This window comes from Carassius carassius, chromosome 41, assembly GCF_963082965.1.
Source record: "Carassius carassius chromosome 41, fCarCar2.1, whole genome shotgun sequence".
Taxonomy (NCBI): Eukaryota; Metazoa; Chordata; class Actinopteri; order Cypriniformes; family Cyprinidae; genus Carassius; species Carassius carassius.
Window position 1 is genome coordinate 19,614,799 of NC_081795.1, and position 144,179 is coordinate 19,758,977.

The 144,179-nt window shown below is 38.5% G+C and overlaps 3 protein-coding genes and 2 pseudogenes across 4 annotated transcripts; 2 read left to right on the plus strand and 3 right to left on the minus strand.

Moving 5' to 3' along the window:
- Window positions 1-29,503: 29,503 nt before the first annotated feature.
- On the minus strand, window positions 29,504-88,628 carry calm3a (calmodulin 3a (phosphorylase kinase, delta)). 2 transcript variants are annotated; one of them, XM_059533460.1, is made up of 6 exons: window positions 88,467-88,628; window positions 43,343-43,373; window positions 38,809-38,952; window positions 37,919-38,025; window positions 34,465-34,600; window positions 29,504-29,634 (listed from the first exon to the last, which is right to left on the minus strand). In XM_059533460.1, the coding sequence occupies exons 1-6, from the start codon at window positions 88,467-88,469 to the stop codon at window positions 29,606-29,608; spliced, it is 450 nt and encodes a 149-aa protein (XP_059389443.1). In that variant the 5' UTR covers window positions 88,470-88,628; the 3' UTR covers window positions 29,504-29,605. The 2 variants fall into 2 exon arrangements, with proteins under 2 accessions (XP_059389443.1, XP_059389442.1); XM_059533459.1 differs by lacking the exon at window positions 88,467-88,628 and having other exon boundaries at window positions 43,343-43,379.
- An 11,855-nt stretch (window positions 88,629-100,483) lies between these two features.
- LOC132122938 (glucose-6-phosphate exchanger SLC37A4-like) lies at window positions 100,484-105,110 on the plus strand (annotated as a pseudogene).
- A 171-nt stretch (window positions 105,111-105,281) lies between these two features.
- Window positions 105,282-107,441, minus strand: trappc4 (trafficking protein particle complex subunit 4). The gene is made up of 5 exons (XM_059533455.1): window positions 107,247-107,441; window positions 106,953-107,127; window positions 106,111-106,214; window positions 105,857-105,983; window positions 105,282-105,745 (listed from the first exon to the last, which is right to left on the minus strand). The coding sequence occupies exons 1-5, from the start codon at window positions 107,419-107,421 to the stop codon at window positions 105,667-105,669; spliced, it is 660 nt and encodes a 219-aa protein (XP_059389438.1). The 5' UTR covers window positions 107,422-107,441; the 3' UTR covers window positions 105,282-105,666.
- Window positions 107,442-110,849: 3,408 nt separating this feature from the next.
- Window positions 110,850-118,953, plus strand: LOC132122941 (gamma-sarcoglycan-like). The gene is made up of 8 exons (XM_059533456.1): window positions 110,850-111,097; window positions 114,941-115,135; window positions 115,292-115,393; window positions 115,475-115,562; window positions 116,671-116,790; window positions 117,657-117,729; window positions 118,220-118,343; window positions 118,721-118,953. The coding sequence occupies exons 2-8, from the start codon at window positions 114,941-114,943 to the stop codon at window positions 118,895-118,897; spliced, it is 879 nt and encodes a 292-aa protein (XP_059389439.1). The 5' UTR covers window positions 110,850-111,097; the 3' UTR covers window positions 118,898-118,953.
- Window positions 118,954-122,470: 3,517 nt separating this feature from the next.
- On the minus strand, window positions 122,471-142,660 carry LOC132122986 (sacsin-like; annotated as a pseudogene).
- Between the last annotated feature and the right edge of the window lie 1,519 nt (window positions 142,661-144,179).

The window sequence follows — 144,179 nt, forward strand, 5'->3', positions numbered from 1 at the left end:
AAAGCCCTCTGCATCACAGGTGATCCCACACACCCATCACACAGCTTCTTCAGTCTGCTGCCATCAGGGAGGAGACTGCGGAGTCTCCAGGCCAGGACCAGCAGACTGAAGGACGGGTGAGACGGGTTCCATAAATGTCCATAAAAAAGTTGCAGAGTCTTTCGGCAGGACGCGTTGCAGGCGCCATACCACACAGTGATGCAGCTCGTCAGGATGCTCTTGATGGTGCCTCTGTAGAAGGTGTACATGATGGGGGCCGGGGCTCTGGCTCTCCTCAGTTTGCGGAGGAAGTAGAGACGCTGTTGTGATTTCTTGGCCAGTGCTGCAGTGTTTTCAGTCCAGGAGAGGTCCTCTGTGATGTGCACACCCAGGAACTCTCTCCACAGTCACACCGTTGATGGTCAGAGGAACGTGCTGAGTGTGTGCTCTCCTGAAGTCTACAACAATCTCCTTAGTCTTCTCCACGTTCAGAGAGAGATTGTTGTCACTGCACAACTTGGCCAGGCGGCTCACCTCACTCCTGTAGTTTGTCTCATCTTTGTTGCTAATGAGACCCACCACAGTCGTATCATCTACAAACTTAATAAAGAGTTTGGAGTTGTGTGAAGGTGTGCAGTCATGGGTCAGCAGAGTGAAGATAGAGCACTATAGCACTCGTGTAGAGCCGGTATCCTCCTGTGCTCTAACCTCAAAGGGTAGTGGCACTGAGAGGCCCCGGTTAGTGTCGGCTTGCTTAAACTGCTCCAGAGTGTCCATACTGTAGACCCTGTTGAGATCCTCCATCACCCTAAGCAGCTGGATGCGGCAGAACGTCCGGCGCCAGGCCTTCATGATGTATCCGTGAGAACCATGGAACGGTGGGTTCCATATTGAGACCTAAGCGGTACTCGTATGTGTATAGTCCACGGTATAGCCTTAGAGCCTGTGTTTCCCCGGCAGACTTCTGCCTTCCCAAGAGGGTTTTTAATCACCTCAAATTTCTCCGTATACACCTAAACGGATGCTATATGTGTATTTGCCTCCGAGACCTCCTTCGGGAAGGATGGGGCTTCCGCAGCGTCCCGGTTCCAAGCGGACCGGGTACGTTTTCCCAGTGTTATCCAATCTCATCCAGTGAGGTAGTGCTTTGACAACAGTGAGTGGAGCTACTTGTTCTGAGCCCTGGCCTACACCTAATAGGGGCGCAGGCGAATCAGAAAATCAGTTTTCTGTTTTGTGATTCTTTACGTAATACCGTAATGGACTGGATGATGGTGAGTTCAGATCAGTTAATGTGTAGCCCCCTTACCTGCCATTGGACATGCACTCCTACTGTATCTGTCAAGCCATACTTGGTGCAAGTGGATGCTTCTGCAGAGGTCAGGCATGGATGTGGATCACTCCACTCGCTGATTCAGAGAACCGGGGTTAAAAACAGTAACCTATTGTTTTTACGTGTTTCTCTAATAATTAAAATAAATAAATAAAACATAAGAACAAGAACAAGAACATGTCAACTTGTTCTAACCCTACCAGTCTACTTATACTCTACTAATACCCTAATGAGAGTTAGTAAACATGGTGTAGCCTTACTTAAAGTCAACAGAATGTGTTAAAGTGACCATCTGAGTAAAGTAAAACTGAAAACTGTCATTAATTGATCACCCTCATGTAGTATTCTCACAGCTTCCTAAAATAAAGGTTGAACCACATAATGTCCTTACTACCTTTCTGGCCCTTGAACGTGGTAGTTACATTTCTTTCTATGCAGGGTCAGAAAGCTCTCGGATTTGATAAAAAATATCTTCCTTTTTTTTTTCCGAAGATAAACACATGTCTTACGGATTTGGAATGACATGAAGGGGAGTAATTAATGGCAGAATTCTCTATTTTGGCTGAACTATCCCTTTTTCAAATCTCTAATTGCATATACTGTACAAGGGTTTCCTGATATGACTGAGTGTCAGAGGCATTTAGGCATTGTGTTTATAAGAGCCAATGTAAGTTTGCTTTGTGCTGTTGATCTGTGCTATTGTAATGCTGCAATGCTTCAGTTAGTGTATAAAGCGTGACAGATGTGGGCTGCCGTCCTGCATTTGCAGTCCTTCTCTGTAATGATTGGGCACTCCAGTACAACTTTCAACAAATGGCCTGTTGTTAATACTCATTTATTTGAAGAAGCAGCTCGGGTGTCATTAAGTTACGATCAATTAGCAATGAATTAATATAAATTAAGATAAGAAACATACTGTAACATTATGTAATCAAGAACTGAGATTTCAGGCAAACTGGGAAACATAACACATTTAAATTTTTTGTCAGTCACTTACATTACATTTCTTAGACCACAACTGAAATTCTGAAAACTACTTGTTCAACCTCCACATCATCTAGTCAGTTGAGCAAGTCATCAAAGCAAGTTCTCATTCTTCTGAACAAACAATTACCAGTGCTTTAGTACATTAATGCAACTGATTATACACAATTCTCTGCTACTTCCTACATTATCAACTGCTAATGTCATGTTTATCAAAATATATCAACTGGTTCGCTGATGAATAGTCTTACCCCACAAAGCATCTAGGCATTAATTCGTTGCATAATTCATTGATTATAAAATGGTTCAACTAGTTGTCATAATTTGTTTCTATGCATTTCTACATTCTGTACAACTTATTTTATCTATTCATTTATTTATTTATTTATTTTTTTTTTTGTAAATGTGTCCTAAATTGATGAAATGCACAGGTAAATCTTGAATTTCATTAATAGAGGCAAAATGTAAAGCGATAGATAAACCAAAAATCAACCAGTTCTATAAAATAGCTCAGAGGTACAGTACAGACCAAAAGTTTGGACACACCTTCTCATTCAAAGAGTTCTCTTTATTTTCATGACTATGAAAATTGTAGATTCACACTGAAGGCATCAAAACTATGAATTAACACATGTGGAATTATATATGGAATTATATACATGACAAAAAAGTGTGAAACAACTGAAAATATGTCATATTTCATATTTCTATAACCACCATTTGCTTTGATTACTGCTTTGCACGCTCTTGGCATTCTCTTGATGAGCTTCAAGAGGTAGTCACCTGAAATGGTCTTCCAACAGTCTTGAAGAAGTTCCCCGAGAGATGCTTAGCACTTGTTGGCCCTTTTGCCTTCTGTCTGCGGTCCAGCTCACCCCTAAACCATCTCGATTGGGTTCAGGTCCGGTGACTGTGGAGGCCAGGTCATCTGGCGCAGCACCCCATCACTCTCCTTCTTGGTCAAATAGCCCTTGATGCCTTTAGTGTGACTCTACAATTTTCATAATCATGAAAATAGAGAAAACTCTTTGAATGAGAAGGTGTGTCCAAACTTTTGGTCTGTACTGTACATGTCATGAAGCTTCATTTGGACAACAGGAGAACAACAAGGAATTGAACAGAGTCAACAGCCGGGAAGACAAAGAGAAGTAAATATGTGAGGTGGAAGGGTAGTGACGCAAAACGGTGGAAGAGGTAGAACAAGCCAGAGACATAGGCTCATTTCACTTATTGTGGACCATGTTCTCAGTCATGGCCTTACAATGGTAGAGAAGAGTCAAAAGGTAGAGCTGAATGCTGGGAGAACACCTGTGTCCTCAGTCATTCAAATGTTTGTATACAGAGCATGTATGCAGTCATACAATGTGTACTGTACTGTAATACTGTATACTTAATTTAATGCTTCATATTACAGTAGTCCCCTTGCATTTTACATAAGTAAATATACATTACATAGAAACATGCTGAAATGTACAGTACTGTGCAAAAGTCTTAGGCCATTATCAAAAAATATATTTTTAGCCAGTTATTTCTATCTATTGCTGTAGTGTGTCAGTAGGAAATATCAGTTTACATTTCCAAACATTCCTTTTGCCATTAATTGTAATAATCCAGTGAGATTTTTGAATGCACAAAAAGTCTGATGACAGCCAGAGCATTCACATAGAGATCTGATCTCACAATCACCCAGTCTGGAATTACATAAATAAATAGAAAAAACTGAGACAGACTAAATCCAGACAAACTGTGCCAATGTCTCCAAGACACCTACCTGCAAAGCTTCGGTATTGTGTAGTTTTAGGCACCTGCGTAAAAATGCGGTAAATTGAGGATGCTTTCTAAAAATAAATGCCATGAATATATCTTATCAATTAATTTCTACTAATCAAATCATTAGTGTGACCACCCTTTCCGTTTAAAACAGCTTTTGTCCTAGGCACACTTACATGCTTTTTTTTCAGGTAGCTTTGCAGGAAGGATTTTCAAGAATCTTGGAGACATTGCCACAGTTCTTCTGGATTTAGTCCGTCTCAGTTTTCTCACTTTTGTTTCTTTATGTAATACCATTAGGACTGGATGATAGTGAGATCAGATCTCTGTGTAGAGCATACCAGGTGTTGTCAGACTCCTAGCACATACAAACATCTCACTGGATTATAACAATTAATGGCAAAATGAACATTTGGAAATGTAAACATACAGCAAAAGATAGAAATAACTGGCTTAAAACCATTTTTTGTTGGTGAATATACTACTAATGGCCTAAGACATTTCATAGTAGTGTGTGTAGAGAGAGGGGGGTCGGGGGGAAAGAATGGTCATTTTGATGGCACTCATATGTTCACTGACATAAATACTTATGAACTAAGGATTCTGAGCAAGATACAAGCTTTTGCAGTTAAACAATGTGTGGTGCTGTTTGTACGACAAATGCACTTACTAGTTTGCAAATTTGAAGGATGATTAGAGAAATTTACCAAAGTGAGTAAGATAAACTAAATGAACTGCACTGATGAAACAAAACTAAATAAAAATGCACTGATGAATGACTGACAATAAGATCAGGAACATGTAAATAAAGTTCATTTTGTATATAATGATGACACCCCATGGCCATTTCTCTATGTGCACATACCTTAACGTCTGCCTTTAAAAAAAATAATAAAATATACTTTTGCTTTTACAATATTAAATATATCTTGCAGTTTATCGCAAATGGCTAACATTAATTACTGTTATTTTTAGTAAATTCAAAATTTTTAATCCAAGAAAAAGTAGTAAATATTATTTTACTGTATATGAATCAGTGTACTGTGACTATACATTTTTATAATGTTTTAGATCCAGCAATATTTATAACCAGTAGCGTGTCACTATATAGACTTGTTACAAGCTACATTACTTGTGTTTCCCTGTGTCTAAACTGATCTTCATCTTCTTGGATTATTACTAAATGCTAGTCTTAGTGAGTTTCTCTCCTACAAAAGTGACAGAATAGCCAACCAGAAAACAGTGGATATATTTAATGACGTTTTTCCCTCTCGTTTGTTTTGTCCCATTTCATTTAATTTTTACTTTACTTTCTTTATGGATTATCCTTCCTCCTCCTACTGCTTGAATGGGGGATGACACTCTCGAGGACCATACACACAATTATCCAATCTCAGCCATACCTGGATTAATACATCTGCACATTCTACGAAACAAACCTGGAAAACCCTTGCAGAGCGCAGATGTTCAGAGATGGTCCTTTAGAGAATTTCACCAACTTTGTGGAGTGGGTATTGGTGAGAAATGAATTTCAATTCACCATTGGCCCCACTCCAGACCCAGAGCCCAGCCAAACATCACCCCGTTGTGCAGAGCATCAGCTAGAACCTGCCGCGACCGACGAGTCATCATCAAAAGGAACAACAGAGCTAAAAATCGCTCTAGAGCCAGAGGCTCATTCGACATCTGATCTGTGGAGTGAATTCTCTTTAGGTTTGTCGGTCTCCAGCTCCACCGTGGTCGGCTGTTCCACGGTCTCAGCCTCCAACCTTCAAGACCCGGACTCCACCTTGGCCAGTTGACCCAGCAGCTCCACTGTGACTCCTAGCTCCCTCATCCTCACTGTGGCTCCTCAGTCCACCAGCTCCGCCTCGTCTCTCCGGCTCTGTCCTTGGTTGGTAGTCAACCTGCCCTGACCTCAAGACTACAATCCTCCGGCTTCGCCTCATCCTTTCTTCCCTCTGGCTCCATTGTCAAGTCAAGTCAAGCCACCTTTATTTATATAGCGCTTTCAACAAAATACATTGTGTCAAAGCAACTGAACAACATTCATTAGGAAAACAGTGTGTCAATAATGCAAAATCACAGTTAAAGGCAGTTCATCATTGAACTGTCATCTCTGTTCAGTTTAAATAGTGTCTGTGCATTCATTTGCAATCAAGTCAACGATATCGCTGTAAATGAAGTGACCCCAACTAAGCAAGCCAGAGGCGACAGCGGCAAGGAACCAAAACTCCATCGGTGACAGAATGGAGAAAAAACCTTGGGAGAAACCAGGCTCAGTTGGGGGCCCAGTTCTCCTCTGACCAGACGAAACCAGTAGTTCCCTTTCGAGGGAACTTCGAACTGCGTCCTCTAGGGGGCGCTTTGGGGAACACCTTGTCGTGACCCGTGTCTGAAGCATACATTGAAAAAAACACCAACTTGTTGGCCGGCGACAGCCTCCGACGTCACTACCGGCGCGACTATAAATCAGCACCGGGAGAGCACGTCATTATCTTCTTCATCTTCACTGACTGTTTTGTTTGAAGCGTGCATCTGAAAGAACCAGTAAGGGCGATCTTTCTCTGTTTATCATGGCGACAACTAGTAAGCGTTTAGACGATGTGTGCATCCGTGTCTGCATTATTTGACACCCGATGACACACGCAATCTTTGCGTCATTTGTTTGGGTGAAGAGCACGCACGCGATGTCTTTGAGGAGGCAATCTGCATGCATTGTGAGCGTTTTTTCAATGGAAAAAGCTCCACTAACGTTCGTCTCTCTTCTGAAAGAAAAGGGGGGAAAAAGGCAGCCATCTGCTTCCCGCGGTTCAGGATCTGTCCGCGCTGAGGCGTGGAAGAAAATGAGCTCGTGAGAATACAGGTGGATCTGTCTGAATGGTTTAAAGAGGGACTTTCCCTTTCGCGCTCGTAAAAAATGGGCGGCGGACGAGAGAGAGAGCCTCGGGAGGATGATGTTATATCTTTAACACTCTCTGATACTGAGGTTAGTGCTCTGCTGGGTTTTTACCCAGGAAAAGCAGGAGATATTTGAGGATGGTGACGAAGCTGAGGCTGAGCCTTCTCAATTCTCCTGCCCTGCGTATGTAGAGCTGTTGGAGGTTATCGAGCGAAAATTACCTTTTGACCATAGCCCTCCAGCTCAGGTGAGCCTTTCATGTGTGCATGATCTCCATACAGAGATTAAAAAGAAATGAAAGATGCAGTTTTCTTCTCGCATCCATCGTTTCGGCATGAAAGTAATCTGCCGACATCGAGGTGATGCGCGAAAGCGGCTAGGAGGGAATGCCCCCTGTAGAAAGAGCTAAAAATTTTAAAAATAATTTATAAATAATTTTTATCTGTGATATTTTTTTCTTTCTGCAGGGGAACATCCTCTCTTAATCTCCCTCCTTGCCATCTAAGCCCCTTCAGAAAATCATCTTGCTAAAATGGCAAGGCATACGCAGTAGCAGGTCAGGCTGTGGCTTTATCACAGCACAATGCTGGTGCTTCAAGCATATCAGACTGATCTGCTAAGAGACCTGGATAGAGGCAGGGGCCTTTTTCTGATCAGGGAGCTGAGCTGCTCTCGCATAACAGTCTCCTATGCTGGACCTATATTGTTTTTATAGTTCTATGTTCATAACAACCACCTGACTGATGGTCCAGACTAAAAGGAGGCGCCCCTTGAGCGGGGCTCCATCGCAGGAGGGTGGGTGAGTAAATGTAACCCTCTCTGTAGTATATACTTATGTGTATTTAATTGCTGGTGGTTACTTGTCTACTAATAAACTCTGTGAGTTTCCTTTTGCAGTGCTCAGTTACAGTGTTTACTAAACATTCGCCAGCAGCAGCCATCCGGCTTCATGTTCCGGTATTAGGCGGCTAAGATCACAGGTTTCTGAGGGAGCCTCCTTGATCATCAGGCCTGGCACAGCACTGCAGGGAATTTCATGGATGTCCGGCCAGGTCACCTCGAGGGGTCTCCTGGCCACTTAGGGGTGCTGTCACATCTACCGGGAAGTGGAGGTGGCAGTTACGTAAGTCTTCTTGTATATGCTGCCTCAGGTGATGCTCCCCTCGCCCGGGGTTTGTAAAATTGAGCTTGCCTCTCCCGTGAGATTCAGCGCGTCTGCGATGCTTAGGAACCTTTAAGTACACATGCTAAGCTTTGTGTACTTTCTCAAAACCACATGGTGGTCAGTGTGCACGTGAACACTTTGCGCACTTTCTAAAAATCCACAAGTGGTAAGTTTGCATGCAAGACTCTGCAAACTTTCTGAAATCTTGTACGATAAGGGTTACGCGCTCCGCTTCGTTCCCTTTCTTGAGATGATTAGACCTTGGTTCCTTGGGCTCCATTCAGCCAGTGTGTATTTGTTTATACACCTCAAGCATCGCTTCCCTCAACATGAGGGGCTATTTGGGTGATTCTCGTGGTAATTTAGCAGCGCTCCCTTTTCCAAAAAAGGGTTGCCTATGAGTGCGCTACTCTGAGCCTGGAGTTCTCCTCTCATATGACACTGAGTTCTCTGTTATTTCCCCAGAGCGCTCCAGTATTGTTTCCATAAATCGAGTTGATGACTCTCAATCATACTGTTTTGAGATGCAACATTCTATCTATAAGCCGCTCTATCGGAGTGCCATGAGAGCCCCTCAGTAGAACAGTATTTGAAAATCCATGCTATGGTAAGTGTGCACGTGAAGTCTTTGCACACTTTCTGAAATCCACACTGTGGTAAGTTCGCACGCTAGTATTCTGCGTTCTTTCTAAAATCATATATGGTGAGGGCTTCACGCGGTTGCTTCGTGCCCTTTCTTGAGTTGGTAAAAGCCCCGTTCATCTAGGGTGCCACTCCACCTATGTGTCCTCCAGGGACGTGCGGTCAGGGTAGGCAGGGTAGGCAGTGCCTCACCAAAGGAAATGTTGACATTACATTTATTAATTCCAAGAGCTTTATTAATTCACCACATTATTAATTGCATTAATTTTATTCCAAATATTATTTTTTGTAACTAATTTTTTTAGGAATACACATAATATACTCATTTTGCCATTGTTTGCTCCTAAAAACCGTTGTTTCATGCAGGAAATTCAAAAGCCATGGCCATTGAGGCAGAGGTGAGTGGTGCCTCTTTGGTCCATAGAACGTAGTTTATGTAGATTTGCGCATGCGCAGTCAGTTCTCATGCTGTCTTGAAATATCAACATTGAGGCAGAGACCGAGCTTGCTTCATGTCACGTGATCTACTCGCTCTCACTCAATCCGCGCGCTTCCCGAATACTAGCATCTAGTATACTTGCGTGTCGGTGTGTGCGCCTAGCAGTTTGTAGGAGCGAATAAGCTGTTTTTGTACTTTAAAGCTGTACTGCTGACGCAATGTTTTCTGACTGTAGCCTGGTGCGCCGTCACCAGACCAAAAGTGTGTGTGTGTGTGTGTGTGTGTGCGCCGTGGCTGTCTGTGCGCGTTTGCGCATTTTGATGGAGTGACTAGGCTGCCGCGCCGCCTCCTTCTCTGTGTCCCGCACAAAACATTTGTTTGTTGTATAAGTCATAAGATAGATGTGTCCATTAATTTGATTATTATATTTGATTGTGCATTAGCCTCACATGACTGACTTTGCTGAATGCAGGCAGCGATCTGATGATGCCTGATATGAACTTGGGTTGCTAAATTAACTGAATGAATATATGAACATATATTCCACACATTGATAGGTCACAGCCTACCCATGACAAGATTTCACCGCACGTTACTGGTGTCCTCGGATACCCTTCTAAACAGGCTGGTCCTACTAGAGAACTGTCGAGACAGCTCTTTCAGCAAGCTTATGCGTAAGCTAGCGGTAGCCCCTGTGTGACAGGCAAGACTTGGTAGAAATGCTAGGTTCTTAGCCATATCCCTTTAAAGGAATCTTTCCTGATTCCAAGCCTTCAGCTCTACCCTGGGCCGAGGCCCTAACAATTAAGTTGGGTATGTAGCTTAGGCCTTTTGGCCGTAAGGGGTACTGTCACAGACAGCCGTCTAAACGTCCCAGGGGCAACTCCCATGGAAATGGTTGAGTTGGTACTTAGTGCTCGCCATGATTCTGGCCTGCACTCCCCTCAGCATGGCGGCGTGGGTATACTGTTCCCCAAAGCACCCCCTAGAGGACGCAGTTCGAAGTTCCCTCGAAAGGGAACTGTCTCAGGTTACGTATGTAACCATAGTTCCTTTGAGTAGGGAACGAGACACTGCGTCCTCTAGCTCCCTGCCATGCTTCGGACGCAAGCTTCAGACGAAGAAGATAATGACGTGCTCTCCCGGTGCTGATTTATAGTCACGCCGGTAGTGACGTTGGAGGCTGTCGCCGGCCAACAAGTTGGTGTTTTTTCAATGTATGCTTCAGACACGGGTCACGACGAGGTGTTCCCCAAAGCGCCCCCTAGAGGATGCAGTGTCTCGTTCCCTACTCAGGGAACTATGGTTCCCTATCTGTCGGTCACTACGAGTTATGTCGAACGACATATGGGGTCTCACTTGGGAGGCCAATCATCTCTGAATTTAAGAGAAAACGCCAATGAAAATTGGCTAGTGGATTAACACACCTGAGCCACTCCCCGTGCCACGGGTATAAATAGGGCGACAGGTGCATCCACTCATTAGATTTTTGCTTCGGAGCCGAGTAGTCGATGAGAGCAGTCACTACAAAGCCATTCATCTTTGTTTTAAAGAAGCTGTTCCTGGTCGGTGTGACGGCGCGGTACAGCGGTGTCACAGCTGTGACGGCGATTCCCCTGGGCGCTTCGGCTAAAAGAAACAGTTTTCTAAAAGAGCAAATCATGGGCGATTCGCGTCTTTTTCAAGATGCCGTTTCGTCCGTGTCCTTCTGGATGCGGTCGTTTCCTGTCTTCGGTGGACGGTCACGAGCGTTGTCTGCAGTGTCTGGGCGTCCAACATGCTGAGGCTGCGCTCGTGGATGATTCATGCGTCTACTGTGGGCGTATGAACATGGCAGCGCTGCGATCGCGTCTCTCACTCCTCAAGGGGAGTGCAGCAGACCCCTCTGTCGCCACCCGTCCTGGTTTCTCTGGCTCGAGCAGAGGACCGCCGGCTGGTGCTCTGGGAGATCTGAGGGTTACAGTGAGAGCTTCTCCGCCGGGCCACGCCCCACGGACCTCTCACTCCTCCCGCAGCGCCTGTCCCGTGCAGCTGCCGATTGATTCTGCTGGGCCGTCTCACGGCGGTCCCAGCGTGTCTTTCGGAGCGCCGCCCGAAGATCAGATGTCGATCGCTGCATCGGGGGATGGGTTATCGACCTCTGAGGATGAGGATTCGGCGGGGCTGCCCCCCTCGGGTGTTGTCGCTGCTGCCGAATCTGAGTTGTCGGCCATGCTTGCCCGTGCAGCCGTGAGTATCGGGCTGGAGGTGACTAAAACGCCCAGTCCCGAGCCCTCGCGGCTGGATGATTGGTTTCTCAGGGCGGGACGCGGCTCACAACCTCGTTCTGCTCCGGTGCCTTTCTTCCCGGAGGTGCATGAAGAGGTGACGAAGTCGTGGACGACCCCTTTCACGGCCAGAAGCCGCTCGTCTACCTCTTCCATCCTCACCACCCTCGATGGCGGGGCAGCCAGGGGGTACGTGGATGTTCCCCAGGTGGATAGAGCGGTTGCGGTGCACCTGTGCCCACAAAACACCGCCACTTGGAGGAATCGTCCGCGTCTCCCGTCCAAGGCCTGTAAACTGTCGGCCGCGCTCGCTGCCAAGGCTTACAGTGCCGCGGGCCAAGCTGCCTCCGCCCTGCATGCCATGGCTATCGTGCAGGTACACCAAGCCAAGGCGCTCAAAGCAATGCACGAGGGTGGTACCGACCCGGGGTTGATGCAGGAGCTGCGCACGGCGACTGACTTCGCCTTACGGGCGACGAAGGTCACGGCGCGGTCCTTCGGGAAGGCGATGTCCACGCTGGTGGTCCAGGAGCGGCATCTCTGGCTGAACCTGGCTGAGATGAGGGACATGGACAAGGCCCGCTTTCTCGATGCTCCCATCTCCCAGGTAGGCCTGTTCGGCGACACTGTCGAGAGCTTTGCCCAGCAGTTCTTGGCGGTGCAAAAGCAGACTGAGGCCATCCAACACATCTTGCCCCGACGTGTGCCTCTGGTTGACACCATTCCGTCGCGGGCAGCGCCTCAGCCTGCTCGTCGCCGTGTGCGCCCCCCTGCGTCCTCCACACAAGCTCCGCCCCGTGTCACTCCCGGCTGCGAAGTCCTCAAGGAAGTCGACTAAGCGGCCCTGACACGGGCAACTCGGAGATGTGGGGAACTGCTCTTCAGGAGCTGGCGAAGACAGCGCCACTCCTTCCCCCGGAGGAGGGCCGGGTGGAAAAGCAGAGGTTTGCCCACTGGATAGTGGATGCCGTCACCTTGGCTTACCATTCCCAAGGTGAGCCGTGCCCCCTGGGGGTGAGGGCCCACTCCACACGGAGTGTGGCCTCCTCCTATGCACTGGCGCACGGCGCCTCTCTGGCAGACATCTGTCGAGCTGCGGGCTGGGCGACACCTAACACCTTTGCGAGGTTTTACAACCTCCGTGTGGAGCCAGTTTCTTCCCGTGTGTTGGGTAACAGGTAATTGGCGGGAAGGGCTGGCTGGGTGTCACGCTTGCTGCGCCATTCCCCCTAACACGGGGATGTGAGCGCCTTTCTTCTCCCAGTAGAGTTCCCCGGTTGGCGTACCCTGGTCGAGCATCCTCCAGCACCCTTGGCAGTCAGACTTGGCGGAGCAGTCTGTCGCCAGGCCCAGTACTGGCGTTAGCATGCCCGGAGTTCCGGTCAGCCCCTGTACTGGGCTAGGTGTTCATATGGCTTGGTTCCCTATGGGTAATCCCATATGTGTATTCTTCCACGGTAAGGTTTCCCTTTTGGCAAACCCGTGTCTTCCCTTGGCAGACCCGTTCTGTCAGTCTCTTCTGGCAGCCGTTCCATCCCTACTCCAAGGTAGGACCTGCCTCAGAGACCCCTTCCATATGTAGTACTGCCCCCTGGGTCAGTCCATATCGGTATATCCACATGTCACCTCCCTACGGGTAGGATGTGGTCTCCGTAGCGACCTTTTCCTAGGCTCGCTTCCCCATTGTCTTGCCAGCTGAAAGAACAAATAGGAAAGATTTGAAGCAATCTTTCTCTGAAGGTTGAAATCCCTTCCATTAACTTTATGTGGGCGTAACAGCAGCGTGGCCTTCTCCAGCAGCGATGTACTCACCCTTTGGCCCCTTCGGTACCAAGGTCAGTGAATTTGCGCTGGGGCTTTGGGAAGGTTACGACCTTAAGCGTAGCTTTGTGGCACGCAAGGGCTTGTCGACAATTGCAGCGCCACAGGGTTGTGACGTTGTTCAGGTTGTGGCGTTTTCCATAGGACCCCATATGTCGTTCGACATAACTCGTAGTGACCGACAGATAGGGAACGTCTCGGTTACGTACGTAACCCTCGTTCCCTGATGGAGGGAACGGAGACGTTATGTCCCCATGCCACAACCTTGAACCGTTCTCTGTTGCCGGGACACGTTCTCGGCTCCTCAGCGTAAAACCTAATGAGTGGATGCACCTGTCACCCTATTTATACCCGTGGCACGGGGAGTGGCTCAGGTGTGTTAATCCACTAGCCAATTTTCATTGACGTTTTCTCTTAAATTCAGAGATGATTGGCCTCCCAAGTGAGACCCCATATGTTGTTCGACATAACGTCTCCGTTCCCTCCATCAGGGAACGAGGGTTACGTACGTAACCGAGACGTTACATAAGTAACCTGAGACAGTTCAATTCCAGGCTGCAGCAAAGTCAGATTGTGCAGAAGAATCATCAGATTTTTGTGGTCTTGTCCCGGTGGTCATCTGAGACAAGGTCTTTACAGGGGATCTGTATCTGGGGCTCTAGTTGTCCTGGTCTCCGCTGTCTTTCAGGGATGTAGAGGTCCTTTCTAGGTGCTGATCCATCATCTGGTCTGGATACGTACTGGATCCGGTTGACTGCAGTGACCCTCTGATCTGGATACAGACTGGATCTGGTGGCTACGGTGACCTCGGAATAAGAGAGAAACAGACTAAAATTAGCGTAGATGCCATTCTTCTAATGATGTAGCAAGTACATCGGGTGTTTTGGGAAGTGTTCCCGGTTCCGGTTTACCTAATTAATGCAGCCTAAAAATCCGTTAACGGATTTGGATATTAGAAGCATATTAGTGTGTTATGTGTAAGCCAGGTTAAAGAGATGGGTCTTTTATCTAGATTTAAACTGCAAGAGTGTGTCTGCCTCCCGAACAATGTTAGGTAGGTTATTCCAGAGTTTAGACGCCAAATAGGAAAAGGATCTGCCGCCCACAGTTGATTTGATATTCTAGGTATTATCAAATTGCCTGAGTTTTGAGAATACAGCAGACGTGGAGGATTATAATGTAACAAGAGCTCATTCAAATACTGAGGTTCTAAACCAGTCAGGGCTTTATAAGTAATCAGCAATATTTTAAAATCTATACAATGTTTGATAGGAAGCCAGTGTAGTGTTGACAGGACCGGGCTAATATGGTCCCTGGTTCTAGTAAAAACTCTTGCTACTGCATTTTGAACTAGCTGAAGTCTGTTTAACTAAGCGTGCAGTACAACCACCCAATAAAGCAATACAATAATCTAACCTTGAGGTCATAAATGTATGGATTAACATTGCTGCATTTGACATCAAGAGCATAGGCCGTAATTTAGATATTTTTTTGAGATGAAAAAATTCTGTTTTACAAATGCTAGAAACGTGGCTTTCTAAGGAAAGATTGCTATCAAATAGCACACCTAGGTTCCTAACTGATGACGAAGAATTGACAGAGCAGCCAACAAGTCTTAGACAGTGTTCTAGGTTATTACATGCAGAGTTTTTAGGTCCTTTAATTAACACCTCTGTTTTTTTTCAGAATTTAGCAGTAAGGAATTACTCGTCATCCAGTTATTTAACTATTGACTATGCATTCCATTAGTTTTTCAAATTGGTGCGTTTCGTCGGGCCACAAAGAAATATAGAGCTGAGGATCATCAGCATAACAGTGAAAGCTAACACCATGTTTCCTGATGATATCTCCCAAGGGTAACATGTAAAGCGTGAAGAGTAGCGGCCCTAAGAGAGAGTCCATAGTTTTTTATGGACATTTATAACATTATCAAGTTGTTCTGAGGTTTTGGATATGCTAAGGAATTCGGATACATCAGGAAGATTACTTACAAAGCAGTCTTTTGTGGTAGAAGTGATGGTTCTTCCATACTTGTAACAAGAAGCAGAATTTACAATTTTTGCTATATGAAGTTTGCAAAAAACTAAATAATGATCTGAGATATAATCACTTGGCTGCATAATTTCAACACCATCAACATTAATTCCATGTGATAGTATTAAATCTAGAGTATGATGATGACTAGGTCCTGAAACGTGTTGTCTGACCCCAATAGAGTTCAGAATGTCTATAAATGCTGATCCCAATGCATCTTTTTCATTATCAACATGGATATTAAAATCACCAACTATTAAAACGTTATCTGCAGCCAGAACTAACTCGGATGTAAAATCAGCAAACTCTTTAATAAAAAAGTCTGTATGGTGCCCTGGTGGTCTTTATACAGTAGCCAGTACAAACATCACAGGGGATTTATCATTAACATTTGTTTTTCTGGATAATGTTATATGAAGCACCATTACTTCAGATGAGTTATACTTGAAGCCTGCCCTCTGAGAAATCCTGAAAACATTGTTATAAATTGAAGCAACACCTCCCCCTTTGCCTTTTGGATGTGGCTCATGTTAATAACAGTAATCTTGGTGGGTGGACTCATTTAAAATAATGTAATCATCAGGTTTTAGCCAGGTTTCTGTCAAACAGAGCACATCTAGATTATGATCAGTGATCATATTATTAAGCATGACATCATGCTTGCAAGTTCACACACCTCTTTAATGTTATTTTTAGTGATCTCCGACTGGCGAAGTCGAACATCATTAGCGCTGGCATGAATAACAATCTTACTGTATTTACGTTTAGCCAGAACTTTTAAAATTGCCAGGATGTCAGGTGCTCTGGCTCCCAGTAAACATTTGACTATGGTGGTTGGTGTCTCTATATTCACAATAGAATCACCAATAAGAAGAGCACTTTCATCAGGTTTCTCAGTGGGTGCATCACTGAGTGGGGAGAACCTGTTTAATGTTTTGATCGGAACAGAAGAGCGGTGTTTTGACCCACGACTATGCCGCCTCACTGTCACCCAGTTGCCCTGCTTCAGGGGCCCTGTTGCCGGAACCGAACAATGTACAGAAATCCCTGAGCTAGACGCATACAAAGCCATATCTAGAGCCCTAACATTCTTACTGTCCTCATGGAAAGTTTGGATGCGTGTCACTATATGGACCGTTACAGGATATGGACTATGTTACATGTTACTTGTGTTCTCTGTGTCTGAATTGATCTTCATCTTTTTAGATTATTATTGAATGTTATCTTGTATTATCATCGTCTTCGGTAGCCTCTCTCCTATGAGGGCATGACAAAGTGTTAAGTAATTTACTCTAAAAAAAAAAGTAATTATAAGCTACTAATTACTTATTCAACAGTGTAATTAGATTACAGTATAAATTACTCTTTAAAAGATGTTGCTCTTTTTATTCTTTTAAATAAATAAATATATATATATAATTTAAATTATTATAGAGCTGACCAAAGTATTTAAAGGGAGAAGGTTACATTTAGAACATTTTAATTAGATTACATTGTTGTTTAATATGGAATTGTATTACAGTCCATACAATATTTAATGTATACAATTCAATACAGTACAATCTGATGTAATACAATTGCATCAGAAATAACTGTTATGAAATTACAGAAAAAAATAAGAGTAACGCCTTACTTTACTTTCTTAAGAATACCTACCAGATTAGTTGGGTATAGAGAAAAGAGTTTTGTGATGGAGATATTTACAATTCAGATGGACCATTCACATTAACCAGGAATGTGCATTACGCAAATAGGGTTATTTTGATTTTATTTAATTTTCTTCTAAATTACAGCATATCCAACACTGCCGAGGCCTTTAGATTAATCAGAAAAATCAATTATATGTCACGCTATCTAGTCTCTGATTCCCTGGGTGTCCACTACTGTGCTCACTTCCCCTTAGGCACTTCACCGTAGGCACTAGAATTCCTCTAGTCTTGTCCTGTCATCACAGTAATTGCACTCCTGTTAATTGCACCAGGTGCAGTCACTTCATTGTCATTAGCCTCCCTATAAATACCAGTCTTTTCCTGTTGTTTGTATGGAGTCCTTACCCTTTGTGTATCCAGCATTCTCGTCCCCCGAGATTCTTCCTGGTCTGCTCGTCCTCCGAGTCCTCTCTTTTTCCGAGTTCCCTTTCCTTTATTTGTTTTGTTTTGGACTGAGTGTTTGGTTTTGACCTTGGCTTGTTGACTACGATTTGGATTATCCCTCATTAAAGACATCTGCTATTGGATCTCTCTATCTCCCTGTGTCTCTCTGGTGCACGATCGTCACATTATATCAATATCAGTTTCCCAAATTCTAAAATATTATAATATTTGTTATTTACAGTGAAATATTAACTGAATATTTGTTAACATTGCAAATATTAATATAATATTTGTATGAGATCATTATATACAGATTTATTATTTTATAATTTCTTATTAGTTTACTGAGATGAAAAAATTTAATGTATGTAATGTATGTAATGTATTTAATGTATTTTAGCAATAATATTATTTTACATTATTATTTTTTATATATTCAGCACAACCAGCATTGTTTAGGATCAAATAAAAGAACACTGATTCCAATGCTGAAATGATATGTGCAAATGAGTCAAATGTTTTCGGGAATTGGTCATATTCTCAGCATTAATCTTTATACCAGATTTCAACCTACGAATCCAAAGGTTAATATCACACATGAGCCTATTATGAACAGTATTTTCAATATTGCATAATTTGTCTTGATTTGTTGGTATTCTACGTCCATTTTCAGTTTCCCACAAAAGAGGGGAGTGATGAGTCTGACGTCAAACAGGGATTTAACATTTTTTGTGGGCCTTGCATGTTTGATTGGAAGTGAGATGCTATTTGACATCAGGCACACAGCAGATGTTTGGCCTTTTATAGAGTCACGAGTCAAACTGTTAACATTTTAACAGCAGTGACAGCAGTCAGTATTTTACAGTCTCATCTGTCTATTTGAAATCTGTTAAAGGTCAACTAATTCCTTCCAAGAGTACATGCCTGCTTCAGGTCAGCATTACATATCAGCATACATTTTGTTACCTTATGTAGTTATTCTGAAAAAAGAAGTGTGGAACGGGGGCATCCATGTGGTAAGCATTCATTTAAAGAGGTTTTAATTTTATATTATACTCTACTCTAAATCTGTATTTGATAAGCCATGTTCAAAGCTGTTGTGCAATGCACATAAATGCATATTTTTAATTAAAGGGATAGTTCACACAAAAATTGAAAATTAACCCACGATTTACTCACCCTCAAGCCATCCTAGGTGTATATGACTTTCTTTCTTCAGACAAATGCAATCTGAGAAATGTCCTGGCTCTTCCAAGCTATAGAATGGCAGTGAATGGTCAAGATTTTAAATCCCCAAAAAAGTGGATTGATCAATCAGAAAAAGTGCTCCACAAGTATCCACTGAATTAATAAAGGCCTTCAGAAGCGAAGTGATGCATTTGTGTAAAAAAGAGAGCAGCGTTTCAGTGGATGATATAGGTAGTAGGTGTAGCATAAGCTATACAGAAAATTTTTTATGATGTTTTTTTGCTTGGAATTTAATGGGCACAAATTGTGTTCGAAGCTTGAAGGTAAGAGCTTATGGAATTGCAAATGAACCACTTATTTTGAAATCTTTGTCAGTGCACTGACATTTGTTATGACACCCTTTTATGCCCTAAGGCATTTGATTTCCTTTTTACTGTAAATGTAGGCCTTGCACCTTGTTGTTGTTGTTTTGTGCTCTCCTCTCCCACACTATTGCTCTCAGGTTAATTACCCCCAGCTGTCGCTCGTTGTGAGCTGTGGCTACGTCCACACGAAGCCATAGCTTACCCCAATCTGATCTATTTTCCCTTGTTCTAAAAAACATCCCATCCACACGGCATCGTATCAAGAAATATCTGCGTCCACACAAAACCAGTGAAACCAACTGAAAACGATGTAGTATGCATGCCGGATCAGTATGTGGCGCTGTAATTTTACACTAAAAATGAAGAAGATGACTTGGAGCATGTGCATAAACCTTGCTCTTATGTGACGTAGCAGTGTCTGACTAGGGTCGACACGTGGGGTGATGACATTATCGTTTCAGAAAATATTCGGAAGGCCCAGTCCACACGAAAACACAATGACGGCATTTTCAGATTTATCCACTCTGGGATCCGTTTTCAGAAAATAGCAGTTTTAGCTTCCGAAAATGCTGGATCCGTGTGGACGACATGCCTATCCGATAAAACATTTGTGCGTATTCACAGAAACGCATCTGGATGGGGCCTGTATGAAAATAGCCTTCAGACGCTGCTAGGGAGGATCACTTCTCCCCAGCACTGAATCTTCTTGTCTACCCATGCTACTAGCCCTGTTGTGTTAGGAATTTATTCTCACTTGTGAGTTCTTCCTAATAGTTAAATACTTGTGAGGGTAAATAAAAGGTAATGTGACTAATTCCTATGTGCTTACTATGTGTGGCTAACCAGCTTACCTAGCCTGTGTGGGTAGCTAAAAGGCACTGTGTGTGTTAAGTAGCTCACCTAACTTGTGTAGATGGCTAGTAGCTTTCTGTTTGTTAGTTAGCCTGAAGATTCACTTTTATATAGCTCATTAAGCAACCAACTTGAAGAGAGTGAGTGCCTTATTTATTTTTAGATATCCTTTTCTCCTGGTTATTGATAACAAAAGGAGCTGATGGAAGTTTATGTTGTTGGTTTTCATCTTTGTTTTGTGTATAGGTTAGTCAGCCTCTCTGATCCTTAGTTAGCTATTTTTTTGTTTGTTGTTATAGGCTACACTCACTCTGATTTAAATTCTGTTCATTGTTACAACTTACATTCCAAGCTTTATAAATGACCATTATCTTTTCCTTTGAAAGAATTGTGTGGAGTTTTCAGGGGCTGAGGACGGAAGTGCATTCTCTTTCTTCTTCTTACCACCTTTTTAATATTACTTTAAACTAGTTTAACTCATCTCTTCTTGTTACGCCTCCATAATACCTCTAGATTATAAAGGAGGCATACCAATTGGGAGCTCACTCCCTAGTCTGTTTTTGTTTTCTTCTCTAGGCTGTTTGGAACGACTGCGTTTTAGTGCCACGTTGAAAAAATTAAATAAAATCTAAGATTACGAGATTAAAGTCATAATATTTCGAGAATAGAGTAGAAGTTATCCCAGTAAGATGATGCATCCGCTCAGATGCAACAATATTCAAAACAATCCCGGTGGCCTGCAATTTCTCCCGGTGCTCTCAGGATGCAAACACCCTCCTCTCTGATGGGAACAAGAGCATGAACGCAAGACAGGAGCATCGGCCGCTTCACAATGCCATTGAACTTGGGGGGGATGCCGGGCTAACTAAATTGCATAGCCACAGAAGTCAGCGAGATGGGCTGGGTAGCACTAGCCAGGCACCCAGATACTGTGCAAGTGTGACCAGTGGAACCACCGCCGTACCTGGATTGGGTCAGCAAGGTGGAACACAGAGTGGCTTGTCAGTGGACTGTAGAGGGGTCTGAATGTGCGGTTCAATGCTTATCTAGTTCCACAGTAAGTAGGGCCTTTGTTAATGCTCTCGAACCGCCCACTGCTGCCTGCTGGACATGCAAAAGGATCAGCCTGGTCCGGTGTTGGTCCATCCGCGACTCTCCATGCCCTTCCAGGAAGCAGGAACAGAGAAAATAGCTCTCTCATTAGCCGCATTTCCACTATTGGGCCAGTGCGAGCCAGGGCTTAAAACGGGCCAGGCGGGGCTAATAGCCTCAGTCCAGTACCACTGAGGCCAGAATAGCATAGGGTTTCCACAGTCAGGCCTGAAGCTCCGCTGCGCTTTACTAAAACACGCCCTTTACACGCCTCTCAGGAACAACATCACGTAACCTCATCATTTCACCAACAAAGAGAAGTTATCAGAAAACTAAGAAATAAGTCACTGGAACATGCATGATCAAAAAACGAACATGATAAAAGTGGCCGTTTGTTTGCATGCTTTGTTAAATATTCAAATTCAAAGCATCAATGTTTTACTATAGAATAAGTGATACATTGATCATAATGAATTAATTTATCAGGACTCAAAATTAATCACACAGAAATACATTTCTATTTTATTTATTTTTAACGCTTATGAAAATAAAAAAAGTCAGCTTCTATTTATCTGTAGCCAGTAGCCTATACATCACATTTAGAATGAATAATAATATCTCTATTCATACAGTGGAAATGCGGCTATTGAGATTTTCCAGATTCTATACCTGGCCCTCCTCCGGGGGAGGTGCCTTCACCATCCCCCAAGAGCAGCTTTCTCCCTCTCTGGGTCACCCATCCCTGGGCCTCTTGCTCTTCCACTAACCGGCAGGTTTTATGGTGGCCAGAACAGGTGCCCAGCTCCATGGCGCTGAAAATAAATTCAATGCACACAGACTGAAGTAGTTTAAGTCTTTGGTTCTTTTAATTGTGATGATTAATTGAGGAGGTTTGATAGACTTTGCAAATACATTTTTCGGAAGTTTGTAGGTACAGACATCCATTCTGGATGTTCTTGTCAGTTTTTCTAAGGCTTTTAAAATTATAGTTCATATTGATATCAGAATTATATTGTATCGAACGAATTGATGAAATATACAGGTGCTGGTCATATATTTAGAATATCATCAAAAAGTTGATTTCACTAATTCCATTCAAAAAGTGAAACTTGTATATTATATTCATTCATTACAAACAGACTGATTTATTTCAAATGTTTATTTCTTTTAATTTTGATGATTATAACTGACAACTGAGGAAAATTTCAAATTCAGTATCTCAGAAAATTAGAATATTACTTAAGACCAATACAAGGAAAAGATTTTTAGAAATCTTTGCCAACTGAAAAGTATGAATATGAAAAGTATGAGCATGTACAGCACTCAATACTTAGTTGGGTCCTTTGGCCTGAATTACTGCAGCAATGCGGCGTGGTATGCAGTCGATCAGTCTGTGGCACTTCTCAGGTGTTAAGAGAGCTCAGTTTGCCCTGATAGTGGCCTTCAGCTCTGCTGCATTGTTGGGTCTGGCATATCACATCTTCCTCTTTACAATACCCCATAGATTTTCTATGGGGTTAAGGTCAGGCGAGTTTGCTGGCCAATTAAGAACCCCTGTTCATGGTCCTTAAACCAGGTACTGGTAGCTTTGGCACTGTGTGCAGATGCCAAGTCCTGTTGGAAAATGAAATCTGCATCTCCATAAAGTTGGTCAGCAGCAGGAAGCATGAAGTGCTCTAAAACTTCCTGTTATATGGCTGTGTTGACCTTGGATCTCGGAAAACACAGTGGACCAACACCAGCAGATTATATGGCACCCCAAACCATCACTGACTGTGGAGACTTTGCACTGGGCAAGTCTAGTCCTTTTTGTCTTTAGACGCTTCTGATGCTGTCTGTTGTTCAAGAGTGGCTTGACACAAGGAATGCGACAGCTGAAACCCATGTCTTGCATACGTCTGTGCGTAGTGGTTCTTAAAGCACTGACTCCAGCAGCAGTCCACTCTTTGTGAATCTCCCCCACATTTTTTAATGGGTTTCGTTTCACAATCCTCTCCAGGGTGCGGTTATCCCTATTGCTTGTACACTTATTTCTACCATATCTTTTCCTCCCCTTCGCCTCTCTATTAATGTGCTTGGAAACAGAGCTCTGTGAACAGCCAGCCTCTTTTGCAATGACCTTTTGTGTCTTTCCCTCCTTGTGCAAGGTGTCAATGGTCGTCTTTTGGACAACTGTCAAGTCAGCAGTCTTCAGCATGTTGTGTAGCCTACAGAACTAGACTGAGAGACCATTTAAAAGAAAGCCTTTGCAGGTGTTTTGAGTTAATTAGCTGATTAGAATGTGGCACCGGGTGTCTTCAATATTGAACCTTTTCACAATATTCAAATTTTCTGAGATACTGAATTTGGGATTTTCCTAAGTTGTCAGTTATAATCATCAAAATTAAAAGAAATAAACATTTGAAATATATCAGTATTTATGTAATATATGAATATAATATGCAAGTTTCACTTTTTGAATGTAATTAGTGAAATAAATCAACATTGATGATATTCTAATTATATGGCCAGCACCTGTATTGTGATATAAATTGTGGCCATATCGTCCAGTCCTAGTTTGCCTATTGTCATGAGACTGGTCTTGGTAGGTTCCTTAGATCATGCTGAGAACATTGATAGCAATTATACCATAATCAGCCAAACGTCCTGTCAGTCATTTTGATTTTCTTTATAAATCTGTTTTTTTTTTTTTTTCAAACACCTCCAAGATCATTGGTCCAATTTTCACCAAATTTGACTCAGGTAAAGTTATGGATTTTGTGTTGATAAAAGAAAAATGATTTTGTTTAATGCATCAATGATCAATATACCAAACTGCATCTGAGGCTGTATCTCTGCAAAGCTTTGACATATTGAAACACTGAACCAGTAACATCAATTTCTTAATAGCAACACCTATTGGTCAAAAATGATGAACCATTAAATCATATTATTAGTGGTTGTTTTAATATTTTTCAGTCATTTTTTTATTTAAATCATCTTAAAATGGCTTCAGTTACTCATTGCTGCAGTTGGTCTGATTCTTGCTTGCTTGCTTCTGTAGTGCTTTCCCCCTTAATTGCTGCTTGCAGCTTTATAGTTTTTTTTTATTACTTTTAGTACAAGAGGATTTTTTAGGACGAGGACGTTTTATTTTAGATGGTTTTATTTAGACTGTCCCTTTAACACTTAAAACATTGCTTTGGTAATCGTTTGTACCATTGTGCTATTTTGTGTAAAGAAATAAGTCTCCTGACAAATGCGAATCCATTGTTTTCAGCATTAGTGAAGGGAATTCTGATTCTTTTCCACAAACCGGGTCTTTAACTGTTATATAAAGCTGGATCAAACTCTGATTCAGAGGTCAAGCCATAAATATATTTCCAGTAGACTATGAATTATTTATTATACTCTAATTTTTCCTCTTCTTAAGTGGTGAAAAGAAGGGTTGGTGAAATCTCTGGTTGGGATATTGCTTTTTTATGTCAGAGTGACTGTCGGGCATGTATGAAAATTGAATTGTGACTAAGCAACTTATATGAATAAGTGTTGACCCAAGCTGCAAACTGTTTCAAATGATTCAGTCCAACTTGGTGTACAGGTTCATCCAGTTTATTAAACTGAAACAAGTTCAAAATAACGATTTGTTCTCAACTTCACTAGTCAGCATTTTGTCGAAGAATGACTCTTCAGGCAGGCTATGTAACACTCTTAAATAAGAACTACCAAATTAATAAATAGCAATTTCTTGCCAATTACGTTTTGGTTCAAAATACTCACCTGCTGATCAAAACTTGAAAGAACTATTTTTTATTTAGTCACTTACTAGAGGGTATACTTTACTGAGAAAATCTGCTTTTACAGTCATTGTTCAACCACACTTACTGTAACATTATATCTTCAAGGAACCCTAATATGTCTTCTGTGTAAAGAGAAATGGCTAAATTAGTTTCAGAGGGGTGTATTCATTAATGCCGTATACACCTTATACACCAGAGCCATCTTTAAAATTTTGTGTCTGAACTGATTTTTTTTTTTTTTTTTTGCAGTAGTGCTGTATATTTCTATACACCTTATGTGGCCCTGCCCCTTTCAAACACTGCACTCATTGTTTTCTGTCCCACGGAGTGTATTTCCACATGTATGAAGTTATGTTCTTATGATTTATGAAGCACTAATTTAAAAACATCTCTGTCTACTGACATTTAACATTACAAAGCTAATACCAGCTCTTTAACAGGGATGCCTACTACAGAGCTACCACAAAAGCAGATGTTCATTGAAAAAAGTCTAAAGATGGCTGCACACTTGTTTCTCTGAAGCATAAGGTCTATATTATTACCCCTTACTTTTTATGCTATTTTCAGACAGTTTCCCATATCAGCATCCATTTAGCTGCTGTGCTTTCAACAGAAAGACTTTCAATTTTCATTCTTTTTTTTTCTTCTTGTGCGTGTAACTTGACGGTAAAATAACAGTAGCTTAAAACTTTGTAACAATTCAGAAGTAATTTTGTGAAGTTATATCAAACTGCAGAAACTTAGCTAATCAGAATAATGTAATCACGTCCCAATAAAAAAAAAAAATAAATAAAAGCTGGAATATACTATACACTACTTTTGTCAAGCCAATCTGCAGATTTGAGCTGACAGATTTCACAGAAAATTGCATTATGATGGGCAGTGAATCCATCCAGTTGCAGCATGTTTGATATTTCCATCAAACATGTTTGATATTTTGAGACAATTTTAAACACATTTTTAATTTCATGTGTCTCCTAGATATGAAAAGCCATATTGTTTATTCCAGCCTTACGCCACTCAATATGAAATGATGATTATAAAACAGATAGTTCTAGTCCTTGAATCTGATTGGTTGAGACGCATTTGAATCTGTTAAAAAAACAAACAAAAAAAAACACTACAAACATACACTTTTGTTTACTTCTGTGTGTTGTTCGGCAACCACTTTGTTGGAGCCACAACTGTTTCTGAGGAACTACATAGTTTGGTGGAAGAATACTGTTTTTATTTATATAATTTCACTTTATTTGCTTTGTTTTATTCTGTGAAACCTTACTATGTATATGGAATAGCTGTTTTATAAAAGCAATAAGCCCCGTTTCACGTCCTGCCTAACAACGCCCCTTAGCTGTTATAAATTCACTGTAAACCACAGCTTCTTAGGGCTTATTGCTTTATTTTACCATGGTTATTTAGTCTCTCTGCTTTACCTCATAAAATTACCCATAAATGGCATCATGTGACACTTCAGACATGGCTTCAGTGACATGCCTTATGTGTCAGTGACTAGCAAATTGAGTGACTAGCAAATTGAGAGACTAAACGTTACTACTCACTTTATTTCTAAAATGCATCAATTGTGTGAAAAAAATCACATACCACAGAACATTAGCCTTACAGTAGTAGCAGTATAAATGTGAGAATAGGGTTGAGGCTGGACAATGCACATGCAAGCACTAATGTAAATGAGCACGTATGGTCACAAAACCTTTTTCTCAGATTACAATCAACAGACACGGTGCGATAGCAGTGGAGGATGGGGGGAATTGTACAGGCAGGAAGAAAGAAACCAGACTATTTTCTCCAACATTTGGCAATGGATCAGTAAATACATGTCAACGTCAACAGTGTGTAGACCACACAAACATTTCCAAAGGCCACAGTGAGAGTGCTTTAGATTAACATCACTCCATCGCTGCTATTTTTCCATTATTACACTTTGGTATGATGGTAAACTCGCTTAGCATCTCTCATTAACTGCAATTGGCTAATGTTGCCAAAGTTTCAGTAAATACACTGTGTATTGTATTATCTGCAAGACATATGTAGTTTCACAATTTTATATTTTACGTCAGGATAAATTGTTTAAAACCATGTCTATACTAATGAAAGATGTAATGATAAATTAGGCCTAAATGTACACTCCCAAACTATAATACTTAGAGATTAGAGAATACTTCAGAATCATTTGAAAGAAACTTCTCAGATTTGTATTTTTTCCCCACCTTGAGTCCTGATGGCATAGCTTTCTCACAGACTTGTTGGTATGCTAATTAGCATTGTTAGCAAGGTATCACTATTACTGATTTTACTTTGTGTGTTCGAATCTTTAAACCTTCTTAAGTTTTATTTATTTCAATTAAGACAAATCAAATGTGATTTTATTATTCTTATTCTATCAGACTGGTTAAACGGTTTTATTTTATAATTCTATAAAATTCTATAAACATAAATATGTTGACTGAACAGGAATGCTAAATAATGAATAGGTATCACAATGGCGCCATCAACTGTCCAGCTTGTGTTTCACTCCCAATCAAATCTAGTGCAGTGGTTCTTTCGACAACACTGTCTATTAGAATTAAATTAATTATAATTAAAACAATACAATTTCAAAATTTCAGAAGTTCTAGGAGCTGAATGTTCTTCAGGGTCCCCATGTTTGAACCAATACAGTAACATCACTCTCCTGATTTGTGATTTACTAGATAAAGGCGACAAAGGTTAGATTATTTTTTATTTTATTTTTTACTCCCAAAATCTACAATACTTAAAAATAAAGGTTCCAAGTTTTTTTTTTTTTTTTTTTTTACTGCAGCATAAACCATTTTTGGAAAGCCTTCATTTTTAAATGAATTAATGTGAAGAACCTTTTGTGCAATGGAAAAGAAACCTTTAATTTTCTAAGTGAATAAAATATTTTAGAGCTTATCTTAAATAGTATTCAAGTCAAAAAATATATATTTTCAGGCTACCTCCTTTATATGCAGCTCTCATATGAACGCAGGAGACCTGGATCTTCAATATATAAATAAATGCCCCAAAATTTGCTCAAGGTCCCATGCCATATTAAACTGCTTTTTATATGTATTGTGACATTTTGCTTTGTAAATTGTTATGTTTCTAATATGCATTTACAATAAAACATCTTTCTTTGTTTTGAAGTTCTTTTGAGTTCTTCTGGGTGAACCCATCATGACAGCACATAATTAAAACGGCAAATCACTGTAAGGTCTTATGCAAAAGGGAAAGTAGGTGCGTCTCTATTTAACCCCAGATTACAGCTACATCCAGCAGAGTTCCCAAATATAGTTCACAGTCGGCTTGAGACCTCTCGGGTGAGTGAGCAGATTAGCTTGGAGCCGATGACAAAACCTATCAAGTCGCAGTTGCATAAGACAACATGAGCAACAAACACAGAAGTGTATGCATAAACATATCCATTTATTTTTTTATTGGAAAACACTGATACATATTTCACATATTATCCATACAGATTTCACATGTTGAGTATTCCCAGTCCAGTCGCTCATTTTCAAACCCATATGCTATGTAAAGCTCTCCCAGAGGAGAAATACATTTTGGAGAGAAAAAAGAAATAACCCAATTATTAGACCAATAACAAGCCCATCATAGTCTTAGTAGCAACACGATTATTTTTGCCCATCAAAATAACCAAAATTCCAGTTTCACCTTCATCGTCATCTTGCAAGCAGAGCGTAAATGAAATTTGGAGCACTTGACAACAAGAGGTTCTGACAAACTCACGAGAGCAAGAGACAAATGAGCCAGAAAAGCAGCAGCGGCAGGTTCCTCTTCTGTAGTTGAATGTATAACCTACACCAAAGTGCAAATATATAGATATGTGTGTGTATATTCATAGATTGATAACATAATACTTAATTGACTACAAGATCTCTTGCAAGAAAGTTGAGGGTTATGAGTATTATGGCACATTTCAAGACCATGGCTCAAACAAAAGTCACAAACCCAATTAGAATAAGAATAGGCAATGTAAAGCTTTACCAGACGTTAATATTGGATAACAGTACATTTAGAAAGCATTATGCATTAAGATAGCACGATGATTATCTATGTAACTATATACTTTACGGTTATGCTATTTGCGTCATTCTCTCACATTTCAATTCTGTTATACATACTTTGCATCTCCACGCTCCTATGAAGTTTGAAGTCATTAAAGACTAAACTCACATTAACAAAGGTTTAAAACCAGCTGATGGAAACCACTGGCTCGTGCCTTAAGTACATGTTTTAAAGCCTATAAAGATACTCTTCAATTCATACGCCGCCATTAAACTGCAGTTATACAGAGTATGAGCATGATGTCGGGTTTTTACAATATGTACCTCTTTATAAACATCCAGTTTTGTTCCGTTTGTGGTCTTAAACAGGAGTATATGAAATATGCAAAAGCATGACTTCACCACAGGGGTCACACGCAGTTGTTTTTGCTCAGTTTGTATTGAAGGCAGCACTGTGACCCTGGACGATTTACCACAATGTTTTAGCATTATTATATAATATCTATTTTAATTTACTCTATTTTTGAGCGATGAATTAACACTCATGAAATGAGGTGTTCTCAGCATTAAAACACTCGACTTCAACTCGTGTGCGACTAAAGTGACGTTCTGTCCTCAATTTTTGTCAGGTCTGGAGACGTTTGCTCCGAAAGGGCTCATGCAGTTATGCTTGGTCCATTCACTTCTGCTGGGACAATTCTGCTAGTATTTTCCACAAATTGATTTTGGTAAGAGATGTTTGGTAACACCCTCTCAAGTAAATTTTTGACTTTTTTTTCTTTTTAAAGACAGAGTGATATTTTTAGGACAAGCAATGTAAGAGAAAGATAGATGCAGGATAAGCCAATCCTTCACTTCGCAGTCATCATCTGGACAAACTCTGTGAACAAAGACAGAAAAACAGGTAATAGTAATGAAAACCAGTCATAAGTGTCAGTTTTTCGAAATTGAGATTTATACATCATCTGAAAGCTAAATAAATAAGCTTTCCATTGATGTATTGTTTGGGGGAAAAAATACTATTGAAGTAAATGGCATCCACCAACTGTTTGATTACCAGCAATCTTCAAAATATCTCCTTTTGTGTACAACTTCAGAAAGCAACTCATATAGGTTTGGAACGACATGAGGGTGAGTAAACGATGACAGAATTTTCATTTTCATACCTTTATGTACATATTGTATTAAAACAAATACCTGCAGAGGGCACCAATGGCCTGGTGACATTTCACTTTATAGCTTGATTAATATTTTGCCACATGCAGAAATGTTTATTTTGAAATCGCGGTGTACAATACATGGCGTATTTAGACATAGGTTGATGTACTCTCCTGTGTTGGCAAAGGTTTATAAATTATTTACGTTACAAATCTATTGAGATAATGCACACTGTTTCCAGAAGACGTTAAGCAATTCAAATTCACAGTGAATACAGAGGAAGAGTTTAGCCCCTTGCACACATACAGTCTTTACTGGTAAATTACTGGTAAAGTTACCATTAATAGATCACGTGTGAACAGGGCCTTTTCAAAAATCCCGAAAAATATGTTCTGGCAATCATATCGTTCTTATGGAGATGACAAGATTACTCTGAGCGGTTTACAAAGCTCCGCTGCTTTATAATTAGCTTTTCTATGTAAAAAATCCATTCATCGGGGCTATGACTAGGGTTGGGAATCGTTAGAAATTTTCCGGTTCCCGCTCCATTAAAGTCATTACACCATTATTAAAATGATAGTGGTAAAGAAAATGCACAATACTTAACTACTCAATGCTCAATGCTGTTTATTACACAAATATTGCAGTATACAAATGATCAGGTTCTGATTCCGGTTCCATTTAAATGAACTATGTTTTTTTTTTTTTTTTACCATTTTACTTCATTGAATGTAGTATTGCTGGAAGGTAGTAAGTAATGTTGATTAATTCTAGTCAATCAATCAGCATGTGCTTCAAAGTTGATCTTTTTTACATTATCAATAACATTTTGCTTTTCAAGCAGGAATAAGCTGGATGGCCAAATAGTCCTATGAGGTTTAAGACACTTGTTAATTTACATAAATTAATGAAATATAAACTGTTATACTTATAACCATGTATACACACTCCATATAGCCCCTTTTTTACAAATAATAATGTAGTCAGGAGATGGTGTGATTCAATGAGTGGTTTCCACATTTTTAACCACTTAAAATGTATGAAAAATATTTTCTATCACTTTTTCACTCTTGAAATGACCTGTATTCTACATAATATAACCCTCATACTTACATAAAAATAGCAATCTAATTATTTAGTGGTTGAAGTCAGTATAATGACAATATGGGACCAATATAATGTATTAAATTAAAATGAAAATTAAATTTATGCATTTAGCAGATGCTTTTATCCAAAGCGACTTACAGTGCATTCAGGCTATCAATTTTTACATATCATGTGTTCCCGGGGAATCGAACCCCCAACCTTGCAGCGCGCTTCGGTACATGTAGAGTCAACGTGTTAAAGTCACGTTGCGGCGTGGTAAATCTGTGGAGTGCACGTCATTGGAAAGAATGTGCTCAGGAATTAAAGAGACAGGGCGGCGTTTTTGTTATTTGGTTTGTGACATCCTTTACGGGAAACGCTGAATCGTCAGAACACCGGCTTCTCACAGCACTTGCTCACGTGTCGCACCAGAACCGTTTTCGGAGCCGAAACGTAGAAATTGCTCACGGTTCCGGTTCTTTAAAAAAAAAAAATAGAATCGGTTCTCGGTTCCTAATCCTAGCTACTACTCTACAATTGGATACTTTTACGTGTGTCACATGTTTATAAGAGGAAAACATTCTGATTAGCTAGTAATGTTAGTTTGGTTGAGAGTGAAAGCTGCTCCTCTCATACCATTGGCAGGCGAACTCATGGACTCGAAAGTGATAATCAACAAAGTGTTTTTTTTTTTTTTAGCATTATTTTTTCCCACAGCCAAGCGCTGCATGCCGGAAATCTGGCACAGTGCTGGAGAACTTAAAGCCCTGTATTTATTAAGAAAGCAAATTATTATGAAACCTTATGCAACTGCCAACTTTATCCAAAATCCAAGCATTTTTCAACCCTTCAAAACACTGCAGTAAAATTCGAGCATTTTCAACGATTAAGCACCCGTTCGAACCCTGCAATAGCTATTCTTATACATTTTAAAATGCAATTTATTCCTGTGATGCAAAGCTGAATTTTCAGCAACATTACTGTCACACGCTCCTTCAGAAATCATTCTAATACTGTATTCAAGGGTTTCTGCAGGATTTTTAAGCTAAAATGTAAGACCTTTTTAAGACCTGCACAAATAAAAGTAATACCATATGAGTGGGGTTGGGCAATGTCTATATTACCATAATAAACTGTAAAAAGCATAATTTACAGTTCAGATACAAGTTTTCACAAAAACAAAATATTTTATAAAATGCTAAACTTTACATTTCAGCCTTTAAACCATTTTTAAGAAAATGGATGAGTCAAAGGTATTAATTACAATATTAATTGTAACAATTATTATCAATAAAATATAATATAAATTAAATAATGCAATATCAAAAACAAATGTTATCTCTATCATTTTCTGGGATTTTATCGATAACGGTAATAAGATAATATTTTGCTATAGAGTGCGTTATTGTGCTTATATCTCATCTCCAATTGTGCTAACAGCTGGCTCCTGAATTTTTTTATATTCTTCATCTTCTGTGTGTTAAGTTCACAGCACTATAGTTTTATGGCCATTTTTGTACTTTAAGCCATTTTTTCTAAAAGTGTGCACCATCTTTTAAGTCAAATTTTTGAATTTGGGCTTTTACCAAGCAAATGCAATCAGTATCAACAAAATTGATCTTTGCAATGCAGAGGAAACACACTTTAACTTTATACCTTAACTTGTAATACAAAAATAATTAAGAGAGTTTGACTCCTAACCCTAGGGTTGTGGGTTTGAATCTCAGGCTGGCAATACCACGACTTAGGTGCCCTTGAGCAACCCCAACTGCTCCCTTGACGGCGCAGCATAAATGGCTGCCCACTGCTCCGGGTGTGTGTTCATGGTTTGTGTGTGTTCACTGCTGTGTGTGTGCACTTTGGATGAGTTAAATGCAGAGCACAAATTCTGAGTATGGGTCACCATACTTGGCTGAAAGTCACGTCACTTTCATAATGTTTTGATATTTTAAACATAAAACATTGAAAACTGATGTCTAAAATTATTAAAAAAAAATGAAAAAGTACCTTAAATGTGAAATGAAAACTGCCAGTAGGTGGCAGCAAGTCACTGTTAAGTGAGTCATTGACCTGAATCATTTACATGAGCGATTCATTCAGAAACGAAACACCGCTGTGTTGTTCAGAGACGCAAAACAGCGCTGTGGCGGTGTTTGGAATGATTTTTGTTTTAATTTGTAATCATGCTGACTTTTGAAGAAAAAAAACGACAGTATGTGCTCACCCACGCGCATTAGTCTAACCTGCTAGACTTCATCCATACTGTAATGTATGCGCACGCACTGTAGGTGTTTTGTTTGCTTTTCGTGATATACTGGATAATATCAAATCGCACATATTTAAAACAACAATTGCGATATTACTGCAGGATTTGCAGACCACATCGCACACCCTTATACTTTTTTGATTTTTATAATGCATTGTCTTCTTATTGATCCACCAGTTCACATTTAAAGCTCTGCATGTTTGCAGGGTAAAAACATGGGTCCATTTTCGCATTGGTCTGAACTCTGAACAAAACAACAGTTGTATTGAAAATGCTCATTCATTCTGCCAGCAGGTGGAGCGTTTGTTAGAATAGAACTGTTTCCCCGGTAACAGCAGAACACTTTGAATGTGCAGCACTCATGTTTATTTAATGAAATCATAACGTTAGCCTTTTGAAGTTTCATCATCACATTCAGCCATTTCGCAGTTCTGGTCTTTCTGTCCCAATATTTAAGACCTCTTGAAAACATAATTAAGACTTGTACAATTTAAGACTTTTTAAGGCCTTAAATTTGCTACAACTAAATTGAAGACTTAAGACTTTTTTTAAGACCTGCAGAAACCCTGACTGTATGCTGATTTGGTTCAAGAAACATTTCTTATTATTATTAATGATGTAAACAGTTACACCGCTTGATAATTTTATATTGTCAAACTGAGTTTCGGACAAATATACATTGCGAATTTGAACATTAAAGCGATTTTAACGCATTCAAGCACTAGACGACATGAATAACAACCCCATACAGTGTGTTCTATGTGCACGGCACACACATATATAGCCAAGTCTCAGGCGACGTGCAAGTCCTGTTTCATGTCATCTTGCATTCTAACAGATTAATACATACACACTTAGACCCATAAATTGTGTTTAAGCTTAACAATTATTAATCTATATTAAAAGTTATTTTAACAATGATATTGAACTTCTGTACTCCTGAACTGAGGATAAATCACCTATGTACTGTCACTGCATTTCATTACACCATCACATTCTAGAACTGTGTTGACCATTCAGTGCAGGGGTAAAGAATGAACGCAAGTCAAAACACTTTAACTCTAATTAAATTAAATAATAAAACGATCAACATCTAACCCCACTACTGAAAACCTTCTAAATAATGCTATTTTAGTTAAATAATACTACTCCCCCACCACCCCACACCCCAAAAAAAGACTATGTTCCACAGCAGCTCACCCTCATAGTTGACCTGACCATCTCCATCAATATCTGCTTCTCGGATCATCTCATCCACTTCCTCATCTGTCAACTTCTCCCCCAGATTGGTCATGACGTGACGGAGCTCGGCTGCACTGATGTAGCCATTTCCATCCTTAGAAGAGAATATTATGCACATCAGGTTGGCATTTTTTGTTATGTAGTGTAAATATTGCTTTTGACCTCCAGGTTAAGGTTAAAACTAACTAAATGCAACTAAAAAAACTGATAAATTGGACATCTGCAAGTGTTAAACATACAGCATCTACTATAAACTGTTGAAATGCTATAAATTTTCATCACGCCTACAAAAGGCAGTTCAAACCAGGGATGTGTAAGAGCACTGGCTCTGCACCAACCGATCAGCTACTACACACACTAATGAAATTACTCAGACTGATTTCCCTTTGCCTGCCACGAGCATCAGTTTCTCACCGAAACCCTTCCAAATCTCTCGGTCACATCTAAATGCACTGGCTTTTAGGGCTGCACGATATTGGGAAAAAATGACATTGCGATATTTTATTTTTCTGCGATATATATTGCGATATGAAATCTAATCAAATTTTTGCTTACAAACAAAAATGGGGTGAGCTCACTTACAGTCTCAATTTAAATGATTTAAACATCGACACCATCGTGTCAATTGATTAATATGCACGAGGGAGAAAGAGCAAGACAGCGCTTGTGTTGTTTGAAGACGGTCTCTCTCTCTCTCGCTCTCTCTCTCTCTCTCTCTGTCTCTCTCTCTCTCGCACGCGCTCTCTCTCTCTTTCTCTCTCTCTCTCTCTCTCTCTCTCTCGCGCTCTCTCTCTCTCTGTCTCTCACGCTCTCTCTCTCTCGCGCTCTCTCTCTCGCGCTCTCTCTCTCGCGCTCTCTCTCTCGCGCTCTCTCTTTTTCTCGCACGCGCTCTCTCTCTCTCTCTCGCGCAGTCTCTCGCGCACTCTCTCTCTTTCTGCCCTGTCAAAACTTTCACTCTATGATGGTTAAGCTGTGCAATTAATCCGCGAATCACATTAGTCAAGTGCCGGGGAGCAGCTGGCCCGTACAGTTAATGAATAACGGATCAACTACGACAACCTACATCGCACATCCTGCGATGTGACTATCGTGGATTCGTACATCGCGATATAGATGCTTAAACGACACATTGTGCAGCCCTACTGGCTTTCACTGTGGCTATGCGATGTTGAGAAGGTGAGAATTAATAAAGTGCGTTTTCAGACACATCCAAATGTGTGGCAATATTTTTATTCTAATGGGTATATTTGTTCTTCTCAGAGAGCACGTCTTTCAGCGTGCTCTTGAATCCGCAGACCGTGACAGATAAGTACGAGCGGACTCAAACAGAAACCGAGGACACAAGGTGTGTTTATCGATAGATTGTTAGAAAGGTCACGAGGGAGCAATCAGTTTCCCATCTACTGTAAAGTTTTAACTCCATTCACCTCTCATCACACCGCAGCTGTTTCTCCAGCAAAAATCTAGCCCTTAACACATATGAAAGCATAGTTTAATTATACTTATTTAAATATACTTAATTTAATTATACATACTTTATACATACACTTCTGTGCAAAAGTCTTATTCACGTTAGTATTTTCACCCAAAAGAATGGTGTTCGGCCAGTTATTTATATCTTTTGCTGTAGTGTGTCAGTAGGAAATATCAGTTTACATCTAGTTGGTCTCCGTTTCATCTAAAACCATTTTTGGGGTGAAAATACTAATGTGATTAAGACTTTTGTACAGTACTGTACTTAAATGACATTGTTGCTACTTTTTATAGAGAATGACCATACAGTCATACAAAGAACTGCTTAAAGACAGTGACAGACAGCAATCATTTTAACTAAATATCAGAGTGTATGACAGAGATACAGTAGAAACATTATGTGTGGTTTTGTATTAAATAATGACCCAGATCATGTAATACATGTATTAGCCTTAGAAAAAGGGAAGCTTGGGAAATTAAGCTTAGGAAACGAGTAGACAGCACTGTATTCAGTGTTTTAAATTGTGTCTGATTGACAGAGTGAACAAATGAAAAGAATTATATGTCAAAAAAGACGGAGATTTAGACCACACCCACAAAAAATCAATGGTTATGGAAAAATGGCAGTTTGAATGGGTTTTACAAGCAGCAATTTTTTTCACAGATTTTGCACTGGCGAGACATTTAGCCCTATTGAAACAAACTCCAGCTTTTTATTTTTTTTCGAGGCAGAATCATTGAATGCAAAAAGAGTTTAGCAGCAGTCTAAGGTAATTGGTGCCTAATATTCCTGAAGATGTTCAAACTTGCTCTAGTACTTTTAGAGACCTTTTTAATATGTTTTATAAAATTTAAGTTAGAATCCATAATCGTACCCAAATATTAAACATTTTTCAACAATATTTATTACCTCTCCTTTAACTAGAATTTCTGGACAACGCTCATCAACTTATTTGATCGAAAAAAAAAAAAACATTCCCAGTTTTACTTACATGCAGGATTCATACTTAAAATAGTATTTTTCCAGTTTAATAACCACAGACACTACTTCATATCATGATTTGATTTAAGTGTATTGACCTAATTTTAATTCATCCAAAATTTAATTACTTTTTGTCACACCTGTTTGATATGTTTAATTCAATTTTGCTTGAAGCATTAAGTTGACTTTCATCTCGTTTTTCTGAATAAGGACACATGGAACAATAAAAATGTGATTTAATTTATACCGATTTATTTTATATTTATACTGATTTATTTTATTTAATTACATGTTTGGTGTATCTGGCTATAAAATGGTCATCCCAAGTTCAAAGCATGTGGAGAAGCAATCAAGAGAACCAAAAATCTACATTTACATTTAATCATTTAGCAGATGCTTTTATCCAAAGCGACTTACAAATGAGGAGAACAATAGAAGCAATCAGAAGAAACGAGAGAGCAACAGTATGCATGTGCTGTGACAAGTCTCATTTAGTCTAGCACAGTACACATACTGTAGCTAGTTTTTTAAATAGAATAGAATAGAATAGGTGAGTGCTAGTATTAGTTCGTCAGGTGCTGGCAAAAAAGATGCATCTTTGGTACTGAAGCTGTTTTAATTACTCTCTTATGCCTCTGGCCTGATGCAGCCTGTGCCCATGTGGTGAATAATATTACCCACTGTCTGGAAAACGCGCCAGTGCAGTTCTTACATAAACACTTCACATGCTAGCAGCTACATGGTTTCAAAATCAGTTAGTCAGTGGGTTGCCTGGATGACTAGTCGACTGATCGTTGGCTTTAGGGTTCACCTGCCTCTGAGAATATGCTGTTTACAATGACACATTCTTGTGTTCAAAAGCAGCTACCCTGTACATTCATTAAGATTCTTTAAGATTAAATTTCATGGATCAGTTCAGTGCTTCATCAGCTGTTGTTAACAGTGACATTTCCTCACCTTGTCAAAGACTCTGAAAGCTTCTCGGATTTCCTCTTCACTGTCTGTGTCCTTCATTTTCCTTGCCATCATGGTTAGGAACTCTGGGAAGTCTATAGTTCCGTTGCCTGTGTACAGACAGTACCATATTGTTGCCATTTACCACAATATTAAACGGAAATGAAAAAGCTTCCACCAGTGCATCTGCACGAGGCTGTAGTCAAAGCTTCACTGTCATGAAATTTGCCAACATTTGCAAGCTCTTGTCGAGATCTTCCAGAGAAGTGCTCGTTCTAGAAGCCTGCTAACTTCTAAACAAAACCTTGTTACCTGGTGGACTGATATAAACATCCAGCAAATCAGAATGGATTTGCTTGCTTAGTTGGGGTCACTTCATCTACAGCGATATCGTTGACTTGATTGCAAATAAATGCACAGACACTATTTAAACTGAACAGAGATGACATCACTGATTTCAATGATGAACTGCCTTTAACTATCATTTTGCATTATTGACAAAATGACATTTCCTAATGAATGTTGTTCAGTTGCTTTGACGCAATTTATTTATTTTGTTTAAAGCGCTATATAAATAAAGGTGACTTGACTTGACTAGAACAGCAGTGTCCAATTCTGCTCCTGGAGAGCCAATGTCCTGCAGAGTTTAGCTCCGGGACGTTTGTAGTAATCTTGAAAACCCTCATTAGCTGTATCAGGTGTGTTTAATTAAGATTGGAGCTAAACTCTGCAGTAAAGTGGACCTCCTTGAGAAGGACTGGACATTGCTGATCTAGGGGATGCTGCATACATAACAAGCCACATAACTTTACATGACTAAACTAAAGCACTTATAGTATTAAACAAAAAGGATAGCAGGACTGTGGAAAGTTATAAGTGTTTGTAAGTCTTACCATCAGCGTCTACCTCGTTGATCATGTCCTGCAGCTCTGCCTCAGTGGGGTTCTGACCCAACGAGCGCATCACTGTGCCCAATTCTTTGGTAGTAATGGTGCCATCGCCATCTTTGTCGAAAAGTGAAAAGGCCTCCTTGAACTCTGTTTAGAATTACAAACAAGTACTGTACATGTACTTTTTTGAAGTCCAAGCAACTGTTAAAACAGAGGGCACAGTAATACTTTTGCAGTAAATAGCTATCAGTATAGTATACTACTAGCAGTATATAAACTTATCAGTTTTTATTAGGGATGCAAGTATGCATTTTGAGCCAGTTGAAAATTTATGGAAATATGTGATGATTCAAGTTGGTTGAGATGTTTGTGATATAATTGTGGGAGAAGGTTTATATAAATGTATCTCTAAAGCCCCTTCACACTGCACGTCGGACCCGGCATATTGCCGGAACATTGCCGGGTCGCCTTCTGTGTGAAAGCAAACACGTCCCGGAAAAGATTCCAGCATTGAACCCGGGTCGGGGACCTAGTAACATTGCCGGGTTCAACCCGGGACGAGCGCTGTGTGAACAAAAGCCAGATCTAATGCTGTGTCGAAGTGATGACGCGCGTTATCGAGCAACTTTTTTACCGGCTGTTTTGAAGGAAGATCAACGTTCGCGACGAAAACATGTGCAAACTGTAATGAACCAGAGATCAGTTAGTTCCTCACTTTCCGCGCTGACGCCGAGATCGCTCGCTTGCTTCAGTGAAAGTATAACGTGCCTAATGTTTTCGACTCTTACATTACACGTCACGCCCTGATGTCACGTGTCGTTACGGGATCTTTACGGGTTGTGTGTGAAAGCACGCACATATCCCGGGTAATCACTGGCAGTGTAAAAGTGCTAAATTTAGCGACCCGGTAACAATTGCTGGAACAATTTACCCGTGTATTTGCCGGACTGGCAGTGTGAAAGGGGCTTAAGGGGAACTGACTGTCTTAAGAAAAGTTCAAAAGGTATTTTCTTTTAATCTTGCCTCTGCATAATGCATATTGAAGTAGTATTTATAAGCACATTGCTGCTTTGTTTACAGCAGTAACCTAGGAAATGCTGTATCGCCACTGTACTGGGTTGGGTTGCATCAGCCATTCGTAAGTTCTTACTTATTAGAACATTAAAGGGGTCATATGACGTAACATAGAACATTGTTTTGTGTATTTGGTAAAATGCAATGTGTTCATGCAGTTTAAGGTTGACAAAACATTAGTTTTCACAATGTACATTATTGTTGCTAATCTATGCCCCGGCCTTTCTGATACGCTATGATTTTTACAAAGCTCATTGTTCTGAAAAGCGAGGTGTGCTCTAATGGGCCAGCTATCCAGTGTTTTGTAATTTGCTGAATGTCTCAAGCCTGTGACGGAAATGTTCAACCGGTGCGACAAGGCAAAACCAATAAAACCAGTTAAAAACAAGGCATTTGACACATCCAGTGGGGACATAGTTACTGATTATAATGACTTATACTGTCTTTTTACATGCTCCATTGCGTATCGCGCTGTGTAAACATAAAATTACGATTTAAATAGATTTTTTCCCCCTACTTAAAATCAATATTCAGATGACAAAGAAATTGTTCAAAAACGGTTTTAATATTATTTTTTATCATTTATCAGTCAAATATATAACTGAGACAAGTTGATTTATAAAAAAATTTCCTTAATGCAGGAAAGACCTTAAGTAAAAAATAAATTAATAAATATTTCCCATCTAAATGCACAACTCCACAGTGAGTCTATATTTCCATCTTGTAATGCTGCTGGTTTAGGCTATTTATTTAAATATAAATTATTTGTAAATAGAGCATTATTTGTAAACCTGCTTGTTTTCAATGTTTTAATGAAATATCTGTATTGACTGCATGATCATATCATCGTATTATTTACTGCCATGCGAGCCACAAAAGTAAAGCTTGGCGAGTCGCGCATCGAGTAACACTGCTGTAGGTTGCCTTTTTGCCTTTTTTTGCGGGTGTGCTTGTGCTGCCGCAGTCTTCATTTTGTCGGCTTAAACACCTCTCTCATTCGGCAGCATGTTTCCATGGTAAACGCATGGAGGGAGGGTTGAGCCCATTTGGAACTATGGGAGCCCTGAGTGGAGCGTCGGCGGATGTTAAAAAGAAAACCGATTTTCATTCAAACAAATTGATGTAAACGACACATTCGAGTTAAACGATAAAATCGATTTATCGCCCATCCCTAATAAAACCATTTCTGCATTTGTGATCGGAGAAACAACAAACAACAATCGCTACTCTACACTGCTCAAAACTCACGTTTGAATCATCATCTCTTTTTATATGTACATGATTGTAAATGTCAGAAGCATCGTATATGCCTAAAGCAGGGGTTTTCAAACTGTGGTTCGCGACTCACTTATGGGTCACAGAATGGAACAAGGTGGGTCGCGCAAAGTCACTTGGCTGCAGCTAAATTTGCGTTTCAATGACACATACACACACACTCACACAGTTCAGTCTAGGGCTGCACGAATGTGACGAGTGGGGCAGGGCCGAGAGCCGTGGGAACGGAGCGAGGCGGGTGGAGTGAGTGATTGGAAATAAGCGACACCTGCGACACTCACCGGTCTCGAGAACCACGGAGGAGATCGGAAGGATACAAAAGAGGAGCATCCATCTCCCCGTCTACTCACTCCAGCCCACCGCCTTGAGCATCCTCGGTGGCAGACTCCTTCGCCCTGCTCGATAGCGCCGCGGATTTACCCCAGCGGCGAGGGATCTTCAGCAGTGCGTCCCTCCTTCCTCCCGGGCCTCAGCACCATTGTAACACATTGAAAACGTCACAATCACGGGAAGATGGAGGCGGGAACCGGGAACCCACTCGTCACAACGATATAGCCCACCAACATTAATATCAAATTAATAACCTTAGCGTGTTTTTTGAATCGCAATTAAGTCCGCGTGGGTTGCGTGTTTTGAAGCGCGGGCGCGCACGAGCTGTAATAACAGTGAAGGTCTCAGAGCAATGTCATTAAAAGGTTCAATCGGTCCGCATTATTAAAAGAGAAAAAACTTGCTCACTTCAATACACTATATTCTGCGTGAGATTGCATACACCAGAAAATTCAAATGTTACGAAAACGGTTTCAGGTTGGCCATGTTCATTAATTTCTATCGTCCGTTTGAAGTCTGCACTTTTTTCGTTTAGGAAACGGTTAGTAAAAAACATTTCACATCTACAGGGTGAACAGGGCACAAACGCAGGGTTAATTGTTACACTACAAGATTTAAATATTTCCACATAACAAAATGTTAAAAAAATGTGCAATACTCCTTGACGTATCATTTCACAATTATTTTAATCTCCATACTGTTTTAGATAGTTTCTCCTTCTAATTTTTTTTTTTTTTAAGTGTTGGATTGTGCTCCGTTCTTGCCGACACACACGGAAGGATCATGAATGCATTTTCTGCAACAAAACACAGCAGTGCAGATTACAGTTCACTGGAGTGAGCCTGTTTCACGTTTTTATGGACACTACATATTTTAACGTCTGTAAACAAAAATGAAAACTTAAATATTAGTTTGGGAACCACTGGCCTAAAGGATTAAAGGTTGTCATATAAAGGAAGAACATATTGATGCAGTTCACTCAGTCTGCTATTTTATTCCAACCATTACTCCTGACCAGACGCGTCCATAAATATTTAGTTTTTAAGTAGAGTTACAATTCAACTAAGTGTAATGGTGCAATGAAAAAAATATTTAGTAGTGCTGTAAGTTTACAGCTGGTGGCCCCTGTTCCGTAAGCGCCACCTTCTGTCAGTGAACTGGTGTTCTCATGCAGCCCCTCTGCTTTCTTGTTTCATTCAGATATGTTTTATGTAGTATAGGTTCATGAAGCTAAAGTCAGACCATTCTGTTTTTGCTTCAAATTTCGGAATTATACAATCTAATTTAAATAAAAAACTTTAGCTTATTCGTTTGGGTTGTGATTAAAATTGCCTCTCATTTTAAATGCAAAGAGCACAGGCAAAGCCTTTGTTTATATGAAGAGATTTCTTTTATTTGTATTATTTATTTGATTTGGGATTAATCGATTATCAATTTCACAAAGAAATAATAAAATGACACCTTTTCATTTATAATTTATCATAAATCTCTTTTTTTTTTAAGAAATCATATTGTGAAATCAGCATAGTGAATCGTATGGCATCGTGGTTGAGTGAATAATTACATCCCTAGTTTTTATTAAAAATAATAATAATAATACTGTATGGAAATATGGCAGTGTAATCAAAGTCAAGAGTCAAGTACTAAACCAATGTTACTTAACAGTGAATCTCAAGGAATATCATGGGCAGTGAATTAATGTCAGCCCATCCTTAATGAAGTTGCTTTGAGTCATAACATGTTCTTGAAGCTGCAATAAAGTGTGTGTGTGTGAGTGTGTGTGTACTGATGTTGTCATGTGTGACAATTTTATTCACATTAGTGACCATTCTGAAGCCGACCATCAGAGTTCACTCACCAGCGATCTGTTCCTCGGTCAGCTGATCTGCCTGCATCAGGGAAAAAAAGAGGGAGAGAAAGAACTCAATCAGCTCAGTGCCACATCACTATCAGACAAGCTCCAGTGTTCACACACACACACACACACACACCTCTGACTAAATGAGCATAATAAAGGACATGCTTAAAAATACTCCTTTACAAATATCCACCGCAGTTATAATTAGACAGTGCCACTTAGGGGGTCATGAATGCGACACACTTAAAATGATTGCGCTTCTCTCTAACACGGGGGTCATTACTCATTAAAGAGGAGAGGATTCATCTGTAGATGTGATTCACTCGGCGTGATTCAGCTGTGTCTTTTCTTCGAGGAGGCAGCAGAACATGCTCCCTCATATTCAAAGGTGGGTGATTCATAAAGCTTGGAGCTTAAAATGGACAGGGTGTAAAATTATTTACAATGAAACAGCAGACATGGCTCCGACTCATCCACATACGAGGCAATGACATAGGCTTTAATACGTTTGGCTCGACATTTGTGAGATGAGAAAATTACTGATATAAATGTCAATAAAAATCTCAATAACAGGAGGACACAGCGAAACACAAGATACACACCTGGGCATAAACACATTTTGTACTGTAAAAGTGCAACAGGAACTGCTGCCTAAATTACAGCATGGGTCAATGAGGCCACCCTTAAAAATATTATTGTTTGCCGTAACCCGACCGACCCTGTCAATTTAAGACCGACTAAATTTTTTCTTTGTTTTTTTTTTGCTTTTAGTCCGACCGACTTACCGGTTGTACATTTGCGTTAAGACAGACCAATTTTATTTTAACTAACTAATACAACTAATACAAAAACAATAAAATAATATGAATTATATTTTAGTAAGTACTGTAAATATATAAATTGCCTAGGCCTACATACAAACGAAGACTACGTTCTTTCTTTAAAAAAAACCCAGTGATGTCATTATGTTTACACGGATGTCACACAATGGCCTGTGCGTTTGCTTCGTCTCATACTCTCATTCAGAGTCAACGGCTTGCGCTTGGTAATGATGGCTGCGGCTGCAGTAAACAAAATGTTCGCTGTCACTGTTCAAAGTCATATGGGTTCGGGCACCATAATACATCTAAAAATGTCAAGAAAACAGCTCGACACCGCTTTAACTCGGCACAAAGTTCTGGAAAAACTGTGCCCAGATCTTTTTCCATTCCGTCTCCCGTCTAGTCTAAAACCGTGACCGTTGTCGACTGTCACTTTATGTTCGAAAATCTATCGCACGAATCGATTGGACCAACCAACACAAGTTTCAAAAAACTTGATTTTAAAAAATAGATTTTAACGGCCTTCTCTCGGAGCGCGTTTTCTTTTCTTTTTATTTTTTTGGAACACGCGTCACAGCAACTGCAGCTTCGAACACACACGAACAACAGCAAATAATAATTGATACAGTGTAAATAATACAGTGTTTCTCTTTTTACAACAGAAATGTGAATTCTGCCTAGTGATGTGTCGTTTGTGAACGAATCGCTCTTTTTGAATGAATCTTTTAGGTGAACGAATCGTTCTCGTTCACATAATCCACTGACTCATATTTCTCGTTCACTTAAGTTCCTCCCTCCACAGCAGTGCGGCGCTATTAGCAGCTCATGCACAGCTCGGTGAACCGGGTATCTCTGTGAAATGTTCATCCTGTCAAAGCATTACTCAACCTCAAGCCAATAGCCTTCGAGTATGACATGTGACAGAGCATGTGATTTGTTGAATGTAGTGAACGAATATGCCCTTCACTGAACGAACAAGTTTCATATGAGTCTTAACGAGATCTACAGATATCGTTCGTGAACGAAATGATGTTCGTGAATGAGTTGAATGATTTAGTACATCTCGCTCGTGAATGAAATGACTGAACTGGTACACATGTTGTTCGTGAATGAGTTGAATGATTTAGTACATCTCGCTCGTGAATGAAATGACTGAACTGGTACACATGTTGTTCGTGAATGAGTTGAATGATTTAGTACATCTCGCTCGTGAATGAAATGACTGAACTGGTACACATGTTGTTCGTGAATGAGCTGAATGATTTAGTACATCTCGTTCGTGAATGAAATGACTGATCTGATACCAATGTCGTTCGTGAACGATTTAAATGAACGGATACATGTAGTTCGTGAATTAAATGAACTGGTACATAGTTTATCTTGTTCGTGAGCGAAATGAATGAGAGTAAAAATGCAAAGCGCAATTATAGGTAGTGTGCACATACGCTTGTTTTCATGTTTAGCATACAGAACATAACTACACGTTTAATCCCCGATTTATGAAGGTGAATATATAATATACGCACTGTCTGACCAAACAATTAAAATGCTAATTATGCAATAAAACCTTGTGCTTTGTTCATCTGAACAACTTAATTAGACTTTATATATTAAAATGCGATTATGCACACATTTTAATTAAGCCAAATCAGTTTTTGTAACAAGTGAATACGTTCGTTGACTTAAGACATAACACATAAGAAACTCTTTTTGCCACCTGCTGGCATATTTTGTGTAATACGAAGAAATGGTTACTGAACGAATCAGTGAACAAATCTTAACAAATCATTTTGGTGAACGAACTGAAAATGAACGAAATCTCTTGAAAGAATCATAATTTCCACCATTAAGCCGGTATACACGACAGTCTCATGCATACAGATTCGGGCTAGAATCGCCTACGTATGCGATTTTTTGTTGTTGTTGACATTTCTAATCATAAACACAGCCATGTTGAAGCCTGCAGTAAATGTTTTGTGTTATGGCAGTCCACTCTGCTTATTGTTTTTCGAAAATGTTGCACCCGTTTGTCATTGTGCACGAAACTTCACGCCAATAAATCATCAGAAATATTGGTCTTTACCAATATACTGAATCTTTACATTCGTACTGCCTGTTTTCCGTGGATTTACCTATATTCCGCTTTAAACTGTAAACTCCGTTTTTATGACTGGATTCCGCAATTCCCTCCGCGTTTTCTGCATCGATGAAATCATAGTGACGTGACATTCAGCCAAGTATGGTGAACCATACTCATAATTTGTGCTCTGCATTTAACCCATCCGAAGTGCACACACACACAGCAGTGAACACACACCCGGAGCAGTGGGCAGCCATTTATGCTGCGGCGCCCGGGGAGCAGTTGGGGGTTCGATGCCTTGCTCAAGGGCATCTAAGTCGTGGTATTGAGGGTGGAGAGAGCACTGTACATGCACTCACCCCACCCACAATTCCTGCCGGCCTGAGACTCGAACTCACAACCTTTCGATTGCCAGTCCGACTCTCTAACCATTAGGCCACAATTTCCCAATCATAGGGCCATAGTTGTGGTATGCCAGCTCTATCTTGCAATGGACACACGCCACAACGTTCTCTTTACGTTTCCCCGCGCCCTCAAATCAAAACACTGCTGACTCCTAGCAGTATGCCATGGCAGAATGCGATTTCGGCCGCAGTGCTGGTCTCCTTCCGCTTTGTGGGTGACGTAAACGCGTTGTGTCACATTAAAAAAAAATCATTGCGAAAGAACCTGACGTGAGATTTAAAATAAGTTAAAAGAGGCTTCGAGGCAGAGGAATTTGCCTTGATCATTTTTTGTAATCGAGTTACTCGAGGAATCGTTTCAGCCCTAAATGAACACTTGTCACTCAAATCAAACAGAAACTTTTTTTTCAAAGTGACAACCCAAGAAAGCAAAGTAAACGGTCTCTTATTTGTAGGTTGCAGTGACACCTATGGAAGCATATGGGTAGCATTATTCAATTTGGAATGTAATATGCAAAATGACAATGCAATATATAAAATGTCAATGCATTTCTTTATTTACATTTACATTTTCCAATACATTTGTGCAACGTATGGTGCAAAATGAAAATGAAAAATAAATTACATAATTTTCATTTGCCATTTCACACACTAGTTTTAATCTGTAAAATGAATACTAATTTTAACGCTTTATAAGTTGCAAAATTAAAATTAAAATGTATTACAGAAATGATTAGATACGTATAAAATGTTCAAGCAAAAACTGTGGCAAAATTAATATTCAAATGCTATTTTTCTTAATTGCATTAACACTCACAGTCAAGACACTTACGATTGCATTTTGATTCAATGTCCTGCAATGAATGTAGCAAAATTCAATGTGCACATTGAAAATGCATTCCGAGCCGATCACGTCTCCGCCCCCTCACGCAACACGACAATCACTGAGTGAACAAGCCGGGGCTTGCAGAAGGTCAAGAGACTCAAGAGGATTTAAGTGAGAGAAAATGGACAAGACAGTTGGTCCGTGTACGTCACAGGTGTCTATGCGTGTACGTTTTGATCATTTCGGTTTATGGCTTCAATATTTCATTCGCACTTGTGGGCGGAGCTGAAACGCTGCTTTCATCTGATTGGCCGAATCGCTCAACCTTCATCTCGGTCTTTTCATTCTTTCAGGCAGAATAACAGTCAGTACGAGTGAAGCACTGTAATGTCTGAAACCACCGCTCACTGTTAATTAGCATAATATTTGAATCAGATGTAGCTCGGCACATAATTCGTGCTGCTGAGACCTGCAAATTATTTCTAGGTTGTAGTATTGTATGAATATTGTCCCATACTGATAAATACAGTGCAAATAGTTCTGTCTCTTTGGAAAAAAGTGAAGTGGAAATAAAAATCAATAATAGACTGAACAGTTCCATGTCTGTAACATTTGCCACTCTCATCTTTTAAGTCATAAGGCACTAGGTATGTGTGTGTGTGACATTAATAAATAATTGTGAAAATTAATATAGTTACATTTCTTAAATAAATTAGTAATATTTGTTTTATTACATACTAAATTGAATGATGTTTCTCTTTTTAGTCTTCTTTGTTGGGCTTGAGAAAGACAACATATGTTTACCGTATTTTCCGGACTATAAGTCGCACTTATTTTCATAGTTTGGCTGGTCCTGTGACTTACAGTCAGGTGTGACTTATTTATCAAAATTAATTTGACATGAACCAAGAAAAACATTACCGTTTACAGCCACGAGAGAGAAAAATACTGGTAACATTATTATTATTATTTATTATGAGAGTAATTGACACAGACTAGAACTTTAATGTTTCACCAAATTCAGCTCAGATCTTCAGACTCGTCTGACTCGTGTTGCTGTATAACTGGCCAGACATACCTTCCCAAAAAATCCTATTTAATTCTATTTCATAAATGTAACTATATTTATTTTCACTTCACTGGTATCCAAGGAGACAGAACTATTTGCACTGGTTTTATCAGTGGGACAATATTTATACAATACAGTAACCTATAAATAATTTAACGGGGTCTCCGACAGGTCTCAGGAGCACAAATTATGTGCCCAGCTACATCTGATTCAAATATTATGCTAATTAACAGTGAGCGGTGGTTTCAGACATTACAGTGCCGCACTTGTACTGACTCTTATTCTGCCTGAAAGAATGAAAAGACTGAGCTGAAGGTTGAGCGATTCGGCCAATCAGATGAAAGCAGCGTTTCAGCTCCGCCCACAAGTGCGAATGAAATATTGAAGCCATAAACCGAAATGATGAAGATAAATGGAGCGGACCAAATGGAACGGACCAACTGTCTTGTCCATGTTCTCTCACTTGAATCCTCTCGAATCTTGAGTCTCTTGACCTTCTGCAAGCCCCGCCTTGTTCACGCAGTGATTGACGTGGCGCGAGGGGGCGGAGACGTGATCGGCTCGGAATGCATTTGGGTGATTCTCACGAAATCGTAGTTTCAAAGATTTCATATGACATTTTAAAAAATGTTTGTATCAACAAGTTTTCTTATTAAGCATTAAGACCCAGGTCTGAAGTGTCGGTGACCATAAATTTAAAAAGGTTTTACTGACAATTTAACAACTTTTTGAACATATTTTCCAAAACATGTCCTTAAAAATCTCATTACCGTAACACTCTGAAAAGTCCAGTGCCATGGGGAAAAATAATACATTTTCACATTTTAAAAAATGGTTTATTAACAGTCATGCACAGTTACTTGAAACTCTGAAATAAAATATATTTTTCTAATAACATTTTTATGTGATTTTCAATGATTTCTCTCATTACCGCAACATCTTCTGCATTTTGCAGCCAATTTTTAAAATTTTTTTCATTAAAAACTGAAATATTTTCAAAATGATGTTGCAAACCTGAAAGAACATAATGTATAGATTCTGCACATACATTTAAAAGCAGACTACTATTTTTCATTTTTTTTTAAATAAATATTAAAAGAACACATGTTGCGGTAATGATACATAGGTTACGAAAATGAGGTTCATGATTTCGGTAATGATAATAGGCATATTAAGTATGTGGTATAGTCAAACAAATAATATTTACTGTAGAAAATAAATTACATAATATTGGCATAAATTATTTTGCAGTGCTTCAAAACTAGATAACAAAAGGTAAAAACACCAGGGGCCATTTTCACAAAACGTTGCCTCTAACTCCTCATCTTTAGGACTCCTAAATTTTTGTTCTTGGAGTACTTCACAAAGTGTTTTTATGTAAAAATCAGCTCTTAAATCTGTGAAAAGTTAGTGGTAGTCAAGAGGACACCTAAATCACAAAAACCAAATCATAAACAATCCTAAAATGGCTGTTTCCACAGCAATCCATTTGGGATTTCTTTTACCTTTGTATTAAAACTTACTGTCATATCAGCCATAATAATTCTAGTCTGTTAATTAAAAGGCTTCTTATACATATAACAATTATTTATAAGATGCAGACATGTTGAGGCTGACAATTAGCTGAACATATGCTTGTTTAATTAGTGACACTTAGCAGCCTTTATTTTAAAAACTTTATTTGAAAATAGCAACATTTTTATTTTGAAATCTTTGATTATGGCAACATATCGCATTCTAAAATATTTCTATTATAAAATAACTGACAGAGACCCATCCCCTATCAGCCAATCACTGTGGGTGTAGTTAGTAATCATGCTGACATCATCCATACCAAAAAGGTCATCCTCTTTTTCTTAGCTTAAGATTTCTCCCCATTCCTTAGTAAAATTCTGTCTAAGCTACTTTATGAATAGGTTTTATGAGAAAACTCGTACCTAAAGACTTTTAATGCTGTTAAGGAGAACTCTTAGTGGCAAGAAAATTTTTTTTGTGAATACAGAATATTATATTGTTGTGAGCAAAGAAGCAGTTTAAAGGGCACCCTGTGGATTTCCACAAAAATAAATACTTAGTGCGATGTTAGAAAACAAAGAAGACATTAATATTAGTATTGTAATTTTAGTTTTATTATTTAAAATTATTCACAATACATTACAAAATAATGTTTCTTATTTTATTTTATATTTAATGTAATAATCATATAATTATGTAATAATTATTATTTAATAGTCATTGACAGTGGGAATGTAGTCTTTGATAACTCTGGATTTTTTTCTTTATGGCTACTGAAAGAGTTGGTTCTGGTAAAGCGTATACCCAAGTGTGAACATCTAAAGTTTTTCCAAAATCGCTCATTCCTAAAAGGATGGTTCACAATATATTTTTCTTTTTTCCATAAAGATGTTCTCCTTCAATTTAACCCTAAACATTCTATAATAATTGTTTTTGAATTAGAATTTAACCCTCTGGAGTCTAAGGGTATTTTTGGGGCCTGGAGAAGTTTTGTCATGCCCTGACATTTGTGCTTTTTTCAGTTTCTTATAAATATCTAAATGGGTAAAGTCTAATCTCACTGTAATCAGCACAAACTGGGCTGTAATAATATGTGAAATGCATGTATGTACATTATTGTGTTTTTGAGAAAAAAAATATGCATGGTTAGTGAAAAACTAAAAATGTTAAAACACTTGAATAAGGCAAAAAAACACATAAAGAACAATGGTTCCCGGGATTTTTGAGAACTGGAGCTTGTAGCCTAGAATTTTTCTTTCTAAATGATGTGAGAATCATCTTGTTTACTCACTCACAGAAAACAATATATTGATTTAAATTTTCTAAGACACTTTTTGTTGGTAAAAGTCATATGCGAGTAGGCGTCAACTACCATGAATATCATTGTGATTTACACCTGAGAAGACAAAGGCCTGCATAATGAGCTGCATAATGAGCCATTCAGTCATCTGTGCCACTGTGAGTGAGGAGTTACAAGAGAGAATGTGAGAACAAAATAAATCTATATAATTTTATGTTTGTAGTTTATTAAGAATATATTTAATTATCCCACAACATAATTTAATATCCACTTGGGGGAGCAATTAAACAGTTTATTAGAAACAATCAAAGCTGACTTTCAAACAAATTGTTTGGCATCCTTACTCCAGTCACACAATCGTTCAGAAATCCTTTTAACAATCTTATTTTCTACAAAAAAACATTTATTGTTATTATTATTATCATTATTATTAATGTTGAAAAGAGCTGAGAATATTTTTCTGGGTTTTTAGGGGGAATAAATTGAAAGAAAAGCATAGTTTTTACATTTGTTACAGTTATGTATTTGTTACATTTATATTATTTCCATCAAGCTTTTGAATGGTATAGTATTGTATATTGTTATTGAAACTTCATAAAGTTTCACTTGATTATACATTTAGTCAGGAATTATAGTTTGGAAAAAGTATTTGGAAAAAGTCTAACTAGTAAAATGTTTACACGTTATGTGAAAAAAAAAAAATTGTGCGCGTAAATGACCCTCAAAAAATATTGCGGAGGATGAGAACATTAGTCATGGACACTTTATATTTCCACTATTGTATCATTATTATTATACATGAATATTCAGTCTGTCATTTTACTGTCATGTGAAAAATTATAGAAGAATATCCATTTACTTTTTTCAGAATATTTTAATTTTAATTAGTTTAAATTACATCATAACAAAAGTTAAGATACAGCTGGACGCATTGCGGTAATGAGAATTTCATCAGAAAATGCAATAAAATGCAAAAATAATTAATTTCTATGTTGAAATTACTCTTTGTGCAAGGTAGAGAACAGTATTGTCTTTATTATGGTGTTTTTATATATTACTAAATTGCATGTTTAATATCTAAAATAACTAGTGCCATGGCGTTTCAACAGTTTCGTGAGAATGACCCATTTTCAATGTGCACATTGAATTTTGCTACATTCATTGCAGGACATTAAATCAAAATGCAATCGTAAGTGTCTTGACTGTGAGTGTTAATGCAATTAAGACACACGCCACAACGTTCTCTTTACGTTTCCCCGCGCCCTCAAATCAAAACACTGCTGACTCCTAGCAGTATGCCATGGCAGAATGCGATTTCGGCCGCAGTGCTGGTCTCCTTCCGCTTTGTGGGTGACGTAAACGCGTTGTGTCACATTAAAAAAAAATCATTGCGAAAGAACCTGACGTGAGATTTAAAATAAGTTAAAAGAGGCTTCGAGGCAGAGGAATTTGCCTTGATCATTTTTTGTAATCGAGTTACTCGAGGAATCGTTTCAGCCCTAAATGAACACTTGTCACTCAAATCAAACAGAAACTTTTTTTTCAAAGTGACAACCCAAGAAAGCAAAGTAAACGGTCTCTTATTTGTAGGTTGCAGTGACACCTATGGAAGCATATGGGTAGCATTATTCAATTTGGAATGTAATATGCAAAATGACAATGCAATATATAAAATGTCAATGCATTTCTTTATTTACATTTACATTTTCCAATACATTTGTGCAACGTATGGTGCAAAATGAAAATGAAAAATAAATTACATAATTTTCATTTGCCATTTCACACACTAGTTTTAATCTGTAAAATGAATACTAATTTTAACGCTTTATAAGTTGCAAAATTAAAATTAAAATGTATTACAGAAATGATTAGATACGTATAAAATGTTCAAGCAAAAACTGTGGCAAAATTAATATTCAAATGCTATTTTTCTTAATTGCATTAACACTCACAGTCAAGACACTTACGATTGCATTTTGATTCAATGTCCTGCAATGAATGTAGCAAAATTCAATGTGCACATTGAAAATGCATTCCGAGCCGATCACGTCTCCGCCCCCTCACGCAACACGACAATCACTGAGTGAACAAGCCGGGGCTTGCAGAAGGTCAAGAGACTCAAGAGGATTTAAGTGAGAGAAAATGGACAAGACAGTTGGTCCGTGTACGTCACAGGTGTCTATGCGTGTACGTTTTGATCATTTCGGTTTATGGCTTCAATATTTCATTCGCACTTGTGGGCGGAGCTGAAACGCTGCTTTCATCTGATTGGCCGAATCGCTCAACCTTCATCTCGGTCTTTTCATTCTTTCAGGCAGAATAACAGTCAGTACGAGTGAAGCACTGTAATGTCTGAAACCACCGCTCACTGTTAATTAGCATAATATTTGAATCAGATGTAGCTCGGCACATAATTCGTGCTGCTGAGACCTGCAAATTATTTCTAGGTTGTAGTATTGTATGAATATTGTCCCATACTGATAAATACAGTGCAAATAGTTCTGTCTCTTTGGAAAAAAGTGAAGTGGAAATAAAAATCAATAATAGACTGAACAGTTCCATGTCTGTAACATTTGCCACTCTCATCTTTTAAGTCATAAGGCACTAGGTATGTGTGTGTGTGACATTAATAAATAATTGTGAAAATTAATATAGTTACATTTCTTAAATAAATTAGTAATATTTGTTTTATTACATACTAAATTGAATGATGTTTCTCTTTTTAGTCTTCTTTGTTGGGCTTGAGAAAGACAACATATGTTTACCGTATTTTCCGGACTATAAGTCGCACTTATTTTCATAGTTTGGCTGGTCCTGTGACTTACAGTCAGGTGTGACTTATTTATCAAAATTAATTTGACATGAACCAAGAAAAACATTACCGTTTACAGCCACGAGAGAGAAAAATACTGGTAACATTATTATTATTATTTATTATGAGAGTAATTGACACAGACTAGAACTTTAATGTTTCACCAAATTCAGCTCAGATCTTCAGACTCGTCTGACTCGTGTTGCTGTATAACTGGCCAGACATACCTTCCCAAAAAATCCTATTTAATTCTATTTCATAAATGTAACTATATTTATTTTCACTTCACTGGTATCCAAGGAGACAGAACTATTTGCACTGGTTTTATCAGTGGGACAATATTTATACAATACAGTAACCTATAAATAATTTAACGGGGTCTCCGACAGGTCTCAGGAGCACAAATTATGTGCCCAGCTACATCTGATTCAAATATTATGCTAATTAACAGTGAGCGGTGGTTTCAGACATTACAGTGCCGCACTTGTACTGACTCTTATTCTGCCTGAAAGAATGAAAAGACTGAGCTGAAGGTTGAGCGATTCGGCCAATCAGATGAAAGCAGCGTTTCAGCTCCGCCCACAAGTGCGAATGAAATATTGAAGCCATAAACCGAAATGATGAAGATAAATGGAGCGGACCAAATGGAACGGACCAACTGTCTTGTCCATGTTCTCTCACTTGAATCCTCTCGAATCTTGAGTCTCTTGACCTTCTGCAAGCCCCGCCTTGTTCACGCAGTGATTGACGTGGCGCGAGGGGGCGGAGACGTGATCGGCTCGGAATGCATTTGGGTGATTCTCACGAAATCGTAGTTTCAAAGATTTCATATGACATTTTAAAAAATGTTTGTATCAACAAGTTTTCTTATTAAGCATTAAGACCCAGGTCTGAAGTGTCGGTGACCATAAATTTAAAAAGGTTTTACTGACAATTTAACAACTTTTTGAACATATTTTCCAAAACATGTCCTTAAAAATCTCATTACCGTAACACTCTGAAAAGTCCAGTGCCATGGGGAAAAATAATACATTTTCACATTTTAAAAAATGGTTTATTAACAGTCATGCACAGTTACTTGAAACTCTGAAATAAAATATATTTTTCTAATAACATTTTTATGTGATTTTCAATGATTTCTCTCATTACCGCAACATCTTCTGCATTTTGCAGCCAATTTTTAAAATTTTTTTCATTAAAAACTGAAATATTTTCAAAATGATGTTGCAAACCTGAAAGAACATAATGTATAGATTCTGCACATACATTTAAAAGCAGACTACTATTTTTCATTTTTTTTTAAATAAATATTAAAAGAACACATGTTGCGGTAATGATACATAGGTTACGAAAATGAGGTTCATGATTTCGGTAATGATAATAGGCATATTAAGTATGTGGTATAGTCAAACAAATAATATTTACTGTAGAAAATAAATTACATAATATTGGCATAAATTATTTTGCAGTGCTTCAAAACTAGATAACAAAAGGTAAAAACACCAGGGGCCATTTTCACAAAACGTTGCCTCTAACTCCTCATCTTTAGGACTCCTAAATTTTTGTTCTTGGAGTACTTCACAAAGTGTTTTTATGTAAAAATCAGCTCTTAAATCTGTGAAAAGTTAGTGGTAGTCAAGAGGACACCTAAATCACAAAAACCAAATCATAAACAATCCTAAAATGGCTGTTTCCACAGCAATCCATTTGGGATTTCTTTTACCTTTGTATTAAAACTTACTGTCATATCAGCCATAATAATTCTAGTCTGTTAATTAAAAGGCTTCTTATACATATAACAATTATTTATAAGATGCAGACATGTTGAGGCTGACAATTAGCTGAACATATGCTTGTTTAATTAGTGACACTTAGCAGCCTTTATTTTAAAAACTTTATTTGAAAATAGCAACATTTTTATTTTGAAATCTTTGATTATGGCAACATATCTCATTCTAAAATATTTCTATTATAAAATAACTGACAGAGACCCATCCCCTATCAGCCAATCACTGTGGGTGTAGTTAGTAATCATGCTGACATCATCCATACCAAAAAGGTCATCCTCTTTTTCTTAGCTTAAGATTTCTCCCCATTCCTTAGTAAAATTCTGTCTAAGCTACTTTATGAATAGGTTTTATGAGAAAACTCGTACCTAAAGACTTTTAATGCTGTTAAGGAGAACTCTTAGTGGCAAGAAAATTTTTTTTGTGAATACAGAATATTATATTGTTGTGAGCAAAGAAGCAGTTTAAAGGGCACCCTGTGGATTTCCACAAAAATAAATACTTAGTGCGATGTTAGAAAACAAAGAAGACATTAATATTAGTATTGTAATTTTAGTTTTATTATTTAAAATTATTCACAATACATTACAAAATAATGTTTCTTATTTTATTTTATATTTAATGTAATAATCATATAATTATGTAATAATTATTATTTAATAGTCATTGACAGTGGGAATGTAGTCTTTGATAACTCTGGATTTTTTTCTTTATGGCTACTGAAAGAGTTGGTTCTGGTAAAGCGTATACCCAAGTGTGAACATCTAAAGTTTTTCCAAAATCGCTCATTCCTAAAAGGATGGTTCACAATATATTTTTCTTTTTTCCATAAAGATGTTCTCCTTCAATTTAACCCTAAACATTCTATAATAATTGTTTTTGAATTAGAATTTAACCCTCTGGAGTCTAAGGGTATTTTTGGGGCCTGGAGAAGTTTTGTCATGCCCTGACATTTGTGCTTTTTTCAGTTTCTTATAAATATCTAAATGGGTAAAGTCTAATCTCACTGTAATCAGCACAAACTGGGCTGTAATAATATGTGAAATGCATGTATGTACATTATTGTGTTTTTGAGAAAAAAAATATGCATGGTTAGTGAAAAACTAAAAATGTTAAAACACTTGAATAAGGCAAAAAAACACATAAAGAACAATGGTTCCCGGGATTTTTGAGAACTGGAGCTTGTAGCCTAGAATTTTTCTTTCTAAATGATGTGAGAATCATCTTGTTTACTCACTCACAGAAAACAATATATTGATTTAAATTTTCTAAGACACTTTTTGTTGGTAAAAGTCATATGCGAGTAGGCGTCAACTACCATGAATATCATTGTGATTTACACCTGAGAAGACAAAGGCCTGCATAATGAGCTGCATAATGAGCCATTCAGTCATCTGTGCCACTGTGAGTGAGGAGTTACAAGAGAGAATGTGAGAACAAAATAAATCTATATAATTTTATGTTTGTAGTTTATTAAGAATATATTTAATTATCCCACAACATAATTTAATATCCACTTGGGGGAGCAATTAAACAGTTTATTAGAAACAATCAAAGCTGACTTTCAAACAAATTGTTTGGCATCCTTACTCCAGTCACACAATCGTTCAGAAATCCTTTTAACAATCTTATTTTCTACAAAAAAACATTTATTGTTATTATTATTATCATTATTATTAATGTTGAAAAGAGCTGAGAATATTTTTCTGGGTTTTTAGGGGGAATAAATTGAAAGAAAAGCATAGTTTTTACATTTGTTACAGTTATGTATTTGTTACATTTATATTATTTCCATCAAGCTTTTGAATGGTATAGTATTGTATATTGTTATTGAAACTTCATAAAGTTTCACTTGATTATACATTTAGTCAGGAATTATAGTTTGGAAAAAGTATTTGGAAAAAGTCTAACTAGTAAAATGTTTACACGTTATGTGAAAAAAAAAAAATTGTGCGCGTAAATGACCCTCAAAAAATATTGCGGAGGATGAGAACATTAGTCATGGACACTTTATATTTCCACTATTGTATCATTATTATTATACATGAATATTCAGTCTGTCATTTTACTGTCATGTGAAAAATTATAGAAGAATATCCATTTACTTTTTTCAGAATATTTTAATTTTAATTAGTTTAAATTACATCATAACAAAAGTTAAGATACAGCTGGACGCATTGCGGTAATGAGAATTTCATCAGAAAATGCAATAAAATGCAAAAATAATTAATTTCTATGTTGAAATTACTCTTTGTGCAAGGTAGAGAACAGTATTGTCTTTATTATGGTGTTTTTATATATTACTAAATTGCATGTTTAATATCTAAAATAACTAGTGCCATGGCGTTTCAACAGTTTCGTGAGAATGACCCATTTTCAATGTGCACATTGAATTTTGCTACATTCATTGCAGGACATTAAATCAAAATGCAATCGTAAGTGTCTTGACTGTGAGTGTTAATGCAATTAAGAAAAATAGCATTTGAATGATAATTTTGCCACAGTTTTTTCTTGAACATGTTATACATATCTAATCATTTCTGTAATACATTTTCATTTTAATTTTGCAACTTATAAAGCGTTAAAATTAGTATTCATTTTACAGATTAAAACTAGTGTGAAATGGCAAATGAAAATTATGTAATTTATTTTTCATTTTCATTTTGCACCATACGTTGCACAAATGTATTGGAAAATGTAAATGTAAATACAGAAATGCATTGCCATTTTACATATTGCATTGTCATTTTTGCATATAACATTCCAAATTGAATAATGCTACCCATATGCTTCCATACACCTAGCGGTGGATGCAAGTATAACAGTCAGACCCAGTCAGTGACGTCACGATATGCTAATTTGTTTAAATTCCTACCTACGTTATCACCATCACCAATTTATTATTTCTTTTACATTGAAACTTGAAAATATATATATATAGACCTACCTACTGACCAATTTTTTTTTTTACTGCAAACCAAAATATTTTTAAGGATGGCCTGACATGATAATCACATGAAAAAATGAAAAAAGGCAACTTATAAAATTACTTGAACGGTCTGTTCTATGATGAGGGTATTTTAATCTCTATATTAAAAATCACTGTGATTTTTTTTTTTTGGGAGGAAGAATGTAAAAAAAAACAAATTACAGTATATTTTATATAAATATTTGCAGTATTTCTCAGAGGGCGGGCTTCAGGTATAACTCGTTTTAAGTAATGTTGCTTCATATAACATTATCCAGAGAAAACAAATGTTAATCATAAATCCCCTGTGATGTTTGTACTCGCTACTGTATACAGGCCACCAGGGCACCATACAGACTTTATTAAAGAGTTTGCCGATTTTATATCAGAGTTAGTTCTGGCTGCAGATAAAGTTTTATTTGTTGTTGATTTTAATATCCATGTTGATAATGAAAAAGATGCATTTTAAACTCTACTGTGGTTAGACAACATGTTATGTCCTACACATTAGTGCTGGGCGGTATACTGGTTCAAACCGAATACCGGTGTTTATTTTTCATATGATATTAATTTTTAAAATGCTGCAGTACTTGTATGACACTTTTTGTTCGGAAAGCGGTACTGCGTGACATTGTTTCAGAGGGGTCCTTTTTTACTGTTGCACACAGCTGAATGTGTTACTAAGCGTGACAGTGAAGATGAATAAAATAAAAGAAAGTTCGGAAACTGAAGTTGTAGAACTTGATGACACTGAAGAACTTGTGCCAAAAAGAGGAGCTGTGGTTTTTAAAAAAAATGTGACGTCGACCAAACAACTATTTTCTGAAAATGTTGTCGGGCTAAAGTTGTCGCCAGACGAGCAATTTACTCAACCACCGCCATAAACATGCCTTGGAATATCAAGAATGGAATCAGCGTCCTCCACATCGGCAGGTAACACTGCAAAAATTAAACAAGTCAAAGTCAATCAAGTTTCTAGAGGAACTGATAAGAAAAGCAAACGGTGGATTGAGATTACAAACTATCATGGTCCACCTAGCCAAAGACATGATCCCGCTTAAAGGGATAGTTCACTCAAAAATCATAACTATGTCATTAATGACTCACCCTCATGTCGTTCCAAACCAGTAAGACCTCCATTTATCGTCAGAACACAGTTTAAGATATTTTAGATTTAGTCCGAGAGCTCTCAGTCCCTTCATTGAAACTGTGTGTGCGGTATACTGTCCATGTCCAGAAAGGTAAGAAAAACATCTTCAAAGTAGTCCATGTGACATCAGAGGGTCAGTTAGAATATTTTGAAGCATTGAAAATACATTTTGGTCTAAAAATAGCAAAAACTATGACTTTATTCAGCATTGTCTTCTCTTCCGTGTCTGTTGTGAGTAGGGATTGGTATCGTTAAGGTTTTAACGGTATTACTACTCTTACCAATACTGCTTAACGGTCCGGTACTTTAACGGTATTCTTATCGGTACTTTGTGTTGTGTTAGGCAGTCGAAAACTTTGCATTTCTCTGTCTGCACATAATGCACGCAAAAAATTTTTGTTGCACTTATGACAACCAGCGTTATCTGCATCAACTCTAGTGAAGTATAACCACACTTTGGAACGTTTTGCTGTCTCGGCCATCGTCACTCTTTGTATTAAGCAGGAGTTTTCGTACTGTAAGGGGCCGTTCACATATCGCGTCTAAAAACGCGTGGGAAACGCTAGGCACGCCGCTTTCTGATTTTTTCCCCAAAGCCTTCGGGCACTTGCGCTCTTGAGGAGTCTGCCATTGCTAAGCAACCATGACCTGCTCTCTCCATGAAGACGCGGAAATTTCAGCAATGGATAAATGGATTTACAGCACTAAAAACTGCTTGCAGTAGCTCTGCTACTAAATTAATTTAAAAATCCACATACAGGTATCAGCTGTTCCTTCATCTTGACTAAGCTTTCAACGTTGTTACGGAAAAGGTGAGGGAGCTACATGACCTGCGGTGCGCTTGCGGCATTCTGAAAAGTTGAGATGCGGTGAGATGTGATGCGGTGCGTACGCGCCTGGAAAAAAGGAGCTCGTCGCACCGCTTCCATTATGAGGGCGCATACCGTGCGCCTACATTTGAAATAACGAACTTTAGCGTGCAAAAGACGTGATATGTGAACGGCCCCTTATGCATATGTGTGTGCCACGCTCGTTCTTTTGGTGTGTGTGTGTGTGTGACTGACAGACAGCCTCCGCGGCGCGCATGAGAGATCTCGCAGATCTCGCAGACAAACGTCTTAACCCTTTCACGCATAGTGGTCACTACAGTGGACAGCTATTAAAAAAATTTTTTCTTGAATTTGCACAGGTTTTTATGGCAAAGTTGCACATCAATCTCTTCATTGGACCCTGGTGCATCATCCTATAAATTGCAACCAAGTGGCAAGCCTTTGTGTTTCGATTTTTTCACCCTCCAAACCAAGATGGCCAAGGGTCAGTCAGACATGCCAAGTTGCTCCAGAATATCCACCCATTCCTTCTATCCTAGGAGACTCTTGTAGGTAAAAAAAAATATTGCAGCATAAAGCAATATCTAATGAGTCATATCACAGTAAAATTTTCCAAGTTTTGATTTTAGATTGAGAGAAAACTCTGATTAATCACATGTCCACTGTAGTGGACGTCATGCATGCAATGGCTATATTTCAGCTACAATTCATAATTATAATGTGAATATTGTTTTTGAAATTTTAAACTTAAACTTAATATGCATTGACTTTCTACTGTAAATAAATGTATTTGTATTATTAGAATGTAATTTTCATTGACATCGAAAAAAGTCATGTGATTACATAATGTATGACACTTGTAATGCATTACTTTACTTGTTAGATCAAAAAGTAATCTGATTTTATAATGCATGTTATTGTAATGTGTTTTTTACTAATAACATCAAAAAGTAATCTGATTACGTAATGCATGTTACTTTTAATGCGTTTCTTTACTCATAACATCAAAAAGTAATCTGATTACATAATGCATGTTACTTGTAATGCGTTTCCTTTCTCATAACATCAAAAAGTAATCTGATTATGTAATGTGCGTTATTGTAATGCGTTTTTTTACTCATAACATCAAAAAGTAATCTGATTACGTAATGCATGTTACTTGTAATGCGTTTCTTTACTCGTTACATCAAAAAGTAATCTGATTAGGTAATCCACATTACTTGTAGTTAATTACTTGTTAGATAAAAAAGTAATCTGATTAGGTAATGCATGTTACTTGTAACACATTACTTTACTTGTAACATCAAAAAAGTAATCTGAATGGGTTATGCATGTTACTTGTAATGCGTTACCCCCAACACTGATCATTTCAGATGAGATTGAAATAACGTATCGCTAGGTTTTCTCAGAGGAGGGCTATGATAGAAATGTGGATGTCCATCTTGAACATAATCATAATTATCAGCTAATAAGGGTAAATCTCCATACTCTGGTGCACTGGAGGGAGCATCTGAGTGGTTTCCACAGTTGTCCCTTGACAGGCTGTAGAAAATTCTGATGGAATCACGTCCTCATGTTCTGATATCATAGATACGCGAAGTGCAACTTGTATGAAGTTGTATGAAGCCATTGCAATATTTTGCATTTATATTTTTTGCATATATTTTATAGTTTTCACATGATTTGATATAATTGCATTGATTAGTTTGTTAAATTCACATACTTTATCTGTTTGATTATTGTCTTATATTTAATACAGTATATCTTCAGTTTAAACCAACCGCATGCTGTCTACTCAAGTGGACATCTGAAGATCTCTTTGAAAAATTTGTAAAAAAAATAAAATAAAAATAAATTCTTGTTTTTCATGCCCTAAGAGCAATAAAAACACATAGGAAAAAAATCCTGACTGAGGTTATCATAATTCATGCGTGAAAAGGTTAATATGATCACACATTAGAAATGTTTGGTGGGATAAAATGTGCACGATAACATTATTAAGCAAAAATACATAGTACATTAATTTTTTTCCCTTCAGTACCGAAAGCAGAACCGATAGCGTCAGATCTTACTGATACTACGGTCTTTCATAATTTAGCCCCGGGCCAGTTTAATACCGGGTTTCAGTACCCATCCCTAGTTGTGAGAGTTCAAAACAAAGCAGTTTGTCATATCCGGTTCGCGAACGAATCATTCGATGTAGCAGAGTCAAGAACCGGTTGCATTGGTTTTCGGATCACCAGTAGTTCTTTCGGACAGTTCGATTCAATAAACCGGTTGAAGAAAACGGTTCACCGGTTCTTTTGCGCTCAATGTAATGAAGTCATTGGCGATGATTGCCCGTGATTCAAGCCTTCGGTTTACCTGGGCTCCATAATACTAGCACAGAATCAGTTCAGAATCAATCACCAAAAGAATCAGTTCGGTTCAGACGCTCTGTGTGTCAGTTTGCTTCACGCTGAATCACACATGCGCAGTATCATCAGCTCCTCGGTTCTCGAATCGGACACGTCCGACAGAAACGGTTCTTGACTCGTGAGGCCATCCTTAAAAATATTTTGGTTTGCAGTAACAGTAATTTAAAAAAAAAAAAGGGTCGGTAGGTCGGTCTATATATTTTTTTTCCAAGTTTCAATGCAAAAAAAAAAGTAAATTTTTGTGATGGTGATGATATCGGTATGAATTTAAACAAATTAGCATATCGTGACGTCACTGACTGGGTCTTCAACCCGTGCCCTCGGGCGCATCATTGCAAACCTAATTTTGATGCAGGCTATATAGACCACAAAAAAATTTAAATCTTTGTCAAAAACATGTTTATTGCATGAATTTCAGGTGAGAAAAAAATGAGGTACTGTTTTACTTGCATCCACCGCTACATATCAATGCAACCTACAAATGAGAGAACGTTTACTTTGCTTTCTTGGGTTGTCACTTTTGTGAAAATTTTTTTATTTGATTTGAGTGACGAGTGTTCATTGAATCGATTGTAAAATCGATTTTGCATGTCTAAAGTTTTATACGGCAAATAACACCAAATATAGGTAAATCCACGGACAACAGGCAGGAGGAATGTAAAGATTCAATATATTGGTAAAGACCAATATTTCTGATGATTTATTGGCGTGAAGTTACGTGCAAAATGACAAACAGGAGTGCAACATTTTCGTAAAACAATAAGCAGAGTGGACTACCATAATGCAAAACATTTACTGCAGGCTTCAACATGGCTGTGTTTACGATTACATTTCAAAAAAAAAAAAAAAAAAAAAAAAAAAAAAAAAAAAAAAAATCGCATAGGCGATTTTCTTAGGCTATCAAAAAAAATTTTTTTCGTTTATTCGTCGAATTTAAATAAAAATCCACATTCGAATGCGCATATGAATTTTAGGTGTGCATTAAGGAAGCTGCCTTATGAGCCCCGGTACGTGTTCCATTCCATCTCGCCGCGCGCACAGCTGTGTCTACACAACTTTCAAAGGCGGACGAGCTCGACACACAGTATCTGCTTTCTCATCTTTCACCTCGTGTACGCGCACGAGATGCGATTACAATATATGTGTCATTGCATTATAAGGTTATGTTAGCCTATCCAGTTGAAGCCACTTAAAAAGAAAAAAAAAAAAAAAAAACAATCTGGAGAAGATCTTGTTTACATCAAAACTGAAACCAAGCCGTTCACACAGAACGCATATTTCGCGCATCTCATGTTTTTAAATGAAAAAATGTATCCTGTGTGACTGGTTTTCCGCCCTTTTTATTTATTTAACAATGCATGCATACATGATGCTGTTTTAGTTCTTTAAGCAACTTAATTAATAATAATTGGTTCATAAACATTATTTTAAATATTATGTTTTTTTCACAGTCATGTATTCTAATGCTTTGAATAAACATGCAGTAGGGCCTAATATTTTGCTCGATGCGCTATCTTGAGCCTCAGAAGAGAAGCAAAAAGCTTTTCTTCACCCTAACTCAAATTATGCATTTAAAATACGAATACAATTCGAATTTTGATCATATTTAAGTAAAAAAAATGAATTTAGTTTTTTCTGCTTTTTTGACAGCCCTAGGCGATTCAAGCCCGAAACTGTACGAGACTGAATACCGGCTGAATTCACATTTCTGTTCTAAAAAGAGAAACATTGTGCAGAAGTATTATTTGCTGTTATGCGTGTTTGTCCGAAGCTGCAGTTGCTGTGTGAAGCCTGTTCAAAAAAAAAAAAAAAAAACCTGGACACGCTCCAAGAAAAGGTCGTTAAAATCATTTTCTTATTTTCGTTTTCGAAACTTGTGTTGGTTGATTCGTGCTTGATTCGTGCAATAGATTTTCGAACATAAAGTGACAGTCCACACGGTCACGGTTTTAGACTAGAGAGAAGTGATGGGAAGAGATCTGGGCAGTTTTTCCAGAACTTTGTGCCAAGTTAAACTTAAAGCGGTGTCGAGCTGTTTTAATGATTTTTTTTTAGATGTATTATGGTGCCCGAACCCGTATGACTTTGAACAGTGACCGCGAACATTTAGTTTACTGCAGCCGCAGCCATCATTACCAAGAATGAACCGTTGACTCTGACAATGACTGAGAGTATGAGACGAAGCGAACGCACAGGCCACAGTGTGACATCCGTGTAAACACAGATGACGTCAAGGGTTTTTTTTTATTAAAGAAGATAGCCTTCATTTGTATGTAGACCAAGGCAATTTATATATTTACAATACTTAAATATAATTAATAGTATTTTATTGCGTTTGTATTAGTTGTTTGAAGAGTAAAAAAATAATTGGTCGGTCTTAACGCAAATTTACAATCGGCAAGTCGGTTGGACTAAAAGCAAAAATAAATAAATAATTGAGTCGGTGCTAAATTGACAGGGTCGGTCGGGTTACGGCAAACAAGAGTATTTTTAAGGATGGCCTGAACGAGTCATTATCTGGCTCGGCTCTGTGTTCATCTTCAGTTCTCTCTTCACAGCAGTTCAGTCAGTGTACTGTTTGAGTAAATGAATTACTCCGGGATATTGGTTTGTTTGAACTCAGAGGGAGTGTCAGCCACATTAAAAAAAAGTTAACAGCTTAAGTCATTTGTGGATTAATGCGTATTGGAGACCTTTTAAAACGATTCAGTTCGATTTGGTGTACTGGTTCAAAAAGATCCGGTTACAGCGAATGATTCATTCGCAAACCGGATATGACAAACTGCTTTGTTTTGAACTCTCTTACAACAGACACGGAAGAGAAGACAATGCTGAATAAAGTCATAGTTTTTGCTATTTTTGGACCAAAATGTATTTTTGATGCTTCAAAAAATTCTAACTGACCCTCTGATGCCACATGGACTACTTTGATGATGTTTTTCTTACCTTTCTGGACATGGACAGTATACCGTACACACAGTTTCAATGGAGGGACTGAGAGCTCTCGGACTAAATCTAAAATATCTTAAACTGTGTTCAGAAGATAAATGGCGGTCTTACTGGTTTGGAACGACATGAGGGTGAGTTATTAATGACATAATTATGATTTTTGGGTGAACTATCCCTTTAATACTGTAGAGCAGTGGTTCCCAACCTTTTTCAACTCGCGACACAAACAAACACACATGTTCGCGCGGTCCACTGCAAAAAAATTTTTTAAAATTTTTTTTATTTTTTCATGTTGTATACATTGTGGTATTTTTATTTAAAAAACAATGAAGGTTCTATCTACACAGTCGAATGGAATGCAAAAAGTTTTAAGCTCAATATCTCAAAACTACTCGGAATGCAGATTGAACCTTATAATTCCAAGGGGACAATAAGCCAAAATTATCACTATAGTAAATTTGTAACACAATTTTATGGACTTATATATTTAAAAAAATAAATAAATACTGTGTCCAGGGACTTTTTTTTTTCTTTTTTGCCATGCATTGTTCATAGTGCTCATTAATTGTAGCAGTGCCTCAGGTGTTGAAATGGATTTGTTATACATTATTCAGGTTCACACGTACTCCGTCTGCAGTGTGTATACAGTATGTGTATGCGGTGCAGAAGCAGCAACGAGAGCGCGTTATTGTGACACGAAAGCACATTAAAATAATGCACGAGCGCGAATCTCTGTTTGCACGCAGATTTCGTTTGCTCTCACAAAACCAGATGCGCTTGCCCGAAGAGAGTGCGCGCACTTAAAAGGTGTCTCCTCTCACTTAAACTGCGTCCTGTGCACTCACAATTCTCTCTATTCTCATGTGTTAGATATGAATTATTTTCGCACATTTTATTTCTAGCCTTTTACCGCGTGCAGTGTGAACGCTCCGATCCGTTAACATGGGCTCAGAAAAAAAAAAGGTGCATCACAGACAGTGTGTGAACCTGGAGTTAGGCATATGCCCAGTCTGTTCTGTTCTCGTGCTAGGCGCGTTGCATTCTGACTGGATCGGATGCTAGATCGGGTAGGTCAGGGCCGTGAAAATCGTGCTATAAAGCGATTTAGAAATTGCGCCGCACAAATTGTGATTTTATGATGATTTTGATTAATCACACAGTCCTAGAATGGACTGGAAATGAACAGAAAATAACTCTGGCTGGCACCGCTCAGCAAAACGGGAAAACCAGATCCAGGCAGAGCTCGGCAGCGGACAGACAGTCAGCGGAGCAAGCAGTCAGGAGGGAACATGTTGACAGCATTTATGTCGAGCCTGTTGGCAGACATTTATGCACGTTTGAATTTGTTGTTCTGTAGCATATGCAGCAAAAATATCTAAAATAAATTGTTGGTTTATTCTTAAACCAATCAGCGAGCTCGAATAGTGGAAGCATAGTAACAGTTTAATATAATTTTATTGTTATTTAATTATATATATGAAATGATGTGATTATGTTATGACTAAGACATTTTTACATATATTAACAATATTATTATTTATTTTAATAGTAATTGGCAGCCCACCTGCAATACCACCGCGACCCACTAGGGGGCCGTGGCCCACAGGTTGAAGACCACTGCTGTAGAGAAAGATGGCTTCAGGAGGATGATTAAGACACTGGATCCCAGGTATGTTATACCCAGTCTAAAATACTTCATCCAAACAGCAATCCCCAACAGCACAGAGCCAAGCTAGAAGTAGACCTGGCGACTGTCCCCGACTTCGCAGCAATGACAGATATGTGGTCTAGTCGCAGTATGGAGCCATACCTCAGCCTGACGGTACATTTTATAAGTGACGACTGGGTGTTGTAAAGTCACTGTCTGCAAACAAGCTACTTTCCTGAGATGGAAAGTAATAGTCATTGTTTTACCATATTTATGTATAAAATATCTTTCATAATTAAACTGCATTGACTGCCTAGTTGCAGTATGTGTTAGCCTGTTGTTTTGCCATTGTTTTGCAATGAGGAATGAGGCGTTTGGCAATTTTAATAGCTTGTTACAATTTGGCCTAGTCTGCAGGTCTACTCCACATACAGTCCATTGATATCATGTGTTAGTATCTGTCATGTTCTGCATGGCCAATATAAAGTGATTTTATGGATTTGGTTAGGCTTATTGTAGGACAGATGATTAAAAAAGGCACTAGGGATATTTTCATGATCTCAAAATATTCTCACAAGTAGGCTCTCTCTTTTTCAAGATACATATAACAATCCAAAAAGGGAGATCCCTGCCCGAATTGAAGAGATGCACCAGGCCATCCTTAAAAATATTTTGGTTTGCAGTAACAGTAAATTTTTTTTAAAAAAGGGTCGGTAGGTCGGTTTATATATTTTTTTTTCAAGTTTCAATGTAAAAAAAAAGTAAATTTTTGTGATGGTGATGACGTCGGTATGAATTTAAACAAATTAGCATATCGTGACGTCACTGACTGGGTCTTCAACCCGTGCCCTCGGGCGCATCATTGCAAACCTAATTTTGATGCAGGCTATATAGACCACAAACAAATTTAAATCTTTGTCAAAAACATGTTTATTGCATGAATTTCAGGTGAGAAAAAAAATTAGGTTCTGTTTTACTTGCATCCACCGCTACATATCAATGCAACCTACAAATGAGAGAACGTTTACTTTGCTTTCTTGGGTTGTCACTTTTGTGAAAAAAATACTGTTTGATTTGAGAGACGAGTATTCATTGAATCGATTGTAAAATCGATTTTGCATGTCTAAAGTTTTATACGGCAAATAACACCAAATAAAGGTAAATCCATGGACAACAGGCAGGAGGAATGTAAAGATTCAATATATTGGTAAAGACCAATATTTCTGATGATTTATTGGCGTGAAGTTACGTGCAAAATGACAAACAGGAGTGCAACATTTTCGAAAAACAATAAGCAGAGTGGACTGCCATAATGCAAAAACATTTACTGCAGGCTTCAACATGGCTGTGTTTACGATTTAATTTCAACAACAACAAAAAAAATCGCATTGGCGATTTTCTTAGGCTATCAAAAAAAATATTTTTTCGAATATTCGTCGAATTTAAATAAAAATCCACATTCGAATGCGCATATGAATTTTAGGTGTGCATTAAGGAAGCTGCCTTATGAGCCCCAGTACGTGTTCCATTCCATCTCGCCGCGCGCACAGCTGTGTCTACACAACTTTCAAAGGCGGACGAGCTCGACACACAGTATCTGCTTTCTCATCTTTCACCTCGTGTACGCGCACGAGATGCGATTACAATATATGTGTCATTGCATTATAAGGTTATGTTAGCCTATCCAGTTGAAGCCACTTAAAAAAAAAAAAAAAAATCAATGTGGAGAAGATCTTGTTTACATCAAAACTGAAACCAAGCCGTTCACACAGAACGCATATTTCGCGCATCTCATGTTTTTAAATGAAAAAATTTATCCTGTGTGACTGGTTTTCCGCCCTTTTTATTTATTTAACAATGCTTGCATACATGATGCTGTTTTGTTTATAGTTCTTTAAGCAACTTAATTAATAAAAATTGGTTCATAAACATTATTTTAAATATTATGCTTTTTTCACAGTCATGTATTCTAATGCTTTGAATAAACATGCAGTAATATTTTGCTCGATGCGCTATCTTGAGCCTCAGAAGAGAAGCAAAAAGCTTTTCTTCACCCTAACTGAAATTATGCATTTAAAATTCGAATACAATTCGAATTTTGATCATATTTAAGTAAAAAATTCGAATTTAGTTTTTTCAGTTATTTTGACAGCCCTAGGCGATTCAAGCCCGAAACTGTATGAGACTGAATACCGGATGAATTCACATTTCTGTTGTAAAAAGAGAAACATTGTGCAGAAGTATTATTTGCTGTTATGCGTGTTTGTCCGAAGCTGCAGTTGCTGTGTGACGCCTGTTCAAAAAAAAAAAAAAAAAACCTGGACACGCTCCAAGAAAAGGTCGTTAAAATAATTTTCTTATTTTCGTTTTCGGAACTTGTGTTGGTTGATTCGTGCTTGATTCGTGCAATAGATTTTCGAACATAAAGTGATAGTCCACACGGTCATGGTTTTAGACTAGAGAGGAGAAGGGATGGGAAAAGATCTGGGCACAGTTTTTCCAGAACTTTGCGCCAAGTTAAAGCGGTGTCGAGGTGTTTTAATGATTTTTTTTTAGATGTATTATGGTGCCCGAACCCGTATGACTTTGAACAGTGACCGCGAACATTTAGTTTACTGCAGCCGCAGCCATCATTACCAAGAGCGAACCGTTGACTCTGACAATGAGTGAGAGTATGAGACGAAGTAAACGCACAGGCCACAGTGTGACATCCGTGTAAACACAGATGACGTCAAGGGTTTTTTTTTTATTAAAGAAGATAGCCTTCATTTGTATCTAGGCCAAGGATATTTATATATTTACAATACTTACTTAAATATAATTAATAGTATTTTATTGCGTTTGTATTAGTTGTTTGAAGAGTAAAAAAATAATTGGTCAGTCTTAACGCAAATTTACAATCGGCAAATCGGTCGGACTAAAAGCAAAAAAAAAATAAAAAATTGAGTCCGTGCTAGATTGACAGGGTCGGTCGGGTTACGGCAAACAAGAATATTTTTAAGGATGGCCCCACATGCTGCAAAGACTTTCACTTTTCATATATATATATATATATACATACACCAGTTGAATATGTTAAACAAATGTTTCTTATTTATCTCTCTGTCTCTCGCTCTCTCTTTCTCTAGAGTTGAAGCCTACAGCCATTCTATCCATGCAGCAACTGATGGAAAAGGGGTTCACTTTGGTGCTGTTGTGATGTTGTCGCAAAAATGACATATACATATATATATATATATATATAAATAAACATTCTTGAATCATTCTTGTGTCTTGTCTTGCCTCTCAACAACTTTTAAAATATTGGCTATAATTTAGTGACTCCATACGCTGATTCCAACTTTAACTTACCTGATAATGAGCTAATCCACCTTAAGGAGGTTAATCAATATACTGTATAATTCAAGAGACTAAGACTTTTGAGGTTCTTCATTTTTTACAATTGTTTTAAAATTGATATACATCAATGTTACAAAATTGATATTTCATTTATATTTTTTGTAAATTCATGTTTAAATTTAAAATTGTGACTCAAAGCACACTTAGTAATTAACCTCTGCTGCATTTTGAATAAAAAAATCACATTTTAAAACAAATACTACTGAGATTAATATATTGATGCTATATACAAAGTAACGTGACTGCAAACTAAACCAACAGGGTACTAGAACTGCGGTCCTGAAACTGCAGCCATCGCTATATCGTCCAGTACGGTAGGTGGCGCTGTCACGAAAAACTAGGGTCCTAGAACTGCAGTCCTAGATCTGCGGTCCTGAATCTGCAGCCTCCTGTTGTGCAGGAACATACTATTGAATCAACCTTTCATTTTTTGTCATAAATTTTAATAAGAATGTAGTGAGATGTTTGAATGCAGTGTTTGAAGTCTGAAAACAGCCACAGGTGCTGGTCATATAATTAAAATAATATTAGAATTTGGGATTTTCCTTAGTTGTCATTTATAATCATCAAAATTAAAAGAAATAAACATTTGAAATATATCAGTCTGTGTGTAATGAATGAATATAATATACAAGTTTCACTTTTTGAAAAAAATATATACATATATACATATATATATATATATATATATATATATATATATACATATACATATATATATATATATACACATATACATATATATATATATATATATATATATATATATATATATATATATATATATATATATGTGTATATATATATATATACATATATATATATATATATACATATATATATATATATAAATATATATATATATATAGGGCTCCAAACTGCGACTAAAACGGTCGCATTTGCGACCATAAATATTAAAATGCGAGTGAAGTTTTTGCTGAGGTCGCCACTGGCGACTAGGCCTGTGTATTAACATGCTATCTCTTAAAAAATTGCATGTAATGCCTTTTTTCCTGATTGTTTTGCATTCACATCTTTTGTTATGTTCGCGCATTGAGAGAATGCGCATCAAAGTTTTAGTGGGAAAAAGAGTTTTAAACAGTCCTCATCTGCCGCGCAGCAGCGCTGCCACACACCTGATAAACGCGCGCGCGAGAGAAATGGAGACTTGAAGAGAAAGTGCAGAAAAACAGCGTCTATTTCGTTCATAACTTGAACAAACTACAACAGGTAAAGCTGTCATCTGTGTGGATATTGGCAATATCGTTAACAGTTCTCGTTTATAATCATAAGGCTTCTTCTTAACAAGATCTTAGTCCATGCTGTGTTGTTCTGTTAATGCATGAACTTCATTATTTGAAGTGCACTTGCCATCCAGTAATCGCAAAAAGCTTTGTGCTTTGTTACTTTTTAATTTACAAAGTATCAGCTTTAAAATTATTCTAAACTCATAACAAAATTCAAACAATAAATACAGTTTTGGTGGTCTTTAAGGGGCCGTTCACATATCGCTCCTAAAAACGCGTGGAAAACGCTAGGCGCGCCGCTTTCTGATTTTTTTCCGAAAGCCTTCGGGCTCTTGCAACCATGACCTGCTCTCTGCATGAAGACACGTAAATTTCAGCAAAGGATAAATGAATTTGCAGCACTAAAAATCGCTTGCAGTAGCTCTGCTACTAAATTTATTTAAAAATGGCTATCCATATACAGCTATGATCAGCTGTTCCTTCATCTTGGCTGAGCTTTCAACGTTGGTACTGGAAAGGATGAAGCTGATTGGTTGGTTCTTGTAACATGACCTGCGGTGCGCTTGCGGTATTCTGAAAAGTTGAGATTTAACTCGATGCGGTGTGGGCGCGCCTGGAAAAAACGAGCGCGTCGCTTTCATTATGTGCACGCACGCATACCGCACGCCTACATTTGAAATAACGAACTTGAGCATGCAAAAGACGCGACATGTGAACGGCCCCTAATGCGGCAGGCGCGATCGCGAGTAGTGGCCTCAGTTCAAGCAGCACGTGAACCTATCATACCTTGCTCTTTACTACTAGAGTACATAATGAACATGAATTAACATCAAAAGGTAGGCTATTTTATCTACAGTACAACACTTTCAAACTGCGGAAAACGTGTAAAGCTTGTAAACATTGCAACGTAATATTAACCTCAGTAACCTTTCGGTGTCCATAAGCTCATCAGTCAGCTAGAAAAATAACTATAAAGAGGAGCATTTTGCTATATTTATGAGCTATTGAATTTTAATATTTTAATTAACCTGTTGTCTACATGATTCAACTCCTCCTATAAAATTTAATTTTACTAATTAAGAAAAACAGACTGAAAGTGTGAAAGACATGCACTCTTAAAAATAAAGGAGCTTAAAAGGTTCTTCACAGAACAATTTTGGTTCCACAAAGAACCATTCAGTCGAAGGCTCTTTGAAGAACAATCTCTTTCTGACCTTTTCATTATCTGTTATTGTCTTCAAATGTTAAAGGTTCTTTATGAAACCATTTAGACAGGAAAAAAAGGTTCTTCTATGGTATCATGAAGCACCTTTATTTATAAGAGAGTATGACAACATTTACAGGATTCATTGAGGAGGACCCCAAACTATACTCAGGGGCCAAGTGATGCTTATGGTCCATGATATTGGTACAGATTTTGTGTAAAAAACAACGCATGACTGTATGTTTCAAGTTGGAAAAGACATTTAGCTCCTACTTTAAGTGAACCTTCATTCCCAGGTCATCTACAAGATGGATTAAAATGCTGATAAAGTCAAGAAAAGATGAGACATAAACACGTCAGTATGATTAAAAAGTTAAAATGTAAAATAATTAATTTAAATAAAACGCATAAAACATGTTTATTCTGTGGCACCTAAAAAAATCATTTGGCACCTAAGTTTTTTTCTTATAGGAGCCAATGGCTCCTTACTCGATTTTTTTGTTTGGAGCCCTGATATATATATATATATATATATATATATATATATTAGGGGTGTAAGAAAAAATCGATACACTTGAGTATCGCGATATTTTTTTTTGCAATACTGTATCGATTTTCAAAAACGCAATATCGATTTTTTTTTTTTTTTTTTTTTTTTTTTTACGTGCAAAAATATTCATGGTAAGACGGTTCACGTTTATGTTTATGTTTAAATCCCTATCGCTAGATGGCTATGCTGAGACGCACCACTAGTGTCCTCACAGTGTTTAACTTTTTGCTAGAAGCTAATAACAGCGTAGTAGTTATGGCTGAACCACATGTAAGACCGGCTCCCGCAGCATTCCGTGCTGAAGTGTGGAAACATTTTGGCTTCCAGTGTAAAGAGGGCACCACCGATATCGACAGGAGCCATGCAGTTTGTAAACTGTGTCAGGGAAAAGTCAAGTACTCTGGTAATACCACGAATTTGAGGGCACATTTAGCAAGACACCATTCAGACACTCAGTTAAACGAACAGCAAGCTAAACGAGTCGACTCGTCACAACTCACCCTTGCTCAAGTTCAAACGCACAAATTACCAACGACTTCAACTCGTGCAACCAAAATAACCCAGTCGGTAGTTTATTTCATTTGTAAAGACATGCGCCCGCTCAGTGTGGTTGAAAACGAAGGTTTCCGTTATATGGTGCAAACAATGGAGCCTCGTTACACTATACCGTCCCGGCAACACATCACTGATATCGCTGTGCCCAATCTTTACAAGGAGGTTAAAACAAACGTGTTGGAATGTCTAGCTTTAGCTGAGAAGGTTGCCTTGACGTGTGACGCTTGGACGTCTAGGGCTACCGAGTCATATGTGACGCTTACGGTCCATCACATAACTGACGAATGGAAGCTGGAATCCTGTGTACTGCAGACGAGAGCGATGTACGATAGCCACACCGGAGAGAACATCGCTGCCCTACTGAAAGAGGCCGTTGCTGAGTGGCGTCTGAACATAAAAGATCCTGTCTTAGTTACAGATAATGCAGCAAATATGCATGTGGCGGCTGAACTTGCCGGCATGAGCCACATACGGTGCTTTGCACACAGTCTTAACCTCGCCTCACAGAAAGCGCTGAAAGTGCCATCAGTGGATCGACTACTCGGCAGGGTCAGACGCGTCACCGCATTTTTCAGATGCAGCACCATAGCTAGCCAGCAGCTTAAACAAAATCAGCTCCTGCTCAAGCTACCAAAGCACAGACTAATTACAGACGTTGTTACAAGGTGGAACAGCTCGTATGATATGGTGGACAGGTTTTTAGAGCAGCAGCCAGCCATCTGTGCAGCTCTCCTTTCAACAGAGGTCCGCAAGAGTGAGAAGGATATATTCACACTGACTGATGCTGACATCACATGTGCTGAAGCAGTACTCAAGGCACTCAAGCCCATGAAGGATGCTACCTTAGTGATGTCAGAGGAGAGCATGCCTACTGTTTCCATCATTGCACCACTTTATGCAAAGCTTGTCACGGGCACAGAAGAACACCTGGATGACACACAAACCGTGAAGAGTATCAAGGCTGCTATAGCAAAAGATCTGGGAAAGAGATATGCTGGTGATGAACAGGATATACTGCGAATGGCATCAGCTCTTGATCCTCGGTTTAAGGATCTACCATTTCTCTCTGAAGCAGAGGCCAATGATATCTACTTCAAAATAACTGATGCTGTGGTGGATGACCTCACCAAGCAACAGAATGTAAGTAACAAATAAATACATCAAATACACACACAAATGAAATATTATGTTTAAATATTATTAAATATTATTAGGAAATATATTATCACATTAGGCCTACAGTGTAAATAAATAGTAATATAATCTCCATTTAATTGGACTTGAATCTATATACAAAAATAGTATGATTAATATGTATCCTCCTATTGTATGTTTTGATTATAGTTTTATTTTATTTTTCTTGTCACTTTATTTCATTTTAATTTATTAAGTTTCATCTCTATATTTTATGATTGTGGGAGGATCTTGGGCTTTGTTGTACATAGTTATACATTTAAAAATGTTTAAATAAAGAATCACAAAAAAAAAAAAAAGGATGAATTTGGGCTAAGATAAGATTTAGTTGGTGTACATAAATTTACTGTAAACTAATACTAGTTTGATTTAATGTTTTTCAGCAGCAAGGAGAGGTAGAAAGTCCAATGGAGGAAACTGGCTGGTCAGAGGAGGTTGATCAGCCAAACTACGAGGATGGCCCTGTATCCACCCAGTCCCCCAGCAAGAGACCAAGGAGCTCATGTGCTTTGGCAGACTTGCTTGGACCTACTTTTGCCTCTACCAAAAACAATGCAACACCAAAATCTGCACATTACACTGCAACAGCTGAGGTTAAACGTTTTAGGGAAGAACCCCCTTTGCCACTTCCAGAGAATCCTCTCAGTTGGTGGAAGTTCCATGAGCACGAGTACCCTCACCTATCCAAAGTTGCGAAGCGCTTTCTTTGCATTCCCGGTACAAGTGTCTCTTCGGAGAGAGTTTTCTCCTCTGCGGGAGATATTGTTAATGCACAGAGAAGTGTCTTAAAGCCTGAGCATGTTGATCAGCTGGTTTTCCTCCACAAAAACCTTAAGATTAAATAAGCTTCCCTTTTCATTGATTTAATTAGTGTTACATTCCTAAATGTTTCCTTTAGGAATTGTGTTTTTGTAACACTAAGTGTTATGTGTTGGATGTACCCATATTAGTGCAAGCATTTTTTTAATGACAGATTGCACCTCAGATTGCACCTAATGTGTTATGCATTAGCCTAGATGTCACAGTCAGGGGCTATGTATTTTCTTTAATTGACAATTTACATTTGTTCCTTAATGTTTCCTTTAGGAATCGTGTTCGTGTTTTTACAACACAAAACGTGTTGGTCTGTTGGATGTACCCTGTGTTCTAGGAATAGTGCAAGCATTATTTTTATTGACACAGACAGATGTCTTTTATTTTTTTCAGATTGCACATAATGTGTATGTGTTATGTATTGTGACAGGGGCTATGTATTTTCTTTTATTATGGCCTACTTGAGCATATAAAAATTTGCTCACTAAGAACCTGTGAACCACAAATCCCAAACTGTTTGATTTTCTGTGTACTGAATTGTTTACCAAAAGTAAACTTCTTTGAGTTTTATGCACATCATGTCTTTTTTAAATATTACTTTTCTAAAATTATAGTCCTACTTTAAAAAAATCCCAATATATCGCCTTATGCACAGTATCGAAATATATTGCAATATATCGAATCGTGACCCATGTATCGTGATACGTATCGTATCGCCAGATTCTTGCCAATACACAGCCCTAATATATATATATATATATATATATATATATATATATATATATATGGTAATTTAACGCATTAACTAGATTAATTATGTAGAAAAATAACGCTTTAAAACTATTAACACATTTGACGCACTTGCCTATGTGGATCATCTGCCATTTCATACAGTCGTTTGATTAATATGACTAATATGAGGCAGAACAACAACTTAATGCGTGATGGAGCCTAGAGAATATCCCTAAAATTCAAGGTATGGGGCAAAATGCCCCTGTTTGAAATTCTGTTTCATATTTACATCACATAGTTAATGAATATCACACCAGCTGTAGGCTAAGTGCAATATCAAATGTGATAAATTACTCATCTTATACCACAGTTCATTAGTAAGTTAATATTGTGTTATTAGACCCAATGTTGTCTCAAAATATTTCTTGCTGAACCTACTTTTTGTAATCTCTGTTTGATGCTTTACACAACAACGACTTTAAATTATCTTTTGGGAGTAATTTCTTCAAATCTGATGTGCGATTAATTAGATTAAATCACCACATCATGTAATTAATTAGATTAAAAAAAAATCTCTTACCAACACTAATATATATACAGTGGCGTACGGGACTAGGGCTGTGCGATATGGACAAATAAAACCTATCACGATTTTTTTTTATCAATTTTGCGATTTCGATTTTAATCACGATTTTGACACACACAGACATGCTTTGTCGTCATAAATGCATTCAGTATAAATTTGAAACATATTTCCAAAAGAAAACCAATGAGAGCTAGGGGTGCTCCGATCAGCCGGTTCTCTAATCAGCGGTAAATTCCATCAGGTGCGTGATTTCACATAGAGCAGCTATTACTACACAGAGCCATTGTTAACTGAGAAGATGCGCAAATAAACGCTGAAAATGAACGTGGATTTGTGCAGCTTCTCAGTTAACAATGGCTCTGTGTAGTAACAGCTGCTCTATGTGAAATCACGCACCTGAGGGAATTTACCGCTGATTAGAGAACCGGCTTTACTCACGAGATGCGCATTAACGATCGGCCGGTCGTGATCGGCGCAGCCCTAATGAGAGCTTTATCAAAAGGCTGTAACATGTCTCTAGAACAGACATAAGTCAAAGTAATCGACAAATGACCGACCAATTTATTGGACGAATGTAGAGATTCAATATATTGGTAAAGACCAATATTTCTGATGATTTATTGGCTAGAAGTTACATGCACAATGACAAACAGGGGTGCAACATTCTGGAAAAACAATAAGCAGAGTGGACTGCCATAACGCAAAACATTTACTGCATGCTTCAACATGGCTGTGTTTACGATTAGAAATTTCAAATCGCATAGGCGATTCTAGCCCGAATTTGTATCTGTATGCATGAGACTTTCTGAATACCGGCAGAATTCAAATTTCTGTTGTAAAAAGAGAAACATTGTGGAGAAGTATTATTTGCTGTTATGCGTGTGTGTCCGAAGCTGCAGTTGCTGTGTGACGCGTGTTCCCAAAAAAAATAAAAAAAACTGGACGCGCTACTAGAAAGGGTCGTTAAAATCAAATTTCCTATTTTCATTTTCGAAACTTTTGTTGGTTGATTCGTGCAATAGATTTTCGAACATAAAGTGACAGCCGACACGGTCACGGTTTTAGACTAGATGGGAGAAGGGATGGGAAAAGATCTGGGCACAGTTTTTCCAAAACTTTGTGACAAGTTAAAGTGGTGTCGAGCTGTTTTAATGAATGTTTTAGATGTATTATGGTGCCCGAACCCGTATGACTTTGAACAGTGACCAAGCGCGAACCTTTGACTCTGACTGAGAGTATGAGACGAAGCGAACGCACAGGCCATAGTGTAGAGCTGAAACAACGAATCGATTTAATCGATTAAAATCGATTATTAAAATAGTTGTCAACTAATTTAGTCATCGATTCGTTGCTAAATAACTTATTTGCCGTAAGCGGCTCATTTCGTGCATATTTCAAATCTGCGGTGAAAAAAGTGTGGCAGTAATGAGCCACCGGAGGTTTTACTCAGCCAGTACAACAGGAGAAGTAGCGAATAGCCAATAGCTGGCCTCGTTTTATGTCACGTGCTTCCCGAACAGCGTCTCTGCAGCATTCAGCGGGATGTGGGAGTACTTTACTTTGAGCCTTCAAAAAAGAAGATTAACCTGTAAACTCTGCACTACTGAACTGTTTAAGGGGCCGTTCACATATCGCGTCTTTTGCGTGCTCATGTTTGTTATTTCCAATGTAGGCGCGCAGTATGCGCGCTCATAATGGAAGCGACGCAGTCGCGACGCACACGTTTTTCCAGGCGCGTCCGCACCGCATCGAGTTAAAAACATTTCAACTTTTCAGAATGCGGCAAGCGCACCGCGGGTCATGTGACAAGAACTAAATAATCAGCTTCATCCTTTACCGTAACAACGTTTAAAGCTCAGCCAAGATGAAGGAACAGCTGATCGTAGCTGTTTATGGATTTCCATTTTGAAATAAATTTAGTAGCAGAGCTACTGCAAGCGATTTTTAGAGCTGCAAATCCATTTTGCTGAAATATCCGCGTCTTTTTTTTCAAAGTATTCACTGCTCTTTTTCACACAGCAGGTTTTTTGTGTGTGTCCGATTTTTTTTTTCTGGACAACCTTCTGATGGATTTTACTTTAAATTGTGAGTTCCATTCAGGTTTCATGCCATTGGCACTTTATTCGAAGGATTGTTTACAATTTCACAGCATAAGCTATAAAGCTGTTTCCCAGTAAATAATAAAATACAACGCACTGCAATCTTATTCTGTTTTATCCTTATTCTTCGTGAAAATATGTTCTGAAAGATTCCTTAATAAGCATTGTTCGGGATGTTAAACTACTTTAGGAGCTCTAAGGACTGCCATGGTGAAAACATTATTTGAAATCTCCTTGTGAAATTTGCTAGAGTATGGGTCAGTGTTTTGATTGCAGAAGAGTTCGACAAAGGATCACTAACACATAATAAAACAACTCCAGGTATATTTTTGATGAGGATATGACAATGCAAAATGGTAAAAAAAATCTATGCTGAATGATAAAGACCCTTTATTAATAATCTACTTGGGGAAAAAAAATGGAAAAAAACTAAAATATAAGTACATAAACCGATTAATCGTAAAAATAATCGACAGATTAATCGATTATCAAAATAATCTTTAGTTGCAGCCCTACCATAGTGTGACATCCATGTAAACATAGATGACGTCACAGGTTTTTTTAAAGAAAGAACGTAGCCTTTTGTAGCGTTTGTATGTAGGCCTAGGCAATTTATATATTTACAATACTTACTAAAATATAATTAATATTATTTTATTGCTTTTTTATATTTGAGTCTGTCCTAAATTTACAGGGTCGGTCGGGTTACAGCAAACAAGAATATTTTTAAGGATGGCCTAAAGCCTTGGCAAAATAATAATAAAGAAAGGAAGAATGAATGAAAAGAAAAGAAAACCGTAAACTTTTGCAAAATAGAGAATGGCTTTCCGCCTCATAGTGAACGTTAGATCGCGTCAAAATGAATAGAAACTCAGCACATTTTTTTTTTCCCTTTGTTTCGTTAATCTGTTAATGATTTAAGTGAAATATATTTAAGCTTTTGTGCTCTGGTCCGCTGCTGCTCTTCTCTGTTTCAAAGGCAAATTCTTTAGCGTTCACTGACAAATTGTCACAATTTTTTTTGTCATGCAATTTGGCTAATCGTTTGTTCTCGAAATTGAAAGTGATCAAAACATTTCTCCAGTGCACAGTGTTACAAGAAAGAAGACTCCCCAGTTTAGCTCTAATTATAAGGATTCCCCACGCTTGCAACATTGACAGTAACCTGCAGTCAAAGACTTAGCACACCAAAATGCTCGCAAAGGATTCAGTACAGTTTTTGCTTGTTTTTGGTTGTCAGAAAAAGAATAAATAAGTTAATTGCAAAAGATGTTAAATGTATAGAAAGTATTTTTTTCTCAAAATGTAGCACATATAGTTAGTCCTTTAATTTGTTTTTCCTCCTAAGTTTTTTTAGTTTTTTTTTTACAGTTCATATACGATAAATCGATTTTAATAGTCATTTTAAAGTCATCAAATTGTATATGGAATAAAAGTTTTAACCAAACCAAATTAATCCAAAATGAGCACAAAGAGCACTAGTTGAATACAGTTTTCTTGAACATATGACTTCTCATTTGCATACATTTAACCTTTACCAAAGTCCTTTTAGGCAAGTCGTGCCACTCGGCCGCCATCTTGGCAACACCTCCGGGCAGCTATTTCAGACTAACAAGCATAGACAGTAAAAGAAATGGACACAGTGACCCCATTGCGCAGACTCAAACTAAGCTTGATGATGTAGATCAGGGGTCTCCAACCTTTTTGTGAGTGAGGGCTCCCTGAAGGGATAAAATAGTCTTGAGGGCTACTTGTTTGATATAGGCACACACACACACACGCACACACACACACACACAAAGTTTCAAGTTTTGAAAAATACAACAACAAACAGTAATATTGTTAAATATTATGACTATTGAATATATAATTACTGTATATACCCGAATATAAGACAAGTTTTTTTGTCCTAAAAATAGGCTTTTTTGTCCTAAGAAATGGGGGGTCGTCTTATATTCGCGATATAGACAAAATCACTGGGGGAAAGGGAGAAAGAACAACGGCATAAATATGAAATAGTGACTGAATAATATACTTTACATACTTGCATGTAAAATTAGAAAAGCAACATAATATCTGTGTTTAACTAAATTAAAATGCTGCTCCTCTGCCGCGCGATACGCAGAGAGAACAAGAGAGGTGCGTGCACGAGACGCAGAGCGAGAAAGAGAGACAGAGAGGTGCGCGCGCGCAGAGCGAGAGAGAGAGGTGCACGCACGAGACGCAGAAAGAGAGAGATAGAGAGACGTGCAGATTCTAAATATTTTAAATTATTGAATTATTGTATTATGTTTTAATGGTATATGAAATGTCACCAATAGTTATTTTCTCATTTTATGCCATTATCATAAAAAAAAAAAAAAAAAAAAATGAAAGATTACAATTCAGGCTATTTATAGAACGTGCTCGGCGGGCGACTCAGAGACTCCACGCGGGCTACCAGGTGCCCGCGGGCACCACGTTGGAGACCACTGATGTAGATCATCAGCCTGTCTGAAATCCTGGGCTGACCAGCTGGCCCCCATCTTCACAAAGATCTTCAACAGATCGCTGGAGCTGTGCGAAGTCCCTTCATGCTTCAAACGCTCCACCATCATCCCCATCCCAAAGAAACCCAAAATTACAGGACTAAATGACTACAGGCCTGTGGCTTTAACATCCGTAGTCATGAAGTCATTTGAAAAACTGGTGCTGGCCCACCTGAAGGACATCACTGGACCCTTGCTGGATCCTCTTCAGTTTGCCTACAGAGCAAACAGGTCTGTGGACGATGCAGTAAACATTGGACTGCATTATGTTCTGCAACACCTAGACAGACCGGGGACCTATGTGAGGATCCTGTTTGTGGACTTCAGCTCGGCTTTTAATACGATCACGCCAAACCTCCTCCTGCCCAAACTAACTCAGCTCTCCGTGCCCACCTCCGTCTGTCAGTGGATCAACAGCTTCCTGACAGACAGGCAGCAGCTAGTGAGGCTGGGAAAATACACATCCAGCACCCGTACAATCAGCACCGGAGCTCCCCAGGGCTGTGTTCTCTCCCCACTGCTCTTCTCCCTGTACACTAATGACTGCACATCTAAGGACCCCTCTGTCAAGCTCCTGAAGTTTGCAGATGACACCACACTCATCGGCCTCAATCTGGACGGTGACGAGTCTGCTTACAGACAGGAGGTTAAAGAGCTGGCTGTCTGGTGCACTCTCAACAACCTGGAGCTTAACACGCTCAAAACAGTGGAGATGACTGTGGACTTCAGGAGAAACCCCCCTGCATTCCCCCCACTCACCATCATGAACAGCACTGTGACTGCAGTGGAGTCATTCAGGTTCCTGGGCACCACTATCTCTCAGGACCTGAAGTGGGACATTCAGAGGTTGTACTTCCTTCGCCAGCTGAGGAAGTTTAACCTGCCACAGGATCTGCTGAAACAGTTCTACTCCACCATCATCGAATCCATCCTCTGCACTTCAGTAACTGTCTGGTTCAGCTCAGCTTCTAAATCGGACCTCAGAAGACTACAGAGGGTAGTCCGGACTGCTGAGCGAATCATCGGTTCAACTCTACCATCTATTCAAGAACTGTACTTATCCAGAGTGAGCAAAAGGGCTGTTAAAATCACTCTGGACCCCTCACATCCAGCACACTCCCTCTTTGAACTGTTGCCATCTGGTCGACGCTACAGAGCACTGAGCACCAGAACGACCAGACACAGGAATAGTTCCTTCCCTCAGGCAATCCATCTTATGAACAGCTGATACACACTGAACACACTACACTTTATATTTATATACACATACACTTAATTTATCTAACACACATACTTAGTATACACTTAAATTTTGCACATAATATACATGTACATACATAACTGCATTTTTGTAATATACCTGCCTACAATTGTCAATTTGTATATTGTCATTCCTTATCTACTTATTTGTATTTTTATATTCTTTTATTATGTATTTTATGTTCTGTCACTGTCATTCTGTTGTACTGCGGAGCTTCTGTCACAAAAACAAATTCCTCGTATGTGTAAACATACCAGAGGAGGAAAGAGTACAAAAATATTCTACTCAAGTAAAAGTACCATTACATTAATGAAATTTTACTTAAGTACAAGTAAAAGTACCAGTCTAAAAATCTACTCAAGTAAAAGTAAAAAGTAGCTCATTTAAAATTTACTCAGAGTAAAAATTACTTAGTTACATTTTAACAGTGGGAGGGAGTCAAAAATGGGACAGGCCAAGGGTGTCAAACTCAGTTCCTGGAGGGCCACAGTCCTGCACAGTTTAGATTTAACCCTAATTAAACACACCTGATCCAGCTAATCTAATCATTTAGGTTTATTTGAAAACTACATGATATGTGTGCTGGAGCAGGGATAGAACTAAACTCTGCAGGGCTACGGCCCTCCAGGAACTGAGTTTGACACCCCTGGGATAGGTCTATTAATCTCAAACTAGTGGTTTTTAATTAAAGGAATCAGTTATTTAGAATAATAAAACATTTGGGCTGTTACCAGGCAAACCAGTATCAACAAACTCATCTTTTAATGCAGAGGAAATGCAGAAGATTCATTGGAAGTGGCATTTAGATGTATTACACTGTTTAGTGCAGGACAAGAATGCATTTAACCTGAAGATACAAATGCATTAATAATATTTTGATATACAAGACATAAAATGTTGAATACTCATTTGAAATGATAAGAAATTAATTATTTAAAAAAATCAAAAGATACTTTAAATGTGATATTAAAATGGCCAGTATGTGTCAGCAAGTCACTGTTAATAAGTGAGTCATTGCGATTGAAACGAATCATTTAAACGGTTGATTCATTCAGGAACGAAACACTGTCACGTTGCTCAGAGACGCAAAACTGTGCTTTGGTGGCTGTGTTTGGAATTATTTTCGGTTGTAGAAATAGAGCTAAAAAAAGGCAATATGGTGTCTAAAACGCAAGTCTCTTAATTAACTTGTTTACTGAACTGTTATATATATATGTATGTATGTATGTATATATTCATGATGATTTTTGGAGGAAAAGATGGCATTCTTTGTGTGATTTTGATTTAATGTATGAAATTATATAAATATGTGAATTTTCTGCCCCTATATCTTCAATTTTGTGATCATTCTAAATGCATTTTAGGAGACTGAATCACACAGTGAAAGAACGCACTATAAGCGCGCACATCATTAAAACAAAAAACATGATATTATCGCAGATGATATATATAGCAAACTCCTCGCCACTGTCTTTTTGGCTAATTTGTGCAAAACCTCTTGCTAAAATGTCAAAGCTTCATTTTAACCACCAATGCAACGATGCAATTATTTAGCTTACCTCTACATTCTTGCGAAGGGTTGATGTCTTGTCGAGATTTTATAAGCTGCTAGTTTGGTCTTCCTAGGCAAGTACAGCTTACACTGCATAATAGAGCATACACATGGCCAGGGGTTCACTTCATTTCCTTCGAGTTCAACTTCAGAATATGACGGGGTTTCGTTTTCTGCGGTGTCTGCACCACTAACGCCTGTTTTGACCGTCTGCATCTTTCTTGTGATTTTAGCGCCAGTTTGCCCTCCTGCCCATTATTTACTGACGTAGTTTCCAGGGAGCGATTTTTTTTTTTTTTTTTACTCAGTAAATAATGTGTTTTAAAATGTAGCGAAGTACAATACTTTAAACAAAATATACTTAAGTAAAAGTAAAATTACAGATTTAAAAAATTACTTTAAAAAGTATTAGTACACAAAAAAGCTACTCAATTACAGTAACGCGAGTAAATGTAATTCGTTACTTTCCACCTCTGAAACATACCTGGCAATAAAGCTCATTCTGATTCTGATTCTGATAGATGTCACATGAGCAACCTGTCTGACAATTGTAAGTCTTCTAATCGCTGTGCCAAGAGAAATCTGAATCACCCACCGAATCTTGCAGACGTTGTTGAATAATTTTGTCCTGTTGCTTTAATGGACTCTCTATGGGCTTCTCCCTTGACTTCATGCCTCCACGTCCCCCCGATTACCTCAGAGACAGTAAAAGATTGCCTGCGAGCTTCTCTTCCTGTCCATACGGTAATTTCTTTACTGTGCGACAGAGCGTCGCAGGTTATGATGCAATCGTGAGCCTGTTTTTACAAAAACTGCTTCTACGGGGCCACAACGTAAGATACAAGGTAATGGGGCCTTTTATACATTTTCGTGTTTCTTTAGAAATAATGAATGTACAAATGGAGTCTTTAAAAGCCTCAGATGTAAAGTTATTCGCTGTCAAAGTGACGCCAAAATGAATGGGAGTCAATGGAATGCTAACAGTAGGTGTGGGTCCGCTAGCCAATGGCGGCGCCCAGAGATGCTTCAAAAAAATATGAAACCCTGCCCCACTGCTAACAAGACCAGGCTCCTATCTACATTAATGGGCATAGAGTCAGAACTGCACTTTCACTGGTCACCGGGACATAAAAACTGCATGTACAGAAACAGCAGTAAAAAATGTCAAAAATCGCTTTGCCCCAAAATAAGGTTTAAAACGCCTTTTTTCCCCACAGGTTATATTTTTACTACGCATGCGCAAGGGTTCCTCAACTGTGCTCATACGTCAGTGGGGAAGTGGCTTGTCTCTTATAAATTGTCTCTGCCTTTACTTAACTCTGTTGTGGAACGTGAAGCATAATAATCGAGATAATCGAGAAACAGCACTACCAAACTAAGAAATGTGTAACTCAAACTTTAGGCTGTCGCAAAGCAATGGCGGCCCTCCATTCAGACTGTATCAGACATCAGATGCACACATGCCCTCCAGGATCAGCTGCACCGATGGTTAAATGCCCGGTTTGGATGCAGGTGGGCTGCCGTCTCCGTTGCTTTCGGCTAACACATTCTGCACGCTGCTTCTCAGGCCCCGATACCGCATTTCAATGACTGCAGCAATTACTGTGGATTAAGTGGAGCATGAGAGGAGAAATGTTTATCATGCAACAACAGTCCTCTCCGAGTTGCATTCCTATTTGATGAGCGGGCGCGTGCGTCTCATATACTGTGGTGCGTCTGCACTGCAGATCCAGTGTCAGCGTGTTGCTGCACCAGCTATGATTTGGTTCAATGCAGAGGGAAATTGGGGAGGGGGCCAACCGGGATCCGTCACTGCAGTTCAGCCTACTGCAACCTCACTGTCCACTCCATTCATAATTATGCCTTATACAACTACGTGATCATCTTGAGGCTTCGAGATGCTGAATCGCATTTTTTTTTACAACCGGTGCGCAACAGCTAACGTTACCCTACATGTTGTAACTTTGGCCCATGCAAATGCATCAGAGAGTCAGTCTCATATTCGCAGGACGTTTGCAAACGTGCATGCAAAGCAAATATATGGAGCAAGCTAAGCGACAGATTCTTCCTGAAATGAGGAACTTGAGCGCATATGCTTTGCTGGTAGTTATTTTTACACCGCCACGCTCACACTTATCCTTCTGTTAAAGGCAATGAGCTCAGCCCATGTAAAATTAGCAGCCAGTCGCTGTTCACACATGGAGATGAACAGAAACACTGCGTGAAGGCAACACGCATGATTCGTTACATACTTAACTTTGCAATAGTCATATGCATCTAACAGACACTCAACAGCTCTCAATGCCGTGGATTTACACCATGCATGCGGTGCACTGCACTACAAATATGCATTACAAGACAATCTACTGTGGTAAAACAAGCTAACGTAGTTTGTTTTAAAGAACATTCAAGAAACTTGGTACAGAAACGGGTGCGCAGGTGATTGACAGCGCGCTAAACTGCAACGTTATTAATGTATTTATGTAACGTCAGCCCTTTCTGAAATCTCTTTCTGATTAATTCATAGAGAATGATATATGAATCTCTTATAATACATAAACATGTTGATGAGCATCTGTTGGATACCGCTGGATAACTGGCTATTTTTAGCGGGTTGTTTAAATAAAATGTCGATGCGTTGCGATGCATTATCAATTTTAACTAACGTTAAACCTAAAATACCCTTTGTACGTTTGACATCATGAAACGTTTTTAACAGAGCTTATATAATTGTTACAATCGTTATTATTAGCTGTCAAACTGTCTGACAGGATGCTAAAGCGGCTAAACCGTTAGCTAAAATAGAAAATCAGACAGGCTGTACTTACCATTCTTAAACAAAGGTTGTCCGGTAAATATGTGTAAAGTCAGAAGCAGAAAGCTGTTTGTGTTTTAAACGTGGACGTATAAACGCAGGATCTGCTCCTGTGTGTATGGATGTGAGTGACCCGCAGAGTGAGGTGTAGTAATGCGCCGCCCGCCGCTGCGCTCTGGCCTCGTTTACACTGTATCCCTCCGCGCCAGCTTCATCTCATTACCGCGCACAGATACATTCATACTGTTATAACGGTTTATCTTCTGATTTGGTGGATAATAAACAGGGATGGGCAGTATTTCAGATACTAAAATAATATAGAAATATTATTTTGAATTTTAAAGCCTAATGTAATCTGTATTTAAATACATTTAAGATTATTATTTTTGAATTTTCTAATTACATAAAATACTGAGTGCTAGTCAATCTCTTTATCAGGGTGCTGTCTGATTTTGTGTATCAACTAGTTCAGACACGCCCTCTCCCAGCCTTCCATCAACCCCAACATTAATGCACGTGAACTGAAACTCCATTCAGCAGCATTGGGACATCGACTTTTCTGGAATAAGATGAGGGTGTCATGGTAAATTGTACTTGTTGATTAAAGTTAAAATAGTGCATCATTCAGATTTGCCTTCAGTTAACACGAAAGAATAAAAGAGCACCAACAAAGGGGAAAAATTGCGTTAGCCAATCAGTTTTGATAGTTAAGCGGTTGTTGTTTTTTTATAGACTAGCTTGTCAAATGTGTTTAAAGGGGTCATATGATGCGTTTTCAAGTTTCGTTTCTCTTTGGAGTGCTACAATCAGTTCGTGAATAGATACGATGCCAGTTACAAAGATTAAAGTCTCAAACCCAAAGAGATATTCTTTATAAAAGTTAAAGGGTTAGTTCACCCAAAAATATAAATAATACTCACCATGAAGTCATGTCAGTGGGGATTTCTTTAAGACTGCAAGGGAAGCTCAGCTTCCCTCTCTAATGTAAAAAAACAACAACGGTCAAATATGTACTATTGTGTATTATGTATTGTGTTAATCCGCTACATGTCGACTGACTCGATTTTCTTCTCATACATTCCCGTAGCGTCACAGTGCATTTCCCTGTTGAAGCCGAGCGTCCATTGACTTCAATGGGGCTGCTTTGAACAGTTTTTTTCAGTGCTCCGAAGCTAGACGGTCATTGGATAAATGCTGCGATTATGTCCCGCCCACGGACGCTCAGCGTCTCTGGAGGTGAATGAGGAGTGGGCTGGCCCGGACTCCGGGCTTCCGCGTGATGATTGGAGGATCTGTCGATCTCCTTTTGACTGACAGCGGTCTGCACCATAAGAAGTCGGCGAAGCTGTTTCACACTCAGTCCCATGATCGCGGATTTCTCAAGTGTATTCGAAAGACAAACTGCGGCAATATTTCTTGATATTTGTAAAATGCAGAACCACCACAAAATTAAATTGGTAACTAAGACAGATTGAAAATGTGCGCGCACACACACATACACACACACTATAGCCATCTAGTGGTTAAAGTGATTTATTACAATTTTTAAACTGAATTTTCCAAAAAATGCAAATAAAATTATCCATGGTATCCCCATGTATGAAAGTTAGAAATCTGGCTCTTTTATGAAGTGAATTTTACCTGAAATGCTTTTTCCTTTTTATTTATTTATAGAAATTTAAAAGATTTAAATCCTCCAAAAACTGTACAAATGTTTAGTAAAAACATAAATGAACAGAGTAAAATTATATTTGTAAAAAATTAAAATATTTTTCTATTACAAAATTAAATGTTATTGTCTGGGGTCAAAAAGACCCCGAGTGTCACTACAAATGAAGACCATCAAAGAGTTATAATGTAGGCCGAAAATGAGCTTCCCCTCTTTGAAAGACCAGCAGCCGCCACTGTCCTAGGTGTATGACTTTCTTCTTTCATACGAATCCAGTCAGAGTTGTTTTAAAAATTGTCTTTGATCTTTCAAGCTGTCTGATGCCACTCAGTGGGTGTTGCACTGCAACAGTTCAAGAAAAGTTGAATAAAATCTAATCCATTAAACAAACGTGTCTCACACGGCTCCAAGGGGTGAACAAAGGCCTTATGTAGTGAATCGATGTGTTTTTGTAAGAAAAATATCCATATTCAAAACATAATAATCACATTAATCTAGCTTCGGCTCACTGTTGTAAAACGGAAGCAGTTCTGTTAGAATGACGTATGAAGGTCAGTGTTGCACATGCGTCGGTGAGTCTCGTGAAAACTAGCGTTTGTTAACAGGAGAAAAGGAAGCAAAGTTTCTTTACTTTAGCAAAGGAAAACCAGTCTCCTCTTCCCTTATATTGAAGTCCTCTGACATTCTTCTTTACAAATCCTAGTCTTGTACTTCTAATTAGTGATTGTTGTTTTGTTTTGATCTCTCTGCTGCGTTTCTGCATGTGTCACTTCTGAGCGGCGCATGCGCAAAGCTGACCTCATGGCGTCATTCCCCCGGAACTGCTTCTTTTTTATAACAGTGAGGCGAAGCTATTAAAGAGATTATTGTGTTTTGAATATGGATATTTTTCTAACAAAAATGCATAGATTTTCTACAGCAGGCCTTTGTTCACCCACCCCCTCCCCTTTTTTTGAAAACGCCCCCACATGTCTACCTCACAGTGTGGGAAGATTTGTATAACGCCGCCCAAATGTTCACGCAAAGAAAGAAGGTGTAACTGTATTGTTGCTGCCACCCCTGCATCCATGTTGTGAAGACGCTGTGTTACTTTGTTTGGATTTCCAAATGAGGACATGACTAGAAATCAGTGGTTGAGTTTTATTTACAACACTGTTGCAGAACAGTTCAACCCAAATATTCAGATGTGTGCAGCGCATTTTAAGGAGGAGTGTTTCCTGATCCTAGGAGAGTAGACCGCAATGCCGTCTGTTCTGACTCACAGTCTGTAAGTGTGTTTACATATGTAAAGGATTTGCCACTGATGATTCAAACGCGAGTTTTGAGCAGTGTAGAGTACCGAGTGTGATGTACTTGGTGCAATTGCACTTATTATAAATTATTCCATTATAAATACATTTTAATAAATGTCATTATTTAATTATAATTATAAATTAATTATTAATTCATTTTCACACACACACATTGACAGGCAGTTTTTTGTACTTGTGCTCCAAGATGGAATGGAACGCAGACAAGTAGGCCTGTATTCTTTGTCTTAAATGCCCTTTTACACAGACACAGCAGTGGTGAGGTTACATAAGGGACAGGGTGGCAATGGCCCACTCAGATTGTTGGCTGGTCCACCCAATCAAATAAGGAAAATATTTTTGTGGGAAAGGAGAAACAAACAAAAAAATCACACATACATTGCAATAATAATTGCTGAAACACATGCTCAAATATGCATATTAAGTTTCAGAAATAAATAATTATTTCAGTGAAAAAAAAACTTTTTTATAAATAGCATAACTACAGCCAATCGATAAACTGTTATTACTGTTTCAGCCAATCACTGAATGTTGGTGGATGGGAAGGTGAGTTTAGGGGAGTTTATGCTAGTGAAATATAAACTAATATCTACAGAACACACATGAGGCGAGCATGTCGAAACAGATATCTTTGATTAAATATAAACAAGTATAGAGTCTAAAAACTATGTACACTCAATAATGCTGACAATACAGACACGTCATCAACTGTTGACATGTAGCCAGCAACGTCATCTCTCCCATCCACCAGCACTTCCTCTCAACCTGGGTCCATCCTCCAGAGAAGCAACCCTCCAGCTGATTTATCTGCGGCTAAAGGGTTAGTTCACCCGGAAATGAAAATTAGCCTGTGTTTTAAATTAGTGTTTTACTCACCCTCAAAGCATTCTAGGTGTATGTGACTTCTTTCAGATGAATCCAATCAGAGTTATATTAAAAATTGTCCTGGCCCCTCCAAGCCTTTCAATGGGGGTAAGCAGGTGTTGTTTGTCAACAGTTCAGAAGACGTGAAATGAAGTGCCTGCATCTGTAATAAAACATCCCTCACACAGCTCCGTTGGGTGAATACAGGTCTCATGTACAGTAGTGAATCAATGCACCAGTAGTGGCTGTCTAATTAAACCCAAAAGGGAAGAAAGCACTGCTACCAAACAGCTATCCTCACATAGCTATGATAGTGCAGCATTGTGTTACTGACCAGAAGCATCATTAGTCTAGGTTTCCCTTGCTGACTCCTAAAAGCAGGAGAGGAGAGGTTACCAATGCTAGACTTTAGATCTTGTCTATGAGCCTCAGTTCTAGACCGATCATCCCCCTTAGAAGAGAATTTGGAGCACAAAGGAATGATTTTTTTTAAAGCAGCCGATTGTGCTTTCACCTCCTTGAACTTCTCCACAACCGCCCAAAAAGCCCAGTCAGCCAAAGCGGATTGTGGAGGATAAAGAATTAGTTTTTTCTTCCAGATGGCCACAAGATTGATCCACAGATGACTCTCTGTAGCCAACATCACCACCATTGAATGCCCAATGGCAGCAGCAGTTTAGTGCAGCGCAGCTCTTTGACCGCCTCAGGTGACAAACCTCTGCACTTATCCAAATCCTTCAGCAAGTCAGCCTGATAGGATTGTAACACCGCCATTGTGTGCAAAGCACCACCAGCCTGATCTGCTGCCACATACGCCCTGCCATTTAAGCACAAGGTGGTCTGAAGCGGTACTGATGAAAAGGCAGGAATCTTTTATGAGGATGATACACACTGTGAGAGATATCTTGAAAATGTCTCTTCAGGAGGGGGCATCCCTACGTGTATCTGCGTTCATCCACACCTTCAACATTAGCATAGTCAGCGTGTTGAAAGGGATGCTACTCAAAGGAATATGGGTACCCCCAGGATTTAGATATCTGAGAGTGGATCCTTAGTCAAGACTGGCCAAAAAATGCTCATCTAGTTGGCTGCATGCCAGCTTAGGCTTCTCATGCATCCAAGCCAGATCGAGCCACTTAGTGGAGCGATCCATGACATCCAAATGATGGATTATGTGTGGCTGAGGGGTGATCAATGACGACTCAGTGCTCACACTTTTATCATCCTCATCAACCACATCATCCTCTACATCTTCATCCTTATGACTAGAAGAGATAAATAAAATCCAATAAAGAGTGTCTGGATCCCGTAGAGCACTAGATCTCATGGGCAGAAGTTTTTGAAAGATCCATACCTTTCTCGAACTTCTCCTCAAGCTCAACCTGCAAACCCCACGAGCTGAGTTTCCGCCATGCATTAGCAGCAGCAGGACCCGACCTGTGAGAAAAATCCCATTCAGAATGCTTTATTTCACAGCGAGTCGGCTGGTTTAAGTCTTTCAACACTATATAAATTATACAATTTTAAATCAAGAGTGTAAGTTCGTAGATTGGGAAGGAGGAGGTGGGAACCGGCGAACATTTAAACATAAACAAATTATAAACTAATGAACTCAAAAGGAAAGTAAAATAAATAAAACATAATAAAACAACAACATAAATAGTCCAGACCTGGTCCTCTCTCGTCCTTCACTGTCGTTACTCCTCCTTTTATCCTTCCGGAGCTCCTCCGTGGGACTAGGGACCGGTGAGTTCCTCAGATGTTGCTCATTATCATTTACTCCACCGGCCTCGCTCTGTTCCTGCGGCTCTCAGCCCTGCCCCACTCAACACAAATAGCTTTACAATTCCATTGTGTTATGGTGAAACAAATAACAAAGTACTGCTGTTTTACAAAAACAAATCATGTGACATCTCCCTTTTATTTAGTTCTGGATGTCCTCTACAGTAAAATATAGAATTTGTACTTTAAAGGTACATAATATAAGAAAATGAAAAAAGTGGCATGACTTGTAGCCAAGTATAGTGTCCCATACTCAGAATCTGTGCTCTCCATTTAACCCAATAAAGTGCACACACACAGCAGTGAGTAATGAACAAACACACACACACACACACAAACACACACCATGAACATACACATCCAGATCAGTGGGCAGCCACTTTTGCTGTGGCACCTAGGGAGCAGTTTAGTACTTGCTCAAGGGTCTCACCTGACCAGCCTGATTCACTCCCCCCAACCAACAATCCTTGCTGGTACAAGTCCAGCTCTCTAACCTTTGGGCCACGACTGCCCCCAATATGTTACTTCAGTAGATTTGCATCCTAAATTAAAAAGTAATTCCCCGTTTTTACTTTTCTAATAAAATTAAATGTGTTAAATCTAATATAAATAATAATACTTACAGTAAGGCCATTAACCGGTTTTCACTATTTTTTATTAATATTATTTGTTTTTAGTTAAATGTAACTTTTTTCTGTTTTTTGACTCTATGGGCTTTGCATTAATGTTTGTCTCTTCTGGCTGATGATTTGACATCGCACATGCTCCTGCACACTATGGTGATGTCTAAGGTGACAGTTCTTGCTGAATGCACTGAAAGCCCCTTTCTCTGCAGCATCCTTCGAAAGTTTGTATGAATCTCTGATTTTGTGTTCAACGATCGGGCCACTGTTCTGGCTCTGGCAAACTGTTTCTACTGCAGTGCTGGCACACTTACACTTGCTCTCGGAGGGGAGAGAGGTCTTGACCACATGACTGTAATGGTTGCTTGTGTTCTGGATCTGCTGATTAGCCGGTTCTTTGACTTTCAGAGCTGTGATTGAGCAGCAGCCCTGGTCCCAACAGCAATGCAGAATGAACAGCTTGGCAAAAATCCATGTGATGCTGATGGTGGTGACGCTGAAAAGAGAGTAGGTGCATCTTACTCCAAAGATGATGATTAAAGAGACCCGGTGTGGTTATAGTGGGTCTTCTGTCCACTCAAAGTGTCCCTGAAACCCATGGTGCTGAAAGCCATGAAGCAGAAGTATATAGACTCTAGGTAGCTCCAATGCTCCATGGTCAAGTACAGACCCGATGCTACGTTCACCAGAATCGCAGCTGTTGCCAAAACGAGGTTTACATAATAAACAGAAGGTTTCCAGTCCTGTTCTGGTTGTGTGTTCAAATTGAGGATGTGTCTTTTACTCAGCTTTGTTTTTTTGTTTTTGCTTTGCACATCTGCGTGTGAGGAATGTCATCAGCGTTATCATTCTTTCCAGAAGGTGGTTGAAGAACAGAATGATGGCTGCGCAGCCCATCAGTCCATAGAAGATAAGGCAGATTTTTCCATTGAGAGTAGCAGGTGCTGCCATCCCAAAACCTGATGTGGACACAGAAATGTAGCTAATGAAGGAGAATTGTGGAATAAAGACTGGTTCAATAATGTTATTTTCTGAAGAAAAATTTTTTAGACACAATATTGCCAGTTTAAGCTCATTCACACCAAGAAGGATGACAATAAAGATAACTATAATATTAGTGTCCACAGCAAATTAGTGACCATTTAAAGTGGAAGATGACAAAAGTAAAGAATGAGATTATAATAAACAGAATATTATCATCGTTAGTGGACACTATGGTTATTGTTGTTGGATTGAATGTGCCTTAAATGCCAGAGCTTTTGGTCAGATGGATTCTGTTTAGCTTTCAATGTTTTTTTTTTTATCAGCTGAAAAAAAGCTATTCTAAAAATGATTCCAACAATATCAGTCTCTTCTGTGTTGTTATTGTTACAGCAACTTCTGTATTCTCATGGAATTAGAATGATTATTAAAACTTTATACTTGTCTATTTTGCTTCACACAAAACACCAAAGTGGAAACAACTGTTGTGCCTGAATGAATCATTGTGTTGAGATTCAGTTGAGTGAATGTTGATTCAATAACTCATTCATCAGTTGTTGTTTAGCTATCGAATCAGTGTTTTTTCAGGATTCATGATGAATAGATGTAATTTATTTTTTTGTAACTGAAATATTTGTAACATTATAAATGTATTTACTGTCACTTTTGGTTAATGCAATGCATCCTTGCCTATAAAAGTATTATTTTCTTTAAATTAATGAAATATTCATAATGCAATATTCTAATATATAAATTAATGTAAATAATCTTATATGACACTTCAGACTATATAACTTTTTTAAACAACTGCAGAACAGTACAGTATTTCTGCAGTTGTAAATGCATTTATTCCTCTCTGTCCATGATCAAACAGTGTTTGTAAATGCACAATTTCATGTAACAAAACCAGTTCAGATGCAGCTTCTTGTCTTCATTTAGAGATGACAGCAGAATTTGAGCAAAACAACAAGTCTTCATGGTTTAATCCTCTACGCTGTTCTAATAAAACTCGTCCGGTAGGTGGCAGCGATTGGCTGAATTACTAGTTTGGCCAGTATTTCAGGATTTTACATTCACAGCATCTACACGAGATCCACAAATATATGATTATAAGAGAGAAAATAAATAATATAACATGAACATTTACCGAGGATCGTGTGTCGCATCGTTATGATTTGGTCGTGGATAAAGGGTTAATGAAAACTGTTCTCTTGCTGGAACAAACATCCGAAAGTCAACCTCTTGCTCACGGAAGTAGGCATGTTGTTGTTTTCATCATCAACTTGTTTCTGTTATGACATTTTATAAATCTCACTTGACACCTTCGACATCTCATAACTTAAAGGAAGGCCAGCGAGACTTGTAAGTTAGATAATGGATGATTGTTTTACTGATTGTTTGCGAGCTGCAGTAGTTGCGTTTCCAAACTTTAAACTATTAGTAGGATGAGGAAAAACTCGTACAAGGGTGTGTGACAGTCAGGTCTGTGGATGACAAACACAAAACAAAACATAAACATAATGTGGCCATACATGTCATCTGATTAAACAAGATAAATATTTTTTATCTACAGTCCCTATATGATTTTAGGTTGAACGTTTGACCGATAAGGGACTGTTGACAATTCAGGTTCAGGTCTTTTATTGTCATTCTATACATGTTGCCACATAAGAATGAAATATGTACTCAGGACCAGCAGCGTAAAAAAGATAGTTAACATACAGTATACATAAAATAATTAAAACATAATTTAATAACCTACAACATTTAAAAAATAACTTTGACCTAAACAAGACACCTGATACCTAAAAAGTACTCCTTCTATAATAAATAATTAATCAGAAATTTTGAAACAATTTTAAAAGCAATCCCTAAGGCAGTGAATTCATGATTCTCACAGCCTCTGGGAAGAAGCTGCATTTCAGTCTTTTTGTTCTGGCTTTAACGCTTCTTAGCCTCCTGCCCGAGGGGAGTGGATTGAAGAGTTTGTTTGCCGGGTGGGTGGAATCCTCCATAATACAGGATGCTCTGCTTCTGCACCTGCTGGTGTAAATTCCCTCAAGAGAGGGTAGGCTGCTCAAAGTTATTTTTTGGTCCGATTTGACCACCCTCTCCAATTTCTTCTTGTCAGCAGCAGAACAATTTCCGTACCAGGCAGTGATGGAAAAAGTGAGTGTACTCTCCACCACACACCGGTAAAAGGCTAGCAGAACTGGAGTCTCAAGACCAGCCCGCTTCAACCTCCTAAGAAAATAAAGGCGTTGTTGAGCCTTTTTTATAATGCTGGCTGTGTTGATGGTCCATGTTAAGTCATTGGAAATGTATATTCCAAGATACTTGATGTTTGAGACCATTTCCACAGCTAATCCACCAATGAACAGGGGAGAGGGGGTGTAGCTTCTCCTTCTAAAGTCCACGACAATTTCCTTCTTCTTCCCCACATTAATGCAGAGGTTATTTGCTCTGCACCAGTCCTCGAGTTCTTCCACCTCCTGTCTGTAAAAGGACTCGTCGTCATGGGATATCAATCCCACCACAGCCGTGTCATCAGCAAACTTCACAATATGACTGCCTGGATATTTAGCCGAGCAGTCATATGTTAAAAGCATATACAGCAGGGGGCTCAGTACACATCCCTGGGGGGAACCGGTGTTAAGGATGATGGAAGAAGATGAAATGCCATGGACTTTGACTGTCTGTGGCCTGTTCGTTAAAAAATCATAAACCCAGTTACAAAGTGATGGCTTAAGTCCAAGTAGGAGCAATTTATTAACTAGAGTTTTTGGAACAATAGTATTAAAGGCTGAACTAAAGTCCAGGAAGAGCAGCCTGACATAGGAATCCCTATTTTCCAGATGGGTAAGAGCAGAGTGGATAACTGATGAAACTGCATCCGATGCAGACCTGTTCTCCCTGTAAGCGTATTGATGAGGGTCCACATTGACATCAATTATATCCTTCATGTGAGCCATAACCAGCCTTTCAAAGCATTTCATGATTATCGGTGTCAGAGCCACTGGACGGAAATCATTCATGCATGTCACGGCCGAGCTTTTGGGAACGGGAATAATAGTTGATGTCTTGAGACACACTGGCACCACAGCTTGGGAGAGTGACGTGTTAAAGATGTCAGTTAGCACTTCAGCCAGTTCATGAGCACAGTCCTTCAAAACCCTGCCGGGGATATTATCTGGACCTGCTGCTTTGCGTGTGTGAATTGAAGTATTTCTGAGATATAGCTATGATTCTATGCGAGTAGGAGATCAAAAAGCGGGTTTCAAATTAAAATTGGAGGACAGCTAATATGACCATTGAATAATTGGTTGTTATTTTTTATTACGAAATGAATTATAAAAAAGCAGACACTCGTAATGTTAACCCAATAACCTGCAAACAAGTGCATCTTTACAATTTTGTCTATGAACGTCAGCTCTAGAGGATCAGTGTTGAAGAGTAATATAGATTTACTTATTGTACAGTTATCACGTGCATAATGTTCACAGGGGATGTCATAAATGACAGTAAAGTGGGGAGATTTTAAAATTTCAAATCATTCATAAATTTAAGATGAAATACAACCGGAAGAGTGCTGAAAAGGGGCGGGGCTTAGGTCAATTGATGTGTTCCCCAAACTTCTCAGAAAGCTTCAACACATTATGCTAATCAATAACAAATGACCCGTACTAGGTTTTGTGTTAATGTGCTGAAATGCAGCACTTTATGATAAAGCTCAAATGACAGACGGGCAATTTTGGAGTGTTCACATTAATTTGGAATTTCCATACAATATATTGACTTCTAAAAAGTTATAAAGAACTCTAAATTTTAACCTGTATATTGATACTAAAATAACACTGCTACATCACTACACTGTTAAAATAGAACAGACTATTTTGCTCACAAAACCTAATCAAAATGTTGAATGTGACTGCAACTATAGTTGTCTGAAAGTTTTGTTTTTGGTTAACATCTTGTAGTTAGAAAAGGAGTGTTTTTCATAATGTTTTAAAGGGTGGATAATCTAGTCAGACTGAAAGCAAGGAATACATTTGATTCAGAATGAAGACACAAATCAGGGAAATATATTTCTAGACTGCATAGTTCAGAAGTTATCATCAGACATACAGTATAAATGCAACTTTGAGCTGTTGGTGGCACATATTTGGTGCTCGGCCCCTAAAGAGAGATCATAATCATAGTGCAATGATTCTTACACAACACACCGCCAATGGTCAAACCTATAATATGTCACATACAGACCCCAACGTCAGTCATTAAACTCCTCAGATTAGGGGATCTTCAGTAACACCCTCTTCACAACACGTTTAAGACAACAACAAAGTAAAATAATAGAAAAAAATGAACCATTGGCTATGGTAGATCTGCTGCAATAGCAATTTCAGTGGCACACACTGTTTCCTGTTTCAATGCAGTAGAGTATGTTACAGTCCGTCCCTTGACACTGTTCCCTAGAAAGCAGATGTTTGCCGGAGAGCACTCCAAAGATCTCTGCAAGGTTGACCATTAACCCTGCCGTTGATTACAGCTCTCAGATCACTAATTGATGTTTTATATTTGTTGTCATGTTCCACCCTGTGAGACTGTAGAGGCTGTAATAGTCTAGTGTGTTGAATATGCAAGTGAAATGCATGTTTAGTTTACCTTTTTAAAATATGTTACTCATTACTAAGCATTACAGCTTAAAACGTAGCTACATATGTATACATAATTTAGGCCTTTCTTTCACCTTGTTATGCCATATTCAATTATCATTCATTTTAATACATATAAGTTAATACAATTCTGTGCTTTTTGGGCTAAAGCAGTCTTGTTTACTGAACAGAAGTTGTCTAATCAATGTTTATTTCATCTTTGTGCACTGCAGGTCTTATCACTAGCAGCCAATCACTGGCCTATGCCATTCGCAAGTTCATAAGCGGTGTGCTGTCCGATCAGATGAGCGCACGGTGGCTTTTCTCTGTTGGGCTGTTTCTGGTTGGTGGCATCAATGTGGTTTTCTCTCAGTCCTCGTCGGTGGCGATGTTCTCAGGCCTGTGGTTTCTGAATGGACTAAGTCAAGGTCTAGGATGGCCACCATGTGCAAAACTACTACGCAAGGTATGGATCAGGTCCTGTAATCCATGGACTTGCATTGTACATACAAATATATATATATATATATATATATATATATATACAATCTTAAACAAATGTTATTTTTATTATTATTATATATATATATATATATATATATATATATATATATATATATATATATATACTAACACCAGACATTTGAATGGTATTGTATAACTTGCAGAAATTTCAGGTGCATTATCTTCAGTACATATAAAATTAACTGAATCATTTGTTTAAATAGTGGTTTGAGCCATCTCAGTTTGGGACTTCGTAGTCATTGATGTCCTGTAGTATGAATTTGGCTGGGGGTCTCGGGCCCATAATCGCCACACTGATGGCCCAAAGCTACAGCTGGAGGTTCACGCTGTCCATCTCCGGCCTGACTTGTGTGGTCATGTCCATCTTCTGTCTGCTCTTAATCCGAAATGAGCCCAGTGAAGTTGGTCTGCCAAATATTGAAGCTGGTGCAAACAAAGTCAAAGGAGGTACAAAAGACTTCACAAGACACATGCACATGTATTTTATGAGTATAACCAATTCCACTGAATTACATGCTTCAGTAGGAAACACATCACATTAAGGAATTAAAACTGGCAGTGAATGTGGTTTCATGTTGTCTTCATTTTCCATAATTAGTTGTTTACTATTGCTAGTTTTGCTTGTATAGGTCATTGCTGTTCCATGATGTTTTGAAAGTCTGCATTAGATGAAAGGTTTCACTTGCTAGTTCTTTAATAAACTATTGGACCAAAACAGATTTTAAAGGGGTGTGTTTTAGGTCTGTATGTTAATTCATGTTTTGTTTTGTTTTTCTGTCGAAGGTCACTTATGTTATACTATTGTACTTTTCTATCTGTCCTCCAAGAACAGTTGTTACTTTTGATCCATCTGGTATCTACCCCCTAATTTCAGGCAGCAGCAAAAATGAAAGCACCTTCAAAAAATTTGTCTTTTCTCCGTATCTTTGGGTTTTGTCATTGGGATACCTGGTGGTGTTTGGGGTGAAGACCGCTTACACTGACTGGGGGCAACTTTTCCTGATCCAGGACAAGGGCCAGTCGGCACTAATGGGTACTGTGTGTTGTCTAATGTATTTCGTTTTTAAGTTTTCAGTATCCACATTATTTTTAATGTAGCGGGTGCATCCATATTTAACTTGAATGTGCAAGGCTTCCATTGTCATCTGCATCAAGTTATTTTAGCTGTACAACAACATCCTGTTAAGCTGCTTGATATTGTTAACTGGTGTGTCTTATATTATTTTTTCAGTTGATCATAATCATAAAAACTGGTTTGTAGTGCAAATAAATTTACTGTTTAGTTTGTTAACAGTTATTCTTTAGTTTTCTAGCAGCTAATGAATCTAAGTTTTGCATATTCACAGAAAATAGCGTACTCTAGCATTGCACAATAAGGTAGATAGGCTTCCAGAATGATCTAACGAGGGTCTTGAAGAGGTCAATGGCAACTTATTGTATTGTGAGGACATTTTCAGTAATGAATGTTATAATTTCATAATACAATGAACTCTTAACTTAAAAGATCCAGCAACATTTCTGATAAAATGTCCTCTTTTAGAAATAGTCTGCTAAGTGTGTGATGAGATGTTTTAGGTTATGGACTAAGATATTTATTGTTGTTTAATTTAACAGGAAGTTCCTTTATGAGTGCCCTGGAGATTGGGGGACTCCTGGGTAGTTTAGCCTCAGGATTTCTGTCAGGCAGAGCTGTGGCAAAGGTGAGTCTATACCACCTATATCCATTTATATGAAATTCTAATACCATGCATGACAAACCACAAGCCATTAATTATGACCACAATATCAAGGATTTTTGAACTTTAGCCAACAACCTAGAACACAATGGAAACCTTATAGTAACCACCCAAACACATTAACAATATCATAACAACAAACTAACAACCACTCAGAATATCCTTTTCAGGGTTATTGTCTGGTTTGGTTTAGTTCTGTTCCTATAAGTTCTCACCTTTTCTGAGTCTGTTAATTATCTGTCTGTTTAAACCCTCTGTTTTAGTCCGTTTCTTGTCTGGTATAGTTTGTATGTTTTAGTTTTTTTTGTCATGGATTCTCCCATTGGATTTATTTGTAGTTTGTGAACTTCTCCTGCATTGTGTGCTTGATCCTGTACAACACTTTTACAATCAAACAACACTCATGTTTACATCACAAAACTTACAAAACATTTAGTACACACTACCATTTAGAAAGTTGGTGCAATTTTTTAAAATGCTTTTGAGAAGTACAGTTAAACTTTAATATTATTGCAATTTAAAAAAACTCTATTCTATTTTAAAATATTTTCAAAATTAATTGATTCCTGTGATGCAAAGCTGAATTTCCAGCAGCCATCACTCCAGCCTTCAGTGTCACATGATCCTTAAAGGGACTCTAAGTAGGAATTACTCCCATCTAGTGGTGAAATTGTATTTTGCATTCAAACTAATTTTGCTCTCCAGCGCCTCGCTTTTTCAAATGCGCGTTGCATCTACGGTAGGCGATATGTACCAAAAAGCTTTGACAGGATGTCTTCTAATAGCACTTCGTTTTGGCGACGATGTTTTCTTCTCCTGTGGCGCGGCATATGTATGGTCCATAATAAGAATGCAATCCAGACTCTCACTGCTCTGCACCTGCGTTTCTGACTCTGACCGAAAACGCGTTGTGGAAACGCGTTGGCTTAGTACTTTTTGTCCCTCTCTGCTTTATAGTTTTGTAAGATGGCGGAACTACATGCAAGCCTCCGTCGACCTACCCGTCCCATGTATATAAAGATAATAAATTCTTCATTTACGAGGATTAGTTTAAACATTGGCATAGGTATTTGTACACCATTGTGGACATATTTATGAATAAAAATATTGATTTTAGATAATAAAATACCTAAAAAGTTACTTATTGTCCCTTTAAGAAATCTTTCTAATATGTTGATTTGCTCAAGAATTCATTTGTTATAATCACTATTGAAAATAGTTGTTTTTGCTGAATAAACATATTAAAAATGATTATTATTGCTCTTTAATTTCCAGCATGGACTGCGTCTGTATGGTAGCCCTCGCCATGGGCTCTTGCTCTCCATGATGGCTGGGATGTGTGTCTCCATGTACCTCTTCCGCTTCCGCACTACAGTCACACCTCACAGCTCAAACGTAAGTTCAGTATCACTCACATATTGTAGTATACATAGTATAAAATACTGACTATTCATCCTGCAAGTTATATTACTGGGTTTGATATTAAACTAAACCCTACTGGCTGTTTATTTGATTTATTTTGATTTTTAAACAGACAAACCTGCACAAAAGTTTTGCACAAACTTGCAATAGGTAACATGTCAAAACAGGAAAGAAAACTGTTTATGGGTTCTATAATGTACATTGTTCTATTATAATTTACACACAGGTCTGGATTTTTTTTGCTGGGTGCTGTTTTTGGCTTTTCCTCCTATTGACCGATTGCCTTGTTTGGAGTTCTGGCAAATGAAAGCGCTCCATCGAACTACTGTGGGACCTCTAACGCCATCGTGGGTCTGATGGCAAATGGTGATCATCTTCTCAATTTACAGCAGTAGTGACACACTGAAACTGTACTAACCTACAGTATAATTTCAGCAAAATTCATAAAGCTATATTTAGATTAATTAAATGTCCATACTGGTGCTTTTGCTGCAAAATTTATTCTACAAGTAAGTTTTGACCTCAAATAAATTTTGCAGTAATATCACGGTAAGCATTTGTCCATTTCAAAGAATACTAATGTGTTTTTGTGTTTGTTTTGCTGGCAGTTGGCGGTTTCCTGTCAGGTTTGCCATTCGGCACCATTGCAAAGCACTATGGCTGGAACACAGCATTCTGGGTAGCAGAAATAACCTGTACTGTCACCACAATTGAATACTTCCTGCTCTGGAATATCCGCACCAACATGGGAAGTGTACCCAAGCAGGCCGACTAAACATGATTATAATATTATTTTTAACCTCTTTTAACTACTTTTTAAGGTACTGTATGTATAAAGGGTACAACTACAAGGGGAAATCTAGATTAAGTGTGAGATTAAGATCTATTCCTATTTTAAGCGATGTTGAAATAGGATACCATGTTGTGTCACTTCCTGCACATCATTTATTTCGTTTATTTTATAAACTGATGCCAGTATTTTACACTGTTCTGAATCCTCTCACTCATCACTTACCTTGGTTAAGGCATGTTAAAGCCATTTCTTCAGTGCTACTGACATATCATTGCTATTAAATCAATTCAAATAAATGTATTTCTTTTATTTTTCATCTGTTTTAGAGCTTCAACTGGTCCTGCCTATGTATCTGAAGTATTACAAATTCATAAATGTGTATGATGAAATATGACAACGTGTTAGATCACATGAATGTTTACTAGCACATATTTATAAATGAAAAATGTAAGACCAAACTTCAGAAACAGATCCAAGGTACAGTACACTTTTCAGAATCTCCTGACAGAAAGCAAACGATATGGAAATTTCATTACATTTAGAAAGACGTTAATAAACATGTTTCAATGACATGTATTGAGCATCATGAGCTGCGAGATGTTCTGCACATTACAAACTTAACTGTGTCCATGGACATTATTTACAAAAGTTGTGTGTTTCTTACTGTAAATTTGGGACTTCGTTTCAAGGAAAATGTAAATTAACAGAACATAGTGGTCTTAAACTATCTTCAGTTGTTTGAGCTTGAGGAAAACTGTTTGTATTGCTTAAAAAGTTGAAAAGGAAATCCTTATCTCATTTGTCTGGACAAGTTGGATCCTGTCAGATGGATGAAAATACACAGTGCAAGTCCAGTTCAAGACCCGGGTCCAAATGTCCCAGCTTTCTCTGCTATTTCAAGGGCACTCTTTAGATTTTGGTCAAAAAGCTCACATCTGAAAGAAATTATGCATTTTTGTTACACACAACACATTTGTGTCAAGAAACTAATTGAACAGCACGCAAAGCTCATAACATAGTGATTTTTTTTTTTAAACTACACAAACCTGATGGGCATTTCTAAAGAGTAGAAAGGATTCTTCAGTGCAAAGTCTGAGTAGATCTCATAAATCTTTCTTAGGAGGGCATCAATCCCAGACTGTCGAGGGTCTGCCAATACAATAAACTTTATACCTGAAAAAACAAACAAACAAGAAAACAGTTCCGTCAAAATCACTGTGGTTTTGTTCAGCACAAAATTCTACATTCTAAGACTAAATTTAATTTGTTCTTACAACGAGACGGGGAGAAAAAAAAAGACCTGTGAGGGTTTGAAAGCAGTGCAGTTTAAACACATCTGTCTCCAGCATTTCAATACCAGAGCTGCCGACTTCAGGTGATAACTGTGATCCAATGGCAAACAGCCTTAGAAAAGACCAGAAAATCAGATCATCACAGGTACAACAGTATTTTGTATTAATGATCAGGGGTTTATTATGTATGTTATGAATCAGATAATGAGTTATCTATATATAACACTAACCACTCAAAGGTTTGTGATCCCTAACATTTATAAAAAAAAAAATGTCAGCAAGAACAAATTCAATTGATCAAAACATACAATAAAGACATTTCTTATTAATGTTCCGAAAGATTTTGATTTCTAATTTTTTCAAATAAATTATGCTGAACTTTCTATTCAAAGAATAGAATCCTGAAGAAAAGTGTCATCGTTTCTAGAAAAATATTCTGCAGCACAACTGTTTTCAGCGTTGATAATAGAAAGAAATGTTTCTTGAGCAGCAAATCATATATTTTGAAAGTATTTACATGTCTATAGGCTATCTATATTCATATAATTTATATTATACATTTATTGAATATATAAAATGACATATGTTTATGAATTCTATACATGCATGTGTGTGTGTGTGTGTATATATATACATAATAAATATAAACAGAAAACACATATATATTAAGCAAACAAAAACTTTTATTTTGGATGTGATTCATCGTTTGACAGCATTAATACAAACACAAGACAACACAGTTGTGCTGTTCTGTAGAACACAGAAGTGGATCCCTAATATCTCCTTTTGTGTTTCAATGACGAAAGAAAGTCATACAGGTTTGAAGCCATGTTTAATGAAGTCTACTCACGAGTGAAACATTGAGGCCAGCATGAGTTTCTCGTTGGAGGTAAGGCGAGGTCGCCCGAATTTGATGGACACTGGATAGTTGGCAGGATCTTTCAGATACTCCAATATATCCTTCCCTTCAGCCGTGTATTTACCATTCACATCCACCCCGTTAATGGACAGAACCGCATGACCCACTGCACGCGACAAAACACATAACGTTACTGTATCACGCACAAGAAAACATGCTGAACTGCAGTGATGGGCCTGTAATGTAAATGTGTAATAATACATGGGATGGGTTACACACACGCACCTCTGATCCCGTCCCGCTGTCCGAACGACACAACTAACTTCTCATCGTAAATCTTTAAAACTAAATCAAGCGGAAAGCTGAATGTTTTTTCAACTTCAGTTCGAGGTACATAGTTATCGTACTGGTAGATGAGTCCACCGGCCTTGTTGACAACATATACACTGAAGATCGCCATCTTTCTTCCTGACTGTCAGCGGGGCAACGTTAGTCATGTGACTTTGTTGCGTGTGGGAAAATATAAAATAATGGTAATAAAAAATTTGATTAAAAAAACCCACACCATGTGGTGTCTACAAACTATATTTTATTATAACAATTTAGTTACCGTTGCGGTGTATTTTTTTTGTGAACGAATAAGTTATTGTAGTGTTGATAGTTGGAAAACGTCATTTCCCATAATGCCATACTCGCCGAGCGCACTGATTGGCCAAAGCCTAAGCCTTTTTTTTTTTTTTTACCATAAAGCGCATTCAGTTACTGTCAGAATATTAATGGACAGGGCTTTGCACTATATGCACAATAATAATGATCGTTCTACATTTCATATTTCGTCCAATTCTCATTTATCATGGTACCTATTACTTTTCTTAACGCAATCAGAATGGACGAATCACAGTTGTTTCTGATTACACATTATAAATACATTATACAAAAAATAATGAATACATTATTTTTTAAAAAAGTGAACATCTTCATTTTTATTTCATTTACCAATATATAAAATTATTATTTGTATACGTTTTGATGTACGCATTTAAAAGACACGTAACAGACACGTAAAAGACACGTGATTAGGCAGTAACACAACGTCCATACAGTCATATTGCTAATTTATTTCCTGCGATTATCAAAGTAAAATATGTTATATATATATATAAATGACCTTTTAGTAATCATACCTTCTAACTGATTGAATTTTCTTGCATCAGTGTGAGCTATATAAAGATTTTGAATGCTCCTGTTTTGAACGAAACACATGCAAGGCTCGAAGTAGTGGCATAGAATTATTATTATTTTATTTTTTTTACTTTTGAGGTCTGGGATACAAATAAGACACATTTCTCATCTTCCTGACCCCTTGTTCATCATGCTCCAAAATGAGAGACAGCTCACCCTTACCAAAAATTAGTATACTTCAAGTTTATTTTATTAAGTATACTTAAGTGAAGTTCAAGTATATTTTTAAGTATACTTTATGTAGCAAGTATACAAATATCAGTGTTCTAGTAGTATACTTGTAAGTGTACTGTTTCAATACTCGTTGGGACTAAATTGGCCCAGTTTCTAGTAGTATACTTTTAAGTATACTTTAAGTATAACAGTATCAAACGTTGAGTACACAACTAGTTTACCACTATGTCTGCAGTTTGTACTGCAATTATACTAAAAGTGAACTTATATGTATACTGATAGTTTACTAACTAAACACTTTGTTTGTACACTTTGAAGTATAGTCTCAGTAAACTAGTTTAGTAATTTTATACTGCAAGTATACTAATAAGTTTTCTTTAAGTGAACTTTACATCATAATTTAAGTATACTACTATGTCCCTATTTGGGTTTTAATGTGTATATATTTTGTTATATGAATATGAGCATACAAAACACCCAAAGAAAGAACGGGGTATCTGCTTGTAAACAAAAACATTTTATTCTAGCTTCATACATTCTTTTTTAAACACTTTAATGTTTGTAAGTTTCATGAAAAATAAAGAAATAACATTTTGAACAAAAGTTTTTTTTGGTAAATTCTGTGCAGAAGATGTGTACTAGCGCCCTCTACTGTAAAATAATGAAAACACGGATTCTAGGAGCACAAGTACAGTATAGTTCAAATATATTTAGACTTTTTGTAAGTACAAGTCAAGTATATGTTAAAGTCATTTTAAGTATATTTCTGAGGAGAACATAAAGCCCATTTCTGAGAAGTACATAAAAAGTCAACTAAAAGCATACTTTCCTATTTTTAGTTTAAAAGAAGTATACTAATAGCACGCTTGAATAAACTTATTTTTCTGTAAGGGCAATGACCAGGTATATCCACAAGAAAGAATAATAAGAATTTGAATAAGAATTAAATACTTATCAGACTGCTTTATAGCAGACAACTTTTTTTTATTGCCATCACGTATTACACATGCTTTCACACATCATTACACATGTAAACAAAGTCTAGATTTATGACAAACAGCATTTTCTTTTCACTGTGCATCAGCTATAGATATTTGCCCTCTATACCATTACCAAAACCAGGATTAGTCAGGTCTTTATTATACATTCTTCTGCTTCAATATTTGCTATAGCCTTGAATGCTGAATAAATGCAATGAAACTCATCAATGTCTTTGCTGGCCAAGGGAAGTCAGGGGTCAGATACTGATGGATGTGGTCAGCTGTTTGTCTCATCATTACACATTTCTGCCTCCAACCACAGGATGTGCGCCATCCAGCATAAGCTTTGACTGAGTTTGTCATGCTACCCATCAGCATCCATCTAAGAGATAGATGAATAAATTTAAAATAAAGGCATTCACGTTACAAAAGATTTCTATTTCAAATTAATGCGTTTCTTTTGAACATTCTACTTGTCAAACACTGCTTAGATATGTATCACAGTCCACAAAAATAAGCAGCACAACTGTTTTCAACACAACCTAAGCACCAAATCAGCATGATAGAATGATTTCTGAAGGATCATGTGACACTGAAGACTGGAGTAATGATGCTCAGCTTTACATCACAGGAATAAATTACATCTTAAAATATATTCAAATAGAAAACAGTAAAAAAAAAAAAAAAAAGTAAATAATTTTACAAATAATTAGTTTTTACTTTATTTTTGATCAAATAATGCAGCCCTGTTTAGCATAAGGAGGCTTCTTTTAAAAACATTTCTTAAAGAAACCAACTTTTGGTGTATATAACACAATTTTCTGAAAGAAAAAGAGTGTACTTCCCATTCAAAAGTCACTGACACTATAACATTGCTATACACTGCTATAAGTGGTTACCAGTGGTTTACTAGTGTGTTTTGAGTGTTTGCAGGTGGTTCCTTACTGGCCCACATGAAAACAACACTACATTTTTTTCACCTTCCATAAGCTGCAAAACAAAAGCCTGATAAGTCTACTTATAAAATATCATCACACATCTTCCCAGTGCACTTAGATCTATCATAACAGTGTTGGATTCTTTTGGTTTTGGGGGGTTGCTTTATAACCATTTTCATGAGGAGACATTCTGATCTCTTTAACTATGTAAACTATTGTAAGAGAGACAACACAAAGCTCAGAAAATAACAAGCCTGAAGTCTCTGCTGCCGGCAGAGATGCATATATTAATACTGCATTCTGATTTAGTGTGACCTGCCTTTATAGAGAAACACTTGCTGTCCAACAGACAAGCAGATTCTCACTTCTAACTTTAGCTTCCTATCTGGAGCTCGTGCTTAGAAAGTGACTCACATGCATAAAAGTCAAACAAGTGCAGAAAATGCTCTATAATTCTCTCTTGGCAGTATTTTTTTCCTTCTTTCCGCTTGCTCTACCCCTCCCTCTCCCAGGCCCTAAGAAACAACACAACTAGCTACTAGTGTTAACAGGTCTTGCTCTTAAGTGATTATTAAAGTCTTGCATTTGCGTAACACGAGATGTGGAGACCTCTGAAGGATATGTGAGACCCTGAGAGGAAGTTTGGGTGGGGGAGAGTCCCGTACTGAGACTGATCCAGAGTCAGATTTACAGAAGGCAGCTGTTGAGGGTTTGACAGACAGACGGATCGGAGCACTGCTGCGTAACACAAGCAGATTCGAGTCTGCAGAGGAGTGTGTCAGATCCCACTAAAACAGCAAGGGTAAGTCACACTTAAGATTATTTCTTATTATTTTAATCAAGTTTGATTTCTGACTTGAGTTTTAATATCAGTCTTCTCTCTTATGCCTAATAATGGTTATAATACCAGAAAATGTGGAATAACTGGAGATATAAATGAATGAAAAACTGCTTATAATCACAGTATTACCTTTTTTTTTTTAAATGTTCATTGTTGTTTGGTAAATTATATCATCTTTACTGAAGACTATCATCTAAATAAAGTATCAAAATGCCCACATATATGGAAAAAAATACAACTTTTAATTGCGTGATCTTACTTTTGCACAGAACTGTATTTTTATCCCTTTTTCATGTTGTCAGATTATTAACATAAGACACTAAAATGCAGAAATAGTCACACTTCTAAAGCTCAATTATATGTTTTGCACTCTGATCATTATTTCAGACACTTTGGCTGTTTTTCCTATTTAAAAACGAGAGCACGGTCCTAAGACCTATTTTTAGAGGGCTGAGGCATTACGGCGTGCTGGAGTTATGCAGACGGCAAGATTAGACGGAGTGGGGAGAACTTCATACAGCTTGTTATGTTTGCCCACAGCCTCTCTCCACAAGCTCTTATCTGGGCTCCTCAGAGAACTGGTTTTCCCACCTCATAACTGTTAATCCTCCAGTAGAACTCCATAGAAACAGAGCAATATCACGCCAGCTCAGTCTTCCTGGCTCCTCTTGATATTGTCCACTACGAGGATCTCGGAATCTCTGTTAAAAACAAAGTCAGACCTCAGTGGCTTGAAAGACAGTGCTCTGCTGTAATTTCTGGTCTTGGCAGCTTAGACGAGGCTGGAAACATTGAAAGAGCATCAGTAGGGTGGGTTAATGGAAAAAAGTCCTGAGGGACACCGAGAGAGAAAGAGAGAGGCTGTCTGTGAGCAGCGTGTGGTATCAAGATGTTTACTTTCTTGTACAACATTAATGATCTTCCTCAGCCACTGATATTATATAAATGTGTAATTACTGGCTGGTAATTATGTTTTAAAAGAAAGGAATGGGAATTGGATCATGCAACTCCTAACCCAAGGAATGTTTGGATCAGTTGCCATGGGGGTGACAGGAAGGCTGTGTTTCAGTTTTTCCTTCATCTGACTGCAGGATGTTCACTCAGTACTTGATTCAAAGTGAATGCTGTGCTACATACAGCACTCTCTTGGCCAAAAAAATAAAAATAAAAATAAAGATCTCAAAAGTCACTGTTTTGACGGAAAACAGCAAATATAAGGAGATTCTTACATTCTATCAAGAACAGGTTAGAATGTTTACCAGTATGTTGTTAAATGGTTGGACGTTTTAAATGGTTTGGGGTCAGTAAGATTTTTTCCTTTTATTCAGCAAAGATGCATTAAAATAATCAAAAGTGACAGTAAAGACATTTATGTTACAGAGGATTTCTATATTAAATAAATGCTGTCTGTTTGAACTTTTTGCTCATCAAAGAATTCTGAAAAATCCATAAACATAAGCTACACAACTGTTTTTAACATTGATAGTAATAAAAGTGTTTTATTTTATTTATTTACCTTGAGCAGCAGATCAGCATATTAAAATAATATTTGAAGGATCATGTGAAACTGAAGACTGGAGTGATGATGCTGAAAATTCATCTTTCACATCACAGGAATAAATTACACCTAATATTTTAGCTTTAAATTGCAATAATAATCTACAGTATTACTGTTTTTATAGCACTTTTGATCAAATAAATGCAGCCTTGATTTCCTACCAAAAATTATTAATAACCACAAACTGTTGAATGGTAATGTGGTTACAATGGTGTTTTGGGTAATTTAGAATAAGAATTCTGCTTACTAGCATTTACATTTACATTTAGGCCTACATTCACCACTTTTTTAGACATTTAGACTTTTTTTTTTCAAATCAACTTACAAATGAAGACAATAGAAAAAATCAAATCAACAAAAGAAAGAGCAACAATATAAGTCTAATGCAGTGCATGTAGAAAGTGTTTTTATTTTTATTTATTTTTTGCAGTAAGTAGCATTTAATAAATGTAATATGTAAGTGCTGTGACAAGGCTTAGTTACGCAGTAGCCTACATGTAGCAAGTATAGCTTTTTGTAGCATGTATTTTTTTTTTTTTTTTTTTTTTACAATAAATAATAAGAATATTTATATTTATTTATAAAGGGATATTTATATACCTCATGTCGTTCCAAACCTGTAAGACCTTAGAACCTAGATCTACAGAACACAACTGATGATCTTTTTTATGAAATCCGAGAGCTTTCTGTCCCTGCATAGACAGCAATGTAACTACCATGTTCAAAGCCGAGAAACATAGTAAGGGCATTCTAAAATAGTTCATGTGCCATCAGTGGTTCAACCATAATTTGTATGAAGCTACGAAAATAGCCTTTTGTGTGCATAGAAAACCAAAACAAATTATTTATTCAACAGTTCTTCTCTTCTGTGTTAAGAGGGATTTACACTTTCGCCTGGCTCCACTTCGCAAGCCTCCGCTGACTGCGCTCACACTTTCCCAAATGGACAAGGCTTTTATACTTGTCACGTTCGCCATTGTAACATTTTTTGAAATGACAGGGGGCGAAGAGGAGTAATTGTCCTCTAAAACCACTGGGAATCACCGGTGAGACAGAGTCATTTCCAGGCAAAAGTCTTGTGATGAATGAGTAGATGAATCAATAATTTCTTTATGTACAAACTTAAAACAATCTTATATTGGCTTTATTTTGCATCGAAGACAAGACAACTATAAGCAAATAGTGTATAATTTATATAATCTAAATGAATTCTAATTATATTTGTTTAGAGATGTTTAGAATGTTCCAATTGAAAAGGCTTGATCTTCCTAATGTTGTATAAGTCAAATCTGCAGGACCGGGCTGTTCTAACAATCTGGTCTGACATGTAAGGTGTTATGGTTGTTGCACTTAGCTGGATGCAGAAATTGTGATGAAGTGTTGGGTTGGCTGAAACCACAAGCAATTATGCCTTGGCAAGGTTGAGTTGAAGGTGATGGTTCTTCATCCAGCAAGAAATGTCTGTTAGACATGCTGAGATGCGAGCAGCTATCATTGGATCATCAGGATGGAATGAGAGGTAGAGTTAAGTGTCATCAGCATAGCAGTGTTTCTGAATGATATAACATATTGATGCCATGCAAACTGAGAAGAGAAGTGATCCAAGAACTGAGCCCTGAGGCACCCCAGTAGTTAGATGTTGCGACTTGGACACCTCACAGTTCCAAGATGCCTTGAAGGAACTATCTGAGAGGTAAGACTCAAACCACTGGAGTGCAGTTCCTGAGATGCCCTTTGCCATGAGAGTTGAAAGGAGTAACTGGGGGTTATCTATGTCAAAAGCAGTGGACAGATCCAGCAAGATAAGTATTCAAGATTTGTAAGCCGCTCTTGCCATTGTTAGGCCTTCAAAAACCGAAAGCAGGGCAGTCTTGGTTTATTGTCCACCGGTTGCTGTCCATGAGATTGTTCTGTGTGAGAAAAGCAGATATAGCATACTCAAGCATACTTAGCATACTCAAAAGCCTTATTTACAACTGGTATTAATGTCTGCAAGTGGTATTTTTTATAGGGTTTCCATTATATCTGTATCACACTAGCCTATGTTTTCACTGTGTTTTATCTTCTTCATGGTACAAATTATTTGATAATGTATGTACATACCAGTTTTGTATATAATATTTGTTGTTCATAAAAAATTGTGGTTTTTAGTTTGTGGATCAGTGACTCGGGTTGTAAAATTTCTTGTGTAGTTTTCATTAATTGTAGTATTTAATGTGTAGTTGACCAATAATGTTTATTCTCAGATGGTGCGTGAGCAATACCTCACCACCACAGATGAGTCTGGGTCCCTGGCTCCAGTCACGGAGTACCTCTACATGATCGGCATCTATGGCTGGAGGAAACGCTGCCTCTACATGTTCGTTCTGCTTCTCCTCATCATTCTGGTGGTGAACTTTGCCCTCACGATCTGGATCCTGCGAGTTATGTGGTTCAATACGGTGAGAGAACATATGTAATTCATTTTTAATAGAAAAATGTATCCATATTTAGATTCTGCCCTTGGTTAAGCCTCTTTATCTCAGTTTGCTACTCTGTTATGCCGCATGAGGTAACACTGATGCTGAGAAAGCTCTCTGTGTTGTTGGATGTTGCAGGAAGGCATGGGATACCTGCAGGTCAATGCAGATGGCCTGAGACTGGAGGGAGAATCGGACTTTCTGTTCCCTCTCTACGCCCAGGAAATTGACTCCAGAGAGGTATTTAAAAGTATACAAGGATAACATGGATAAATAGATTGATTTAGTCACCCATTTTGCTCATTCTCATCTTTATTACAGGATTCAGCTCTTCTGGTGCATTCCTCTGAAAATGTTACGCTCAATGCTCGCAATGCCAATGGTGAGGTAACAGGAAGTGTGTGCGTAGGTATGAGATATACAAAACATTTATTGGTTGAATTCATGATTTTGTCAATGTGTTTAACCCTACAAAGCCCACTGTATCACATTTGATATGCAAATGTATAAGGTCTCTTAATGATCAGCATGATTAAAACCTATTGTACACAATCTTGTATTGTACATTCCTTCTGTCATTCATACTTAAAGTAAAAGGCTGTTTAGTAAGTAAAAAAAATAAGAATACATTTCGTATTGTTAATAATTATGAACACTTAATGGAATAAAGCAATTTAGGTTTTAACTGATTTTTTTTTTTTGAAAATGTGTATCAAATAGGGCTTTTGAGGAACATTTATTTGTTCATCTCTAAATCAGTCATCATTGTAATTAATCTCATTGTTTTCAGTTTTGATTAATTCTCATCTGTTCCCCATCATCATCCTCTGTGTATTAAAAAAGTTCGGAGTTTTCTCCTGTTCTTTGTCTTGTGTTGAAGTTATGTTCATTGTGTTTGGTAGCACTTTTTCTTGTTATTAAATAGCGTTTATTACTCATTCTACACCGCATATCTCACTCTTTTATATTACCCCCGAAACGCCTGAGAATCTATTATTTGGAAATATAGAGCTACAACTGCTATTTATGCATTACTGTTATAAAGATCCCACTGAATTGCATTACCATCAGAATTTCATCTTACTTTTGGGCTATATAAATAACAGCAGTTGCACTAAATTACATGTTTTTACTCAGGGCCTCTGAATAAGACTGAGGTGTTATTTTGTTCCTATAATATGAGGTCCATATTCTCACTATATCATACAATATAAGCAATAAAAGCCTGAAGTATCAAATCAAAAACTAAAAAAAAGAAAAAAAAAGACATATTCCAGACTTTTTTTTTTGTCTAAACATTTGTTAAATGTTATTGGTTTGTTTGTTATTGGTTCCAGTAATAATATGTCAGGCTTTACAGGGTTAATCAAATGGGTCACACAGAAAAAGCATGAGCTAAGAGCTCATTGGCAACATTAAACAGAAAAACTGGATATAAAATATTCTGTTTAAATATTGATAAAAAATTGTGTGATATCTATATATATTCTCTTCTTATTTATTCCTCTCCTTAATAGGTCCCAGTCAGGCCGAGGGTTTTGGCCAACACTTCAATATCAGTTCAAACCATGATGAAAATTTGTTTTATGCTGATGCCAATGGAGCTGCCGTGGGAAAAGGAAAGCTCCGTGTAACAGGTAAGCCTCATGTGTATTATTAGTAATGTTATACTGTTATTGTTCACAATGTTGCACTTTATTGTGTTACTTCAAATATTTATTAAAAATAATTAAGAAAAAGGTGAAAAGCCTAATATTCTAGCATATGAAACAGCAAGAGAAAAGAAAGGTTGGCACACCACAGCTCCAAAAATGCAATGTTTATTTAATGTTTTCACAACAGGTTATGTTTTGTCTTCATTAGACAATGAACACATATTCTAATGAGCATCACATTAGAAATGACATCACATGATAAGCCACATGACACGCACACACACACACACACACACACACACACACACACACACACACACACACACAAGTGTTTTTGTAACACTTAGGATTATCTAATGATGCTTGTCGAGAGTGTTTTTTTTTAAATCATAATTTACACCAAATTTAAAAGAAGAACTTATTCTGTTTTATTTGAAGAATGAAGCCTGTGTCAGAACTTTTGCATTATTAAGTATTATTAGCATTTCTTATTACAATTTAGCACATTTTGATGCCAATTCTTATATTACAAAAAATAAAAATTGCAATAATATATTATTTAAATTGTACATTGCTTATAGATGAATGTCTTTGTTGCAGTGCCTTAAATAAAAAAAAATTAAATGTATTGCATTGTATGCTTTAATGCATACAAAAATTGATACAGTTAAATACAATATGAGATATAATATAATAATATAACATCTTGGATAATCTGTATTTTGGCAAATAAATGCAATTATGTTTTTCATTTGATCTAAATCATGACAGTGAACGTTACCCCCAATATAATTGTATATTGTATATTGTATAATTGTATAATTGTAAGTGTTCTGGTGTTTGGACAGGTCCAGAAGGTGCTTTCTTTGAGCATTCTGTTAGGACTCCTCTGGTAAAAGCTGTACTTAACAAAGAGCTAAGGTAATTATACAATAAATATTTATTAACATTTTAAATTCCAATACAGCACTTTAATTGGCAGCTTTATTCATTCTTTCAATTATTCATTATGTTGCTTCATTTTTATCTATGCATTTGCTGCTGTGATATATTTTTGGTTGTTGTTGTTGTTTTTTTCTTGAAAACATTTTTGTTTTATAAGGTCAGCCCATTAAACGTAATGACAGTACAGAATATATCATCTAAAATAATTTTTATAAAAGTTTCCAGCAGGGAATTAACCAGCTGTGATGAAGCGAGTTACCAAGGCATCTGGTTCTCAACAAAGGCTTATTTGTTTTCCGTTCTCAAAAATGTCTTTCAAAAATCAATTTAATGCCCACAGTCATGCAGATTTCTCTCATTTTCTATGTATGAATCAAACTGATGAATTTGAGAGGATCTCGTGGCCATCTTGTGTCCAAACAATGTATGGCAAAGTGCAGTAACTAAGCATTTCCTGTCTTTCAAGACTGGAGTCTCCAACACGCTCTCTCAGCATGGATGCTCCCAAAGGCGTTCACGTCAAAGCTTTGGCTGGAAATGTTGACGTGACAGCACACTTTAATATTCAGCTACACTCAACTGCAGGACTGGTAAGAGCACCTGTCCGCAATTGTTAAGCGGTCCTAAAAACGTTTGTTCGATTTTTCATGAGCATTTGATTAGGTTCGGAGCTAAAATCACCGATCCCTAGGTGACATAGCTCATATTATTTGATTTTGAAAGAATGCACAGAATTGTATTTTAACTAAGTCTAAGACATATGCACATCTTATGTATATATCTCTGAAACTTTAGCTGAAACAAAGACTCCTCTTCTAAGGGTAAACAATAAACTAGTGAAAGTATCTGTTTATGCTTTTCTTGTGTAATTACATAATGGTTTTTAATGATTAGTAATCTTTAAATTTAACCTAATTTAAGATTACATGAAATACGTCATTATTAGGGTTTCTATTGTATATTTCAGTTGATTCTAGACGCTGAAAGCGTTCGTCTGCCGACATTACCTGAGGGAGAAGCCAGAACTTCCGGCACCTCTCAGGAAATGTACAACTTATATGAAGTGTGCGTTTGTCCCAGCGGTAAGTTCTTCATCTCCAGAGCTGGCGTCTCTTCGACCTGCAGTGAGAACCAAGACTGCTGAATGACCTTCTTCCCATAATACCCACACTAGAAAAAAATGTTTTGTTACATTGTCTCTGGGCAAGAGAAGAAAAGGAAAAGAAATTTATATATATATATATATATATATATATATATATATATATATATATATATATTCACAATATGTATTAGCTAATGTTAATTAAGATTAGAGGATACATTCATCTCTTTGTTTGGGGTTTTATCATGATAGGGAAGATGAAATATACATTATATACAAGACACTTCCATGACAATTTGTAACTATTTAACTATTTTACAGTTTTTTTTAAATTTTATTATTTAAATATGTCTGTATACCAAACACATGGTATGAATCACCTTTTAAAACAGTAAAATTTTCTCATGAGATGAGGTTGTGTACACTGCACTTTATACTATATATATATATATATATATATATATATATAGAACAAATTATTATAATTTTTTTCCTTTTTTTGTATACAAATTGTTCAAAATTAGGCTGGGCAATAAAGGCGCTGGTAAACAGCTGACATCCTATGCAATATAATTTTGAGGTGCAATAAATAACCAGATGTTTGTGGCATATCAGCTAGTTATTGTTTAAAGATGCACTCATAGAGAAATTGATTATTACATGTAAAGCATACTGAGATGGACGTGCCTTGATCACCGAGGGTTATGATATATACCTTTTAAAGGGTTAGTTCACCCGATAATTCGTCCATCTTCTACTCACCCTTGAAGCATCCTAGGTGTATTTGACTTTCTTCTTTCAGAATAATCCAGTGGGAGTTATATTAAATATTGTCCTGACAATATATTCCAGACAAATTTTAATTCTCGGGTGAACTAACCCTTTAAGTCAGTTTGATTTCAACTTTTTTTTTTTTTATATAAGTTAAGTATATTAACGAATTTGTCAGCAGAACTACACAACACACAATCCTGAAACAGTGGCATTAAAATCTTTTTTGAAGCATTCTAATATAATCAAATCCAATAGTCTCCATTCAATCTTGAATAACTTTGTTTTTGGTTAAAAACCTAATTAGGAAAATCTGCCAGACAACAAATGTACTGTCATTTTTGTTAATCAAATGTGTTAGTGGAAAAATAGCTGGTGTATTGCTAGTAACTGCATTCTGTTAGTGAAAATCTATGTAATTGATCTATTAAAACTGATGTAAGATATAAATTGTTCTTGCATTTTGAACTTTATACACAATGGATTGATATCCCCACCCCCTCCCAGAACTGTTTTGCATATGATCTGTTTGAAAATGCTAAGAGTTATTTTTTTGTATATAATTTTTTTGGGGGGATCTTCATATTTACACGTCTGTTGTATACTATATATTGATTGATGTGTATTTTATTTATTTTTTTGTATGGGGGAAAAATTTATTCAAATGTAGAAGTTTACATATTTTAAGTAAATATTTGCAGTAGTACTGAATTTTAATTATGTTATAATTTAATCAAGCATCCAGTGTTTCAATGTTCATGAGTTGACGTGGTAAAAAAAAAAAAAAAAAAGGGAACATTTTGTATTAAAATTGTACCGTTATTACCTTATTCTGTGTCATATAATCATGTAACTTCAATGTTATTAACAGGGGCGCTGCACAAGATCCCTGGCCCAATGCATAGGCAGTCCTAATTTATTGTCAATGAGTACAGCAATACAGCACATTTTACACTGTATACAATATTGCCTACATTTAAACTCATTTAACAAACATTTTATAAGTAAAAATTAAATATTTAAAAATTCAGGTAGCCTAATTCAAGTGTAATCAAATCAACCCAATATCCACCGAATCAGCGCTGGTCCTCGTGCCGGAGACGGACTCGCCTCTGCGGGTGAACTTTGAACTTCATACCGCCGTCCTGCGTTTCACTCACAGCCGATAGATACTGCGAGTGACTGACATAACCTGCCAATAAACAAACAGTGACAGTTCTGAGGACATTTTATCATCCAAATGATAATAATTATATTTATTATCATTAGGAATGAAGTCATGTGTTTATGCAAAGCGTTTCAATCATCCAAAAAGACAGGCGCGACTCTCGTTTAGGGTGTCGAATTACGCCTCTGTATGTTGTTTTGCATTAAATATGATTTAAAGCACAGTAATGATTTTATAGATAAAATAAAACATACACAAACCTGAATTTCACAGAGGAAATGCACCAAATCTGCGACGCTGAGAAGAGAGCTGTTGTCTGGAGACTGGAGAGTTCAAACTGCCCGCGCTCACTGACTCAACCAACTTATATTTAAGAGTGTGTTAAATATATTAATAATATTGATTTGAATTAAGTAATATTTTTGTTTCTTGAAACAGATCAGTTTGATTCAACATTCTCAAATATTTTGATAGAAATTTCACAAATATATTAAGTATATTATAAAGAAATAATTGGTTAGTCAAATACTAAATAATTTTACTTAAATATATCTGTAAATTTTAGATAAAATGAACTGTTGGATTTTTACTCAATTATTTTGGTATGTTTAACTCAAACAATCAAGTACACGATATTCAGAGATTTTATTAAGTTAATAAAGTTAAAAATTTCTGTAATATTTACTAAGCCACAGAATTATTTTTTACAGTGTACGCGTTGAATGATTTGGACACAGTAGTGTACTAACGTGTCAAGTTTCTAGAGAAAATGTCTACTTAAAAAAAAAAAGGTGTTTTTTTTTTTTCAACCCACCAATATACTTGTATGGTAAATAAAAAAAAATGCTCTGCTGTGCCCCTAGCAAACAATGTATATATGTATAGTTCAGCTGTGATAAAGTTAAATTTTATTCTTGCATACTGTAACCTTGTAACATGACATACAGTAATTGAACTGGTAAACACTTACCTAATGTCACCTTTAGGATGTAATTTACAGCCTTTTAGAAAAATTTTCACGGTTTAATGTTCAGGTTATCCACTGATATCAGTATTACATGACAGTCAAAGGAGCATGTCAATTACCATATGGATTTGCCAGCTGATAAAACCTGGTATGCAGAATATAACCTGCTGGTTTTTTTTTTAGAATGAGCTACTTGCACATGACTGATATAGATTCCATTAAGAAACCATGAGTGGATTCGTTTATCATTGCTGGATTGCACACGATTCATTTATGCAAATTCCTGCAATCACTTAAGTGCTACTTTACTGTACATAAAAGTGCAGTGCAACAATTGCAGATAAATCACAATACTTTCAACTTAATGACTATGGCAGGAAAAATACCTTTCTACAAAAGATAAAAAGCAGCATCGGTATTCATTATGTACAAAGGAACAAATATAATCAATAAATGTAGTTAAAATAATAAAAGGTATTGCTTTGCATTTGAACATTATGTACACTTCTGCACATTAAATTGCATTCATTTTTTCTTTAGGCTCAGACAACCTTTAAGAGAAATGGACCAAATATGTACACAATAATAAGCATGTGTCACAGCATCAAAGGTGGCACTGTTAAAATAAAATGCCAGCTAGATACATAATTTTAATTAAAACAATTTTTTTTAATTTTACTACTTTGTTAACTTAACTGTTTAATTGTTAGTGTTTTGCATTGTTTTGCATTTTTTGCTGGACAAATGTCTCAAGTTTGATGATTATCTGAGCTGTACATTCCATCACTCTCATTGCTACTTCTGAAGTATATCTGTCATAAGGAATTTGAGGGAAAGGCAAAAGGTCAGGGCAGCGAGTTCTCAGGCTGTCCACACCATAACCCTCCAGGATGTGTACATCCTTGGCCAACCCTGTTAGCTGAGTGCTGTACTCCTCTACCTTTTGTGCAAGTGTTGCTGGCTTCACATCTTTGTCTGATTTTCTTCTCACTGCATAATCACCAGCAATTAATGCAAGCTTTGTTGCCAGGTAGTATTTGAAACATACCCAGTAATTGGCATTTTTATGAAGGTCATTTCTTGCAGCAGAAAAGTTGGCTCTTGCTTGCCTTAGCCACCGTCGTGCCTCCACAGGGCTCCCAACGGACATAAATGATGGTGGTACAGAGAAGTGGTTTGAATGCGATGTGCCTGCATAGCTACTAAATTGTTCTCGGAAATGCTGCTTTTCCGATTTATGGCTTGTTGCTTCATGGTGTAAAATCGCTGAAATGAGAATTTCTCTGACTGGAATCGAGTGGAAGATGCAGAGAAAGGTCTCCTGGATCCTCTATCAGTGGTCTGTTCTGCCTGTGTTTGCTTCTCCATCCTGCTGATCTCATTTTGTAGGTGCTTAAAGACCTCGCTAGCGGTATCAAGATTCTCTGCATTTTTGTCAGGGTGCCGCTTCAAGTATAAGTGGCAGATAATCTTCTTGCATTCAGTTTCATAAAGTTTCAAAGCTTGTTCTACAACTGATGTAACCTCTTTCAGAATTCCTGGCAATGCATTGTGTTTTATCATTTTGGAGGATGCCTCTGTTGGAGGAGCCTTGTGATTTTCCTTTCCATGAAATATTGGAGGGACCATTCTTGCACAAGGAGAACGACCCTCTGAGGGGCTTGTTGGAGTTGGTGTGTCATTTCGAATATGGGTGCTATCATCCTGTCTAGAAAATTTATACGGATCAAGAGAGTTCATGATTTTGTACTCACTGTACCCAATGTCAATTTGAAAGCAATTGACAAGGACACTTGGACTTTCCTCTTCCTCTCGTTCTACTTCTTGAACGATGATAGTGTATAAGTTGGCTGGTAAGTGCCTAGAATATCATCTCCCTCTGAATCTACAAGGTGACCAACATAATCTCCATGGTAAAAGACTTTCATGGGGTCCATGAGCAGTAAATGATGAAACTCTGCAGGTATGGGTGTACCAGGAAGTGGAAGCTCTAGATTTGAGGGCTCAGTTGCGTCATACTTGACACCAAGATTTTCTAGCTTCTCTGTTACTCTCTAAATATCATTGCAACCCAGCATAGCAATAAGATAGGAGGTGTCAGAAATCAGGTTGTCTGTCGCTGACTTGAGGGTCATTGCCAAAGCAAGAAGAAAATTAATGTCTTTGCTGTCAGAGTGCTGAATGTACAGATGGATAACAGCTGTTCCATATCTTTTAAGAGAGGCTAGAGTTTCACTACGGCTGTGGGGAATCGGGCTGCAGCCTTTCACTCTCAATGTTGTCTGTAGTTTCTCAAAGCAAGACACCTTTAAGCCATCACACAGTGCTTTACATAACCCTATTGCTTTCTCCTCATTCACCATGTATGCATTGTTGTTCTCGTGTTTCATGATCCGAATTAAACCAGTGATAAACTGCTCTGATGAAAGGAGCAATTAAAGTCGTCCCTGCAGGGAGCAAAGGGCACCAAATTGGCACATTTTTGGAGAGTCTTCATCAAGTTGTTCTTCCAAGATACTACTTAGAAGCCTGGGCCTCAATTTCTGTGGAAGCAACATGATCAACTTTGTGTGAAAGGCACGGTCCTTACCTAGGTAACATTGACTCATGTCAACTAGCATTTGAACACCAACATTACCCTGAATTCGTTTCTTGTAGTGTGGTGCATCGTCAAAGACCAAAGTGTTTGATTTAGCCAATCGTCCATCATGACTTGGAAGGTAAAATGTCAAATCTCTGATATTCTCAAGGTCTTTACGGGCCTGTACTGGGTCATTCTTGAGACTTTTGAATAGCCCAGAGACAGTTCTTTTCACTGTTCTGATTTCATTCGGGTCAAGCTTCTTGCCTTCTGAAGCCATTCAACCATTACAAAGGCTACTCCTCGTAACTGACAGCATCAGTTATGAATGGTCAAATGGTATTTGAGATAAAAGATGGGCAGTCAGTAATATGATATAGTTAAACCCAATGCCATATTGCCCAGTTTTTCTAGGGTTTGCCTCTTTGGTGCCCCTTTCAAGATTCTGGATCCCCATAAAATCATCCACTGTAAAAGGTTGATTGTTGTACACACAGAGTGATGGGCCTTGCATGGGAACCCATTTGTCATCACAGATTCTGTCAGATGGGTGGGTCCTGGGATCAAAGACAAAGTATATTTCTGTGGCTTTTGCATCATCTGCATTCTACAGGAGCTCTTTCAACATCTCATTTTCTGATGGCTAAGCATTGAGGATACTTTTCATTCTGCGGGTGAGCTTTTGCCCAAACTCACTTCCAGGGCTTTGTGACGTTTTTGAACTGTTCCCTGTTTTACTGCCACCTCTGTAAGGGAAACAGGTCAATTTAGCTCAAAGGGAATCATTTAAGATTTTAAAGGGAATTTGAACAGAATCACTGTTCCACGGCTGATCACTGAGACGCCCTGCGATTCACTGAACAAGCCGTTTAACATCAAATCTGCGCTGGATATTATCCAAAGTATAGTGAAAACACTATCAATTAGCACAGTAACAAGATCGGCAGTTTAAGACATCAACTTGAGGACAAACCACAATATACTTCTCTTTTCAATATGAATAAGGCTTTATTAGATAAATCCAAGACATATAAACTAATCTAACACATGAACGCACGCACTCACACATTCACACAAGTTGCAGGAAGATCGAAAGCTAGGGAAAGATGAGTTTAAGAGAATGTCTGGAGGTACATTGCCTGTGTAAAGTTGTCGTTGAAAGGGGGTTTCCCGATGTCGCTGATTGGCTGGAAGTTCGGTAGTCATTGAAGTGACGTCTTGGGAAGCCACTGGTTGGGCGTTGGCTGAAGATGCAGAGTTGTGTTGGCTGGTTGAAGTTGAACGGGCAGTCGAGTTCAGATATGGCATTACAAAACTTAACTCAGAACACGAAACTCTCAAACGGAAAAAAAGAAGTAAAGTTTGACGAGACTAGGTGGTGTTTCTTCTCATCGTGGCTAAGTAGCAGCAGGCGTGCAGGCCGAAGCATGCTGGAACCGCGCTCAAAGAACAGCTAACAGTGATGACTAAAAGCATGGCTAAAAGCTAAAGCTAGGAAGCAAAGCTACAAGCTAAAAGCAAACTAAAAGCATACTAAAAGCTGGCATGACCGATAGCAAAAGCAAAGCTAAAACTAAAAGCAGGCATGACTAATAGCAGAAGCATAGCTAAAAACTAAAAGCAGAATTTTATGGTATCTTGAGTATTTAAACTAGCCTGTTGGCCACTTCCTCAAATGTTGTCTTGACCAATCAGATATTGTCTTGGCCTGGGGGTATCATAAATCATATGTTATCTTATCAAGCACATGGTCCGAATTTTCCCGCTCTTGCAGGGTCTAATTTTGGACATGATTCCTATAACAAGAATATGATACATTTGACAAATAACTGATGGTCATGACTGTTTCAAGCAAGCAGATTCAAGCACATACATATGAAACATACATACATATGAAACATGAACGTTGCCTTCCTGAGGAATTTGGCTCATGTTTCAACCACAGTTCTGATCGACTCTTTAATTTGTCTGATTCGGGTCATATCCGCTACACCTCTCTTGGAATATCACCATGGCAGTATTTAATGGCTGTGTACCTGACTTTAATCCAAGGACAGTCATTATAGCAAAGTGATTTTGATGGTTGTTGTGTGAAATTGCTGTCAGGAAGAAGTATCTCCCCATAGTTGCTTTGGCAGAATTCTTGATTTTTGTCTCGGATCAAGCTCCATATTCCCCCACTAATTATTCTACGAGACAGCTGAAAGTTTTCTTCAGAAAGAGGATTTCTCCCACTTTCATTTTTAACAGCTGTAAAACTGCTGCAAATATTTCAACAGTGAAGCTAGGTTGAACACCCACATTTTCAAAAAGTTCCGACAACTATTTCTGTACTTGTTGGGAGGCTGGTAAAGGTAAGGAGCAGCATCAAAGTTTAAGTGAAATGCTACTTTTGATGGTTCCACATATGTGTTCTCGACTAGAATTGAAGAGAATGTTTTTAGCTCCTCCATGATTTCCCCTTTAGCAGCATTGGACTGCAGCAATTCCTCATGAAGATATTTGTAGCAAGCATTGGTTATGTTCTCTTGATACAGAGTTACACCATCAAAGGATTTTGAGAGCTCTTTCAGTTGGCTGATGACTAATAAAATGGTTGGCTTTTTTATCAATCCAAGAAAGTATTTCACAGCCAGTGAGATAGGACCACATCCTTTAAAGGAAGGGAAATTTTCATTGAGAATTGACTTCGATAAACACACAGTAACTTGATGGTCTGTTGTAAAAAAGTCTTTTTTAGAGACCATGGCAGATTGGGGGAAATTGTTTCCATGCCATGGAAGGGAAAATCCAGCTGGTTTTGTCAAGAATGGAAGGAAATTGATATTTTGTAAATTGGCCAGATACTGATTTGCCGCTGGATCTCTCATTTTTAATTTTTCATCAATGAGACTGGGGATTATACTACTCCTGTGGCACGCAAGTGTGTGGTCATTTTCATTTAGAGCCAATACAGACTCAGCCCGTTCAATCAAGTCTTCCCAAGGCAGGTCATCCTTGACCATACACAGCTGCCTTAATTTCACCATGCATACAGGATTGACATAGTATCTTAAACTTTCTTCAGGAAACCTTCCATCTTCACTGTTGTACAGTTTGGCTACTCTGCCCTCAGGATGTATGAATCGAGATGGCAAAACAAGCTTGTGTGATGGTCTTGAACATGGAATACATGGGTTTCCATCAGTATGGATGCAAAATCCTCAAGTTTTTCATTGAGCACATAATACATCAGAGGATCACATAGATCCTTATCAATGTCTTGGATATGGGGGAAGAACACATCTGAGAAAAACTGTGTCTTTGTCAGGGTGTTCTCCATCAATTTTCCTTTACAGCCAGCATCATCGAAGCCTTCCTTGACCCAGTCTGGCAGCTCAACAGCAAAAAGATCTTGGAACCCACACTTTCTGAGGTATTTCAAGAATACCTTGAAGGCAACAGACCCAATGTCTGGTCTGGAAAGCAAAGTGTCATCCAAAAAACGGACATTCTTGATTGATACCCAGGTTTTTCCATCAGAAAAGACTTTTGCACGGTCATCATCAACACCTTTAGCTATTTCTTGATAAACCCTTTGACAAATCAGATTGAAATTATCATGGACAACTGCATAATAGCCCAGGCTGCATAATAGCTGTATTCCAATAATTCCCCACTTTCTGCAATTGACCTCAGCATGTTAAGTGCTGCCAAGTATGCTTGGACAATCACATGTCTCATAAAAATTGAATTTCATTGTCCTTTTGTGTCTGTCTTCCAGATCTCTTTGTGATTTGATGTGACAGTAAAGCAACCATTTATGTGCACAGGTAAACCAGTTTTGTAAGTAAGTAGCAGAACACTTCCCCAATTGGTGTTGCACTTGTCTTTACGGTCCATTTTCTATTGTCTTCTTCAGAGAGCAGCACAGCTACACCTCCACATGGTACCTGACTGAGACGTTTTACACTATCACTCAAGGAGAACTTCAGAGCTTCTGTCACATCCATGCATGAGCAGATAAGCCAGTTTGTATTTTCAACTCCTTTCTGTGGCATGTCATCTGTAAATCTTTTACTTTGTGTGCCTTTAGCAGCCATCTCAAAGTAGGATGATGGATCCTCTTCAGAACCTCTGAACAGTGGGGGCTGAAGATCAACAATACGTCTGAAGACATTGTGGAACTAATTCACTACAATTCTGATGATGCAACCAGACTTAAGGACCTCAGCTGGCATTCTGTTGGTGGCTGCAATTTTTTTCAGGATTTTGGCAGCAGATTTCAGAATACTTAAGGGCCCATAAGCAGCTTTGGAGGACCACACACTCTTGTTTATTGTGACCATATCCTGTGCAGCAGCAGGGTTTGGCTCCTCAAATTTCAAATACTTCAAGACCATTGTTCCAACATGTATGAAAAGAATGAGCCGGTGACCACAGATGCTAAATTCATCCACAAGAGAGTAGATATCAGTGGTATTGTAGTAAATACTGCTGATTTCACTTACAGATGCCTCCTGCTCAGTTCTGAAAGGAAGTCTGAAGAGGGTCCCATCATACTTGTAACCCCCAATTTCCACCAGATGCGTAACAGCTGCGGAACGGCTCCGCTGCGTGACAGCTCCGTGTTCCGTCATCCGTCAATACCCACCAGGTCCGGATCTGTTGCGGAACGGCTGCGGTCATGACTGACAGCTGACGTCACGAGGCCCCATGTAATCTCGCGAATTAAAACTTCAACAAGCCTGTCTCCGCCCATTATGACGTTTTCAAGGTGTAGTGTAGGGAAATATGAGCGCGGTGTATTTTATTTTGAAAATTAAACGGATCTTTCATTTTGTTTCTGGCTGTTCTGTTTTGTCACTCGACTTCCTGTCCTGCGTACTCTGCCCTGTAGTGCTGCGGAGCGCTCCGGCATCCGGCAAAAATAGAAGCTCTGCGTATCTGCTACGGAGGGCTGCGGATCGTCGGAGTCGGAACGCAGCTGTACCGCATTCAGTGGAAATACACTCATTGACTTTAATGGAAACCTATTGACTCCGCCGCCGTGCCGGAGCCGTAACGCAGCCGGTGGAAATTGGGGGTAAGGGGACTCGAGTGACAGAGGAAGCTGACAGTTAAATACATTGATGAAAGGTTTGAACTGATTGGAAAACTTCGGTAGCCTTTCTGCGGTTTGCTCCAGTTAATTTTGATGCCTAGATTTGACTTGTCTCTTATGTGTTTGCCAATGTGATTGATGTTGCGATCAAACATGATCATGAATTCTCTACTCATGATAATGGGTATGTCAGTTACATGATAAACAGAGTTGAATCCTAGGCCAAATTTGCCAACTTTGTCAGCTTCACATCTTTTCATGGATCCACCCAGCCTGGTTATATTAAGGAAGTCTGTATCAGAGAAAACAGAATTGTTGAAGGACCACAACAATGACAAACAATAATGCTAGGGTCAAGCAGATTCTCTCGGATTTCAAGATTCTTTCGCATGTCAATCAGAAAACTACATTCAGTAGCATTTGCCTCATCAGCATTCTGCAAAAGCTCTTTGAAGATATCCGCAATTGATGGATACTCCTCTAAAATGTTCTTTATTCTCACAGTTAGATTCGAGACTTGTGCCGGTATTCAGTAATACGATATATCACGGTAATGAATATGCACGATATTGTTATCGTGGGCACTTCTAAAAACAGTGAATATTACAAATTATTCAGAATTTGGAATGCATTTTAAGAATACTATTCCCATCAACTGTTCAAAATGCACAACATCGTTGTATGCTGCTTAAAAGACTCTGTGCGCGCTGATGTAAACAAGCACGTAAGAGAAGCACATGGAGGAACACGTGAGAGACGCGCTGAATGAAAGCACATTCACTCTCTGACAGCAGATGGCGCTAAACTGCAGAAAATGCAGTCCTTACCCTTGAAACACCACAAATAAACCAGCTGCCCTACTTTCTAAAACATATTTAATAATTTTAAATAGCCAATCAGATTTGTGTATTTGCTAAGATGTTCATCATAGTGCCAAATACTTATGCTTTAAGTCTTAATAGGCTATTTTAATCTGGACTACAACATGATATAGAAATTGTTTGAAAGTGTTTAGATTTTTTTATTGTTAATTTATATTTTACTTCATTTTTAACATTAGTTAATTCATTCGTTAATGAAACATAAACTACCAATGAAAAATTCTTCTGCACATTCATTCATCTTAGGTATTCCAATATTTAATATCACTTTGCTAAAATCTAAAGTTGCAACTGTATTTTTTAATGAGCTAACATGAACTAAAACTTTTATTTTTAACAAACATTAATAACTTGTGTAGCAAATGTAGCTGTCGCGCTAACCCGGTGGAGGTATGGCTGTCTTCCGTGTACATTTCTGTAGTTGTGGTTCAACGTGTCATTTTCGTTCTCCTACATGCCGCCTTCCCTGTGCACGCTCTGTATGCCGGCCCGCACTTGACTGTGTGCGCTCTGATGCAGGCTCAACCAGGTGATTTTAATTGGGGAAATTAGAAGCTCGCGCCTGGTCCAGTGTTTCAAATACATGCAGTAGTCATTTGATTGGGGTACAACGGGAAGAGAGGTCGGCAGAGGCACAAATTCATTCACTGTGAGGAACTGGGACTTTTCTTTCTTTGATTATGACGGGCTATCGGTAAGCTCACGTTGACTATTGTTTCACTTTTGTCTGTTCATCATTTGTCTGTTCATCTGGTATTTAATGTGGTAAATGTGTAAATGTTTGAAAGCAATTAATACTGCATGGTTTAAAAAGAGAAACTGTTAACTAAGACTAAATGTTTAGATTGGTATAGTGTTGCTTGTAAAATGCAGAGTAAAAGACCAAGCTGTGTTGCCTGTAAAATGCATTTGACCTTTCCTGGGGGCCTGGAGGAAAGCCAACTATCTGCCGTCCACCCGTCCAGCTACTTGTTCGTCCAACAGCCAGGAAAGCAACATGGCTGAGTCCAAGTCACTCGAAGAGCTGAAAATGGAGCGAACAACAGTGAAGAGACTTCTTTCTCGACTTACCAACCATATAATGAGGACCCACATGGAGATGTCTGTGGAGGAGCTAGAAGGTAATTTTAAAAGACTCACAGCAGAGGGCTCCAAAGTGATGGATGTAAATGAGGAGATTGAGGCTGCATACATTGCACAGTGCGAGGAGACTGATGCAGAGGGCGCACCTGAGTTAACCGACCAGCAGAAAGCCGACCTCGAGAAGACAGAGAAAGAGTGTGAGCAGAAGTTAAAAGAGGTAAAGCACCTAATCCAGGAGACACTATGGGCTTCATTTGGTGAAAGGGAACTGACCCTCGCTCTAGAAACTGCAGAGGCAGAGTGCGAGAATGCCTCTTTCATTCAGCCTGACACACCCCTGGAGGCATATGACTTTATGCTCCATCATGTAGAGAGGCTGGTGCATTAAGCCAAAGAAGCGCACCAGACCTGGAACCGTTGGGCTCCACTAGCAGAGAAGCAAGACTTAAATCGTCGCCTAACGAAGCTAGAAACCCTGCTTCCCAAGCTGGTGTCAGGAATGGCCACCCTGATTAAAGCAGCAAGAATTAAAGAGGACATCAACAGCGTACCTGTCACAGCCCGTAGTACAGCCCCTGTTGCTCCCATAAAGCTCAAAGCCACAGCTTTACCAAGTTTACCGGCAGCCAACGTGAGTATTACAGATGGAGGAAAGAATGGGAGGCTCTGCAGAAGCAAGGCGAACCAACTGGGTCCATGGAGGTGAAGAAATTCCAACTGCTTGATAGTCTCGATGAAAGAGTGGCCAAAGATCTACGCCTGTCTATTTACACCTCAGCAGACGAGATCTTCAGAGTTCTGGAAAACCGTTATGGGAACCAAGCTACTATCGCCATCGAGGTTGTCGAAGAGCTATACGCTATCCCACCTGTCCATGGTAACCAGCCGAGAAGAATCGTAGAGCTCATCCAAGCTGTGGGAAAAGCCCTCTATGATTTAAATGAATTGAACAATGCAGATGCCATAAAAAACCCACTAGTAATAAAATCTATCGAAAGCAAATTGCCAGAGTCCCTGAAAAAAGACTGGCTTACCCACGCTGCTGACCTGAACAACGCTGTAAACCACCAGAACCGCTTCGACAAGTTACTTGCATATCTTCAATCCCAAGAGTCCATCTATGAGCAGTTAGAGCAGTTGAGAGACATCGACCCTGCCAAGGAGAAGACCAGGTTTCAAACAAAGTATGCCCAAACAAAGACAACCAACTCCAGCAGTGGATCAGCAGGCTGCATTATCTGTGGAGACCCAAAGCACAAGAGAAAACTCTACTTCTGCAGAAGGTTTAGAACTACCACAAAGCTTCAGGAGAAGAAGGACGCAGTGCAACAGCTCGGAGCTTGCAAGAGGTGCCTCGAAGTCCATGATGAACCCTGCAGAAAAACTACTTACCTGTGTGGGAATCCAGAGTGCAGAGACCAACACCACTACCTTCTCTGTCCCTTGTCCAGACATCTGTCCCAAAAGTCGGTCCAGTGAGAGCTGAGGGGAAAAGATGCACCGAGGCCCAGGAAGAGTTCCTCTCTAAACTTCCACCTGAGCTCGCGCAGCAGGGTCGCAATGCCTTCTGCAACATCGCATCCCGAGCATACAACTCCACTGCAGCAAAGAGAGGCCTTCTGGAGGAGATTGGTCTGCACGAGTACCCCGTGATCCTGATGCTCCTTGATGTCACCGCCAATGACGGGCAAAGAATCGGGACACTTATAGACCTGGCATCTGACACAAATTATATAACTCATAAAGCTGCAAGCAAACTGAACCTTCGCAGTGAAGATGTCACACTGGTCCTCCATGGCGTCTGAGGGATGAAGGTGTCTGTTAAAACCAAGCGCTACCTCCTCAAGATCCGTATCAACACTTTAAGAGGGACCCTCAAGTCTCACCAACTGATCTGCTACGGACTTGACAGAATTGCAGAAGTGCACAGACATGTTCCACCTAATAAGCTGCAGGAGATCTTCCCTGATATTCCCCTCAAAGACCTCATTAGACCTAAAGAGATCCAGCTTCTGATCAGCCACAAAGAAGGCCAGCTGGTGCCCCAAAAAGTCCGCTCTATTGGCGACCTGGTGCTCTGGGATGGTCCACTCGGGAAGACAGTCGGGGGCACGCATCCAGATCTCTTCGAGGAAGTCATCCTGATGGCCCACACATCCAAGACTCATTTCGCGAGATCGATGAGAACCGCATCAGTCAAGTATCGAGAGTTTGCAATAGACCCAGCTCCCTGCCATTATCCAGAAGTGGTGGAGGTGGGAAAGTATTGGAGCCGCCTGCCAGCCAAGATGTGGAGGGTGTCGCTGCGGGAACTGCCAGCCAGGGGATAAAGAAATGACGCTTGCAGAGGAAAGGGAGATGGAGCTCGTGAGAAATGGCTTGACATATACGACTGGAGATGATCACAGCACTGAACCACACTGGCACGCTAAGTATCCGTGGACAGAAGATCCAGTAACTCTACCAAACAACAAGAAAGCAGTAGAAGCAACATTCCTCAGAACTGAAAGGCAGCTGTCTAAAGAACCTGAGTGGAAGAAGGCCTATACTGCGCAAATCCATGAGATGGTAAATAACAGGGCTGCAATAAAGCTGTCTGAAGACGTCCTGCAGAATTGGACTGGGCCAGTGTGGTACATAAGCCATCTCATCGCGCCAAATCCACACTCAGTCTCCACCCCAGTCAGACTAGTGTGGAACAGCAGCCAAAAGTACAAAGGTCTCAGTCTAAACGACATCCTCATCAAAGGTCCTGATGTTCTGAACCCGATCAGAGCTGTCCTGCTGAGGTTCCGAACTGGTGTCTATGCTGCCCTTGGTGACATCCGCAAGATGTATAACTCCGTCTGGCTGGAAGATCAAGAGGTCCACCTGCACAGATTTCTGTGGCGGAACAGTGAAGATACTAAAATAGAGGATTATGCCATCACAAGAGTTAACATCGGAGACAAACCTGCTGGTTGCATAGCCCAAGTCGCCATGCGAGAGACTGCAAACTTGCCTTCATTCAGTTACTTCAAAGAAGAGAGATGCGTGCTGGAAGAAGATGCCTACGTCGATGACATTCTGACTTCGCACAACGACCTTGACCATCTGAAATGCCTCACAGCCAACATCGAGCACATCCTGAAAGCTGGAGGATTCTACATGAAGCCCTGGGTCTACTCTTTTCGAAGTGGGAGGAAAGATCCCAAGAGTGAAATGCCCAGAACAGAGCCAAAGACTATGATCCCGCCAAACCAGCTGATGGAAGATGAAAACAAAGCCCTTGGCCTTGGTTACACCGTCGATGATGACAAGCTTCATGTCATGGTTGCAGTTAACTTTTCAAAGAAAAAGAGGAAGATGCGCCTTGGTCAAAACCTGCTGAGAGAAGAAGTTAGAAATCAAACTCCAGATCCACTCACTAGAAGAGAGCTTCTAAGCCAAGTTTCTGGCCTGTACGACCCACTCGGCCTTGTGACTCCTGTCAAGCAAAAGGGTGCCATTCTGGTTAGGAGAGCTTTCCAAGAAGCCAAAGCAAGGTACTGCTTAGAAGACACGTGGGATGCTGCCTTGTCTGAAGGTCTCAGAGAAGACGCCATAAAGCTATTAGAAGAATATGCTGACCTGAGCCAACTTCGCTTCGCCAGATCTCTGACTCCGCCAGATCTCTGTGCAAAGCCCAGTGCCATCACGTTCTCTGATGGCAGCGAATACGCATACGGCGCTGTGATGTACCTTCGCTGGAGCTGCAGCCATGGTGTTGTTGTGAGACTGGTCGAATCCAAAGCCAAGCTGACCCCTCTTGACCACAGAGGCGATCCTGTGAAAGCTGAGATGTGCGGAGCCGTATTTGCAGCCCGTCTCAAGGCCTACTTCCAGAGACACTGCCGACTCCAGGTCGAGAAATGGTACCATCTTGTCGACAGTCAGACCGTCCTGGGCGCAATACAGCGTGAGAGTTATGGCTACCAGACCTTCTTCGCAAACCGTGTTGGCGAGATTCAGAGCAGCACCGACATCCAGGACTGGTGGTGGATTCCAGGGCTAGAAAACATCGCAGACATCATCACCAGAGGTGCCAATCCAGATGCCCTAACTGAGGACTCCGAGTGGCAGTCGGGTCCAAAGTTCCTCCAACTTCCTGATAATGAGTGGCCGAAGAAATCCGCTAAAGAGGTTGCGGCCCAAGCCCGAGACAAAGTCACAAAGATCCAGAAAAAGACATTTGTAGCAGTACTTACCAGAAGTCGCCTGAAGACTGCACACGATCCAGCATACGATCCAGCCTGGGTAGAGTCTAGAAGACCAGCAGGATTAGCAATTCGATAGCTCGTCGATAAAAGGCACTTCAGCAACCTGAGAAAGTTGGTCGGGACTGTGGCGTGGATCTGGAGGGCAGCTAAAAAGTTCCTGAGTGCCAAGATCAGAGACCAAGAAAAGTGGGAGGCAGTTCCATCCTCAGGTGTCCTTACAGTCAGCGAAAGACGAGACGTGTACCGAGACCTTTGCCTAGCAGCGCAAGAGGGTGTCAACTTCCCAAGTGCCACAATGAACAGACTAGTCGTTTACAGGGATCAGACAAGTGGACTTCTGGTTTGTGGTGGCAGAATCCAGACCTTCAGAGAAGACCACAGAGCTGTTCCTCTTCTACCATTCCAAGCTTGGTTATCCACCCTGCTAGCCAGAGAAGCACACAGCGAGGGACATGATGGAGTGGCGGGAACTCTATTGCGGATGAGAAGGAAGGCGTGGGTCATAAGAGGAAGAATTATTGCCCGAAAAGTTGTTGACAAGTGTATCTTCTGCAGGAAAGCAAAAGCAAGAACCTGCAAGCAGATAATGGGAAACTTACCTGAAGAGAGGTCCAGTCCTGCTGCACTATTCGAGTTCACGTCTGTTGACCTATTTGGACCTTACTATGTGAAGGATGATGTCAAGAAGAGAGTAACTATGAAAGTATGGGGTGTCGTATTTTGCTGTATGTCCAGCCGAGCCGTCCATGTCGAGTTAGCAAACACATTATCAACAGAGAGCTTTCTGCTTACCTACCAGAGGTTCACTGCTGTCCGAGGCCATCCCCAGAAAATCTGGTCTGATCCTGGTACAAACTTTGTCGGAGCAAAACCTGTCCTAAAAGAAATGTATACTTACCTGAAACAACAGGACAAAGAGTCGCTTGAAGAGTATGCTGCCAGAAATGAGACCACCTGGACGTGGAAAATCCTCCCGGCCGATTCACCTCACCGAAACGGGGCTGCCGAAGCTGCTGTCAGAGTCACTAAAAGAGCCCTCCAAAGTCTTACCAATGTGGAAGGCCTTACCTTAAGTGAATTCCTGACTGTGCTCCAGCTAGCTGCCAATCTTGCTAATGAGAGACCCATCGACGCCAGAGTTCAGAGCCGAGAAGAGCGCATCCAGTACATCACGCCGAACAACCTGTTACTTGGTCGAGCCACACAAAGTGGAGACTTCAAAACTGTCGACTACACCATTTATCCATTTGAAAGACTCAAAGAAGTACAAACTATAATCAACAATTTCTGGAATTCTTGGAGCCAACTCGCTGGCCCGAAGATCAGGTCGGATACCAGCCCACTTGAGAGTGTGATCTTTCCAGGCATGGCCATGTAAAGATCGAGTGGGAGGTGTCGCGCTAAGGTATGGCTGGTGGAGGTATGGTGGAGGTGGAGGTATGGAGGTATGGCTGTCTTCCGTGTACATTTCTGTAGTTGTGGTTCAACGTGTCATTTTCTTTCTCCTACATGCCGCCTTCCCTGTGCGCGCTCTGTATGCCGGCCCACACGTGACTGTGCGCGCTCTGGTGCGGGCTCAACCAGGTGATTTTAAATGGGGAAATTAGAAGCTCGCGCCTGGTCCAGTGTTTCAAATACATGCAGTAGTCATTTGATTGGGGTACAACGGGAAGAGAGGTCGGCAGAGGCACAAATTCATTCACTGTGAGGAACTGGGACTTTTCTTTCTTTGATTATGACGGGCTATCGGTAAGCTCACGTTGACTCTTGTTTCACTTTTGTCTGTTCATCATTTGTCTGTTCATCTGGTATTTAATGTGGTAAATGTGTAAATGTTTGAAAGCAATTAATACTGCATGGTTTAAAAAGAGAAACTGTTAACTAAGACTAAATGTTTAGATTGGTATAGTGTTGCTTGTAAAATGCAGAGTAAAAGACCAAGCTGTGTTGCCTGTAAAATGCATTTGACCTTTCCTGTGTTAGGAAAATACCTGATTATTTAAAATGTTTGTGTTTTCTTTTTCTTTTATTTATTTAAAGGGTTTTCACCTGTTATATCTGATCCTACTACATTGCTACATCAACTGATCAAAATAAATATTCTTCTGAGTGAAATCCCAAGTCTGGTCCCTTTCAAGTGTGGGCACCTCACAGTTAAAATACACTTGACAGTAGCTATTGCTCATTGTGAATGTTAATGGTGAACTAAAGAGATCTTAGTGTAAAGTGATACCTATGGGTCTTTAATCTGTGCAAAACTTTTAACTTTATATATTTACTTTATGTATTGCTTTATTCTATTTAAATGTTCAGTTATTTTTGTTATAAGAAAAAAAAATGTTTTTAACCTGTTGTACTGTATTATGAGCACTTTTTTCAAACTAAATTTCAATACCGTGATAATACCGTTTACCATGATAAAAGCATGAGCAATTAATTGCAACAGATTTGATACCGGCATATCCCTATTAGAGGCTCTCTTTGGCCTGACTGTTCAAACACACGGTTCTCTGGGTTTATAAATTTTGTGCTCAAACATCGAACTTTAAACCATTCAGCAGTTTTCATTGGAATGTCATCATGGACAAGGATGATGGGTTCTGAAACATCATCTAGTAAGTCATTGAGATCCTCTACTCTGATGTCACAGTAAGTGCATTCATGGATAGGTTTCATAACCAGTTTGCTTGGATCTTTGTGATACAGAATGGGGATGTGCATGTCAGCATCAACTGATATTTGGCTGCTCTATAACCACCATTAAATTTTTATCAGGAGTAGGACATTGCGTTTGCGTTAGCTTGCGTTAGCTTCCGTTAGATCCTCCCAATGAGCTTGAATTCATATATCTCAAACAAGATCTGCTGAAACTGATACCAGTCCTCAGTGGTAAATGCTTTGGATGTGTACCAGTCATTTACTGCTTTCAAATGCTGGAGCACTTAATCCATTTGAGGTTCTAATGACAATTTCTGGGCTTTTTTCATGCCAGCAGAGGTACGTTCCACCGAGGCAATTGAGGAACCAACAAGCACAGCATGAGAAATTTCACACATTTCAGAAAGAGATTAAATATTACAGGAATCACCTCTCCAAGCAAGTGACTTTGGGTAATTCAGTGGTCTGTCTTTGCAAACTGGCACCCATTTCAATTTTTGCAAGTCTGATTGAACCTAAGAGGACTTCACCAACTCCGTCTGTTTGTTAAGGATAGTAAGAAGTGTTTTTGCTTTCATTAAAGTGGGATTCCAGTCTGGTTTGCTATTCCCTTGTAGCTCCTAAATTTTCTGGCAACTTGGACCACATCCTTTTCACTGAGTTGGACCTCATTTTTTCAGCCCCAGTTGCCTCAGTGAATGAAGGGCATCAGAAAATGATGTATAGTCATATGGGGGAAACCTAATCTTTTCTTCCATGAAGAAAAGGTTCTGCTAAATCTCTAACTCTGGATCAAAAAATGTCTGTTGATGAATAAGGTTTTTCTGAAGAGGTATAAATTAACTTCAGTGACGAAAGCCAATTCATTCTTCAGAAAAGACAAATGAGTAAGAGCCCAGAGGATGATTTTTGTGACTTCCTCTTTGGTGTAGAATCCTTTCTTAATGTCTTGAAGTATCACCCATAGACATTCAGTGCTTTTCACTTTTCAATTGTTCAATGTTCAACAGCTTTATTAGACAAATGGTTGCCTTGTCACTGCAGTCAACTACATTTATGGACGATTTCACATCTAATGGATGTTTGGCAGTATGATGTAATACTCTGGCTCCTTTCAATAATGTTAAAATTGAAGGGTCTGTTTTTGACTTCTGTCCAACTTTGTAAAAGATGGGAAGCTCTTGAATTATGGGTTTCTCTTTTTCTGTAACATCACTAAGACCAGCTAAGAAGCCTCTGAGGGCAATCTTCTGTTTGACAGAAAAAGATAAAACTTGGCTTGCTAATCTCTGGGATGTAGATCTTTCCATAATTTGCAGTAGCGTGCTTGGTGATGACTGGTGAAAATAATTTTTCAGGAGTGGATGGTGCAAGCAGGGATCAAGTTGCTTCAAGATAACACAGCCAAGTTTCTTCATAACTTCAAGTAAGTCTTCTGACAGAGGACCCTCTTCCCCGTTTACAAGAATGATGGGCGACTGAGTTTTTAGGCACAGTAACGCTAGAGAATCTAAGGTGTCAGTCAGTGGCACATTTGGAATCAAAGGCAAATCTTCAAACACACTAAGATCATCTGCAAAGTTAATGTAGAGATGCTTCCAAATCATTCAGAGCCAAGATGCTGAGGGACGCTGCTTCTCTTGATCACCAGGGTACCACTGAACTGCAAAATCCCTAGAAGGCCAAGCTGTGATAAGGACTTCTTTAATTAGTCGTGCTGTTCTCTCTGGGGTTAGCACTTGAACCTGAGTGCAAGGCCTCCCTGAAAGCACAAACAAACACAAAACATGATGTAAGCTGAACTTTACCAATACCAACACAGTCTGCCTAAACAAACATGGCTGTGAATGTTTTCTAAACAATTTATGCAGAAATGCAAGTAAATTCAAGGTTTCACTTTTTTTCTGCAACTGTATATTCTATAAAGACACTTGTAGCATGAAATTTTACAAATACACAATCATGGGTTAAAGGTGCCATGTACAAAAATTGAGCTAAAAATATTCAAAAAATGACCTACACGCATCAAAAGTATGAGAAGAAATAAGGGCGATGATGTCATTAAATAAATGTAAAGTTATAGTGCTGCAGAGATATCAACCTTAATTAGCAGTAGCATTACTAGCCCCGGCCCGACAGGTGTCGTAATACCAGTTTCGGCCATGGGAGGCGGTATGCGGGCAACATAACCACCAGCCAACCTGCAATACACGAATAACTCACACGGCTTGTGGGCGTACCTGAACCTGATGTCAATCATGTGGAAAGTACAGCCCACTACTTCATTTCAGTTCAGAGAAGAGAGCGGAAGGATGACTTAAGCCCTTGGCAAGAGACCACCACCCGCTACAGGGAAACAACCGCGCTCAGAATCACAAATCAAATTCGATAAGAAAAGGAGCCGAACCAGAGTAAACATCGGCACTGCTTTCAATCGCTGGAGACAACTGATGGACCTGAAAGAAATGAGGTTCGACACCGAACTTGCAACATTTCTTTTGGATTGGTAAGTTAGATGCTGTTAGTATTTCGCTAGAAGTTTGTTTTATATGTTTGTGTATTTTTTTTCGGGAAGTTATAACATAGAAATGTATCGAAGGCTGTTCTATAAACGTGCTAATGTTAGCGATGGCTAACCGTAGCTGCGTTTGATAATTAGCTAGCTATAACTTACCCATTTTTTATATCCTGCTCTGTCTAGTCTGTTGGGTCTCCGTGTCCTCTTTGCTTCGTGGTTTTTCTGTACGTGAGAAAATTGATGTGTGGCGTGAAAGCGTGTGAAAAGAGTAAATTGCGTGTGTCTCACGGTGAATGCTTGAGAGTTGGCAGCTCTGGTTACGTTGGTTGGCGCTAGCTTGGTCAACATCAGCTGTCTGATGTTGACCAATGATATTGACAGAATGCTGTCTGTCAAATTAATTTAATTCCAATAATGTGTATATACAACTCAATGTAATATGAACAAAACGAATATGAACATATTCACTGGTAAAGGTGAAGGGGAGTAGCTTGAAGATGTCATGTTTCAAAATCACTTGACATCACCCAACATTCCTCTGCAGGCAAAACGTCCTCTTATAGCAGTGGTTCTCAATTCCAGTCCTCGCGCCCCACTGCTCTGCATATTTTGCACGTTTCTCTTTGTTAACACACCTGATTCAGATAATCAGCTTGTTAGAAATGAACTCCGTGCATGAACTGTTTTTCAAATGTTCATTGCTCCCTACTCTCTGAGCAAGGGAAATCTTTTGAAGTTTACCTCACATCGAAACATTCATTCACTGATTTGTGCTGTGCAGCGTCTTTAAACATGGACAACTGTGACATCATATACCTCTGTAAATCAATACAATTTAAATTCACGTCTTGCACACTTCAATGCACTTTGATTGGAACATATAGCTACGTACACTTCGAACTGGAATCATGGCTGAATATCCTGTGATGTCCACTTCGCAGGGCACTTATGTTCGAATAGAACAAATGTCTGAAGCTCTAAGAGAAATGTTCAAAATGTGCAGAGTAGGGGGGCGCGAGGACTGCAATTGAGAACCGTTGTCTTATAGGCTTCAGTTATGCTCTAGGGTTGTTTTGAAGGTAGGGGCGGAGCATAGAGACTATGCCGTTTCTCGTTTGTTACTCTAGAGTAGACCAATTCACTTTATTGAGGCATACTGCCCCCATCTGGTATGGAATGTAGAGTATGACTTGATTTTTTTGCCAGATATGACAGATGGCACCTTTAAGATCACAGATGATAAGAAAATTAAGGATACTCATTTTTTATATTTGAAAAAATTTACAATCAATGCATAAAACATTTTAACTTTTAATTAAAATGGCTAGAATGCTAGAAATATTTGAAATTATTCAAATTAGAAGTTTAAACAACTCATTCATTCCATTTTCCAGCTATTCAGGTTGCATATATATATATATATATATATATATATATATATATATATATATATAAACTTTATTACAGGCTGTAGACCCAACAACAAGACCAACAACATAACAGAAGGAATAGATACATAAACACATCAAAACATACTTTGATTCATGAGAGTCTTAACAGGCACCCATACCAATGTTTCCACAAATATGATTGATATCTAACCGAGCTGCACCTAGGGCTTGTGAGCATCATTAAAATACTGTTTTGAGACTCATCAAGTTGGGACATGAACTTAAATATTAGGTTCCTCAAGAGAGCCTGTAAAGTGCTTAGCCCTGAGTCACAAAAGAGCTTACTTGCACTGCTACTCCTGGGTTTTCCTAGTAGTATCCTCAGGCAGTCATTACCTGAGGTTTGCGCATGGTCTCCTTTTTGTAGTTGACCCACAATGAGGCTGCATACATAGGGGTGCATTATGCACGAAACAATCTCACTTTCACATCATCAGAACAGTGATGGAATTTCCTGACTAACATGTTTGCTTGAACATACAACATTCGTCTCTGCCTATACATATCTGCATCATCTGTCAGTGAAGATGTGCCCAAGATATTTCGTACAGTAAGATACACAGAGGGATTGCCCTAACAGGTAAAACATTGGAAAATGCAGCTTCTGATCCTCCTTGGTCCTACATATCAATACAACACTCTTTGCAATTACAATTTGCATTGTACTTTACATCAAACTCAACCCCATACTCAGAGCATATATCTAACAGCTGCTGGAACCCAACAGTGCTGGGGGACATAATAGCCAAATCATCTGCATACATCAGATGGTTTAACAGAGTGTTCCCTATCAGACAACCTGTCTTACACTTCCCCAACTGTTTCGACAGGCTGACCATGTATAGGTTGAACAGGGCTGGAGACAGAAGTCCCCCCTGCCATACTCCATTGCCTACACTGAAGGGTGAGGATAGGCTGTTTCCCCATTTAACTTGCATATGTTGTTTTGGCATGCCAGTAAACCAGGATATGTATGATGCATCCAGGCACACCCCTAAGCTTGAGTTTAGTAAAAAGCTTATGGTGATTTACCCTTTCAAATGCATTGGAGGCATCAATAAACCCTAGAAATATTGTAGAACCCTGCCTTCTGTAGGATTCAACAACTTCTTTCAAGGCATAGATACATAGATCTGTACTGTGCTTGCCCGTAAAACCAAAATGATTTTCTGTGGTGTAAATGAACTCACTCAGTCTATCTAGTAGCATCTTTTCTAACACCTTTGAAAGAATGCTGGCTAAGGCGATGGGTCTATAGTTGTCCAAACTCCCTATTTTACCTGCCTTATCCTTAATGACTGGCACTAATGTGACTGTCAACATGGTGTCTGGCAGTATGCCATGTGTCATTAGCCCTGTGAGGCAGATGGACAATAGAGCTGCTACCCTGGGGCTGGCTAACTTAAGGTGCTCCGCAGCGATGTTATCCTTGCCACTAGCTTTGTTATCAGCTAGTTGCTCTATAACATGATAAACCTCGCTGGGAGTAAAATGAATCACTTCCTCCTTTAACTTGCCCACACAATAAGGCTCACATTTAATACAATTAAACAGAGCTGCGTAGTGCAGTCTCCACTGCTCTGCTAAATTGTCTCCACCAGATACCCCTTCAACCAGCTATAACCCAGGCTCTATGAGCTGTCTTAGTGGCTTCTTTATGGCAGCTACATACTTTGTCCAACCAGGCTTGGTATTCTTAAACTTTTTGGGGTGAGTGTGTAGAGGTCTACTGGCCTCATATATAGCACTCACTATACTATTGTACATTTCACATAGGTCATTACAGTGAGTGTCATCATCACAGTTAATATTTGCTATCCATGGGTAGCTGTACTTCCCTTAAGAGAACATCTGTCCTCCCACAATAAAACATGACATCCTCTTTAGATTGTTTAGCCCAATTCACTTTGACCCCATTGGCA

Excerpts from the sequence above, each read along its gene's own strand:
- calm3a (XM_059533459.1), bottom strand. The coding sequence starts at position 43,379 with ATGCAGGCAGATCAGCTGACCGAGGAACAGATCGCTG. Across the intron at positions 38,953-43,342 it reads GACCGAGGAACAGATCGCTG|AGTTCAAGGAGGCCTTTTCA; the intron begins GTGAGTGAACTC and ends AATTCTAAACAG. Across the intron at positions 34,601-37,918 it reads CTTTCAGAGTCTTTGACAAG|GATGGAAATGGCTACATCAG; the intron begins GTGAGGAAATGT and ends TTCTCTTCTAAG.
- trappc4 (XM_059533455.1), bottom strand. The coding sequence starts at position 107,421 with ATGGCGATCTTCAGTGTATATGTTGTCAACAAGGCCGGTGGACTCATC. Across the intron at positions 107,128-107,246 it reads ACAGCGGGACGGGATCAGAG|TGGGTCATGCGGTTCTGTCC; the intron begins GTGCGTGTGTGT and ends TGTCGCGTGCAG. Across the intron at positions 105,746-105,856 it reads TCTTTAGAAATGCCCATCAG|ATGTGAGCTTTTTGACCAAA; the intron begins GTTTGTGTAGTT and ends AATTTCTTTCAG.
- LOC132122941 (XM_059533456.1), top strand. The coding sequence starts at position 114,941 with ATGGTGCGTGAGCAATACCTCACCACCACAGATGAGTCTGGGTCCCTG. Across the intron at positions 115,563-116,670 it reads AACAGGAAGTGTGTGCGTAG|GTCCCAGTCAGGCCGAGGGT; the intron begins GTATGAGATATA and ends TCTCCTTAATAG. Across the intron at positions 116,791-117,656 it reads AGGAAAGCTCCGTGTAACAG|GTCCAGAAGGTGCTTTCTTT; the intron begins GTAAGCCTCATG and ends GTGTTTGGACAG.